This window comes from Zosterops lateralis (assembly GCF_965231275.1).
Source record: "Zosterops lateralis genome assembly, chromosome: 30".
NCBI lineage: Eukaryota > Metazoa > Chordata > Aves > Passeriformes > Zosteropidae > Zosterops > Zosterops lateralis.
Genome location: NC_139790.1, coordinates 382,567 through 518,949, shown reverse-complemented (window position 1 = coordinate 518,949; position 136,383 = coordinate 382,567). Strand labels below are relative to the sequence as shown.

Sequence of the window (136,383 nt, the reverse complement as noted above, 5' to 3'; positions counted from 1 at the left end):
GGGAATAATCAAAGAGCAGCAAGCACTGCCCAGGCTGGGGGGCTGCAGAGCCCAGCCACAGCCTCCCTGCTGCCCTGCCAAAGAGTCCTTGGCGTGCCAGTGGCAATTATTTCAGCTGTAAAATCTAAATTCAGTTCCTTTATTGACCTGGCCTGTAACTGGATCCAGCATGCAGAGAGTACAGAGCCTGTTTCCACAGCCCTCATTTTCCTCCAGCCTTTCCAAGCTTCCCTTGCCCTTCCTGGGGATCCCTTGGGCTCTTGCAGCTCCCCTGGGGTGCTGCCTTGGCCAGGGGCAGCTCTGAGTGGTGTTTCCCAGCCCATCCAAGCTCTTTGCCTGCAAGTGAGGGATCCCTCAGCCTTTGGAGCAGCTCTAAGCACAGGGAATTGGTGCTGCCCAGGTTTGCAGGTGGTTTTCTGGGTCACATCTTGTGCCAGGCTTCCAAAAATATCTCCTCTATTTTAATCCATTCATTATTTTTTCATAATTTCTTTCACAAAGCCCTTGTTGTTCCTCTGTGCCACATCTATTTATCTTCTCCCAAAGCCTCCTGGCCCAGCCCAGCCCTGGAGGGTCCATCCCTGCTGCAGACAGTGCTGGGGGTTCTCCAGAGCAGGGCTGGGACCTTGTGCTGGCCTCTCACTGCTCCAGAGCCTCCCGGGGCAGTGGCACTGGGTGTTATTTAGATGCTTCTGTGCCCCAGTTGGGCATTTTGAGGGAGGCTCCTGTCTCTTTTTCCTTCTCCCACAGCTGCAGAGTGGTACCCAGAGGTGCTCTGGGAGATGGATGAGGTGAGAGTGGGATGAGGAGGAGCTCACTGCTGCCAGGAGTGTGGCCTGGGATGGTTTATCCCTTCTGCAGAGGAAAACACAGTCTGCTCCCTTCCCTTCCCTTCCCTTCCCTTCCCTTCCCTTCCCTTCCCTTCCCTTCCCTTCCCTTCCCTTCCCTTCCCTTCCCTTCCCTTCCCTTCCCTTCCCTTTCCCTTCCCTTCCCTTCCCTTCCCTTCCCTTCCCTTCCCTTCCTTCCCTTCCCTTCCCTTCCCTTCCTCCTTCCCTTCCCTTCCCTTCCCTTCCCTTCCCTTCCCTTCCCTTCCCTTCCCTTCCCTTCCCTTCCCTTCCCTTCCCTTCCCTTCCCTTCCCTTCCCTTCCCTTCCCTCCCTCCCCTCCCTCCCCTCCCCTTCCCTCCCCTCCCCTCCCCTTCCCTTCCCTCCCCTCCCCTCCCCTCCCCTCCCCTCCCCTCCCCTCCCCTCCCCTCCCCTCCCCTCCCCTCCCCTCCCCTTCCCTCCCCTCCCCTCCCCTCCCCTCCCCTCCCCTCCCCTCCCCTCCCCTCCCCTCCCCTCCCCAGCAGCCCCAGCACGGGTTTCCAGCTCTTCCCAGGGTTTTATTAGTGCCTGGTACAGCCCCAGGCCTCCTGCCTCTGCCGAATTGTCAGGTTGCTCATAAAGCAGAATGATTTTGGAATAACTAATGCTGAAACTATTCCATATCATAAAGGAACAAGGGCTCCTTCCCTGCCAGAAACACTCTGCAGTGCTCCTGGGCCCTGGCGAGCTGCAGAAAACACGGGGCACTTAATTAAATGGAAAAGGACCCCCTTCCCAGGCACCAGGGGCTCGGCACAGAGGAAACCAGCGTGGTGTGGGCTGTGCTGGGGTGACAGGGTGTTTACAAACACCTGCAGGGCTCTGCTGGGCTCACAGAGAGGCCTGGCCACAGCAGGGAGCTCACAGAATCCTGGAATGGTTTGGGATGGACCTTAAAGCCCACCCAGTGCCCCCCACCTCCCACTGCCCCAGGTTTTCACTGTCCAACCTGGCCTTGAACACTCCCAGATCTGGGGCAGCCACAGCTCCTCTGTGGGACTGAAATGGGCTCTGAGATCTCCCTGCAACCTCATCTCCTCCAGGCTGGAAAACCCCAGCTCTCCAAAACAGAGAGCCCAGTCCCTGGGGAGCTTCCCCACCGTCCCTGCTGCTGCTCTGGCACAGGGCTGGGGTGTTTCCAGCTCCCCGAGGGGCTCAGCCCCATCCCCGTTCCCCAGGCCAGCCTGCCCCGGGTGTTCCCTTGCCGGGAGGGGCTCAGGGCCCGGCAGGACCCGGCCCGAGGCGGATGCTGGTTCTGTGCTGTGCCGAGGGCGGGAGGAGCTGCCGGGGCCGGGATCGGGTTCTCCTCTCTGCGGTGCAGCATCTCCTTGAAGCGTGACAGCCGCGATGGCTTCCAGATGTGCCTGTCCTCGCCCCCAGCCGGCCGGGGGGGATGTGGTGAGCTCGGCGATGGAAAGCAAAGCCCGGAGCAGCTGTGCCGTGTCAGGGGCGGCCAGGGGCGCATCTGGCCGCGGTTCTCCTGGAAAAGCCCAGCTCCTCCCCGCAGCATCCCCCGGGGGGCAGGAAGCCTTTGGGGGGTTGTGCGGCACCTGCCCCGAGCCTGCCAGGCCCTCCTGAGTGTCACCGAGGCTCCAGGTGTGCCCTGGGGCGGGGTGTGGCTGGTGCCGGGTGTCCCCCCTGCCCAGCCCCGCTGTCACCCCGGGGATGTGGGAAGGGCTCCTGAGGTCACTGGTGATGTCAGGATGGACTGGGATCGGTGACATCACAGGGTAAGGTGGGATGGAGGAGAGAGCTGTGCCTGTAGGGGCTCTGGGCAGGCAGCAGAGGTGAGGGGAGAGCTGTGAGAGCCTGAGGACACGCTCAGCTCCCACCCGAGGGAAGGTGGTCAGAGGTGGGAGATGCCAGGACCTCAATGGGCATCACAGCGCCCAGCTGGGCTTTGCCTTCCCCGAGGAGCTGCAGGAACATCCACCAGAGATGGAGCCCAGCCCAGCCTTGGGGGCCTCCCCTGCAGCCCTGGGGGCTCCCCTGCAGCCCTGGGGGCTCCCCTGCAGCCAGCACGGCCCATCCTCTGCAGCCTTGGGGGCTCCCCTGCAGCCCTGGGGCCTCCCCTGCAGCCCGGGGGGCTTCCCTGCAGCCCTGGGGGCTCCTCTGCAGCCCGGGGGGCCTCCCCTGCAGCCCTGGGGGCTCCCCTGCAGGCCCATCCTCTGCAGCCAAGGCTGTGACGCCTTGGAGCTCTGCTCTTACCCTGGATCCCGCTTCCCCCCTCACACCCAGCACTCATAACAGCCATCCTCGTGTTCCTCCTTCACAGAGGACTCGAGAGAAGCAATTAATCTCAGTAACAGGCTTTGAAGAGCAGAAGTGCTGCCTAAGCACTGTGCTGTCTCCTTTTGATGGGGTTAGCCGTGCTGGAATATGAGCGAAGACATTTGGAGTAAATTAATAGAGAGTTTAATGACATCCAAAAGTTAGGGGGGATGGAGCATTTGAAAGGGGTTTATGGCTTTATGGGCAACTGAGAGCAATGCAAAGGGCGTGTTTTCTACATCAAATCTGTTCTTTGGGCTCCCTGAACATGATAAAACCTTTGTGTGTTTTTTTTTAAACCAGGGCATGTGTGTCACCCCAGCCAGGCCACACTCCCACATCCCAATGCCTGGTGCTCCCCTGGCAGTGCTGCTGGCACAGGACCGGGATGTGTGCTCATCCTCTGGCTCTCCAAACCTTGAGGATTTGTGTGGATGCACCGGCTGGCACTGCTGACCCTCACCCTGCCAACACCAGCAGTGCTGACTCTGCCAGAGCTGCAGTGGGAAGGTCAGGACACCGCAGGACAGTCATTTAAATCTCACTTTCCCTACAGGTGATGAGGAAGAATCATTAAGATGCAGCAGGTGCCAGGGCCTGTTTTCTCTGAGCTCTCCCTGCTCCAGGAGCGCTGCAGAGATGATGCGTTTTCCTGGCGTGTATTTATGAGAGCTGAGATACGAGCACTTGGCCGAGCTCCCGGAGCGAGCGTCTGATGCCGCACACCCCCTAGATGGTGTTTTTTCATGTTGTTTTTATATTTTTAGCCTGATTAATACCCTTGTGGTGGCTGGAGAATGGAGGCTGCTTTATGTTTTGCCAGCAGGTTCTGAAGGCGACGTGATTTACGCAGCAGCTGGTGGAGGGGGGAGACACTGATGCAGCAAAGTGTTCCTCACCCGCTCCCTCAGCACCTTCCTGATGGGCTGGTCCTGCCTGTCCCTTCCTGTCCCTCCCTGTCCCTGTCCCTGTCCCTGTCCCTGCCTGTCAGCTGGGATCAGCTGGCCAGGGCATCTCCTGGGATGTGATGCTTTCTCTATACCAAATTTCATGGCACAACCTTTCCAAAAAATGCCTTTTTTTGCTGATGATCCCCAAGGGTCCCAAAGCAGGGCTCGGGGCTGTGTGGGGAGAGGGCTCTTCCCTGCTTGGGAAAGCAAAGGGGGTTCCCTCCCTCTGCTCAATCCCTGCAGCTCTGCAGGAGTGCCTGGGAGGGTCTAACAATGGGGAGAAAACCCCCCAGGGTGCACCCCAGCTCTGGGGCTCCTCCAGAGGTGCTCCAGATGTCAATCTGACATTAATTAGCTCTTAATTGGCAATCAGGTCCCCCCCAGGCTGTAAAAGCTCTTAGTGACTGTAACAGCCCAGCTCAAGGCTCTGAGGGCAGGGCTGGGGGGCTTTGGGCATTTATTTCCCCAGGCAGAGCCTTGCCCAGTGCCCGGAGCCCTGTGACAGGCCTGAGCTGCTGGCACCAGGCTCTGCAGAGCTCCAGTGGGCACAGATGGGGATGGGGCCACTCCCAGGGACAGATGCACCTTGCAGGTGTCAGATAAATCACAGTGGTGCAGCAAAAACATGTTAGATCCTTAAAGCCAGGCTGGAATACATAGAAGGCCCATGTACACCTATACAAACATACAGCTGTGGGCTTGCACAGCCACCTCTCAGAGAGTCCTGTCCTCGTTTTCCCAGCAAACACCTCTGCCTTTGTTTGGGCTGGATCTTTACCATGTTCCACGTTACTGCTGCCCTGGTTCTGGCAGCACATCCTTCCCCTTCCCTGCCTGGCCCTGGCTCTTGCACTGCTCTGAGAGGCTTCCCTGGGCTCTGGGACCCTGCACTGTCACTGTGGTGCCTCTCCCTGCTCTGATGGGTTGTGCTGGTTTAATCCAAAGGGAGATCTGTGATGGGACACACTCAGGGCCAGGGTGGACCCCACTGGAACCTTCTCTCAGGCTTCAACAGTGGCTGGAGAGCAGGGCCAGAACTGTGCAGCCAGAACACAGAACCCCTGCCCTTTCCATGGGGCTGATGCCCTGCCCTGCAGACCTGCAGTTATTCCTTAATTCCAAGCTGTAACTACGCAATCAACCTCTCCAGTGCAATAATTCCAAACCCTTTCTTGATTCCTGCATTAAATAGAGCACATTTACAGACTATATGAATTCCAGATTCAGCCCAGGACTCCAGGGATGCATATTCCTCTCCTGGAATTTGTATATCCGGCCTGAGGATGGAAACCCCCCGAAGCCCTGAGCATAACAAGCATTTCTTGTATTTTCTCCTGTCTCCATCACATCGGGCATGTAGAGAGAGCTCGGGCTGATAAACAGCATCTGGTTGGAGTCAGGTAAGGACCTCTCCGGGGATTTGGTTCGTGGTCAACTGCCAACCTTTCTCTCCCTCCTTAATGTGCTTTTGCAGATGGATGAGAAGTGCAGCCAGTCAGGGCTGTGGTTTCAGATAACGCTGGGGAAGGGGAGGGGGGAGAGGGTCGGGCTCAGGTTGGGGTCTGTCCTGCTGCCAGGGCTCTTGCTCAATGCACGGAGCCCCCTCCCCTCCCCTCCCTGCAGGGGGCTGTCAGGGACCCCCGCTGGGTGAGCTGAGCGTCTGAAAGGAGCCCAAAGCCCATTTTTGCCCCTCGGCAGCTCGTGGTCCAGGAGTGCCAGGTGCCTCTTGCCTTGCTGGCGCTTTCAAGGAAGAGAGCAGTGATGGTCCTCTTGGTTTTTGTTAGAAACCTGGAAGTCCTGCAGGCACCTCCTGGGACGCCTCTGCCAGATCCTGGAGAGCTGTTTGAATCCCTGTTTCTTACACAACTTTTATTTTTTTTTTCTCTCCTGCAGGAGGCGGAGGAAATTCTTGTACAAAAATGGAAGCTCACCCCTTGAGCCAAGCCATTAACTCTCCTTCCTATGGAAACAGAGGGGTCCCTGCCCTTCTGCTCTGATCCTGCACTGAACTTCCAAGTTTATTCTTAATGCCCAGAAGGCTGAGGGTGGTGTCAGTGTGAGCTGGGGGCTCTCCCAATGTGGAGTTCTATCCCAAACACCCCAGAGCACCCACAGGCTGGTGCTGCAGCAAACGCCCCCACACTGGGTTTGTTCCTTACTCTGAGACTTTCTTTTCTTGTCCTTGCCAACTTATCGTCTGCTTTAATTAATTTCGCACAGCGAGCCTGGGAGCTGCTGGTGGTTTGGAGCCCCTGGAATAGTCGGGGAAGCAATTTAATCAGCACGAGCGAGCCAAAGTTGCTTAAGCGATTTGTAATAAGTTCCAGGCTCTTCCACACCAAAGGGGTTTCAGCTGAGGACAGAAACTTCCTGAGCCTGTTCTGCAGGACGGGCTCTTCATCTGCATCTTGTGTGGGGATGTGGAGCAGCCCTGGATGGGAATTCATAGAGTCACAGGGTGTTTGGGGCTGGAAATGACCTTTAAAATTCATTTAGTCCGACCCCCTGCCCTGGGCAGGGACATCTCCAGCCCCAGCAGGGTGCTCAGAGCCCTGTGCGTGTACAAAAGGCCACAGCACTGTCGCACAGTTATGAGTGGAATTCCACCTCCAACCACAAATGTAAAATATTGGTGAGCCTCGGTCTGAATTTGTCAGCCATTCGCTGGCCAAGGCAATGGTGGTTGTGTTTTTACAGAAAACATAAAATCCAAGAAATCCCCCGGTGACTAAGCAGGGGCTGTAAATGGGTTGCTGTTGTAAAGTTGTGGGCAACGTTTCCTCAGCCTTGAACAGATCAAATGCACAAAAGGAGAGTGGAAAAAAAAAGACAACTCTGAGGAGTGAACACAAAAGGCTGTGCCTTTAATTAATGCTGCTGTTTTCTTCTCCATTTCCAAGGAAACTCGGTCCTGATATTGAAAGTAGATTTAATATTGTGACTTGTATAACAAGATGGTGGGTTTTAAGGTGTCTGAATGCTGAGTCTGGGATAAGAGAAAGAAAAGAGTTCAGCAGGTGTTGCTGTGGGTTTTGCACCCCCAGTGATGGGGCTCCTCTCCTCTCCTCTCCTCTCCTCTCCTCTCCTCTCCTCTCCTCTCCTCTCCTCTCCTCTCCTCTCCTCTCCTCTCCTCTCCTCTCCTCTCCTCTCCTCTCCTCTCCTCTCCTCTCCTCTCCTCTCCTCTCCTCTCCTCTCCTCTCCTCTCCTCTCCTCTCCTCTCCTCTCCTCTCCTCTCCTCTCCTCTCCTCTCCTCTCCTCTCCTCTCCTCTCCTCTCCTCTCCTCTCCTCTCCTCTCCTCTCCTCTCCTCTCCTCTCCTCTCCTCTCCTCTCCTCTCCTCTCCTCTCCTCTCCTCTCCTCTCCCCTGTGCGAGGGAGGGCCGGGGAGTTGTGTGGCACCGAGGGGACCCCTCTTGTCCTCCCGCAGCCGCAGCAGTTTTGGCTTCACGTCTTCATGTATTCAAATCCGTGATGGAAACACTGCGTTCCCCTTTCTCTGCTTGCTGGGAATTTGCTGTGGCTGGTGTATCTCTGTGTGCTGAGGTGTACACACACCGGCAGGGCGGTGCCCTGGCTGTGCTGGTGTCGGGCTGAGGACGCTCCTGTGCCCCATCCCCGGGAGCCTCAGTGCCCTGACTGTGCTGAGGACGCTCCTGTGCCCCATCCCTGGGACTCTCGGTGCCCTGGCCGTGCTGAGGATGCTCCTGTGCCCCATCCCCGGGATCCTCGCTGCCCCCTGGCCGTGCTGAGGATGCCCCTTTGCCCCCCGGGATCCTCAGTGCCCTGACTCTGGTGGTGTCGGGCTGAGGATGCTCCTGTGCCCCCCAGCAGCCTCAGTGCCCTGGCTGTGCTGGTGTCGGGTTGACGATGCTCCTGTGCCCCATCCCTGGCAGCCTCGCTGCCCCACCAGCCCAGCCCAGCCCAGCCCAGCCCCTGGAGGGTGTCCCAGGTGGGCTCAGCACGTCCCACATGTGCCGGGGGCTGCGATGTGGCCGCGACATCCGGCACAGCAAAACCGCCGCGGGACCAGATGCCGCTCCCGGGGCTCCGCTCCATCCCCCCGTCCTGCCCTGGGGAAGCCGCTCCTCGTGTGCGGCTGAAGGGAGGGGATCCAGCTCGTCCCCGGGGCTCTGGGCTGGGGCTGAGAGGCTTTGGATGCCTCTGTCTGGCCAGGGAAGCATCCGGCTGGGGCAGGGACGGGCGGGAGCGCCTCCCCAGCCCCGCTGGCCAAGGGCTCTGAGCAGGTGCCGGGGGCTGGCAGAGGCAGGGCAGTGCTGGGCAGAGCTCCCGCCCAGGGATTGGGATGCTGGCAGGGAGAGGATCCCGATCTGGGTCTCAGTTCCTGCACTCAGTGATGCCCGACAGCACCTGGTGCCGGTGCCCGGCCAGGCTGATGCTCCCTGCCCACCCACAGCCACATCCCGCTCTGCGGGGGAGGCTGGGAGGGAGTGAGAATTAAACCCACGCAAAAAATCAACTTAATTACCGGGGAATAAAGATCCCATTATTCTCCCTGCCCCGGAGCAAGAAAAAAGAAATTTCCCTCATTTCCTTCCTAAATTGAAATGGGAGTTTATGGGGAAGGTGTGCCTGGCACGGGAGCAAGAGCAACAGGAGCTGGTGCTGAGGGGTCCCAGGGGGGTCTCTGTGTTTGGGGGGCTCAGCCCCTGCCCCCAGTGCCCTGGCACCATGACATGACTCCCCTGCACCCCTCGGGAGGAGGGCTCCCAGGACAAAGCTCCTTTGGCTCCAGGGGGTTTCCAGGATGATTCTCCCCTCCAGGGTCTCATTGTGCTGGAGCCTGTCTGAGAATCTGCACCAGCTCTGCCCCAGCCTGGAGCCTGGGCAGGAAAAGGTCCCGAAAATGCAGCCTCGTTCAATGGGAATAGATCTGCCCCCAGCAGCTCCAGAGCTCCCTGTGGCCTGTGGTGATGCTGGGGACTGTGTGGTGTTTCCAATAGAAGTGGAAGCCCCCAGTCTAAGCCAGCCCAGCCTGCACCCCTGGATCACCAAGCCCTGGAACAGACACACACCTGGCTTGACAAGAACCATCAACTGGGCAAAACTGGTGCTTTTTTGGGAGGAAAACAGCTGAACACGCATTTTTCTGGCAGCTTGACAGTTGCATCTTAAACAAGACGTTTTAAACTCGTGCTGCGAGCCAAAAAAAAAAGTTGTAATTTGAATATACAGCATGGCATGTTCCTTCAAAATTGATCATAAAGTTCTGCTAAAACACAGGCACAGCCTGAGTAAAATAAATATTTTTGCTTCCAGAGAAGTGAAAGGTCTGGCCAGCAACTCAATTTATAATATTTTTAGCAGGTGATTCATCGAAGAGGGAAAAAAATACCCAGGGCAGCTGAATTCAGCAATGGCTCTTTGTCTCAGCAGGGCCACGAGTCCCAGCACGTCGGTAGCTGCTGTGGGGAAGCTCCTTGGCTGGGGCCTTGCACAGACACGGCTCTTCATGGGGTCTTTGAGCTCTCCAGGACCTGCTGCCTTCAGCAAAGCTGGAGGATCTGTGGCTGCAGCTCCTGCAGGGGCTCCTAGCCGTGTTGGGGACAGGGATGTGACTGGGCTGTGACAGCCCTGCTGTGGCACAGCTGAGGGTCCCCAGCCCTGGCACGGGGTCACTTCTCCCTTCCAGAGCAGGAATGGGATGGGCAAGGACAGAGAGCCCTTTGAGGTTTTGTTTGCCCAGAGCAGCTCCGTGAGCTGTGGGTTTGGATGGGGTTTCTTGACTGAGCTCCCCTTGCTGGTCTGAGGGTGGAAAACAAACCCTTTGGCCTTTCCTCTTCCCAGCTCCAACAGCAGATTTTTTTTCTTTTCCTCCCCACAGGTACTGGCTCTTCCCAGGCACAGGAACTGGGTGAAAGTACAAACAAAAAGTGGATTTCTCTGTGTCCCCAAGGCTGTGTTCTTCATTTTATGCACACACAGGTCAGTCCATGAAGCTCTGGGGGGGCTGCACAGCCCCAGGACTGGTCACTGTGGCTCTGAAGCCCAGGAGTGAGGTGGTCCATGGCCCTGGTCCTGTCACCCTGGCCAGGGATGCCAACAGTCCCCAGGAGCCCTCCCTGCTCCCATGGGGGAGACTGGGGTGGTGCAGCATGACCATGGCCCCATAGGGTGTTTCTCACAGCCCCACAGGGTGTTTCTCACAGCCCCACAGGGTATTTCTCAGGGTCTCACAGGGCATTTTTGGAGCTGGAGGGCTCTGGGTGGTGCTGATGCCTTTGCACCCCTCCAGCCCTTGTGGCCAAAGAGAAAGAGTGGTTTTGGAAAGGGCTGCTCACGCTGCAGGAGACACCTGCTCCCAGCTATAAAAATGGATTAGTTGCATTGCAGCTGGAGCCCATCCAGGCAGCAGCGCCTTCCCCAGCATCCCATTTGGCACACAGAGCCCACTGCCTGAGAGTGCACTGAGGAGGAGTGGGGGGACACGCCGCAGAGTTAAAAGGAGGGTCTGGAGGCTGTGATCCTCTCCTGGTGGAGAATCAGAGGGCTGGGAGCAGCCCCAGATGCAGCCCTGTCACCGAGGCTGGGTCCTGCCCCCAGAGCCCCTTGCTGAGCCGTGCCATTGTTCTTTGTGCTGGAGGCTGGTCCCAGCGTGCTCCCAGCTGGCCGGGCTCTGTGCCGGGACACAAACCCCAGAGCACAGGCACCACCTCATAACTGACTCATTGTATTCCCCGGGCTGGGAGGGCTCCGTGCTCCGACACCAATGGAGTGCTGAGATACTCCACTGGAGGAAACTCCTCTCTGGTAGAGCATCCCAGGCGTGCAGAGCCAGAGCTGCTGCCTTAGCCCTTCCCTGGGAACCTGCACCAAGCCCAGGGAATTCCCCTGGGGCCTGCAGGAACATCCTGCTGCTGCTGGTGTGGCCCTGCTGTCCCCCAGAGCCCGGGGGCTGAGGAGGGTCCTGCTGGCCGTGGGCCAGAGCAGCAGCTGGGCACAGCCCTGGTGCCAGTGCTCTCCTGCTCTCTCATGGCAGAGCAGCCACTTTTCCTCAGGAACAGCCCAAAACAACGGCTTCCAATGCATTTCCTTGGTTCACCTGGAAAATCTTATTCCCCAGCTCAACATCTGCCATAATGCAGTCCTGTCTGGACTCTCAGCCACACGTGGAGTTTTATGATGCTCTGAATACAAATTATTTCATGTCCTCCTGCAGCAATCTCTGCCCCAAAGGATGGAATTGGAGCTGAGCTGAGACCACTTTGGGGTGATTGCTGCAGGTCTGGTTTCATCATAAGCTTTTTGGTCAGTGTGCCACTTGGTTTGGACTGACACTGCAATCCCTCCACACGGGGACAGATGCCTAGGACCAGCTCTTGGAAAGCAACTGCCAGGGCTGCAGCTCAGGCTTTCAACTGATCTGCAGGGCTTGGGGAAGCTCCCAGAGCTGCAGCTTGGTCCTGCCACACGCCTCATCAAAAGTGAGATGTGCAGGGTTTGGAGCAACCTGTGAGCAGCTGGGGAAGGAATGAGGATGAGGAAGGAAAGGAGGATGGAGAGCTGCAGGGAGCCAGATTTCCCTGGGAGGGGCTCCTGCAGCTCCCTGGGCCAGCCCTGGGCCAGCCCTGCTCCCCTGTGACCCTCACCTGGAGCCAAACACCAGCAGCACCCCCGGGGAGGGCAGGAAAACAAAGAGGGGATGGGAAATGAACGTGGCCCAAGGCTGAGCTGGCTGCCCGAGCTGTGGCCAGATGATGTAACCAGGGTCAATTAAGCTGCTACCACACAGCCTCGGAGGGCACATTAAGTGCCAATTTTCTGCACTGCTGAAGAGGTAAAGAATGAAAATGAGAGCCAACAGGAAGTTTCAGCTGAGAAGAAAGAGCCACTGGGGAGATGGGAGCTGAAGGCCGGGCTGGGGCCAGGGATGAGGAGAGGAGCAGGGGAGCAGCATCCCGGGGCTCCAGCAGCCGGGAATGCCCCAAAGCCTGGGGACAACAGGGCTCTGGGCACACACGGGCCGGGTGTGGGGCTGGCCGGGTGTGGGGCTGTGCAGAGCTGGGCTGGCAGTGTGTGGGGCTGGGCCTGGCCGGGTGTGGGCCTGGCCGGGTGTGGGGCTGGCCGGGTGTGGGGCTGGCCGGGTGTGGGGCTGGCCGGGTGTGGGGCTGTGCAGAGCTGGGCTGGCCGGGTGTGGGGCTGGCCAGGTGTGGGGCTGGCCGGGTGTGGGGCTGGCCAGGTGTGGGGCTGGCCGGGTGTGGGGCTGGCATTGTGCACAGCCAGGCCTGGCCGGGTGTGGGGCAGCTCCAGGTGGGGCACAGGGGACACCCCAGCCTGGATCCTCCACCTCCTGCCCAGGCACCGGCCCTTGGTCCTTCTGGATGGAGAAAGAGGTGGATGGGAAGGGTGAGAGACAAGGAGCCACCCAGAAAATGCAGAAGTGATGGGGACTCCTGGGCAGCCACTCCCCACCTGCTGGTCCATGGGAGGTGCAGCAGTGTCCTTTCCAATCACCGCCCTCCTGCTTTTTGGGGGAGATGGGAATGATGAGAGCTGGTTTGTTCCCCCTGCAGGGACAGGTTAATCCCCCCTGCAGGGACAGGTTTATCCCCCCTGCAGGGACAGGTTTATTCACTCTGCAGGGACAGGTTGATTCCCCCTGCAGGGACAGGTTTATCCCCCCTGCCGTGGGCCAGGGGGTGTTTGGGAAGGCGATTCCGGGCTCGGGGCAGGGTCTGGCCGGGCCCTGAGGGAACAGACCGCACATTTTGTTTGCCAGGGGAAATTCCCCGTCCAAGCGGAGTTTTCTCTTCTCTTTGGGAAAGCAACACCCCCGGTGACGCTGCCTGAGGACGAAATGGCTGCGAGGAGCCCGCGGCTCATTCCCGCTCCTGGCGCTCCCTCTGCAGGAGCGGGCGGGGGCCGGGGGGACCTGGAGGGGGGCAGAGGGGCCGGGAGGGGCCGGGGGGACCGGGGGGGACCTGGAGCGGCCGGGAGGGGCCGGGGGGGGGGCGGGGTCGCTCCCAGCCCACGCTCCGGGCTGTCATTTCTGGCCCCAGCCCTTCAGGGGGGTTTTACTGAACGGCTGGAGCCCATTTCCGTGTGCGTGTGGAGGGCTGAGTCCTGCCCGGAGGGACCGGGCTGAGTCCGGCCTTGGGCAGACCGGGGTGGTTGGTGGTCTCGGGGCTCCGGGGGTCCTGCCCCAGGGGGAGCGGGGGCTGAGCGGGGCCGAGAAGATGCTCACCAGGGCAAGACCTCAGTGCCCGGCTCTGGGAGCCCCTGGCTGGGGCCTAGAACAAACCCTTGGGACCCTCACAGCTCCTCTGCTCCAAAATGTGTCCCCAGACGAGGCTCCTGCTGTCCCCACGGCCCCGGGCTGGTTCTCTGTACTGGCATTTCCCTCCCAGCTGCTCTGGGGAGCTCCGTGACTCTGTCTGTGCCTGTCCTGTCTGTCCCTGTCACAGGAGGCATTCCTGTGCAGAGATCCCTGGGCATCAATCCCTGTGCAGAGATCCCTGTGCATCAATCCCTGGGCAGAGATCCCTGTGCATCAATCCCTGTGCAGAGATCCCTGTGCAGAGATCCCTGTGCAGAGATCCCTGGGCAGTAATCCCTGTGCAGCAATCCCTGTGCAGCAATCCCGGCACGGCCGCTGCTCCTGGACCTCCCTCCCCATCCTGGCCCAGCCCGGGAGCGGCTCCCATCCCCTCTCCCCGCAGCCGCACTCCCTCTCCCTGTGTAAGCGGAGAGTTTCCCTCCCCGCCGAGGGCCGGGCTGCCAAATTCCAGCCCGGAGCGCATTTTTCCGGCGTGACACCAGTGGGGCCCCGGCAGGATCCGGCATGAGCTCCCTGTGTTCCCCCGGTACCGGTACCGGCGCTGCTTTCCCCTCCCTGCCCGTGGAAACGCTCGCAAATATCCCAAAACATCCTCCCTTCCTTCCCCCCCGGCCACAGGGCGCAGAGACACCCCCCGGCGCCGCCGGGCCCTCCCCACCCCGTCCGTCCCCTTCCTTCCTCCCCGCTCCCTCCCCGGCGGCGCCGGCGCCTCTGGAAGGAGCCCCGGGACAGGTGGCAGAGGGTGCCGGAGCTCGGGACGGGCCCGCAGCCGCAAAGGTAGGGAGGAGAAGGGAAATGAGGGCCGGGACGCTCACCCGGGACTGGCCTCCATCAGGCTGGAGGGAGGAGGAGAGCAGGGAGCGGGGGCCCCTCGGCTGCCCGAGGTGCGGGGCTGTTCCCGGCCGTGGCAAACCTTGGGAGACACCTGGGAACAGCACAAACCCCGCCGCTTTGTCCTGCCGGGAGCTCGATGGCACTCCGGGCGCTTTCCTGGGCAGGGCAGGGCAGGGCAGGGATGGGATGGGATGGGGAGGGCAGGAGGGGCAGGACAGTGAGCAATTGGGCCTGGCAGGTTATTTTTTCATACAAGGAAAGTTTGGTTGGCTTTTTTGTGAGTATTTTTTTGGTTGGTTAGTTGGTTTTTCCTGTTGTTGTTGGATTTTTTTTTTTTTTTTTTTTTTTTTTTTTTGTGTTGTGGGGTTGTTTTTGGGCTTTTTTTTTATTTTTATTTTTATTTTTTTTAGGAAGGTGAGAGTTTTCAAGGGCATTGACACTTTTCTTGCCAAAAAAAAAAAAAAACAACAAAAAAAAAAAACAACCACTGCAACCCCAGCCAGAACACCCTGACTGACAGGAAAAAAAAAAAAAAAAAAAAAATAATATTCCAGGTTTCAGTTTCTCAGAAGTAAAAAGCCCCAAACGTCAGAAATGGATTCATTCTCAGGCACTTTAATTAACAGGACTCCAACCAGGACTTTCCTTAGCAGGGTCACCTCTGAGCTTTTAAACTGGGACCTTAAATCCTCCTCCCCTGGAGGGGTCTGGCTGCTCCTGCCATCGGGGGCGGCCCTTCAGCTCCCCCTGCAGGGCAGGATTTGGGACGAGGCTGCTCCCAGGGCAGAAATTACCGCAGCACTTTCTCAGGGCTCTTGACAGAGATCCGGGGTCCCGACAGGGGCTCAGACCCCAATTCCTCACTGGATGTGCTCTATGAGAGGCTGTGGCTGGTGAGACCCGGTAAACGAGCAGGTGTAACTGGGGGAACAGGGAAAATTTCTTCATGGAAAGGGTTGTCCAGCCCCGGCTCAGGCTGCCCGGGCGGTGCTGAAATCACCGTTTGGGGAGGGATTTGACAGAGGTGTGGGTGGATGCGGCACCGGGGACAGGACAGTGATGGTTAATGCCGGACTCGATGGTTCAGAGGGATTTTCCAACCGAAGCGATTCCCTGGATCTGTCATTCCCGCTGTCACCAGAACAGCCGCCCGTCCCATTCCAGCCCCGCCCTGTCCCGGGCTGTCCTGGGGCGGCGGTTCTGCCCCTCAAAGGGGGTCCCGGGACTCCCCAAGGGGCTCCCCGGGCACCCCCCGCCCTGTCCCGGGCTCTGGCCCCAAAGAGGTCCAGGACTCCCCCGAGGGGCTCCCCGGGCACCCCCGCCCCCCGCCCGCCGGGCCGGGCTGAGCCCCCGCCCCCCGCCCCGGGGAGGGACGCTCCAGGACCGGCGGAGCGGAGGCGGCGGCAGAGCCCGGCCATGGGGGCGGCCCAGAGCCGGGACCCCCGAGCCCCCCGCGCCCCCCGGACCCCCCCGAGCCGGTGAGTGGGGAGGGGGTCACGGTCCGGGGGGTGGGTCCGGTTCCCCCCGCCCCAACCCCTGCCCCACGCCTGGGACCGCTCCGGGCTCGCCCCAGGGAACCGCAGAGGGAAATTTAATTCGCGAGGAGAAAGTTCCGTTCCCTTTCCCCCTCTCCCCTCCTCCCCCAGGCACAGGTCGCCCCCCACCCGCGGGACCCCAACTCCCCATCCCTGCCCGGGGCACGGCAGAGCCCCCAGCTCAGCCCGGGAGGGAAAATGGGGGGCTCTGGACCCCCAGGTTTGGGGTGTGGGGTGGGGGCAGCGCTGCCTGCCCGGGCCGGGGGGAGGTGGAGGTTGGTGGGGTCTGCAAGTGGGGAGAGCTGGGGCTGGGCTGGGGTGAGGTGAGGGTTTTTGGGGTCTGCAGCCCTGGAGAGCCGGGGCCGGGCTGGGGTGAGTTGAGGTGGGTCCTGGTGGGGTCTGCACCGGGCAGAGCTGGGGCCGGGCCGGGGCCAGGCTGGGCCGGGGGCGCTGCCCCCCCCCAGCCCCTCGGGCCCGGGGAACTGACGGGAGACACTCCCTGGGATCAAAAGGAAAAGTGGGAACGTCTTATCTGTAAATCAACCCAAACACTGTTGAGAACAGACAGATTTCCTTTGAGCGGGGACCCCGTCAGGCTGTTGGTTTGCAAACAGCGGGCTCAGAGGAGGGAAATCAGCGCGTCCTGCCCTTGTAACTGCCCGGTCCTGCCTTTATTTCCGTGCACTCGTCTCCTGCCTGGACATTCGAGGTGTTCTCAGGCAGAAAACCCATCCCAGTGTTCCAGCGTGGCTTCTTTCTGCCCCACTGAACTCGCTGTTTCTCCTTCCCACCTGTTTGCTCCACCTTGAGCAAACTTTGGTTTGTTTATCACCTCCCCGTCCCCATCCCAGCTGTTGTCCTCCCTCCCGGCTGTCCCCACTCCTGCTGCTCCCCCAGTTGTGGCTTGAGGGGCTTCTTGCATTTCCCAAAACGAGTCTGGAGCAACCTCAGGGATGTGAGGCCTGACAAACACCTGATAAAAGCATTCCTGCCACATAGCGCGGATATTTTTAGCGAAGGAGCTGAAGGGGGAGTCAATAAGCCGCAGGATGGAGGCAGCTGCTCGTGCTCATCCGGCACCAGTGTGGGAACGGGGCTGGAGCTGTTCCCTTTGAGAGGAGCCCGCACCCGCACGGGAGCAGCGGCGAGATTAAGCTGTGCTCGGCATTTTTAAAATGCGGGAACAGCCGAGCGTTCATTATCCCATCGGTCCTTTTCAGCGCGGCCACAAATGTCTGTGTTTATCCATTTCTGGCAGTCGGGTGGGGAGAGGCAGCTGGAGCCCGGGGCTGGCCGCGCTGCCCGGGCTCGTGTGCGACACTTGTGTCCTTTATTTCTATTTCTATTTCTATTTTTATTTCTATTTCCGTCGGGCTGTTCCCATGGGATGTGCGGCGATGGGAATGTCACAGCCCGGGCCGTGCGGGGTCCCGGGGGAGCGGAGCCGCTTTGGCCCAGGCTGGGGCATCCCTCGAGAGCTCCGGGGCAGCGGGGGGACAGCTCGGTCCCCGCTGTGTCCCCAGGGCGGGGGGCAGAGCCCACACGGGAGGAGAGGAGAGAGGCTGGTTCTGTCCGCCGTGAATTCCCGTTCTGCCCGGCCCGGGCCGTGCCCAGAGAGGCGCAGGTTGAGGTTCTGCCCAGGTCAGGAGGAGCCAAAGGAGCCCCAGCCCCGCGGCCCCGGGGCCGGAGAGCTCGGCAGCGCTGGAAACCCATCCTGGGGAGCCCTCTAGCGAGAGCCCGGGGCTGCGGCTGAGCCCGGGGGAGGCCCCGTGGGGCTGGGACACCCAGGGGATGACCCATAGGGCTGCCACACCCAGGGGATGCTCTGTGGGGCCGGGACACCCAGAGGATGCTCTGTGGGGTTGGCACAGCCAGGGGAGGCTCTGTGGCTCTGGGACACCTAAGGGATGCTCTATAGGGCCGGCACACCCGGGGGAGGCTCCGGGATGATCCAGGTGCTGCCCCACGCAGGGGATGCTGATCCCTGATCAATATAACAAGTTGGGATAAAAGGCATTAACATAAATATGCTCCTGAAACACGTCGGACCTCCCTTCCTGGAGGAGATGAATGTTATGTGGATAAAGTGCTTATCACAAGCCGTGGGGGAGAGTCACACAGCAGTGAAATGTGGATTCGTGGTTTATCCTGTGCTGGTCTCTGGGTCGTTGCCACCATCCCCTGCTGTCCTTGTGCCCCACCCTGGCATTGCCTGGTCCTGGCCGGGCAGCAAAAGGCCCCAGTGCAGAAGGGCAGAGAGGCAGGAGTGGAGAAGAGAAATGAAACCCCACAAAAGATTTGTTTCTGAGCTGGAAATATCAGCGCTGGCTGCTGTGCCGTGCCCAGAAAAGCTTCACGGCCAGAAATAGACGTTCTCCTGCCTAATGAAAGGGCTGGGAAGGGAAATTCCAGGTGCACACCTTCCTCCGGCCCAGGGCACTGCAGCTCCAAACGCCACAGGTGTGGTGCCTGTTCCACGGGGTTATTCCCCCCTCCTGGGGACCGAGTGGGGACACTGACAGGAATTGTGTGTGTTTTGGGGGTCAGGGAGAGGCATTGCTGCCAGGTGGGCAGAAGGAAGTTCATCCCCAGCGTGAAGGGAAGGCCCATGTGGATGAGAGCTGTAATCCCTGGGTGCAGCGGCTTCCTGCAAGGATAAACATGGAAAGCTGAGCGAGATTTTTTTTTTTTTTTTTTTCCCAGCTTCTGTGATGACAGGGCTCTTCTAGTTCCAAAATATTTGGGTCTCCACGCGTCCTCTGTGCAGCAGAGGCCGCTGCTCTCCCCCTCCTGGATAATCCAGGCAGTGTGTGAACCCTGGTGGGGTTTGTGGGTGTTTCAGCAGAGCCGCTGCCAGGGACACCCATGGGACACTGAAGGAGGTGACAGCAGTGCCAAGGACAGCCCGTCCAGCTGTGCCTGTGTGGGCTGCACCTCCCTGCCTGGATGGGAACGGCTGGCAGGTGTTTTTAGGCAGGTCAGCATCCTCCCTGCTCTGCGGGGATGTGTTTGCTGGCTGTGCCAAGCCGCCTTTGGCAGCAGAGCCTCCGGTGTGGCTGACAAGGCCAGGTTATCTCCTCGGCGCTGATTTGCAGCCCGTGCTGCTGCCAGGCTGGGTCTGGTGCCAAGCCGGAAAATGCCACTCCAGGCATTCTGTTAATTGTTCATCGTGAGCAGCAAGTGGGAGCAGGCTCTGCCCCTGCTCTGCTCTGGTATCTTCCTGCCCCAAGGCCTCTGCAGCCAGCGTGGTTCAGTCCTGCTGATCCTGCTCCCGCTGGTTCCTTCCCTGGGTGGTGGGTGGGAGCAGGGGGCTCCTCTCTGGATGCTCTGTGTGTGCACAGCTGCACAAGGACAGATCCTGACGATTTCCTGCTCTCCTGTGCCCCACTTCCCTCACCCAACGAGTCAGCCTGTCACAGCAGCTCCTTCCCCTCTGCGGCGGAGGCGGCTCCTTCCTGCTGCTGCTGCTGTGCCAGAGCCGCTGCTGCTGCTGCTCTCAGGGCTCTCCTTCCCCTCTGAGCTCCCCGGCAGAGCCCCCCAGTGATGTCCATCCCTGCTGGCCCTGGGGTTCAGCGGGGTGGGAAGGGGAGGCAGGGGGAGGATGAGGTCAGGCCGCAGCGTTACTGCAGCGCTGCTCACGCCGGAGCTCTTATGTAAAATTCATCTGCAGGAATCAGCTCTGCCGCCTCGGAGCGGGGAAAAGTGGGCTGTGCTGTGCTCACGGCAGCCATGGGCAACGGGGGTGTTGAGCTTCTGCTTTTTGCTTGAGCCTCGCGGTTTTTGGCTGAGCCTCAGTAGGAGGCACATAATCCCCCCTGCTCGGTGTCCTGTGCCCGGCAGGGGCAGCAGGGGCTGTGCAGGGCCCTGTCCCCGGGTTTGGGGACATGGGGACAACACACTGAGCTGTTCCCTGGGGCCCAGGGGCTTCTCCTGGCACTGGCCTGCAGCAGCACCTCAGCTTTGGCTCAGCCAGAGAAAGCTTTGGGGGAAGTTTAGAAGTGGTAAGAGATTTTTCTTTTTAAGGGGACGGGCAATAAAAGCACCCAGGAAGGACACGAATATCCAATAAGGGCACCAGGAGAGGGAAGCTCGGCAGAAAGGATCCCTGCAGGGAGAAAGGTTATTTGAGACGCTCAGCGGCGAGGGATGAGCCCTTTGAAGCTCAGGCTGGTGCCAGAGGCAGCCAGACCAGATGGACGGGTCTGCTCTGGCCCAGGGGCCTCTCTGGCCGTGCAGAGACATCCCCAGCTCCCAGAGGCGGCTGATGATTCACGGGGAAGCACCGGCCGTGGGAAGCTCTTGGTGTGGTCAGCGAGGGCCGGCAGCTCCTCCCTGCAGCGGGCTGGGCGTGTTTCAGAGCAGGACAGGCTCTGCCATTCCCAGGGCATCCCTGGCCTGTCCCGGTCGGGATTCCAGGGAGCTGCCACTGTCCATCTCAATGCCCCTGCCCTGCCAGGGCCCCGCACATTCCCCACGGTGTCAGAAATGGGATCCTCCTCTCTCCAGCAACAGTGTGGGAGGTGATGGATTCGGGACTGGGAGCCCTCGATAGGGGAGAAGCTCCTGAGGGAAAGTTCCTGGGGGAGCCCAGCGAGGTCGATCCCTGTGGGAACTGCCGGGTGTTATTGTTTAACAACAATAGTTTAATAAATAAAGAAATAAATAAGCAGACCTGCTGCCAGGGAAGGACACAGCACCAGGCAGGGCTGCTGGGGCCGGTATTTCCTTGGAAAAGGGACAGGGCAGGTGTTTCCCTCCCCTCTGCCCCTGGGGCAGGTGTTTCCCTCCCCTCTGCCCCTGGGGCAGGTGTTTCCCTGCCCTCTGCCCCTGCCCCGCCTTTGGCTCCTCAGCCCTGGGATCCCCCAGCCCAGAGGGGGGACCCTCCCCGGCGGGACCGGCCCTTCCCGGGGGAAATGAGGATTCTCGGGAGCTGCCCCCCCCCCCCCAGGGCAGTTCCCCGCCCGCCCGGGGTCCTCCCCGGCACGTCCAGAGTGGAAAGAATCCGTGTCTGTGACAGCGCAGGTGCGGCCGGATCAGTGCGGGATAAACGGGGGGATCTGGTTTCACCATCCCCTGTCCCCTCACCCCCTGCGGGGTCCCTGTGCCGGGCCGGGGGGACACGGGGGGTCCCGAGGGGGGACAGCGCCGGGCCCGGCCCCGCCTTGGGGGGAAACGGGCGGATTTGGGAGTTCGCGCAGGAAAGGAGAGCGGCGGGGAACGGGGCAACGGGGGGAACCCGCATCCATCCTCCGGGGGGTCTCCGGGGGGGCTCGAGGGGGGCTCGGGGGGGGCTCCGGGGGGACTCCAGGGGGGCTCGAGGGGGGATCTGGGGGTCTCCAGGGGGCTCGGGGGATCTCCAGGGGGCTCCGGGGGGGGATCCGGGGGAGGCTCTGGGGGGCTCCGGGGGGCTCCGGGGGAGGCTCTGGGGGGCTCCGGGGGTCTCCGGGGGTCTCCAGGGGGCCCCGGGGGTCTCCAGGGGGCTCCGGGGGGGCTCCGGGCTGGGCCCCTCCCGGCGGGCGGTGCCGGGGGCGGGCGCGGGGCGGGGGCGGGCACGGAGCGGAGCGGGGCCGAGCGGGGCCGGGCGGATCGGGGCGATGGGGCCGCGCTGAGCCCGCGGGGAGCGCGGCGGGGCCGATGGCGTTCAGCGCCTGGCAGATCCTCTCGCCGGTGCACTGGGCCCGCTGGACGTGGTCGGCCGTGCGGGGCGGGGGCGGCCCCGAGCGGGGGGACGGCGGGGCCGGGGACGAGGAGGAGGATGAGGATGATGGGGAGGACCGGGAGCCGCCGGCGGGGGGCTCGGCCCTCGGCTTCAGGCAAGTCCCCCGCGACCCTTCCCTTGGCCGCCCTCCCGCTCCCGCTCCCGCCCGGGGCTTGCGGGGCTTGTGGGATTTGCGGGGTGTGCGGGGCTTGTGGGGCTTGCGGGGTTTGCAGGTTTGGGGGTTTGGGGGTTTGCAGGCTTGCGGGTTTTGGGGCTCCCCGGCCTCTCCCCACCCTCCCCCCGCTGCCGCTCTCTGCCCGCCCGCCGGGGGGTCCCGCACCGCTCCGGGGGCTTTGGGGGGGGGGGGGCGGGTCTGGCCGCTGCTTTCTGGGCGCTGCAGGGGCTGGGGAGGGACCCCCGGGCGGGGCCGCCGCTCCCGCCGCCCGCGGGGGACGCTCCGTGTCCTTGGAGGCCGCGCCGGGCGCTCAGCTCGGGAAAGCACCCGGCAGGAACCCTCCCTGCCCTGGCAGGGCTGGGGATGCTCAGGGGCCGCTCAGGATGATGCTGTTCCACCTGCTCTCCCTTCTCCCTTCACTGGACAGGAGTGAGGGGCCGCCCCGGTGCCCCCGGCCGGCCCCGCTGGGGTCTGGCTGGACGTGCGGGCGCCCTGGAGGATTTCAGAGGTGGCCCTGACAGCGGTAATTCCTCACTCTCCCCCCCCCCCCCCCTCTCGGCAGCTCGGACTCCACTGATAATTTTGAGACCCCTGAGGCAGAAACACCGACCCGCTCGCCACTCGAGGAGTTCTGCGAGCCCCCCGGAGCGCCGGAGGCCGGGACAGGAGGTAAATAAAGAGTGTCACCGGTGTTCACCGCCTGCTCCCGCCGGCAGGAGGGCGGGGTGGGGCCGGGGAGTGGAAGCCTCTGACTCTGAGCAATGCCCGGAACCCTTTCGGTGGTTAAAGCCGGGACAGTTCAAATGCCAGGGCAGGGCTGGGCGCCCCACAAAGGGCTGGGATGGGCTGTTTGAGAGGAATCTGGTTGATGGAGAGGAATTAATTACTTTAGCAGTTTAACGTTCCTCTGACACTTCTCTGCAGCCCCGGGGCTGCCCTGAGTGCCCCTGCCTGGTGGGGCCGTTCTCAGGTGTCACCCACCCCCGGCTCTGGCACAGGAGGGGCAAAGGGCCAGGTTTGTGTCCCCCAGGCTGGTCAGTGCTCAGGGATTCACTGCACAGGCCATTTTCCCTTGGAGGTGGGTCCCAGGTGTCCTCCCTGTGCAGCTGCTGTTGGAGATGCAAAAACTCGATGCTGCTAAACCTCATTTTTTGGGGGAATTGCAGGGGATCCGCTCTAACTGTGCGGGGTTTCCTGTGCTGGTGGACCCTGGGCTGTTTTGCAGGTTTGTCCATAAGTCCCACACTGCTGCTGCTGCTCCCCTGAGTGTGGCTCCCCATCAGCCCGTGGCCTTCAGCTCCCCCCTGTCTCTGTACCCTCCTCTTCGGGGGGTTGTGCTGGTGCCCACGGCTGATCTTGGTGTTTATATCTGGTTTTGTGCTGCTGGGAGGAAGTTTTGAAGCTCTGGCACTGCTGCAACAACCCACTGGAAGTTATCAGGGCAGGGCAGGGAGGAGACTCCCCTTCCATCTCCCCTCAGCAGGGCTGGGCACTGTCAGGGTGGTGTTTGTGAGCCCCAGGGAGCTCTGCAGCCTCTCCAAGGCCCGGGACAGGCTGTGGTGGGTCAGGGAGTCCTGGACAGGCCTTCCCGAGCATCCCCTGCCCTGTCTTTGCCCCTCACTGCTGCAGCCCCTGGACAGGGATGTGCAGTGTTGTGTTTTCCCTGGATGCTCACGGCAGCAGCTGGGAACTCTTTGCAGGGCTGGTTTCAGAGAACACAGACTCGATCCAGGCCGTGGGTCCTTCTGTGCAGGAGCCCAGGCAGTGCTGGCTGTGTCAGCAGCAGGAGGCTGTGGCTCTCCATCTCCTGTGGTTCTGTTCTGCTCTTGGGGTGGTCTGGGTGCTCGTCCATCCCTGTGCTCGTCCATCCCTGTGGGAAACTCGGGTTTGTTTGCTCTGATGGAGGGGGTGCTCAGTTCATGCTTCCAGTAATCACAGCTCTTGGAATAATCCTTTTAAGAGGGATGACAGCGAGATCTTTACTTTGGGGATAATGCCTGGTAAGAGGGGTGGGGGGAGAGGTAAAGGCTTTCCTGGCAGGTAGGAGGATGATTTCTGGCACAGCTCAGGGGATTGCATTGCTGCAGGCTCCAGGGTGTTCCCGTGGGTCCCTGTGCCCCTTGTCCTGGGATGAGCAGCGAGGGAGTAGCTGCTCCTGCACACAAAGCTCCCAGTGTTCTGGATACGAGGGCAGGATCTCCAGCAAAAGCTGTTTGTCTGTGCTGCCTGGCAGGGAGTGGGATGTTGGGGCTGGCAGAGCCAAACTGCGCTGCCACCACTTTTGGCTCCAGCCCTTCCCTGCCCCCCTGTGTCTCTGCCTGTGTCTTTTCAGTTTGGAAGGGAATGGTGGAGGGAAAGGATTGCCCAGGGTGGGTTTGGGGTGAGCAGAGGCACCCTGGGCTGTTACACCAGTGAAATCCCTGTGTTAAGGCCCCATTTTGCCCGTGCCCCAGGGAGCAGCAGTGGGATGGAGGCAGCCCCGTGTAGTAGGAGAGCTGCAGGCCCTGGGGAGTGGCTGAGGACCAGGCTGGGCTCTGTGGGGGCAGAGCAGGGCCCGAGGGCAGGCAGAACCCCTGGCCTTGAGGGACAGCCAGGAGCAGGCAATGTCTGCTGCAGTCTCATCCTGCCTCGGGGATTAACAGAGTGAGGAATGGCAGGAGCTGTGACCCCAGTGCTGGCTGTGACCCCAGGGCTGGCTGTGACCCCAGTGCTGGCTGTGACCCCAGGGCTGGCTGTGACCCCAGGGCTGGCAGCTCCACGCACAGCCAAGAACTGACCTGTGTGTGTTAAGCCCTGTCCTTGGGGACAAAAATCCAGCCCTGGAGGGGGCTGTGATGAGGGTTTATACCCACTCAGGATCACTCAGTCTCTCTTTCTGCCTTGGATGGTGGGACTAATCCTGTCCCATTCTCGCTCCAATCCTCTGCCAGTCGATATTTTGCACAAGGAAATGAGCAGAAACAACAAATGCTGTGGCTGCCGTGGTGGCCCTGCTGCAGCACACGTGTTTTCCGGTGCGTTACAGCATCGCTCCGGGTTGTGCTCATTCTTAACAGAATAGATTTAAAAATAGATCAACGGCTGCTAAACACGAGCGGGAAGCCAAAAGAGGAAAACAGGCGATTGAGGCGGGTGCAGGGGGCAGATATCCTGTGCTGGGGCAGGGCGGTGGGTGACTCACACACAGGGGGGCCAGGCAGGGATCGCTGCTGCTTCCCCTGGTGTTGCCTGTGGGATGATGGAAAAGGCGCTGGGCCTTCGCCTCGCAGCCCTGCCAAGTGTTCCTGACTCGTCTGAGGGATGGAAAGCTGTTTGAGTCGGTGTTTGTGTTTAATTCCAGCCCGAGGAAGGCGAGTGAAGCAATTACAATGCAGAGGCACAAAGCGTCTGTTACTGCGGTGCCAGACTGCCCTGCCTGCTTTTCTTTAGAAAGTTAAAAAAAAAAAAAAAAAAAAAAAAAAAAAAAAAAAAAAAAAAAAAACAAACCTGTGTTTTCGCTTTGTAGCATCCCCTGCAGGTGCTCACCTGGACGTGGAGCAGGTTCACAGCCCGCACACAGCCAGGACAAGCGGGTATTGCTGGGATGGAGCATCCCCAATGCTTTGGGGTGTGTTTGGGACAGACCTGGAGTCACCGCAGTGCCTGCAGCTCCTGCCAGTCCCTTCCCGTGCTGGGACTGGAGTGTCCCCGCCACAGGGCACGGCGCCAGAGGTGCAGTGGCACTCCCAGGGTCACCTTTCCGGGCTGCTGCAGCATCTGCTGGGGCTCCTGCTCCCAGGGCTGTGCCCGGTGCCTGCTGTCCTGCCTTTCCCTGGGGTCCCATGGAGTGTTCAGCTCAGTTTTGGCTCCAAAGGAGGATCTGGGCGGTGACAGGGCTGGGGGACACTGCAGGGGACAGGGTTGGGGGACACTGCAGGAGACAGGGCTGGGGGACACTGCAGGGGACAAGGCTGGGGGACACTGCAGGAGACAGGGCTGGGGGACACTGCAGGAGGGGAGGCCAGGCCGGTTTCCCCGGCAGGACCCCTGAGCAGAGGGAGGATGTGTGGAGCCAAGGCAGCTGCTCACACCGTGACTGCCCAGGGCTGGGGGAGCCGGGGGTGATGGAGAGCTCAGAGCAGGAGCGGGGAGAGCTGCAGGCAGCTCAGTGCTGGCCTTGGGGCTGGGGAGGGCTCCTGGGGGAGAGCCAGGGCTGCACTGAGGAATCGCCGGGGCTGGGCAGCTGAGGGGGCTGGGACAGAGGGTTTGGTCCTGCCGTGCACCCCAAGGCCCTTCAGGCCACTGTTTTCTGCATCCTGTGCATTGTTCCTGCAGGAACACGCTCCTGTCGCGCTGTGATGGAGGCAGGAGAAATGTGGAGGGGGAGGAAGTAGGGGAAACCCCCCCCTGAGCGTGCAGGAGGGACATTTGTGCTGCAAAAGGTTTCCAAAACCACAGGCAAGACCTGGGCTGCCTTTTGCCTGTGCCTCCCAGTACATCCCAGTTCCTTGGCTCTAAGACTGGCTGGGCGGGTGGGCTCTGCTCTTGGGGGCAGAAATTGAGGGAATCACAGAACTGGAGAACCTGGGTGGGTGGGTGGGTGGTTCTTCTGATTTTTGTGGGAAAATGAATCTGAGCCACGGCCACATGTGCCACTGCCCCGTTCCTCCCCGCCCTGCAGACACCACAGCACGGAGAGGTGGTTTGTGTGCTGACTGCTCGTTATTCCAGCAGTAATTACTCATTGCTTGGGTTAGAAACCAGGATGGGCCCATGTCTGTGAGAACGGCGGCTGCCAAGCCTTCTGCTGGCAACGCAAAATGCACTTAAATAGTCCTTTTGCCCTGACTTTGAAGTCTGTTCTTCTATTCAGGGCTGTCTCAGGAAGGCTTCAAACAGCTGAGCAGCACAGCAAGTGTAATAAAGTTTTCTTTGGGGTCTGTTAAGGAGGTTTTCCTGGTTCCTAATGATGGGAAGGCCTGCCAGGCGCTGCCTCAGACTGTTTCCTGGCTGCACTCCAAGTACTCATCCACTGGATTTGTGTTTACTGATGCATTTTCTGGGGCATCAAGGCAACCTCTACTTGGAGGGAGGTTTTTTTTTTGCAGTCAGAGGAAGCATTTTTGCAGTCTCAGAGAGGACACAGACCCTCATGATTCATTTCCACGGCTTTTAGCATCCTGGGGATCAATTATGCCGACCACGAGCCATCAACTGAGTCAGGATTGTTGGCTCCACGTCCTGGATCAGTCCTGGGCCAGATATTTGCCTGATTCACTTTTCCTTTGCCAGCCTGTGACTCGCTCTGTTACCAGCACACATGGGCTGGTTGGAAATGGCTGGTGATGGGAAAAACCTCTCCTGGATGCTCAGGGATGGGGGTCTGTGGGGGCAGGGGCTTGGTGTCCCCCTGCCAAATTGGGGGGATGCTGGAGGTGACTCCCCTCTGCAGCTGCCACCTCTGTCCCAGGGCAGGGCTGGGGCACGAGCTCTTCATCACCCAGGCTGCTCTTCCCAGGTTTTCTGACCACTTTGGTCCTTGAGAGAGCACTGGTTCTGTTCTGCCCTTGGAGGCCCTGGCTGGGCTGTGTCTCCCCAGAAAGGTTCCTGTGAAAGCTGCAGATACCACAGGCTCCCCGAGGGCTGCTGGCCATCCCAGCATTCTGTTTTGCCTCCTCCCAGAGTCTGTGCAATTGTCCCTGGCTGAAGTGCAGGAGAAATTCCATGTTTTCCTCTTGTGCCTTGGCTCACCTGTGCCACAGGCCTGGCTCTGGGTGCCCCAGTAGAGAAAGGATCTTCCCCATCCCTTGATTTCAAAGAAAAGATTAAAGAGTAAAAGGATTGAGGGGAAAGGATTGGAGATTAAGCCATGGATCAGGATTTGTCAGAGGAGATGCTGACAGCAGTGTGGAGAGCCCGGTGTGGCTGCAGCAGGATTTCTGCAGGTGGAGTGTCACCTCCTGCCTGGTGCAGTCCAGACCTGCAGCCCCAGCACTGGGTGACCCCCAGGTCCCTCCTGCAGCCTGTTCCTGCTCCTTCCCATTCCCCCTCTCCCTGTTCACACTTTGTGCTGTTGTCTCCTGCACCCCTGAACTCTTCTCAGCAATTTTAAACTCTCTGCCCAAGTGAGCAGAGACTCCCTGTCGTCTGGCAGGAGGGAAGCTGAGCTGTGAGTCGGGGGATCCCCCATAAAACCCGACCCTGGAGCAGCTGTGAGGAGGGAACAGAAAGTGCTCAGGAAGGGAGTGCACTGCAGCTCAGGGTTTAACCATCTCCTTTTATCTTTTCAGAGCCAGGTGGCCATGGTGACCTGCTGGTAGGGGAAGCCCACGGGGACAGCTCGCCCGGGAAACACCCCGAAGATGAGGCTCAAGCAGAGATTGGAGCTCCTAAAGCCAGTCTGGATGCTAAAGGGGAAACTGACCCCCACAACTCGCCCCTGATGCAGCCCTTGGCCGGGCTGGGCTGCAAGGCTGAGCCTGGCCCCACTGCTGTGCCCCCTGCCCAGCCAGCCCATGTGGGCACAGCCCCCTGCCCGCTGCTCATGTCAGGAGGGGACACAGCAGACACCGGCACGGGGCTGGTGGAGCCAAGGGGTGATGCCCCGGCCCAGGAGCAGCTCGGGAGAGGGAGAACACCTTCACTGGGGAGGAAAACAGATGAAGCCACAGAGGAGACCCAAGCATCCTACCAGCCTGACCCTGAGCAGCGTGACAGGAGTGTGAGCCCCTCTGTGGCAGAGGCCTGCCAGCTGCAGAGCTCTCCCCCAGCAGCCCCACAACACCTTCCCCATCCTGCTGAGCCAGGGGGGGACCCGGCTCTGGAGGGCCCAGGGCAGGTCCCAAAACCTGGGGCTGATTTTACAGAGGTTAAAGAGAGTGTGGAGGCCAAGCCAGCTTCCCCCAGGAGGGGCAGCAGGATCCCAGCCAGCAAGCTGACACCCAAGAGACACAGAGAGTCCCCCAAGAAACCAGCTGAGGATTTGGAGAGGGGTCCCACAGAGCTGCCCCCACCTCGGGGCTCCTCCCAGCTGGGTCCCACGTGCTGGGACAGCCCCAGCCTCAACTCCCTCAATGGCACCTCGGCGCTGCAGAGTTCTCCAGTTCTCCCCAAGGGCTCTTATCAGTTTGACCCCAATAACTTTGACTCCATGGATCCATTCAAGCCCACCAAGACACTGGCCAGCACCGACGCCGACTCCTGCTCCACGGCAGACAACAGCCTCAATGAAATCCTGGAGTCTCAGACACTGGAGATGCAGGAGGATGCCCTGAGAGGCAGAGACTCCCCCAAGAAGGCCAAATCACGGCTGATAACGTGAGTGCCAGTGTGTGCAGGGCTGGGGCTGCAGCCCCTCTGTGTCCCCACGGGCAGAGCTGTGCTGCTGCTGGTGATGGAGGTGATGGTGATGATGATACTGGTGATGGTGATGGAGGTGATGGAGGTAATGATGGTGATGATGGTGATGATGGTGATGGTGATAACGGTGATGGAGGTTTTGATGATGGTGATGGTGGTGATGGTGGTGGAAGTGCTCCTGCCCTGGTGCCTCCTGAGCGAGCCCCAAATCCTGTGCTGCCCCTCAGGTTCTGCTGCTGCCTCCGTTTTGTCTGCCTGTTGTCCCAGCAGAGGGGCAGCCCCCTGTGCCTGTCAGTGCCACGGATGGCAGGAGAGGGACAGGAGTTCTGGATCTTGAGTCCCAATCAAAGCAGAGCAGAGCAGGGCAGGCTGGATTGGGACCCACTTGCAGGATCACCTCTCTGGAATCCCCTCGGGGGTCCAGGTGTAGGTGTGGTGTCAGAGGAAGCCCGTGGTGGAGGCTGGAGCTGCTGTGTTTGCTGGACTTGTGCAGGGACATGCAGGAGCTGCTGGATGCAGGTGTGATTGGTCAAATGTAGCTGAGACATTCCGTGAGCTGCCACTGAATTTCTGGTTTGTGTCAGAGAAAGAGAACAGGTTGGACAGGTGGACTCTCACTCTGCTGCCGGATTCTCCAGTGAGAAAATTAGATAGTGGGTTTTTACAGAGAAAGAGAAAACCTCACAGGCAAAAATCAGACTGTGTTGGATGTTTTTGTGCAGGAAATACTTTACAGAGAGTAGATACAAATTCTTAAAGAGTTGGTGCTCCCATGTGTGGCTGTGGGTGAGCAGAGGAATGGGGAGGGGAAGCAGAGGGGAATTCTCTGCTCACTCTCTGTCACCCTGGAGCAGCACAGGCAGCAGGAGGTTGCCCTGGCAGTGAGGTTTGTGTTTGGATCTCACCCCGCTGCTGTGGATAGAAAATGCAGGATGAGGATGTGCTGTGTGTGCCTTCCCAAAGACAGAGCCAGACACTTCCCCGTGCTTCTCCAGAGCAGAGTTAACACCCAGGTCTTTTCACACACTCTTCTTCTCTCCATCTGTCTGTCTCTCTCTCTCTCCCTGTCCGTGCTTTTGGTGCATCAGGACCACTGAGCAAGTGAAATTTCTCTGTTTTCTGTTGTAAGTACTCTCTCCTGTATTCCTTTTCTTTTCCTTTGCTGTTTTTGTCCTCTCTCTGGGTGTGTTGCTGCCCCACTGGTCTCCATGGCATGCTGGCTCCTTCTGCCCTTTGACTTGTGCTCTCTGCCGTCTGGTTTGTGTCCCAGCCCTTGGGGGGGTCCCCAGGGTGGCCTGGCCTGGCCTGGGTGAGTGTCTGGGAGTGAGGGAGAGGAGGAGAGGAGAGCTGAGCTGGGCTGAGCTGAGCTGGGCTGAGCTGAGCTGAGCTGGGCTGAGCTGAGCTGAGCTGAGCTGAGCTGAGCTGGGCTGGGCTGAGCTGAGCTGGGCTGGGCTGAGCTGAGCTGGGCTGGGCTGAGCTGAGCTGAGCTGAGCTGAGCTGAGCTGGGCTGAGCTGGGCTGGGCTGAGCTGAGCTGAGCTGAGCTGAGCTGAGCTGGGCTGGGCTGAGCTGGGCTGAGCTGGGCTGAGCTGAGCTGGGTTGGGCTGGGCTGGGCTGGGCTGGGCTGAGCTGAGCTGAGCTGGGCTGGGCTGAGCTGAGCTGAGCTGGGCTGGGCTGAGCTGAGCTGAGCTGGGCTGAGCTGAGCCGAGCTGAGCTGGGCTGGGCTGAGCTGGGCTGAGCTGGGCTGGGCTGAGCTGGGCTGAGCTGGGCTGAGCTGAGCCGAGCTGGGCTGGGCTGAGCTGAGCTGGGCTGGGCTGAGCTGGGCTGAGCTGAGCTGGGCTGAGCTGGGCTAAACTGAGCTGAGCTGCACTGGAGGCACAGCCTGTGCTTGTCCTCGCAGCATGTCACCCTGCAGCATCTCCTGATGGGGACAAGTGCTCAAAACCTTCAGCTGATGGAGGGGCAGCAGGTTTATGTGCAATCCAGAGCTGTTATTTTGATGCTGGGGGGGAGCTCAAACCAGCTGCCAGGTGATGGGATAACCCTGGCACAGGAGAGGGAGCAGAAAAGAGGAGGGTGAGGATGTGACAAGTCTGACTGGCTCGTGGCAGGGAATGAGGGAGAAAACGAGTCCAGAGCGATTTTTCCACGTGAGCGAGGCGTGCATGGCAGAGAAACCTCCGTGTGCCTCGTCCTTGCTGTGCTCTGCTGTGCTCGGGGGGAGGCTGGGCACTGCCACGGGCTGGGGGCAATGCCATAAACCTGGGGACAGCTCGCTGCAGGCCTGCTCCAGCCTTTGCCTGTGTCCCCGTGGTGGGGAGTGCCGTGCCTGGAGGCTGGATCCCTCCCCAGGTCCCTGCAGGGGCTGTCACACGAGCTGTTCCTGCTCAGCAGGTGTTTCCTGGAGGGTCAGACATGCTGTGAGCCTGGGAGATCCCTGAGTGTGGAGTGTGAGGGGGTGAGATGCTGGAGAAAAGCTCGTGCTGCCCCACCCACGTTCCCCCTGGGACTGTGCCTTCATTGCTGTGCTGTGCCCGGTGTGTGGGGACCCTGCAGTCCTGAGTGGATGGAGGGCTGTCTTCAGGAATCTGGGATCAAGTTCCAGGCTCAGGCTCCTCACTGGAGGGCAAAGGAACCACCTGCAAGACCTGCTTGGGCTGCACTCCCCACCCGAGGGGCTCCCCTCCTGGGGACAGCGTTAGTGCCGTGGAGCCTTTGTTGGAGGCACAGCACCTTCCCCCAGCCACGAGGGTCTGACTCACCTGGGAGACCTGGATGCTGTGGAGAAGTCCCAGACAAACCTCCAGCTGCAGGGACAGGGCACGAGACAGCCTGGACGTGGTTCTTCCTGCAGAAAGTGGACGTGCACTGGAGCCTGGGGTGCCTGTGCTGGACACGCAGAGCGAGGGCACAGCGAGGGAAATCCTCCTTTGCCTCTCTCACCATCAGCCTCTTGGGCTCCTCGCTCTGCTCCTTACCTTCCTGAGGAATAAACACCTCACAGACAAACCCAGATGTGTACTGGTGTCTTTTGTTTGCCTTTTGTTCCTTCTGTTTCCTTCCAGAACTTGCTCTGCCTCGGTGTTCACTGGTGAGTGGGGTGCTGGCACGTGGTGGGTGCAACGCTGGTGCTGGTGCTGGGCCTGCCTCCCCCTGCTTGGGCTGTCTCTTGTCCCCCACGTCCCCCTCGCTGCCCCTGGACCCCCCTCAGCTGCTCTTCTCTCTCCTGCAGGAGCGGCTGCAAGGTGAAGCAGCACGAGGCCCAGCCCCTGGTCCTGGACACCAGCACTCAGGTAGGGGGAATCTCACCCCAGAGCTGTGGGCTGGGCACAGGGATGGTGGAATGGTGGTGGGGAGAGCTGGGCTGGCTGAGCTTCAGCCAGAATCTTCCCTCTGGGCAGGGAGGGAGGGGGGCTGCTGGGGAGCAGCTCACCAGTGGATTTTAAGCCTTCCATGCTTTCCATGCAGCATCCAGCAGCTCACCTGGTGGCCTGGTCCCTGCAGATTTTGTTTAACTTCATGCTTTGATCCTGCAGGATGAGGGAGTGCTGATCTCAGAAATCCCAGACATCACAAATCGGGATGGACGTGCCACTGATGAGGAGAAGTTGGCCTCCACCACCTCCCTGCAGAAACCACCCGGGCTGGAGAAGAAGGCTGAGCCAGAGGATGACCTGGAGTACTTTGAGTGCTCCAACATCCCCACATCAGCAGCAAAGCACAGGCCAGAGGCAGGTGAGGAACATCCCAGCTGCCCTCAGCCCTGGGAATGTGCTGTGGCTGCACCCAGGGAGCCTCTGCAGCCTCCAGCAGGGAACTGGTGCTGTTGGGGCAGCTCAGCCTCATCAGAGTTTATTGACCCTGACAGGGCTAAAGGCTGCTGCAGGTTTTAATGGAACCTCCCGTTGCTTTCCTGCACTATTTGCAGGATGGAAAACGATGGTCCAGGCTGTGTTTATTTGGGTGCAGAGCACTCTCCCCACAGTGACCCCACTGCTCACTGCTGAGCCTGGAGCTGAGCACAACAATTGTCCAGCTCTCAGAGCATCCTGCCCTGACTCCTGGGCTGCAGAGCCCCTGCTCAGAGCCTGTGCCTGGAGCAGAGCTGGCAGGGCTTGCTGTCCTGGCACAGGGGCTGTGGCTGATGGAGATCTCAGCAATGCTCACAGAGACACCAATTATTGCTCCTGGTGGAATTGTGCTGTCAGTTCCCCACGTAATTAGCCTCTCTGACCAAGCCATTACAAAACAATTAAAAGCCAGGCAACATGGCATTTCATCAATAGCCAAGTCCTAGGTGCAAAGCAGGAGAGATCACCACGGGGGGTTTGCAGCCCTCCCCTCTGCAGGGGCTCATTAATCATTTCTCCCGTGGCTGTGCTGGGCTGCCAGCTCCATGGAGAATGGTCCTTTGTCCTCGAGGAGGAAAATCTGACAGTCAGGGGAGAGGCTGGGAGGGTTCATTTATTGCTGCTGCTCTCAGAGGGCCGGGCAGGTGCTGGGGCTTGGTGCTCTCTGCAGAGTTGGGGTGGGAGCTGAGGGTGAGGCTGCTGGCACTGGGATAAATGGAGGGAAACATGGGTAGTCTGCAGTCACCAGTGTTACATCAGGTCCTTCCTCTAAATACACTGTTCTCTGCCTGGTGAGCACATGGATCATGTCTGCAGTTGTGTCAGTGTGGCCCATAAATCACCCCTCATGCCACGGGAGGCAGAGTGTCCCACAGGTCAGGAGGTCCCTCCTGCAGGGCAGGGGGTCCTGGGGGGCAGAGTGTCCCACAGGTCAGGGGGTCCTGGGGGCAGAGTGTCCCACAGGTCAGGGTGTCCCACTGCAGGGCAGGGGTTCCTGGGGGGCAAAGAGTGTCCCTCCTGCAGGGCAGGGTGTCCCACAGGTCAGGGTGTCCCTCCTGCAGGGCAGGGGGTCCTGGGGGGCGGAGTGTCCCACAGGTCAGGGTGTCCCTCCTGCAGGGCAGGGGGTCCTGGGGACAGAGTGTCCCACAGGTCAGGGGGTCCCACACCTTGCAGATCCAGGGAAATGGTTTTTTATCTCCTCTCTGCTGCTAAGAACAGCAGGGCCCATGTGGCAGGTCCTTTGGGGGTGCTGAGATTGGCTGATGCCTGTGCTCTTTGGAATATCCTGAGCAGCTGGTCTGTCCCAGCGTCCTGCCAAAGAGCAGAACGTCCTGAGCATCTTCCTCCCCCTCAGCTGCTGCGGCCTCAGGGTGGCAGCCCTGGGGACACGGGCACGGCTGAACTGCCACCAGAGGGGAGTGTTGGTTCCACTCCAGGGAGGCTGGCAGGGTGCAGCTGTGGCACCTGGGGACAGGGTTTAATGGTGACCTGAGCACCGCTGGGGACTCGGTGGTCTTAGAGAGCTTTTCCCACTAAAATTATTCCATGCAAGAGCTGGGGGCAAAGGCTCAGGGGATGGAGGGGCTCAGAGGTGCCCTCCCATGTCTCAGAAAATCTGCGGATTTGTGCCCAGGGTGCTGCTTCCAAATCAATTAAAGGTTGTGTTTCGTTGTCTTTAGGTTTTGAAAAGGAGATCTGCAAGCAGACAGAAAAGGGAGGGCCTGGCATCTTCCCTGTGAGTGCCTCTCGCTTCTTCCTTTCTGAAACGAGTTTCTTTGGGAGGTAAAATTCTTGACAAGCCCACGCAGGGACTTGATAAAAATAGCCGAGATTTCCCAGCAGGCCTGGAGGAGCCTGGCAGAGACTGATCCCTCCTGGGTGGGCGCTGGGCTGGGGGAGGGAGGGAGGGAGGAGGGGGAGATGCTGGGGACAGGCAGAGCAGGGCAGAGCCACTGGAGAAGTGGCTGAAGGACAGGGAGAGGGCAGAGCAGACCACGGGGAGGGGATGAGCTGCTGGGCACGGGTTGTGGCTCACGTGGAGTGCCCAGGGCTGGCTCTGGTGGCCCTTTGGTGCCTTCTCAGGGGTGCTCAGTCCTGCTCTCAGGAAGGGACAGCAGGGATGGGGGGCACTGACCCTGGCACCCCAGAGCAGCCCCACTGTGCTGGGACACCCCTGACACGCCCCGAGGAGCCCCAGGACCCCTCTGCTGTGGGGGGCACCCTGTGCCAGCTCAGCAGCCCCTCAAGCTGCTTGAGTTGACGAGCAGATGACAGTGAGATTAGCAGCATCAGCAAAACCAACTTCTCTGAGACAGATTTAACTGGGCTGAGCCCCACAAGGATGTGAGACAAACCTTTTGTTCAGTGCCCAGGAGAGCCTGGGCAGGCTCTGGTCCTGTGGGCAGGCTGGTGTCACCCCAAAGGGACCTGCTGGTGTCACCCCAGAGGTGTCTCCAGGTGTCACCCCAAAGAGACCTGCCAGTGTCACCCCAAAGGCACCTGCAGGTGTCACCCCAAAGGTACCTGTTAAGGTGCTCAGGTGGGCACCAGAGTTGGGGTGCCCAGCCCCAAACCTGCCCCGGGGGTGGCTCCCACCTCTGGCCAGGGCTGCAGCAGAGCTGTGGGGGCTGTGAAGGGCTTGGGAGCCTGAACTGAGCAGCAGCTGAGGAGGCCCCGGGGAGGAGGGGAGGGCAGAAGTGCTCCAGTGCTCTCGTTTCCAGCCCGTGAGGAGCAGGCTGCCTCCTTCCTCCCAGCACTTCTCTATTTATGGCCTGGCAGCCGTTCTCAAGGAGATGCTGCCTGGCTGTCGCTGGTCTGGGGGATGAAAGGAGGAACAGGCTGTGTCAGCACCAGGCTGAGCCTTCCCCCAGTTGGTCTCTGTGGCTGCGGCACAGGCAGAGCACGGGAGATGGGCTTTGGGAGAGGGAGGCAGTGAACAGTGGGGGTACAACCACCCCAGTCCTTGCAGAGGCACCAAAATAGCAGCAGGAGGGTACCAGGATCTCTGTGTGAGAATCTCCTATTGCAGAGCTCTCCTGGACACCCTCAGGGCTGAGTGGGGCTGTCCCCTGTGCTCTGCAGAGTGGTGACATCTGCTTCCCCCACACCTTCCTTGGGCGTTTGGGTGATCAGCAAGGCCCAGGAAATGTCCCTGCAGCTGCCAGCAGCAATTTGAGTCTGTCAGCTGCAGTGGTGTCCCCACCAGACTGGGAGGGGACAACCAGACCTTCAGAGACCACCCCTGCCTGTGGCTCACAGGCACCAGAGACCCTCCAGGATGGGGATATTGTTAAACCAGCCATGGGATAAGTTGGATGTGAGCACGTCTGTGCTTGGAGCTGGGTCTTCTCTCTCTGAAATGGGCCCTCAGTGGGGTCTCCCTTTTGGGATGTTGCCTCCTGGGGCAGCTCCTGGATGTCCAATTGCTGGCTCCTGGCAAGGGAAGGCACTAAAACCTCACACAAGCCCTGCCAGGTGCCAGGTGCAGGCTCTGGGCTCTGTGTGTGCAGCAAGGGAAATTCAGCACAGGAGCAGACGGTGATAAAACAGGGGAGAGCACTCCAAAGAGGGGAGGTGGGTGAAAACAAACCTCCCCAACCTCGCAGCTGGGTCATTCCCGCAGGACAATCCCGGGCTGTGCTCCATGGAAAAGTGCCCCAGTGTGAGCAGCAGTGACAGTCCCCTGGCCGGGATCTGCCTCAGCGAGTCCGAGAAGGCGGCCGTGCTCACGCTCATCAGAGAGGAGGTAACAGCCTGGGGTGTCCCTGTGCCCCGGGGCTGCCCCTCCCTGTGCTCTGCTGTGCCTGGGGGGGTGGGACAGGCAGGGGAGACCCCTCAGGGCACATCCCAAGGGTCCCGTGTCTGCTGCCACCCAGATAATCACCAAGGAGATCGAGGCCAACGAGTGGAAGAAGAAATACGAGGAGAGCCGGCAGGAGGTGCTGGAGATGAGGTAGGAGCTGTCTGTCTGTCTGTCCCTGCAGGGCTCCGTGCCCCGGGCAGGGGGAGGATGTGAGGGGTCACTGACACGGGTCAGCCTCACTGGGTGAGGTGGGCACAGATTTCTCTTGGTGCTGCTGCTGTGTCAGGTCTGCTCGTTCTTTGCTGCAGAAATAAAACCCCGTGAGCTGTGCCAGCCCCAGGGGCAGGGTGGGGTTTGGCCTGAAGCAGCCCCAACATCTGGGGTGTAGCCCCAACACCTGGGATGTAGCCCCAATATCTGGGGTGCAGCCCCAACATCTCTGGTGTAACCCAAATATCTGTGGTATAGCCCCAACATCTGGGATGCAGCCCCAACATCTGGGGTATAACGCCAACATCTGTGGTGTAACTCCAACATCTGGAGTGTAGCCCCAACATCTGGGGTGTAACCCCAACATCTGTGCTGCAGCCCCAACATCTGGGCCTTGTCCCTGTGCTCCTGTGGGGCTGCAGTGGTGACAGGGCAAGGGCCAACAGGGCCTCCTGTGGGGCAGATTGTTGCCAGCACAGCTGGAGGTGCATTCCCCAAAATCAGTGCCCTCTCACCTCTTTTTTTTTTTTTTTTCCTTCTAGGAAAATCGTGGCTGAGTACGAAAAGACCATTGCCCAGATGATAGGTAAGGTGCTGTCCCCTGGCCAGGTGTGTGGGGCAGGGAGCTGCCACAGCCCAGTCACTGTGTCCCTGTTGTTTGTTCTCCGTCCCAGAGGATGAGCAGAGGACAAACATGACCTCTCAGAAGAACCTGCAGCAGCTCACCATGGAAAAGGACCAGGCTCTGGCAGACCTGAACTCGGTGGAAAGGTCCCTGTCAGATCTGTTCAGGAGATACGAAAACCTGAAGGGCGTCTTGGAAGGATTTAAGAAGGTTCTTATCTTGGTTTGCCCTTTCTCCCTGCAGCTCTGGTCCCTGGCACGGGGCTCCTGTGCAGTCACATTCCACGTTTCTGAGCTGGATATGGGGCTTCAGCATAAAGCAGAAATTGGCTTTTATTAAACCCCTTTTTCTTACACTCAGACCGGTATCTCTCATCCTGCCAGAGCAATGTCTTCGTGCCCAGTCCCAATGCAGGTGGATGTACTTTCTTTTCCAGAATGAAGAAGCTCTGAAGAAATGTGCTCAAGATTATCTAACCCGTGTCAAACAAGAGGAACAGCGGTACCAGGCCCTCAAAGTCCACGCAGAAGAAAAATTAGACAAGTAAGGTCATGCATGAGATTGCTGGGTGCTTCAAGACCTTGTAGGGAAGTGGCTTCATTTGCTTTCCAGAGGCTGGAAGGCAGGAGCTGAATGATGTGAAAAGCTGCATTTTACAACCTCAGGCTCCAGCGTCTCTAAGCGAGGCAGAGCAAACCCCTGAGTGCATTCTCTGATCTCTGCCTATTTATTTTTTAATGGGGAATCTGAGGTTCACGGTGTATTTATGGTCACTTACCGAGTTCCCATCTTTCAGAGTGCTCATGTCTGTGGTACATGATGGGGCTGCACAGCCCTGGGGCTCAGCTGATGAGCAGGAGCTCCCCAGCACACGTAACCCTGAGTGAAGTGAGTGCTGAGCTGGTTCAGCTCGGCCCTGAAAGAGCAGAGTTCCCTAGAGGGGCTCGGAGGAGCTGCATTAACCCAATTCCACCCAATTCCCACCTGGGCAAACCCCCTCTGCTGTACCCGGGCGAGCAGAGCCAGGCTCTGCACTTGCTGCATGGCCCGTGGCCGTGCCTGGTGCTCCGGCCTGGCCTGGCCCTGGCCTGAGCTGGCCACTGGCCCCTCTGTCCTGCCCCAGGGCCAACGAGGAGATCGCCCAGGTGCGCACCAAGGCCAAGGCGGAGAGCGCGGCGCTGCACGCGGGGCTGCGCAAGGAGCAGATGAAGGTGGAGTCCCTGGAGAGGACCCTGCAGCAGAAGGTAACTCACCTGCCCCAGGATAACCCTATTCCTAACCCTGACCCTCTCCACCAGCAGTTCCTGCTGCTGCCCTGAGCATCCTCTTGATGCCAGATGCGTCCTCCAGATTTTTGGTCCAGAAGGTGTTTTGTGGGATTGGTTTTTGGGGTATTTTTGTTTTGTTTTGTTTTCTTGGTTTTTTTTTTTTTGTGTTTTATGGGGTTGGTGTGGATTTTTTGGGCAGGATGGGCATTTCTGGCTTACCTGTGCCTGTTTGCAGAGCTGTGGGCTGGGGCTGGGTTGGTGCAGATCTCAGCAGCCCCGAGGTCAGACTGGGATGAGGAGGGGTGAGCACAGGGCTCCACACGGTGCCTGGACTCACAGAGCAGCTCCCCAGGGGCAGCTGTAGGAGCTGCCTGCCCTTTCCCACTCGTGCTTGATGGCAGATGGGTTACCCAGGTGTCACCCCCCACCTGTGCCACCACAGGGCTCCCTCCCCAAGATCTGCTTTTCTTCCAGAACCAGGAGATTGAGGAGCTGACCAAGATCTGCGACGAGCTGATAGCCAAACTGGGAAAGTCAGACTGAGCCCCAGCACCCCTCGCCCAGCACTCTGCACTTGGCTGCTTTTCTCGTGACGTTGAGCACCTTGCCTTAGCCCCGGAGTCCCTGCAGAAAAGCTCAGTGTCCAGCTGCCCTGCCTGGCTGCTGGGCCTGTGGCTCCTGAGCAGAGCCGCTCCCCTCACTGTCCCTGTCTGCTTCCCACAGCCCCAGGCTGGGATCCTGCAGCCAGGCTGTGCCCTGGTCAGCCTGGGCCTGGGTGTCCCTCCCTCACTGTCCCTCTGCACCAGTGCCACCTCTCAGGTGGGAGGTGACAGACACCCTGGGCTCTGTCCCCCTTGCTTGGGTTGTGTCCTCACCACAATCTCTGTCACTTTGTGTCCTCCCAGGTCCAGCCACGGGGTGGGTCCAGCCCTGGGGTGTGGGTGGTGACAGGGATGGACCTGCTGGCTCTTGCACTGGGGAGGGTCCTGGCACTGGGGTGGCTGCTCTCTGGTTTGGGGGTGAAGCACAGCACAGCATCTCCCTGTCCCTGGCTGTGCCAGCCTCACAGGAAGGGAGCTGACATCTCTGCATTCGTGCACTTTATGGGCATTTATGGGCACGTGGGCTCTCTGCTCACTCCTTCCAGTCAGGGCTGACACAAAGCACGACTCGTTCCCCCAGAGCACTGAAACAATCCCAGAACCTGCAGGAACTTCAGTCCTCTCAGGGGAGGGTCCAGGTGAGGGCAGGCAGGAGGTTTCTGCACCAAGAGGTGTTTGACAAGCAGGGGAGGTGTTGGAGAGCTGGGACTGCCTGTCCATGCTCCCTGTGGCCACCCTGCCTGTGGCCCTGGCCCTGCAGTGCCCGGGGGACCTGGAGCTGGGCACGAGCAGAGCCAGGGCTGGTGACTCCCTGTGCCACGGTGAGATCAGGGCCCCATTTCAGAGGCTGCAGGAGGAAGGAAGTGAGCCCTGAGCTGCCTCGTGGGTACTGCAGCAGCTGCAGGGGTGGGGGATTCTCTGCCTTGAGTGGATAGGTGTGAAATAAGGGAAATACTTGCAGCTTGGACTGTTTCCTGCCCAGCCCGTTGAACACTTTCACAAACCTTTTTGCTGCTACCTTTTTGTAACAGAATTGAGCTCTTTTTCCTTCTATTTTCTAATTCCCTGTGTTGAGGGTGCAGAGCAAACACCTGTTTAAGCCAGAGCCATACATTGATTATATTTTATTAGTTCTATAATATATAAAGAGTTTATTCTACACTTAAGGAAAGGTGCCAGCAGCCTGCCCCAGCACAGCCTGTTCTCCCCCAGTTATCCCAGTGACTGACTGGTCACAGTGGCTGACACCCCTCAAAGCAGTGCACCTGTTGCTTGTGCTGGATATTCACCCTTTGCACAGTTGACAGAAAAGAAAAACCCTTTTTCCCCCTCTCTTTTTAACCCCTTTGACCTCCCCACGTGTCCCCCTGTTGGGCTGGTGAAAAAGCTTCAGTCAAATGATCAACAAGGAGTTTCTGTTCCCCTTTGGGAGCCTGTGCAGGTAAAAGCAAACCCCTGAGACCCAGAGATTTTTTTGGCCAGTTGGTTTTTTCCTCTTGAGGAAGCTGAGTGCAGCATTGCATAACCTCTCAGAGGTGGTGACAGGCTGGTTTCTGGTTTGGGGCACCAGGGCACTGTCCTGCCCACGGTGCCCATGTGGGGCTGGTGAGCCCAGGTGAGGGGGGCAGGTCCCAGGTGTGGGGGGCAGGTCCCAGGTGAGGGAGGCAGGTCCCAGGTGGGGGGGCAGGCCCCAGGTGAGGGGGGCAGGCCCCAGGTGGGGGCTGTGGCAGCCCTCAGCCTTCTCCTGTGCCCAGGGCCCTGATGCTCTCGTGCTGTCCTGGCTCAAGGTGAGACACTCTGAGATCAGTCTCTCCTCGGGGCGCTGCTCTGGCCCTCGGAGCTGACAGAGAATTGCAGAAGTTTTAGATTTCACCACTTCCCCAGACCCCTGAGCTGCACACAGCAGTCACTGCTGCAACTTTCCCCCTGTGGGCTGTCTGCAAAAGCACTGTGCTAACCCACAGTCCTCCATCCCTGGTGTCCCTGCTGTCCCCAGTGTCACCCTGTCCTGCCTCCCCTCAGCCAGTGCCACCGTGTTCCTGTGCCTGTCTGCTCTGCATGCACCCCAGCCTGGGCAAAGAAGATTCCTACGGAATGATTTATTAACTATAATATGGTTATAGTTACATATATATATATAAATACACATAGAGTGGGTAGAGATGTATAAAATAAAAGGTGTGTTTGCCAACGGGCAGGATGGCTGCACTCCCCTGTGCTGCACTCTGAGGTGAAGGTGTCCCTGTGGCTGGTGCAGGGAAGGGCAGGTCCCTGTGCCTGGTGTCACAGCTGGGTGTGTTTGTCCCCTGGTCCTTGCAGTAGACTTTAAATGCCCTTTGTGGCAGCAGTGGGCCCTGCCCCTGGCTGCTGTGTTTGCTGTTTGCAGTGTGTGTTTGCCAGCAGATCTGTCTGTAACCAAGTGCCAACCAGTAACCCCAACTACTGATCTCTTCCCCCTGTGCCTCCAGTGTGGCCTCCCCCAGGCAGGAACTTCCTCTGCATTGTCTCCTACCCCTCAGCTTCCAGCCACGTGTGTAACTGCCATCGCCATCCCTTTTATATGTATGATAATTTCCCTTTTCTATGTCAGGTAAATATTTGTAAGAGTTATACTCACACAAATGAGATTATTATAATGATTACTAATATATTTTTTTTTCCATGTTTCATTGCCTGAGTAAAAACTGTGTTTATCACTCTTGAAAGTTTTCCTGGTGTTTGTGAGGTTGGTGAAGAGTTTTTGGAGGGGTTGGCTTTACCTTCCAGAGTGGGTCGTGTTCTGCCTTGTCTTTATTAATGGGATTTACATGGCAGTTGGTTTCAATAAGTACAGTTATCATCTGCTCCTGAAATCTGCATTTCTGAGCTCTGAAATTCAGACCTGGGATGACTTTTCTGGCCCCGTGACTCCCACCACTCCCACCACACTGTGATGGTTCTAAGCCTCAGACAGCAGGAAGAGCTGAGGCAGCAGCAGGAGAGAATCAGGCAGGAGAATCCTTGGCCTAATCCCTGAGAACCCTCTGTGGCCTTGGGTAAATCCTTCTGGGAGGATGGAGCCACTTCTGGGGGGTGCTGGTTCCACTGGGCTCCCAGCCCTGCAGGGGTTTTCAGTTGTTTTCCTGCACTTCTCTTTTGGTGGGTTGGAAAATCTGGAGGGGTTTTTCCCAGCTTGGCTGCTCCTTGTGACAAAAAAAAGGGTTTTTCTCTGGATGGAGCAGGTGGGCTTGATGAAGATCTTTGAAAGCCACCACAAGATTCTGTGCCCAGAGATGGTTCCCAGAGCAGGGTGGGGAGGAGACCCCAGCCCATCCATCATCCCCCATGCACTGCTCAGCCCCACTGCCACAGCCCAGCCCACGCCCTTGGGGAGCTGTGTCCTGTCCCCCAGCTCAGATGGCATTATCCCCCCCCGGGCACTCACCCAAGCAGATTATCTGTAAGACCTTAAGACAAAACTGCAGCTGCATCCCCTGGAGTGCTCACTGCTGAGGATGCCTGCCCTGAGGACCCTGCTGGCCCTGGCCATCCTCACGTCCCTGGCTGGAGACAGTAAGTGTCCCTTGGCTGCAGGTGGGGGAATGGCTGTAGCCGCTCCTGTGCTTGCTGCTACCCCATCCCTGTCCCCTGCTGCAGCCTGCTCTGCTCCCCTGCCCCTGCTGCTCCCACCCCTGCAGGAAAATCATCATTTTTGGGAGGGGAGGAGGGTGGATTTCTCCTCTGAGCACCACCAGGAGAAGCCCCCTGTCCCTTGGCTCTCTGCCACTGGCACAAAGCCCAAAGTCCCCAGCAGGGACCAGAGTCTCTGGGTCTCCTTCAGTGGAGGCTCCTGAGCCAAACCCCCGCAGCCTCTCTTGCTCAGAGCTGTGTTCCCCTGCTAAAACTTGGCCCCTCGAAGGCATGACCAAAAAAAGCCACTGAAAAAGGCAAGAGGGTTAGGGTTAGGGTTAGGGGGTTAGGGTTAGGGTCAAGGTCAGGGTTAGGGTCAGGATTAGGGTTAGGGTTAGGAGGTTAGGGTCAGGGTCAGGGTTAGGGTCAGGGTTAGGGTTAGAGTAGTTAGGGTTAGGGTAAGGGTTAGGGTTAGGTTTAGGGTTAGGGTTAGGGTTAAGGTTAGGGTTAGGGTTAGGGTTAGGGTGGTTAGGTTTAGGGTTAGAGTTAGGGTTAGGTTTAGGGTTAGGTTTAGGGTTAGGGTGGTTAGGGTTAGGGTTAGGGTCAGGGTTAGGGTTAGGGTTAGGGTTAAGGTTAGGGTTAGGGTTAGGGTTAGGGTTAGGGTGGTTAGGGTTAGGGTTAGGGTTAGGGTGGTTAGGGTTTGGGTTAGGGTTAGTTTTAGGGGGTTAGGGTTAGGGTTAGGGTTAGAGTTGTTAAGGTTAGGGTTAAGGGTTAGGGTTAGGGTTAGGGTTAGGGTTAGGGTAAGGGTTAGGGTCAGGGTCAGGGTCAGGGTTAGGGTTGCACTGCTCAGAGCAATGCCATGGAGAAGGGGCAGCTCTAGACGTTTCAGGATCTTTGGACCAAGGCAAGAGGAACGTGAGTGTAATTTTAGCTCAGGGCAGATGAAAGGCTGTGGGGAACAGCAAAGGAGACACGACACAGCCCAGCAGCAGGAGCTGGGTCATTGTGGGTTAATGGACGGCGCTTACCGGGATGTGAAATCCGCATTTTTCCCATTCCCGGGTTTCTCTCCCGGGGATGAAGGTGGAGGCTCTGGGCAGGAGCCGCCCCGCAGCCACCAGAGGGCTCTGCCGAGTTTCACTTCAACACCAGCGCTGATTTACCCAGACCCATCCAAACCCAGCATTCCTCATTTCAGCCAGCAGCAGGATCTTCAGTTTGGGATTTTCTGGGGTGTGTGTGCTCTGAGGGGTCACACAGCTCTCGCTGAGGGAGGGGCTGGCTGCTGTCTGACCTGCCTGGGGGCTGCTGTAGGGACGATCTGGAGATGGTTCATCCCCCCCGGCTCACATTCTGCCTGGCCCTCTGCTGCCCGTCACCATCCTTGTCCCCAGCAGTGCAGAATGTGGGAGCTGCTCCCACTAGTTGGGTGGATTCCCCCTTCTCTCTCTCAAAATATTTATTACAATTAAATCTGGCACGAGAAGACAAAGATCCAGGATGGGTTTGAAATATTATATCCCCCTATTTTTACTGTAAAAGGGATTCCAGGACTCCCAGGGAGTCTTTGCAGGGCAGAGCTCCCCTGCCAGGTTTAGCTCTCCTCACTTTGGGTCACACCTGGAAGAGTTTTGCATTAGTTTTGTGGACAGGTGAGGCCCCATCCTGCCCCCTGCTGCATTCCACGGCAGTGTCTGCTCATGGCCCAGCTCTGCCTGGTGCCAAACCCCCCCTGTGCCCCCGGGCTGGGGGTCAGCGGGGTCTGTGCAGACCCTCAGCCTGCCGGGGCCCTGGGGGCTCTGGGACGGGGCATTGCCGTCCCTCTCACTCCTCCTCCTCCTCCTCCTCCTCCCCGCCCAGGTAAAGCACTGAAATGCCACAAATGTGTCGCATCCAACGAGAACGAGTGCAACCAGCAGGGATCGCACAGCTGCCCGCAGTTCTCTGACGCCTGTGCCACCATCACCGGCCCCAGTGAGCGCCTTGGGCTGGGCTGGGGGCACCGGGCTGGGGGGGCCGGGGGCTCCAGGGGAAGGGGGGCCGGGCTGGGGGGGCCGGGCTGAGGGCTCCAGGGGAAGAGGGATAGGGCTGGGGGCACCAGGCTGGGGGGCCGGGCTGGGGGGCCGGGGGCTCCAGGGGAAGGGGGGCCGGGCTGGGGGGGCCGGGCTGGGGGCTCCAGGGGAAGAGGGATAGGGCTGGGGGCACCAGGCTGGGGGGGCTGGGGGCTCCAGGGGAAGGGGGGCCGGGCTGGGGGCTCCAGGGGAAGGGGATAGGGCTGTAGGGTCTTGGGAGGTGCCAGAGGGGCCGGGGAGGGCCAGGAGAAGCAGGAGGTGCAGTAGGTGCAGGAGGTGGCTCCTTCTTGTGGCCAGGAGAGAGATCCTCTAATGCCGTGCCCCACCGTGCAGGGGGACCCAGGATTTCCTCCCCCCTACCGGTGAACCCCCGTTTCCCGGGCCTGACCCCCGTGTGGCGTTGCCTTTCCTTGCAGACACCGTCATCAAGTCCTGCTCCTACAAGTCCTTCTGTGACCAGGCGCGTCGCGGCGGCTCCGGCGGGGCCTCGGTGCGCTGCTGCTTCAGCGACGATTGTAACGGGCCCGCGGGCCGGGGCTCCCGGAACGGGGCTGGGGGCACCGCGCCCGCCCCGCCAGCCCTGCCCGCCCTGCTGGCCGCTGCTCTGGCCGGGACGCTGCTGCTGGGCTGGCTCTGAGCCTCCGTGCTTGGGGTCGGGCTGCTGCGGGCCGGGGGTGCGGGTGTGGGTGTTCCGGGCCAGGGATGCGGGCAGGGATGCTCCGGGCCGGGGATGCAGGTGGGGATGTGGCCGGGGATGCTCCGGGCCGGGGATGCTCCGGGCCGGGGATGCTCCAGGCCGGGGATGCTCTAGGCTGGGGATGCTCCAGGTCAGGGATGCTCCAGGCCGGGGATGCTCTAGGCTGGGGATGCTCCAGGCCGGGGATGCTCCAGGCCGGGGATGCTCCAGGTCAGGGATGCTCCAGGCTGGGGATGCTCCAGGCCGGGGATGCTCCAGGCCGGGGATGCTCCAGGTCAGGGATGCTCCAGGCTGGGGATGCTCCGGGCCAGGGATGCTCCGGGCCGGGGATGCTCCAGGCTGGGGATGCTCCAGGCCGGGGATGCTCCAGGTCAGGGATGCTCCAGGTCAGGGATGCTCCAGGCCGGGGATGCTCCAGGTCAGGGATGCTCCAGGCCAGGGATGCTCCAGGCCGGGGATGCTCCAGGCCGGGGATGCTCCAGGCCGGGGATGCAGGCAGGGATGCTCTCAGTGGGAAGTGCCCCCTCGCCCCCACCCCAATCAATAAACGCAGCCCTTGAGCCCCGCGCTCGCAGCCTCTCATTGCCAGGGAAACCCAAACCCGCGAGAGAACTCAGCGAACCCAGCGGGTTTGGCTTGTGGGGCCGCCCCGGGGGCTCTGCTGGGCACAGCCCGGGACCCCAGCGCAGACTCGCCCCCTCCCCGCCGCTCCAGCGGCTTTGGGGCTGCTTTGTGCCAGCCCAGGCTGGGCTGTGCAGGGCGTGTCTGTGGCTGTGAGGACAGGGGGAGATGTGAGGTGCTCTGGGCTCTGGGGCTGCAGCTCAAAGCTCTGCTGGAAAGAACCCAGGAGGGGTTGGCGAGGTTTGGTTCCGTGAGGGAAAACGGTAAAAGCGAGTGGAGAGAGTGAGGAGAGCAGGAAGGGGGTGATGAAGGGATGAGGGACGGCTGGGACAATGAAGGTTTGACACAGGAACTGTAACCCGGGCCAGCAGCAGCCCCCGGCCCATTGCCGGCTCTGCCCCGGGCAGCGCACAGAGAAAACGGGAACGGGTACTGAAACCGAGAAGGGCGAGTTTGAACAGAGGAAAAGGAGGAATTCAGCACGTGCAGAGCCAGCCGTGCAGCCCACAGCTGGAGGATGGGGCTGGAACAGAGAGCTCGGTGGGTGCTGGAGGGTGGGAGGGTCACAAATCCTGCAGGGCAGGCACATCACAGTCCTGAGAACAGGGACATCACAGTCCTGCAGGACACATGGACATCACAGTCCTGAGAGCAGGGACATCACAGTCCTGCAGAGCAGGGCCAGGGACATCACAGTCCTGCAGAGCAGGGCCAGGGACATCACAGTCCTGCAGAGCAGGGACATCACAGTCCTGAGAGCAGGGCCAGGGACATCACAGTCCTGTAGAGCAGGGACACCACGGTCCTGTGAGGGTTAACACACGCCTGAGGGTCCCTGGGCCGCCGCCGGTGCAGAGGAGCCTCTGGAAAGCGGAATATTCCCTCTCTGCCGTGTCTCCCGCTCCTCCCCGCGGCACACGGAGGGTTTTCTCCCGCGGGGGGCTCCGGCCGCCGCTGGAATCCCCAAAGGTCCCGGCAGAGCCCGGCCCTGCCCCGGGACATCCCCACGCCCCTTCCTCTGTAACGCGGGGTCTCGGTGAGTTCCGGGGGCTGCTCGGACCCGCACAGGGGGCACAGCAGGAAAAGGCACCGGGAGATCCCGGAGGGGCGCTCAGGGGCTGAGGGAACGAAGGCGGAGCGGCCCCGGGAGCCGCTGCCGGGTCCCCGCACACGGAACCGGCCCTGCCCCGGCTCGGGGGGGCACAGGGGCCGCCAGAGGCGCCTCGGGGTAAAAACACCCGGTGGGGCAGTTCTGTCCCTGCAGAGGGAGGGGGGATGGGGAGAGCGGGGGGCAGGCACGGCCGGGCGGGGCTCGGGACCCCCGGGATGGCGGGAGGAGCAGCAGGAGAAGGAGAGGACCAGCCTGGGAGGGACACGGGGCGGGGTCCGGAGCCACATCCCCCCCGCCCTCGGCGGCGGCAGCGCCGGGATCGGTTTCACCCGCGCCGGGGGAAAGCGCTCCGGGGCCAGACGGAGTTTCAGAGAGAAAGTGGGGCTTCCCCTGGGCGGCGCGGGGGGGCAGCGGGTGTTTCCTGCTCCCAAATCCGCCCCGAGCATCGAGAGAAACTTCCCCAGAGACGCTCCTGCGGGAGCCGCGACCCGACCCGGCTCATCCCCGGCAGGGCCCCCCCGGGCACCGACCGGGGGGTTGTGCCGGGTCTGGGGGAGTCACCGGGAGCCCCCCGAGCCCGGGGGGACACAGAGGACACGGGGACACGGGGGACACGGGGGACACGGGGGACACAGGGGACACGGGGGGGACACGGGGGACACGGGGACACGGGGGACACGGGGGACACGGGGGACACGGGGACACGGGGGGGACACGGGGACACGGGGGACACGGGGACACGGGGACACGGGGGACACGGGGGACACGGGGGACACGGGGACACGGGGGGGACACGGGGGACACGGGGGGGACACGGGGGACACGGGGGACACGGCACAGGCTGGCCTGGGACCCCCCGGGCTGCCCCGACCCCTCCCCGCGGCTTTGGCCCCCCGGGACATCCCGGGGCCGCGGCAGGTGCGGGAGGGACCCGGACAGACGGACAGGGGACAGAGGGACCGACAGCGACCCCCCGGCCCGCGCCCCGCACTCACATCCGGGGCCGGCTTTGCTAATGACACACGTAATTAACCCGGAAAGAAGCGACGGCGGAGCCAGGGGCACACCCCCTCCGTCTGTCCGTCCGTCCTCCTGTCCTCCTCCTCCTCCTCCTCCCAGCGCTGCCCGGCGAGCGCAGCGCCCGCAGCCCCGGAGCCCCGGAGCCCCCCGCCCGCAGCCCCGGAGCCCCCCGCCCGCAGCCCCGGCCGGAGCCCCCTGCCCGCAGCCCCGGAGCCCCCCGCCCGCAGCCCCGGAGCCCCCCGCCCGCAGCCCCGGCCGGAGCCCCCCGCCCGCAGCCCCGGAGCCCCCCGCCCGCCCCGCCATGCACAGCCCAGGGACACCGCGGGGTAAGTGCGGGCCGGGGGGCGCTCGGGGCCGCTGGGACAGCGCTCGCCCTCCAGAGACCCCGCGGGGCGGGCGGGGGGCACTGGGAGTCCCGTCCCCATCCTCCCTCCCTCCCTCCGGCCCCTTCCTTCCCCCGAGTCCCCCGGAGCGGGCGGGGGTGTCTGTGCCCCTCACACGGCCCGGGGGGCGCTGGGGACACGGCCCGGGGGGCGCTGGGGATGAGGGATGCGGGGGGCGCTGGGGATGCCGCCCCGGGCTGGTCCCCCCGTCCCTGGCGGAGACTCCGGTTCCCGCAGCCCCATCCGTGCCGGGGCTGGAGCGGAGCCCCCGCGGTGCCCGCGCCTCCTGCCCGGCGGGTCCTGCACAGAAGTGTCGGGGGCAGCGAGGGGGCCCTGCCAGGAGCGGGGGGTCCCTTTGGGAGCTCCGGGAACGCTCCAGGCACCGTCCTCGCCCAGAGTCTGTGGGTTTGGGGCAGCCCGTGCGGGGATCGGGGTTTGGGGCAGCCGTATGGGGGATCGGGCTTTGCCGCTGTTCTCGGCGTTCTCCGCCTCTCTGTGGCCGATGAGGAGCCGGGTCCAGCCTCCTCCCAACAGGTTGATGGTTGAATTAAGGGAAATATCTGGGATTAGTCGGAGAGAGTTCCTGGGCGCTGCCCGCCCCGTCTGTCCCGCGCTCGGGGCAGAGTCTCGCCCCGGGGGCTCCGGGAGCGCCTCTGCAGGAGCGGGGGAGGGGAAACGGGGCTGCGGCCGCTGGGCGGGGCACGGCGGGTCCCCACGGCGCCCTCGGGATGGGGGGGCATCCTGACCCCAGGATGGAGGGGGATCCTGTCCCCCCGGGCATGGGGGTTCATCCTGCCCCCCGGGGATGGGGTGTCAACTTTCCCCCCAGGGATGGAGGGTCCCGGCCCCCCGGGGATGGGGGTTCATCCTGCCCCCCGGGGATGGGGTGTCAACTTTCCCCCCCAGGGATGGAGGGTCCTGGCCCCCCGGGGATGGGGGGGCATCCTGCCCCCCGGGACACCGGGACAGGTGTGAGACAGGAGGAGGAGGAGGAGGAGGCTGTGGCTGCCCACAGAGCGGTGGGCGCTGTGAGGAGGTGCCCAGGAGCTGCATCCCGGCAGCAGAGCTGTGATGCTCCGGGTCTCGGGTCCCCCGTGGCCCCGGGTTTTTGTGCCCAGCGTTCCCGGGCTGTTCCTGTGGCTGTGCCGGGACAGAGCAGGGCTCGGGGAGCTGAGATGGGGCAGGAGCACCCTGAGGAGCTTCCCGGAAAGTCTGACCGTGTGGCTGCACACGAGGCCTCTGAGCCACCCGGGGCTGCACAGGGGACTCGGTGCTGCGGGAACAGTGCCCTGCACCTCCTGCCTCCCCCGGGAGCACTTCCCCTTATCTCACACAGGCAGGGGGTGGCTTTGCTGTGAACCTTCTTCTGCAGCCCAGTTGTTTGTCATTCCCTGAGTCAGGAAAGGGGGGTCTTTGGTGGGATATTGTGACTGACAAAACTGGCAGGTCAGTTGCTTCAGAGGTAGGAAAGAGTCTCTGATATGCTTCACTAGAAATTTGAACATTTTCTGACCCTCCTGGAGTTCCTGAGCAGTGCCCCACATGTTAGCACGGCTGGAGATGCTCCTTTTATCATTTTCTTATGGAAAGTGCAGTTTTTGGTGGCTCCTGACAGAGATTGTTTGTGTCCTGTGGGCAGAGGGATGTGAGGGGACAGGAACGTGCCTGACTTGGTGCAGAGTGTGGGGCAATCCCCGTCTCCTCTGCACAGAGGTTTGTGCAGCCTGAGGTCAGTGTGCACAGAAGGGCTGAGCTGCCTTGTGGGCTCCCAGATGAGCCCGTGGTGGTGAAGGATGGGGGTGGTGGGACATGGGGACTCCCAAGGGGTGTCCCATGGGGCTGGGGACTCCTCTCTCTGCTGCCTGTGGCACATTCTGCTTTCTCCTTGTCTGTCTCCTAAGCAGGAATCTCTAGACCTTTGTTGTCAGCACAAGGAAGGGTTTATGAGGTTTGCTGTGAACGTGCTGAGATGGTTGAAGGTGCCTTGGGATTGGCTTTCCATGGGCTTCCCCACCACAAAAATAACCCCACGGAAAAGCAGTGAGAAGTGCCCACAGAAACCCTTGTGCCAGGGCAGTGTCGTTGGTCTAGAACAACCTCTCCCCCTGCAGCAGCACTGTCCCAGTGAGCGCCTCGGGCCGGGCCAGGGGCTCCAGGGGAAGGGGGTACGGCTGTAGGGTCTTGGGGGGTGCCAGAGGGGCCGGAGAGGGCCAGGTTGTTTGTCTAAAACAACCTCTCCCCCTGCAGCAGCACTGCCCCCATGAGCCAGGCCCCCATACCCATCTCTGAAATGTCGGTGATGAACCGAGATGCCGAGAGCAGGTTGTTTTCTGCCTCCTGTACCTTTGCAGCTGCACCCCGGCTCTTGCGCAACGCTCGCCCCCCGGGCCCCGCTCCACTGCAGCTCAAAAATAGTATTTCCTCCTTTTCTGCATGAGTTCTTTTATTTGCGCAGCTCTGCTTCTGGCACCTGCGTGATCACCACTCTCCTGCCAGACAAACCACACCGGGCTCGCTCACATCCTTTGGGTAACGGCTGCTCCCATCCCTGCCCTGTGCCCTGTGCCGTGGGGAGGGGGCTCTGCCCGGGCACTGGGGCCTGTCCTGCCCCCCTGGGGCTCTCTGGGTGCTGCTTCTGCTCCCCACGCGGGGCTGGGAGTGATGACAGTGTTCCCCCTGCAGCCAGGGGGCCTCTGAGGAGACCTCCCGTGCTGGGGAGGGTCCGTGCCCCTGGCAGAGCTGGGGGCACCGTGTGGCCCTGCCGTGGTGGGCCATTGTTCTCCCTGCTGACTCGGCATCCTGGCTGCACAGATTTTCTGCTGGAGTTGCAGATTGTTCCCCGTTTCCTGGGAGTGTGCTCAGGCTCTCTCTAGCACGATGCTTTGGGGTTGTTTTTCGCCACAGTTCTCAGGGATCTGGTGTCTCATGTCAGACCCTTTGTGGCTACCTTTCCCTCACTTGTGGGGTTTGGTGGCCCTTGGGGCTGGCAGTGATGGGTTGGGAAGTTTTCCCCTCCATCTCCCTGGGGAGAGCTCAGCTCTGGCTGAGTGGCTGCACTGACATCCTGGAGCAGCTGCCTGGGGTGGGTTGGGTGGCCGTGGGTGCAGGAGCAGCTCCCTGGGGAGCAGAGCACCCACCTCCCTTCCTGCTGCCCCCCTGCCCAGGGTGATGCCAGAAGGAGCCCGGAATGCCGTACCTGGACCGACAGAACCGGATCTGCGGCTTCCTGGACATTGAGGAAAATGAGACCTGTGGCAAGTTCCTGCGGAGGTATTTCATCCTGGACACCCAGGCCAACCACCTCCTGTGGTACATGGACAATCCTCAGGTGGGCACATGGACAATCCTCAGGTGGGCACATGGACAATCCTCAGGTGGGCACACGTGCTGGGCATGTCCATGAAGCTGTCAGTGAGTCTGCGGGCACATCTCAGCCTCCCTGGATGAGGCATCTCCTCCAGGTCTCCCTGGAGATGTCTCCCCTAACCCTAACCCCAGGTCCCTGCCTGCTGTGTCAGTGTCCCATGGCTGAGCGTGGCCACGACCAGGCTCCAGCCCTTCTGTCACCTCTGTGGTGTCCAGGACTGTCCCAAGGAGCTCAGCAGGGCTGCTCCCACTGCTCAGAGGGGTCTGAGCAGAAGCAGGTGCAGGAGAGGGAAATGGCTGAGGATGGCAGCTGCTGCCTGACCCCGAGGGCACAGAGGACAGGCTGGATTGCCCCCGCCACCTTCTCCCTGTCATTTACCTCCCACTGCTCGTTGTGTGTGTTGCAGAACCTGGCCATTGGAGCAGGTGCTGTCGGATCCCTGCAGCTGACCTATATCTCCAAGGTATTGTTGGGGTGGGGCAGAGGGAAGGCGAGTGCTCCCTGTTTTCCCCTTGTCCTTGTGGCATTCCCAGGAGAGGCCATGGCTTGCCCTGGAAGCACCCCAGGCTGGCTCCTGGTCCTCCCTGAGCTCATGAACATCTCCCTGGGATGAACTGGGGCTGTGGGAAGCAGGGAGAGACCCCACAGCACAAGGACTGGGGCTGTGTTCATCTTCACCCATGGACCAGCCTGGGACGGGGTGCAAGGCTGGGCTGCAGGAGGAAGAGGAACTGCTCTGCTGAGAGGAAGGACACACGGGGTGCCCAGGGCTGAGTGGGAACAGGAGTGTGGTGTTAGTGTGAGCTGGGCACAGAGCTGGCCATGGCCTGAGCAGTGTCTCAGGAGCTCTCCCTGTGCTCAGAGGGCAACTCTGAAGGATGAGACGTCCTGGAAAAACTCACCTGTGTGTTACCCAGTCTGCAGGAATAGTGCAACAAGCAACGACTGTGGCAGGGCCAGTGACTGAGAGCGGAGCTGTGGCTGCCTGTGGAAAGTGGAGCTGCCACCACCCTCCTCCTGCAAGTGGCCCCTCAGCTGCTCTGGGGGAGTGGGGGGCTTGTGGCTGCCTCAGCAGGCACAGCTCAGCCTTATCCTGGAGCTGGATTTAGCATTGGACAGATCTTTCTGTTCCTGCTGAATCATGATTTATAAATTAAGCGCAGATGAAGCAATGCTGGGAGGCTGAGCCTTCCCCATTTCGGAGAGAGCCTCACAAATTATATAGGTTTTAGTTTAAATGAAAATTGCTGCAGGGACAGCATTTGGTCACAAACTGCGGGCTCGGGTTCTGTCAGTGGCTGGAACTACCAACAGGAAATATACCAGAAAAATGGAGGTTTGCTTGAGAAAACATATTTAAAGCATTATGGACTGGCTTTGAAAGAGGAGGACTGTCAGAATAAATACTCCATGAATGCTGTTTGTGGAGCCTCAAGGAATATTATTCTTATATAAACGATTCTTACTCTACAGGGAAAAAACCACCCCTGTTTTCCCTCAATTCTCTTAATTGCTGATGAGAGTGACTGTGTTAATGCAGAAGAACGCGTGTTTTCAGGTCCTTTGAAAGCTTTCTGTCCTATGCTGGCAGCTCAGGCGGTGCCTGGGGGGATGCAGGGGATGAAAAGTCCTGGCTCCGTGCTGACCCTCCCTGGACCGGCCCCCTCTGCTGCCTGTGGCCGGAGCTGCTCTGACACGGGTTCCCTTCAGCTGGCACAGCTCTGCTCTGCCTCAGGCTCCTCATGGGGTCCTGCTCGGGGGTCCTGTCCTGGCAGGGAGGGGGGTGGGCAGGTGGAAACTCCCAGCTCTTCTGCCCACTGTCGATATGTGCTGTTATCTCTAATTTTCCCCCTGATTTTGTCACAGGTCAGCATTGCCACCCCGAAACAGAAGCCTAAAACCCCCTTCTGCTTTGGTGAGTGAGTGGGTGGGATCTCGGTGGGCTCTGTGGGGGGACCAGTGTGGGTGCCTGGGCCATGAATCTGCTGCCAACCCTCCTTGTCCTCCCCTCCCTGCAGTTATCAACGCTCTGTCCCAGCGCTATTTCTTGCAAGCCAGTGACCAGAAGGACCTGCAGGACTGGGTGGAGGCACTGAACAGGGCCAGTAAGATCACGGTAGGTTACTTAATGCTCTTCTCAGTTGTTCCTCCCACCCTCCCCAGGGATCCTTTATGGTCGGGGTTTACTTGTGGATCTTCCTTCTCCCTCCCAGCCCAGCTGTGGGGGACGGCAGCTGTGCTCCAGGGAGGTCCTGCTGGAGCCTTCCACATCCCCTCCTGTTCCAGGCCTTCCTCCTCCTCCTCCTCCTGCTGGGATCTGGCCCAGCCAGCTCCTCACTGTGGCCATCAAAGGGTGGCTTTATTGTGCTTCAGTAACTTATTTATTCCCTTTTTATTCTTCCTGGAATGCCCTGCACTGCGGGGCCCGGCGAGGCAGGCTGTGCCTGCATCCAGAGGGGCTCATCTGCCATCTCCTCTCGTGTGCCGTGTGCTCACAGAGCCGTGAGCTGATGGGCACTGACCCGGTCCCTGTCAGAGCCTGAGCTCTGCAGCTGCCCTGCGCTGAGGGCTGGGCTCTGTCCCTCCCTGGCAGCCCTGGCCCCAGGCTGGGGGGACGCTCAGCTGCCACCGGGGGTTTGGGAGCTCCAGGATGGATTCTGCCTGGATGGGGATCCCTGTCACAGGGCTGGGGGCTCCTGCTGAGCTGCAGTCAGCAGTGGGGCTGGCGCATAACGTGAGCAGAGTTTTACTAGGTCACGCACTGATGCGTGTTGTTTATGGTGTGTAAACTAAATGTAAGGAAAAATCATGTAAACAGTTTGATTGGGGCCTATCCCTGAGTTTTTTCTTTAAAATCCCTGGAGTGCCATATTGCAGTCTCTATGGGAAACTCATCTGCAAGACCAGACCTAGCTTGTATTTTCTTCCTTTCTCTGTAAATACATTAATTGTGGCAGCCTTTGCACCTGTAGCCACCAGACTGCTCTGGCTCGTGGCTTCTCTTTCTGGGTCCAGCTGATATTGGCCACAGGCTCACCTCCAGAGCTGGCCAGAGCTGTGGCCAGAGCCTGCCCGGGCTCTGGGTCTGGCTGTACTATCAGCAGTGGGGACCCCTCCAGGGTCTCTGCCTCTGGGCCTGTGGGGCAGGGGGTCCTGCTGGGCTGGCAGAGGTGGGAGCTGGGCTGGCAGGAGGATGAGCTGCATCTTCTCCTCCTGCGAGAAGCCGCGGTGATTTCCGTGCCCTGGTTTTGGCCAGCCCATCCCGACTCTGGCTGTGGCCCAGCTGGCCGACCGGCTGATCCAGCCCTGCAGGGAGTTGTCACAGGCTGCCTGGGACAGCCAGGGCTCCCGGGATGAGGCTGTGCTGTCACTGTGCCCTGCTCTAGGGGAGGCAGCAGAGGGGTTGGCGTTAGGGGAACTGAAGTGCAGCGTTGGGAAGGGAAATGTGGAAAATCCCCTTTCTGTGCAGAGGCAGGTGGCAGAGGGAAGGAGCTGGGAAGGGAAAGGGGAGGGTGACGGTGCTGGGAGCCTCTGCCCAGGGGTGTGGGGCGCTCAGGGGGGCACAGCCAGCGCTGGGGGCACGGCAGTGGCTGTGCCTGTGGCTCAGCCTCGTTAGCTCCTCATTAAGCCTGGCTGGAAGTGGAGCGGGGACAATTAAAGGAGCGAGTGTCCCACAAACTCACTGAGCTGCAGAGGCAAATCACAGGCGCCTGTGGAGGGGTGTTTAATCACTGAGCTCCTCTCATCTCTCCTCTGGGTGTCTCCTGCCTCCCAGGGGGTTCCACACCCTCCCTAACTGGGGTGCAGGGCCAGGAGTTGTTTTTAAAGGGTTGTCGCTGCATTAGGCAGGGATGGGGTGCCCAGTGCAGGTGTGGGGGACCCCCAGCATGGTCACCTTGTGCCCCTCATCCCTTCCTTTCTCCCTCAGGTGCCAAAGGGCGGCAGCGTCCCACCTGCCACCGAAATCACAAAGCCTCCAGTGGTGTCCCAGGCCCAGGAGAGGAAGCCCCAGGTGGCCTATAAAACCGAGATTGTCGGGGGGGTCGTGCTCCACACACCCATCTCCATCAACCAGGTGATCAACCACTTTCACTTCTGCAAACAGTGTCCCTGCAAACCCTGCAGGCAGAAATGGCTGCTCTGAGCACCCTGAACTCCTCTGCTTTGTCTGCTCTGAAGTGTGATGAGACAAGGGGGTGTGAGGAGGAGGAGGAGGAGGAGGAGAAGGAGGTCATGAATCTGCTCGGCTTCCTGGCCACCACCACCCACCCACCCACCCACATGTCCTGGGTGCAGGTCACCTCTCGAGGTTCCCAGGGCAGAGGGAGGCTGTGTCTGTGCCCCCAGCACAGGGACTGTCCCAGGGCTGGTGGCTGCACATCCCCTTCCCTGGCGCCCAGCTGGGTGTGCTCGTGGCCATCAGCATCTCCCACCTTCGGGCACTTGTCCAGCTCTGGGCCTCACTTCAGGCTCTTATCAGTGGCAGCACTAAAAATAGAGAGGAGAATTAGATCATTGCAGCAGTTTCTGTGGGCAGATGCCTTTAACACTAACCTGGCCACGGGGCTGGGCAGGATGCAGAGGTGTACGGAGGGTTTGTGGGGTGCACAGGGGGTTTTTTGGAGGTGGCGCATCGGCTGCCAGAATATTTCCGTGCTCTTGCTGCTTCCCCCGTGTGAAATGGCCATTCCCCTGCTGCAGCTTCCTGGGCGTGTCAGTGGTTTCCTGGCTGTGCCCCAGCCCGTGCTGCTCCAGGATGGCAGTGGGGAGTCCCACGCCCTGGCTGCACCCCGGGGTGGCCGGGAGCATCACCCCAGCCCTGGGCTGGGACACTCCCGGGTGCAGGAGCATCCTCTGCCTGTGGACACCACATCTGTCCTCCCCTCTGCCTGTGGACAGCACATCTGTGATGCCCTGGTGCAGGGCTGGTGTGCTCCTCTCCTCTCCTCTCCTCTCCTCTCCTCTCCTCTCCTCTCCTCTCCTCTCCTCTCCTCTCCTCTCCTCTCCTCTCCTCTCCTCTCCTCTCCTCTCCTCTCCTCTCCTCTCCTCTCCTCTCCTCAAGGGCTGAGCAGCCCTGACAGGCCAGACAAAGAGCTGTTTGTGTGTTCTGGGGACCCCAGAGCAGCTGTGGCAGGTTTGCAGTGTCACCACTGCAGGGCCACCCCCCTGCCAGGGCAGTGCCCAAACCTCAGCCCAGCAGGAGGAAGGGTTTGGAGGGATGGGGAATAAACTGAGTGCAGAAGATGTTTCATCTCAAGCATCCTCCCTGCTGCTGGGGGAAAGGAGGGCAGTGCTGGGATGGTGCTGGAGGCAGGGCAGGGCTGGCCCTTGGGGTGCCCTGGGGGGTGCTCAGGGGGGCCAGGGGTGGATTTTGGGCTGCCCATGCCCAGCCCTGCCATGAGCCCTTGGCTCACACGCTTCACTCGGGGCTGGTGTCAGGGCTTTTCCCTGCAGGGGGTGTCCTGCCTTCCCGCAGGGCTGTCCCGCCGCTCACGGTGACTGTTCTCTCTCTCTCTGCTGCAGGACGGCGGGGAGGGCAGCGAGCTGTCCGCCCACCCTCTGCTGCGGCGCTCGCAGAGTTACATCCCCCCCTCGGCCGCCCGCCCGCCCGCGGGGCCGCCCCCGCTCAAGAGCGGCTTCTGTGTCAAACAGGGCAACGTGGTGAGTGCGGGCAGGGCCGGGGATGCTCTGCGGGGACGGGCAGGGCTGAGCACCCCGCCAAAATTCCCTTCTCGTTTCCAGAGGAAGAGCTGGAAGCGGCGGTACTTTGTCCTGGATGAGTTTTCCATCAGTTACTACAAGTGTGAGCAGGTGAGCGGCTCCCCAGGACCCCCATTGGGGCTCTGGCAGCGCTGCTGGGCTGTGCAGGGGCTGTGCAGGGACTCGGGGGAGGCACATCCCAGCCCCGGGGCCACCGCTGTCTCCTCTCCCCTCTGCAGGACAAGGAGCCTTTGCGTTCGATCCTCTTGAAAGATGTTTGCAAGACCCACGAGTGCCTGGTCAAGTCTGGGTAATTCTCCCCCTCATTTCCCTGTCATTGCCCCGGGCTGGTTCAGGCCAGAGCAGCCACTGGGAGCCTGGGCTGCTCCAGCTGCTCGTGGGAGCAGCTCTCGAGGTGTTTGCCCCAAACCAGCCCAGGCGGCCGCAGCGTCTGGGGAACAAGTTATTGCAGCAGACGCTGATAAAATCAGGGTGACCTAAAGACTTGCAATGAAGAATAACCTAAGAAAACAAACCTCTTTAGCTGAAGTAAAAATATGATGTAGGAGAGTATCTCTGAAGTGTTTATTCCTAATGAGTAATAGGAAGCTGATATTTAAATATGGGAATGCAGTGGACTGTGGTGGGGCAGGGCAAGAGCTGGGGGGGTTCTGGCTGAAGCTTTCTGGGGGTCTGCACTCCTCTCAGAATCCCAATGAGATCCAAGCTTTGCCCTCAGTGTGTTCCTCCCCAGCACACTGCAGGGATGAAGATAAATACAGGGTTTTTCTGTCCGTGATGGCTGCTGGGGTGTGACTGTCTCTTTCTGTTTCTAGTGACCTCCTGATGCGAGACAACCTCTTTGAAATCATAACCAGCTCCAGGACCTTCTACATCCAGGTGAGCAGCTGAGGCCGGGATCATTTTTGGGGCAGAAAGTTCAGCTCTGGAGAAATGGGCTGTTCCCCACATGAGCAGGTGGGGCTGTAACACACGAGTGTGAGGGGGGATTCACTTCTCCGGTGGGATTATTTATAATCGGGGCTGTGTGTGAGAGCAGGAGAAGGCAGAGCTGAACCTGGGGAATGCCAGGACAGCTGAGCCTCACTGGGGTGCCGTGTTTGCAGGCAGACAGCCCCGAGGAGATGCACAGCTGGATCCGAGCCATCACAGGGGCAGTGCAGGCCCTCAAAACCCGCCCCAGGGTAGGTCATGCACTTTCTTGTTTCATATTTAGTGTCAAATACAGATTATACCAGCGTATGAGATATTTATTTATCGGATCAGCCTCACTCTTCCCTGTCCTTGCAGGAGATGTCCTTTGTGAGGTCCATGGCCCGGCCTGGGGTCTCCTCAGCCCCATCCCAGCCCCGGCCATCGGTGGAGGAGCGCAGAGCCCCGGGCAGGGGCCCCTCCACGTCCTCCTGGCAGCCCTGGACGCCGGTGCCGCAGGCGGAGGGGCAGCGCCCGGCCCCGCTCAGGGTGTCAATGCTGGTGCCGGGGGAGCAGGAGGGCACAGCCGTGCCCAGCACACGCCTGAGGCACCGCTCGGAGCCGCAGCACCTCAAGGAGAAGCCCTTTGCCTTCGACCTGGACGATGAAAGCATCCGGACCTCTGATGTGTGACCTGGCTCCACGCGCCGCCTCCCCCCTGGCTGTGGGGCGGTTTGGGCTGTGCCAGGTGGTCCCTTCCCTCCAGCACAGCCCTTCCCTGCCGTGCAGGATCCGTCTGGACCCACATCCTGGTGCCCTGCTCTGCAGGGAGGCCCTGGCTGCTCCTGCCCAGGCTTGGCCCCGGTGGTTCCATGTCCTGGGAGGTGCCTCCGGGCAGTGCCGGCGCTCACTGTGCAGGGCAGGAGACGCTGGGGACCTGTGTGAGGGGACATCTTCTGCAATTGCATCATTTCCCCCACAAACCAGGTCTAGAGGAAGTGGCAGGAGGTCTCGGAGGCGTGAGGGGTTAGTGTGGCCTTTTCTTGCGTTTGTAAAATGTTTCTCTCCCCTTTGATGCTGCTCAGATTCCCCGGGGCAGAGCTGGGACACGCCAGCGTGGAGCTGCCCACACAGGGGGCTCACTGCAGCTTCCCCTTACAGTGACTTACTCCCTCAGAGACCAGCTCTCCCCACTGCCCACACAAGGGTTTATCAGCAACCTGCTGGCTTTTAATTCTTTTTATACCTGTGGCTCCTGCTGAACCCCAGCCCGGGCAGGTGCTCAACCCCTCCAAAGGCTTTTGGTACCTCCTGAGCAGGAGCCAGGGCAGGGCAGCCGGAGGGACAGTGGCTCCCAGGTGGGAGCATCCTCAGGTAAGATGTTGGTTTTGCACTCGCACACCTGGGCACAGGTAGCCCTGCCAGGTGGTGAAGGACTTTTAGTACAAAGCAATGAACACCCAGCACCTGATGGGACTGAGCAGACTTGTCCTGCCAACTCACCCACTGCCCGCCCGAGATGGAAACCAGCAGGAGTTTCTAGAGCAATGTGAATCGCCATTTCCATAACCAAATGAGCTCCTGTAGGTGTGATAAATAGTGTGTAGAGACTCCAGGTGTTCCCTTGGCAGAGAGATTGTCTGATACCTTCACCCCAGGAGTGTGTGCAATCCCCGGGTGCCGAGGGAGAACTCGGCTTCCCTTTCACTTCCCTGGCCATGGCACATGGCACCTCCTCTGCTCTGCAAGCCCAGCCCAGTGTGTTCCCCAGGAGCAGAACATCTGCTTTGTCCCAGCCCTTTTGGGGCCTCCAGCTGTTTGACAGCTGTGCCTCAGCCTGAGCCTTGATTAGCCTGACTGACCTTAATGTGATTCCAGTTGTACCTTCCCGCCTCAGTCCCGTGGGGCTGCTGCAGGATGGGCACAGCAGAGGGACCTTTGTGCAGCTGGGGGAGGCAGGAATGGGGTCCCCCGAGTTCAGGGGGAAGAGGGTCTCAAATGGGATTGTGTGGAGGTGCTGGAGAACACAGAGACCATGAAAGTGAGTGGGAATTGATGCAAACGGTACAAGGCGAGTGTTAATGTTATTTAATTTTAGCTACCTAGATCCTGCTGTTCCTTCTTCTGCTCCTTTTTGCTTTATTTGCAGTAGAGTTTGAAACTTTCCTTTTTTTTTATGCTGACTTGCTGTTTGGCTCCTAACACTGTTTTAAGGTTGTTTTAGTAGTTTGGTAAAGCCATCCATCAGAGAGTCACAGTGTTCACTAACAGCGTTCTGATCTCAGTTTTGGAGAGCAGGGAATGCACAGGGATGGTGGTTCTTTGGTGCAAGGCCTTGGAACCACAGACTCCCGAGTATTCCTGGTGCTTGATAATTGCAGTTTCCTCAGGCCTGGGAAGGTAAAGCAGAGGCTTGTTGCACAATTAAGGGTAATTATCCAGGAGCAGAAACTACCAGTGGCTCCAGCACTATTGCAACATTCCTTTGCTCATTCCCACCCTCCTGCATCCCCAGGACAGCACAAAGGCTGAAGGTGAGGTTCAAATAAATGTGGAGCTCAGCTGGGCTCCAGAGCCGTCCAGAACACACGGGTGGTGTTGGGAGGGAGGGAAGGATTTCCCTCCTGTTCCAGGGCTGGCTGGATGCAGCCAGACCTCGATGGATCTTTGTGGTTATTTTAAAGCAAACTGGTTTTCCCTCAGCTTCTGGCTCAGGTGTGGGATGGACACATCCCTCTGGAGCTGCTCCCTCCTGAAGCTGTGGGGCTTTGCTGGGGGTGCTGCAGATTTGGGGTGCCTTGGGAGAGAGGGGTTTGCTTATTCCCACCTGGCTCCAGATGTTTCTGAAAGTGCTGTCTGGGGATTCCAAGTGCTCTTAGTGCTGGGGCCCTCGTGTGGGCAATGCTGTCACTCCCGGGGCGGGGGGACCTGCCTGTAAATGCTGCAATGCCCTTTTCTCCCCGGTGTTTTTAAATAAAGAAGGAAACCCTAATAACTTTCCCAAGCTGTCCGTTTGCACTGTGTATTTTGGGTGAGGGTTATTGTGGGGGTTGAGTGCTGTCCCTGCCGGGGTGGGGGGACACTGCAGCAGCTGGGTGGGTGCTCCCCGTGCTCCTCGTGCTCCCCAAGCTGCTGCCCTGCACAGGGAGAGGCTCTGGGCACAGTGAGGGCAGAGACATCACAATTCCCTCTGGACCAAGGTCCCAGATGTTCCCTGGGGAGGAGGGAGGCTGCTGGACCAAGGTCCTGCTGTAAGCTGGCACTGGGGGGCTGGAGATGTGGGAGCTGGTAATGACAGTGGGCTTCTACACGAGGGATTGCTATTTTTTTTCTTTCTGAGTCCCTGGAGAATTTTTTCCCCCTCCAGCCCTGCTGTTCTGCTGAGGAAAGGCATTTTCAGGACAAAGCTGCCCCCCGCCCCCCAGTCAAAGCTGCCAGACTGGGAGTGTGTGTTTGCTGTTCTCTCTCAAATGTGACCAGACATTTGCATACTCACATTTTGTGTCTGGCTCTGGCTGGGACTTGTTGCAGCTTCCTTTTCCCATTTTATTCAGCCTGGTGAGTTTTTAACCTGCAGCTGGTGGGGCTTCCTCTTTCGGGTGTGAGGTTCTTGCACCCTTTGGGTGCTGCAGGTGCCCTGTGCTGGGGCTGGAGTGTCCCTGGCACAGACAGGAGCTGCCCCTTGGCCCTTTCCCAGCTCCCTGACTGCTCCCAGATCTCAGGGGGCTCATGTCCCCCAGGTAACCAGGGCTCGGGACTCTGAATTAATGGGCTGGCTCATTAATGGGGGGCCTCAGAGCTAGACCATGACCCCGTGGCCTTTATCTCCCTGTGGCTGTGACTCTACTAATCCCCAAAGTACGTAGAGTCAGCTTCTTCCAGATTTTATTAACGTTTGTTTGACCTCCTGTGTTTGCAAGCTCTGATTTCTTAAGCTGTCACTATTTGCAGTGGGAAGCCAGATTATTTCAAACAAGCAAAATAAATCCTGAACACTTCACGTCCAAGGATGGCACAGAGCCATCACCAAGAGTCATGGTGTCTTCTGACACACATCTACGGAGAGTAACCGCTGTGCCCCCTGAGTCACAGTTCTGTAAAAGTCCACCCAGAGCCTGGGCTGGTGCTGGGGGCCAGCAGAGGCCGCAGCTGGGGCCAGCCCTGCCCCTCCTCAGTACACCGTGCACCAGTTGCTGCCATCGCTGGGCATCAGCCCCCCGGTGATGAGCAGGATCAGATCCACAAACCACCAGATGCCCAGGCCCCCCAGCGTCAGCAGCTTCCCCACGGCCGTGCCCGTGTGGCCCAGGCAGAACCGATCCACTCCGAAACAGCCCAGGAAGAAGGAGTAGAGCAGAGTGGTGATGAAGTAGTGACCCGTGTACCTGCGAGAGAAGATGTGGTGGGGTCAGGGAGCGCCAGCCGGCCCAGCCCCGCTGCCTGGGGGTCCGGTGGGTGCTCGGGGAGGGGACGGGGACAGGGACAGGGACAGGGACGGGGACGGGGACAGGGACGGGGACAGGGACTCTCCTACTTGACGCAGGGCCGGCTGCCCCGCAGGAAGCTCCGCGGCTCGGCGCACTCGATGCCGTCCAGCGCCCGGCACTGCACTCGTGTGTGATCCACCTCGCCGTGGGCCTGTCCCCCGAACTGCGGCGGGGGCAGCGCTCAGCGCCCGCCGGGCCCCGGGACACCGGCACCGCGCCCCCGCCCCGCGCTCACCTTCACGCAGCCGTGGCCCAGCTCCTGCTGTGCCGTGGCGTTCCCGCCGTGGTCCACCGGCTCCTCGCACTCCACGAACTCGTCGGGGCTGCGGGGAAGGAGCGGGCGGTGAGGGCGGCCTGAGGGCGCTGCCTCACCCCGGCCCAGGCCCGGCGCGGCGCTCACAGGTAGGTGCACAGGACTAGCGGCGCCCGCGGATCGCTGTAAGCCCAGGAGGAAGCGGGCGGCCCCGGCGGCAGCTCGCGGGGCTCCGTGTCGTTGCCCGGGAGGCCGCGGCCGTGCAGCAGCAGCAGGTTCCCGAGCAGGAGCGCGGCCTGCCCGCACAGCAGCGCGTACCCCACGGGCGGCGCCATGGCGGCAACGCCGCCCCGCTCGGCCCCGGGCCGCGCCGCCCGCAGCCAATCAGCGCCCGCCGTTGTCCTGCCCCCGCCGCTCAGAGCCAATGGGCGCCCGCCGGACAGAGGGAAAGCGGAAAAAGCTGCGGAAACGGCGGCGAAGGGTGCGGCGGAGGGGTGCGCGCCAGGCGAGGAGATGATTGGCTGGCGGGGAGGGCTGGCAGCCAATGGGCGAAGGCGAGGGGCGGGGCGCTGGTCTCAGCTGTGCCTGAGGCCTTTCTCTCTCTGTGGGCCCTCACAGCCGGGAATGTCGGTGCCCCTCAGGCGGGAACCGCTGCGTGATTCATTATTTGTGCATTATTTGTGCACTGCACAGCGGTACCCGTATGTCACCCGTGCTGTTATCACAATCTATAAGGAGCTTCCTGTATCTTGGGTAATGCCCAAGCACTGAGTGGGCATTCCCAAGCTCTTTATCCCCTGACTCAAGGGCAGTGTGCGGCTTCTGTAGGGGATGGAGATGGATCACCCCAATGCTGTGTTTGTCTGGCCTCTTTTAGGCTGCATATTCTGCCACTTTGCCATTACTTGCTCCTAATGGGATGGGTCTGTCAGGTGTTCTGATTTTTCTGGAGGATGATGCAGAACTCTGAGTTTGCCCCGACAGGTTGTCCATGGGCAGATTGGCAGAGCAGGGCAATACACCTGGTATTTGTAGAAAAGGGCAAAGCCTGTGGTGGCTCCTCAGTTTCTCGTGCTCACCCGTTACCTGTGGTATCACCCGGCCAGGGGCTGACACGGTTTGTTCTCCTGTGCTGCCAACATATTATGAAAAGGTTCTTTCCCCAGAGGGTCGGTGGGCACTGAAGAGGCTCCTGAGGGAAAGGCCACAGCCCTGAAGCTGCCAGAGCTCCAGGAGGGTTCAGACAACACTCCCAAGGATGCACAGGGTGGGATTGTTGCCTGTACAGGGCCGGGAACAGGAATCGGACTTGATGATGGCTGTGGGCCCCTTCCAGCCCAGGATGTTCTGTGTTTCCAGTGCGCGGAGCAGTTCTTTGTCAGGAAAGGCCGGCAGGGCCGCGGTGCCCGCAGCCCGCGCTGACACCCGCTCCCTCTGCGGCCTTTCCTTCGCTTTTGGGACCTGGGAGCGTTTAGCCCCAAAAAAGCACTGGGAAGATTGGGGCTCTTCCCTCCCCCGTCTGGGCCGTGGTCCCGGGTCCCGGGGCCGTGCGGGGCTATGCCGGGCAGTGCGGGGCTGTGCCAGGTCCCCGGTCCCGGGGCCGTGCGGGGCCGTGTCGGGGCTATGCCGGGTCCCCGGTCCCAGATCCCGGGGCCCTACCGGGCAGTGCGGGGCTATACCAGATCCCGGGTCCCGGATCCTGGGGCCGTGTCGGGCAGTGCGGAGCTCTACCAGGTCCCCGGTCCCCGGTCCCGGGGCCGTGCAGGCAGTCGGGCCCGGGCAGGCGGGCGGGCACACGGCTCCGCCCCGGGGCGGTGCAGCGCAGGCCCCGGCCCGGCTCCATAAGGCCGCGGGGCCGCCGGCCGGACCCAGCGCCCCACGGGAGGGGCGATGGGGGCACGGAGTGCCATGGCCCGGGCCTGCAGCTGCCTCTGTCGCCTCCTCATCTTCCTCCTGTTCCTCCTGCCGCCGCCGGCCGCGCCCGGGCAGCCCGCGGGTGAGTGCGCGGGGCCGGGCCGGGCCTGCCGCCCGCAGCGCCCTCGGCCCCGTTCCCTTTCCCGGACAGCGCCGTTCCCCCTTCCCCGAACCCTCCGGAGGGCCGAGCCCCCCTTGTCCCCCCTCCCCGGGGCCATCTGGGGAGGGTCCGGCAGCCGCTCCCCCTCCCCGGCCCTCCAAGGGCGGCCGGTGGGGCAGAGACCCCCCCATGGCCTGGCCGGGCCGGGGGTCCTGCCCGCTGTCCCCGGGGGTCCCCGGGGGTCCCGGTGCCCGCAGGAGGGTCTGCGGGTGGCGGCCGCACCTGTGCCCTGCCCAGCATCGCCAGCGTGCTGCTGTCGGGGATGCTGCGGGGTCTGTTGTCTGGACACTCCAGACGAGGAACCGATCCCTCGGGTCCCTGCCCTGTCACACTGCCCCAGCCCGCAGGTGTCTCTTCGCTCCTCCGCCCTCCCGTGTCGGGCACTGGCCGGGAGCTCTGCCGGGCTCCTCGGGAGAGGAGACAGAACACCCCCCGGCAGAGCCCCGGGAGATGCGGGGTGCCCGCTCAGTGCGGGTGGGCTCGGCCATGGGGAGCTCGGGTACAGGGCAGGACCCACAGGATGCTGTCTGTCTGTCTGTCTGTCTGTCTGTCCCCAGGGAGGCAGGGCAGGGCTCAGTGGAGCTCGGGTACAGGGCAGGACCCTGCAGGATGCTGTCTGTCTGTTCCCAGTGGAGCTCGGGTACGGGGCAGGACCCCGCAGGATGCTGTCTGTCTGTCTGTCTGTCTGTCTGTCTGTCTGTCTGTCCCCAGGGAAGGAGGGCAGGGCTCAGTGGAGCTCAGGTGCGGGGCAGGACCCCGCAAGATGCTCTCTGTCTGTCTGTCTGTCTGTCTGTCCCCAGGGAGGCAGGACAGAGCTCAGTGCTGTCATTCTCTGTGGCTTTTGGGGAGCTGATCCCGTGCTGTCCATAGGGGCTGTTCATGAGCTGAGGTGGTTCTGTTTATGGGCTCCTGTGGTGCTGATTCCAGGCTGTACATACACGACAGGCAGAAATATCTCCTCTGTTGTTGTTTCTCCCTCCTGAAGGCACACGTGTGCTGAGTAAAACTTTTGTGTTTGTCATTAATGTTTTTATAGTCAGCTCTCCCCAAGTGAGGAATATACAGCTCGGTGGTGGTGCCCTGTGCTGGGGACAGAGCTGATGTGGTGTGGCAGCGTGTTGGGAGCTGGAGGCCAAGGAGTGAGGTCTGAAATTATCATCTCTGGGACAGCAGGTGCTTGTGCCTCCAGTGGGGTGGTTGGTGTTTTGAGGAGTAGGATTTCAGTTCCTGCCTGTGGGAAACACTGGTGCCAGTTCCTGATGTAGTTCCTGATGTTCTTGATGGAAGTGTTCCTCTCTGCCTCTGGAACTCTCTGTCCCAGCTATTAATGCCAACCCTGCCATGAAATACAATGAACCTCCCCTGCCCGAGGTGTGAGCGTGAAGGAGAGGGCAGAAACCTCCAACTTTTGGGTTATAATGTAAGTGCTTTTGACACACATAGGGGTGTAAGGCAGAAGTGGAGTGTTACCACAAACTATTATTTGAAAATTCCTGGATGACCATAATCACACAGTGATGTATAGCCTTAAGAGATATGTGTGTGTGGCTTTTCCTCTGCTGTTTGTGTCCATAGGAGCCTTCAAGACTTGACTGGATGAATTCAGAAAAATTCACAGACAGAGACTGTTTTGTGCTGCTCCATCTCTTTCTTGATACTTGGTGTCATACACACACCAGGATGCTCCAGCCAGGCTTGGACACGATTCTTGAAGTGTCTGAATGCTTGAGTTTAAATTTCTGGGGAGATAGGGGGTTTGGTTAAGATAATTCTTTTGTTCAGATCACAGAAAACACAGCACTGCCTCACCCATATTGCAACAAATCTGGGACAATCATTCAGCAAAGGGTGGGTTTGTGGTTATTTCTTCCATGTAAAAAGGAAATAGAGGAAGGACATTTCAGTGTAGCTAACGTTGCCTCTTGGAGTGCCTTGCTTTTGGGAAAAGGAAGTTTGAACTGTGACTTCAGGGTTTCTGCACGTCTTGATCATTTTTATTTCTCAAGCTAAAATTATATAAAAAAAAGAAAAAAGGTAAGAATGTGCATTTCACAGTTCCCTGTGGTGGCCAAATGTAAAGGCAGTGATGTCTCCAAAGGGAAGGTTCCCACGGACTCAGCTGGGAAAGCAGAGCTGACACTCACAGCTGCTGAGATGGGGAGGAAGTGAGTGGGCTCAGCTGCTCATCCCCTGCCCTGGGCACGCTGTCACGGGTGGGAGGGAGGGACTGCAGGGCCACTGACCCACAGGAGGGCTCATCCTGCTGCAGGGACAGCAGAGCTTTACCCTGCCTCTCCCTGTGGGAGGGTTCTGAGGTGCAGAGCGTGTTGTGACAGAACCACTGGACACCTGTGACAGTCCTTTTTGTGCAACAAGGGGAGGTGTTGTCTTGCAGACAAATCAGGCTTTAGGAAGGGCAGAAGGAATGGGGAGAGTCTAGACAGGAAACACTTACAGCATAGGTCTGGATTTCAGCAAGGGGTGTAAGAATTTTCTAGGAAATATTTCTGTGGAAGAGCTCCTGTAACCTGATCAACATCCAACATCCCCAGTGAAATACCAGAGAAACTTCATGAACTGCTTTGGCCAGGTTTAAAGTCACACAAATATTCCAGGTGAGCAATACACGCGGATGAATTTGCTTCTCTTGCCATGATAGTTGGTCATCTCCTCCTGCCTTCTGAAAGGCACTGGCACAGCAGGAGTCCCGGCAGGTCTGAAGACTCAGAGCAGGGGAGGGAGAGATGGAAAGAAAAGCCCCAAGGAGTGGTGCCTGTAGAAGAACAGCTGGCCAGATGTTCCCAGGTGTTTTGGAGATGAAGCACCACTGAGGCACTCTTTAGTCTTTGAGGTATGGGAGGGGCTGGAACTGCTGGCTCCACAGAAAACATTCCTACGTTTAGAAGAACACTTGTTATCTTTGTGTTTTATATAAACCTCTAAACATTTTCAAGTGGACTTGGATAATATTTGCATAGCGAAAGTGAAGGAGGTTTTTGCTTGCAGTAGTCCAAAAAGTAAATCCTACTTCAGCTGTGACCTCAGTGCAAAGGTCAAGTGCACCAAAAAAAAAAAAAATGCTTTTCCTGGCGTGTCATTGCCTGGAGAAATCCACCAGCAGTGGTTCTGTTGTTTTGAAGGACATATGTAACTAAGCCAGGTCGTGGAAGTTTCTCCTCAGATACTGCTTGGCAAACTCCTGTATGATTCTGAAAATAGGATGTGGAGATTGAGCTGGCAGCTGGTACCTCCCAGTCAGAGGGGATTCAGGCTCCATAAAGGCTGGGATAGCAATCCCAGTGATCTGAGCATGAGAGGAGTGTCTGTCAGAAATAAGTGGCTTTGAAAGGATGGTACAAAGTGTCCTGCTGAGGTGGGAATAATTGTACAGGTATGAGAGGGTGAAAAATGGGGAGCAGGAGCATGTTGGCAGGAGAGGAAATGAGTGTCAGAGCAGGTTAAATGACCAGTGTATCAGACATGTGCTGTGTGATTGAATGATCTGTTTTGCTGATCTGTGGAGATCCATAACCACACACAGCCCGTGTGCCTTGGTCTGTGTGGGGCCTCCCTGGGCTGTTTGTAGTGTCCTGTTGTGCTGTTTTAGGATGGGTGTATCTGCCTGGAGAGCAGAGCTACAACAGCCTGATGGGAACAGGCAGAGGAGTACAGAAATACTGAATATTGATCTCCTGAGCTGCAGGAAAGGAGAGGCAAGGATGGCAGCACACCGGAAATCTAAATATCTGGAGTTAGAGAGAAGGGAGTGAATGGTTCCCCCTCGAGGGGTCAGAGGTGCAGCTTGAGGCAGAGTGAGCTGATCCACTGAAGGTCAGGGATGCTGGTGGAGGGGCTCTGTGAGGAGCTGGTCCTGCCCGGGCCCTGGTGGGCTGGATGGATGGATGGATGGACGGATGGATGGATGGCTGTGTCATGCTTTTGGCACTCCTGGTGAGCAATCCCCTGCCAAAGTGTGGGTGACTGGTGCAGCTGACCTCAGCTATTAACTGCAATCAATTGATGATAACCACAGTTAACTTAATGAGTTCTGGTATTAGCTGCTGGCCTTGCTCACATGCTGATGAGCATGTTTTTATGAAATTAGCTTGTTCTGTGGTGTAACAGGCCACAGCCTGAACTTTCCTCTTTTTAATCTTTTTTTTCTTCCTTTTGAGGGTGTATCTTTGACCTTCCGTTGCTGGGCTGGGGAAGGAGTCACAGCTCAGGAAGGATGATAATTGAGGGGAAATGTGAGTGTAGGTGGAAGCAGCCACGTGCTGATTCTGTAACCGAGCCAGTGACCCATGGGCATGCCAAGGTCCAGCAGGACAGGGGATGCAGTTTGGCCTTTGGTGAGTGCAGATCTGACCTGTCAGGCACCCCCAGAAGACTCACCTGAGCACCCCAGAGCTCCCCTCAGTGTCTGGAGAGCCGTTAGGGCTGAGCTGTGTCCTGGTGCTTTTCAAGCTCCCACATGCATGGAATTCCTATGGTGGATTTGGGGTGGGGAGGGGAAGATGATTCACATATTCCTGGTTGTCTCCAGTGCTCGGTAATTAATGGCAGCCTTTAATGAGATGAGATAAATATGGTCATAGATATGGAGTTGTGTTTTTCTGATCAGATATAAAATCTCAGCCCGGAAATGGGTCATCAGCATGTCGTGTTCTCAGCAGTGACGTGGTGCAGCTCCAGCAGCTCCCCATGGCAGAAAGCACCTGAGGATTAGGAATCCTGTAACCTGGTGAAAAGATTATCCCAAACTGTACCTGGCCTTTGTGGGAGGAAAATGTGGGTTGATTTTCTGCTCGGCTGCACTGGTCCCTTGGGCTGGATTTTGTTGAACTGCTCTGTGCCCTCTTTGAGGTTTGCTGGTGATGTGGGAAATCCTGCACAGGGCACTTGGCATGGAGACAGGTTCTCTGGGAGGTGAGGGGCAGTGCCAGGGAGATACCTGCTGGAGATCCCACCCCCATCACATCACAAACTGGGGGTGGTGAGGGGTGGGAAGGAGGGCAGAAAGTGAGGAGAGAACTGTCAGAGCATTCAGAGACTTGAAAACTGGCCTCTTTTAGTGCTGTTGCTCTAAGAGGATCTTCTTGGCCTTGTACTCTTCCCAGAAGTCCCTCCCAGTTCTGCTTCATGTGATGATTCACTTACTTGTTTTCTGCTTCCAAGCTGCTCTTGGGCAAACGTGTCGTTTTCCAGGCGCTGCCAAGGCTGGCTGTGTCCTGCTGTTTGTGTAACCTGTGCCTCGAGAGCCTCCAGAGCCTGGCCCAGTGTCCCTTCCCCACTGCTGCGAGGGTGAATGGCAGTGGGGAAGGGACAATTGCAGGGCAGTGACCTGCAGGCGCTCAGGGCTGGGCACGAGCGTGTGGCTGGACATGACAAATGCAGAGAAGTGATTGCTGCAGTCTGTGCTTTTGGTGGCTCATTCCAGGGAAGGAAACAGCCCTTCCCTCCCTTGTTTTCGGGCCAGGGAGATATTGACACTGTGTTCTGAATGTAAGGGGCTGTTTTCAGGAATTTTATCTCTGCTTTTTTTTAATACCTTTTGTCCGCAAACACTGTATTAATGAAAGCTCTGCTGCAGTCTGTGCCCTGTGTGATTTCCTGAGGAGCTGTGCCTGTGCTGGGTGACAGAAATGCTCTGTGGCACACCAGGACAGCACAGGGCATCCGAGGCCTCCTGCCAGGGACACGTGGGCTGTGACAGGAGGGATCTGCTGGATTGTTCTTTGGGGACAGTGGTGGGAAGAGTGTGGAGGGGGCCTTGCTTTTCCCTTGGGATGCCTTTCTGAGTGCTGAGCCAGGGTGGTGATGTGTGTCAGCTCGCCAGGGGTGGGAAGAGGAGGGCAAAACATCTGGAGGAGCCTGGATGTCACTGCAGCCTGGTGCTTTTTGGGGTCCCCTGGCATTTAAAGCCTGAGTGGGAGCTCCTGCCCATTTTCCAAGGGATGGAAGAGGCCTCTCATGGAGGCTTTGAGCTCACAGTGCTGTCCTGCAGCTCAGAGAAGCCAAAGGCCCTTTGGAGGTGGAGAGTCAGTTTTGGGGTGCTCAGAGGGGCTGGTTTTAACTGGCTGCAGCATCTCAGTCCCACATTAGAGATTTTGGAGCATCTTGGGCACCAAACACTCACCTGCCCCAGACGTGGTGACGATTTCTGGGGACAGACAGTGAGGAAAACTGCTCCCTTCCCCCCACCTTTGTTGGGAAGCTCAGACTCCTCTGATGAGCTCATTGATTCCTTTGCCATGAGCCAGGAAAACTCTTTCTCTGGATCCTGTCTGTGATCTGGCTTGGCCAACCTCCTGCTTCCTGGGGGAGCGGCTCCCAGCCAGGCACCGGCAGATGCCACTGCTGATGGGAAAAGTCATTTGCATGAGCAATTTATTGTTGTTTACATAGTTAATGTAACAGTTGCTTGCAAAAACTGATAAAGGGAGCTTGGGCTGTGGGTTTGTTTGGTTCAGGGGATGTGTCTGATGTTGCATGTGCAAATAATATATAAAGTGATCTGCTTTGTTGCAGGGCTTTGTCTCATCTCAGTTGTTTTGATGAGGCCCTTGAGAGCTCTCTAAGAGCTTAATGAATAGTAGCACCAGCCTCAGGTCAGGAGTTTGGCTGTGCTGTGCCCTGGGGAGGTGCAGGAGCTGCTGGAGCCCTTTGAGGAGGCTGCATGGGGCAGTTCTGCAGCTTTGCAGCACAGGACACTTGGTTTGACACTGGGTATCCTTGGGTGAGCCCTTGCTGTGCTGGCCTGCTTCAGATGCTGATTCCTGCAGATGAAGAGTGGTGGTGTGTGAAATGGGTACTGGTGAGACAGTACTTGGAATGTGAAGATTTCAAATGGAAACTTTCTGGAGTTCCCTGGTCCTTTGCAAGGCAGTCCAAGTGTGCCTTGCTCTGAGGTTTGCTCTGAGCTCTTCTGTGTGTGGATTTATCCTGAATCAGTGTTTTCTGCCTTGTGCCTCATCCTCTTGATTGCTTTGTTCCTTTAGCCAGTGTTTCTGTTCTTTCCAGGTTTCCAGGACATTTCCCTACTCACTTCCTACGAAGTTGTAACTCCACAGAAATTGGGAAGAGAACGACGAGAGGCTTCCAACAGCTCCTTGAAACAGGTACTGGGCAGTTCTTAGACACATCTTCAGTTTAGTGTCTACTTCTAAATAAATTCCACCCCAGACTGACCTGAAATGCCCCCGGGATGCTGCTGGACTCACCTGGCAGAGGGAAATGTCTGTCCTTGCAGAGAGATCCCCTCTGGCACTGCTGGCAGCTGAGGTAGAAGTACCTCCCTCCTCCAGAGGTCACGAGTTGCTGCAGTGGATTTTTGGTCTGAGTGTAAAACTTGAATCATATTCAGTAAAAAAACTGTGTTGTCCTTTTTTTGGCTCTGACTTGGAACTTCTGTGGACATTTTAAAAGGAAAGAATAAGGAAACCACAGCTCTGTTTCAAAACCATTTTTTTTCATGTGATTTTTCCCGTCACACAGGAAGAGATGCTGAGTTCTGGAGGCAGGGACAGTTATAAAATAAATTTCAGGCTCATCCACCTCGGTTGGTTTCAAAGAATGTTTTCTTCATTAACATGATTAAAATGCACCTTTCTTTATATTCAGGACCAGGTGTCATATGCTGTTGAGATTGAGGGAAAGGAATACAGGATTCATCTAGAAAAGAACAAGTAAGTGATGAATTTCTTTAAATTATTAAACTATTCAAACTGTTGTGTCCAGATGACAGACTGGCAGGCAGCACACGAGTTTTGAATCCTGGGGTTCTGTGTGGGAAGTGCAGGTACATCCCAGCTCTGCAAAATGGGAAGAGATTGAGTTCTGGTGTCCTGGCCATCAGCCAGAGATGTTTTTCCATCCCTGCAGCCCTGGGGAACCCCCTTCAGAGCAGGAAGCTGCAGATTACTCTGAGGAGACCCAGGGAATCTGCAACTCCTTCTATTCACAGCTAAAAATAAACAAGCTGAACTGTATTTCGAGTAAATATTTTCACATTTGTCTGGCTCTTGTTTATTGCTTTAGTTTTGTGTTTTTTCCTGTCTCAGTAGCACCGGGACACTAATAAATGAGGAGATTGACTTTCCAAGGTCTGAATACTGGTGTACACAGTGTCTGTCTGGAGTTTAGGGGCCACTTGCAGCACCAGCGCATGGCCAGTTCCAGGCACTGCTGCTCCAAACTGCTCTTGTGATAGAGACACAACTGTGCAGGCCCTTGGGGAGCTCCAGCTGCCACTTGCCAAGGCCCTGACCCTCAGAAATGTGGGAATTTAGCTGCACCACATCAATGGAATTACCAGGATGGTGCAGCAGTCTGAGCCGTGGGAGACTTTCCCAATGCACTTCCTCCTTGCACTGGAGAGGAGAAGGCAAATGCAGCAGACTCAGGGCTAGATTTTTTTTTTCCTGCTTGGAAACAGGCTTTTAGCACAATTTAATGGGTTTTGCTGCTTGTTCTACTCTCTGAGGTGAGGTGGCTTGTTTGATTTCATTAGCAGTTCTACCAGTCTGGTCTCTTGGATTTTGCTGTGAGAATATACAATTTCTTTGTTAATTTTGGAGGGGTTTCCTTTTTAATTAATTAAATTTAATTTCCTTATTTAATTGCAATCTACCTTTTTGTCACACTTCTGATTATGGCCATCTGACTGCTCTGCTCCAATGTCACAGTCATTCCATGAAATTCCACTTGTATTCCTTCTCCCCTTTCACTGCAGAGAACTGCTGCCCAAAGATTTCACCGTTTATACCTATGACAAGGAGGGAAAGTTGCAATTGGAACGTCCAGATGTCCAGGTAGGATTTCCTTCTATCAATACCCTCACTGAAGGTGACTGCAACAGAGTATCTGTGTTGAGTTATTCCATGGAAATCATGCTTGCAGGCTGCTTGATGTGTTGCCTTTGGAAATGCAGAATTAAAAGCAGGTTGTGTGATACAAAATGCACGAGAGCTTTCCTGATGGCTTCACTCTTAAGGATCAGTGTCGTTCCTTTGGAAGGGAAATGTTAGTCATACGTGATTCACAGGATCTTGTTCTTGAAAATAGAGCACCTGAGTCAAATGACTCTTTGCTTCCCAGTAAAAAGGGCTTGGTTAGAGGAAAAGTGCTTTTTCAGCATGAGGTCACAGAAGTCACGCTGGCCCTGAACAATCAGCACAAGCCCTCTCTGCAATTCTTGCTGAGCAGCAGGTGACAGAATCTGTATTATAGACCCCTGGATCAATGTCTAAAAATGCCCTTGCCAGAGAAAATGGGGTGTATTTGCCCCTTGTCTGGTTTCCAAGCCGTGTGTGTCCAGAGTAGACAGTGGAGGTATCCCGTCTGTCAGGGCTGCACTGGGCAGAAGGCTCTGCTTGGACAGGAGTTGTCTCTCCTCCTGCTACACTGAGGTGACAGACAAGCCAGAACTCTCTGCCAGAAGACTGGAGAGTAACTTGGCCCAAATCTGGAGGGAGGGGCTGGCCTCCAAATATTTGCAGCAGGGTGGAGGACAGAACAGGAGAGGGATGGCCTAGGTCAAGTTAAGAAACCCAGCTGTGGTAAATTTAACTGAATACATTTTGTGGTTTTGAGTTGTGATCGCTGCTGGTCAGTGGCAGATCAGAGATTGTCCTGGGTGTGCAGGAATGACTGAAACACGTGTGTTTCTTGTTTTTCTGTGCAGGACCACTGCCATTATCAGGGATTCGTGGAGGGGACCCTGGACTCCCTGGTGGCTGTCAGCACTTGCTCAGGGCTCAGGTACCACAACCCATCCTTTGTGTCCTGGCTGTCCCACTGTGGCTGCTGAACCCAAAACCCACCTCTGCTGCTTTTAACTGCGCCTCAGCCAGCCAGGGGGGCACTGAGCTGCCCTGGTGCTGTTGTCCTGTGGCATCTTGTATTCAATGAGTTCACAGATATTTGTAGTTATTAATGCAGTTTGTTACCAGAGTGTTGTATGTTGGTTTCAATGCATATTTGCTTATTTTTTTAACTTGCACAGATAGTCATGACAACTGTACCTATTGCAGAAATGGAATGGTGAACACTGGTCTCCAAATTTCACAAAATTGCCCCTAAACCTTATGCACCCCAATTTGGATGGAATTGTTTTCTGCTTGGGCTAATTGCCATATATTCTGTGCCACTGATTTTTTTGCAGGGCTGTGCCAGGCCGTACCAGAGTGGCAATAGTGTGTGGGAACTAAAGCATTTCTGCCCAAGAGCTGTGATGTAATTCCTGGGGCATTGCAGAGCCCTACAGGGGTATTTAATTTACTGCATTTTAAGGCCCTGCTCAGGGAAAGGCTCCTGCCAGGCCTGAAGGGAAGTGTGCTGGCTCACAAGAGCTGAGATATAGACAGGCTTTGGCTATCCAAGGATAACTGTTCCTTTGTTCAGCTGTAAAAGTTCTGGGTAACTGTCCTCTGTGCTCAGTGCCACATTTCTCACACTCTGCTGTATTTTAGGGGTTTGGTGACACTGGGGAATGTCACCTATGGGATTGAGCCCATGGATCCCTCTCCTGGCTCCAAACACATTTTATATCGACTGGATGATGTGAAGAAAGAGCCCACAGCGTGTGGAGTTGCCACTGAAGGCCAGGAAGAGGAACCTGCAGAGGGAAATCTCCACCCCAGCATGACCCAGCTGCTGCGGGTAAAGCCTCCCCAGCCCCACACAAGGGCTTTTGTCAGTTCATTTAAGAGTGTGGAAGCAGCTTATCAGATTTCCTGGGACTTAGCACATACCTAAAGGTTTATGATTTGGGGGGTTTCTGCACTACTGTACAACTCAGTTTCTTTCCCAAGGCAGCCACAGTCTCCTCCTGCTTCTGCACATGGCAGGGAGGGTGGGGCAGCTGATTACAATATTCCCAGGCTTTTTGGGGGGACTTTTAAGGGCAGGAACGTGGCCTTCATGGAGAGGCTTGTCACCATGTACTGCATCAGGAGCCAGGAGAATATTGTCATGTTTGTTCCATCCTCCTCACCATCACAGCAGCAGTTTGGTGTGAAGTCCCCCTTGTCCTTCAGGGACTTTCTGTACAGGAAAAAGATTGAAATGAAAGCAGGAGAATGAAAAATGTTGTGTTTCACTTCAAGATCACTGGCATTTGCTTGTAGAATCTTTCTGCCCCTTTATGAAAGTGTGTGCTGCCTTTCCAAAGCAACCTGTGCAGATGTCCTGTGCTTTTGGAACAAGGGAAGTCTTTGTGCAGCTGAGTTTTACTGTAAAACACAGAGACTGTCATTGCCTTGGATTCCACTGCTTGGGTTTGGCACCGTGTGCTTTGGGTGTGTCTCAAACCACTGGTGGTATCAAGTGAAATATGACAATGTCATGAGGGTTTTTGGGTTTTTTTTTGTTTACACTTGAATTAATAAATCTGAAGTTGTCTAAAGCATTTTCTTTTTTCCCCAGAGAAAGAGGGCGGTCCTGCACCAGACAAGATACGTGGAGCTGTTCATAGTTGTGGATAAAGAAAAGGTGGGAGTTCTGTGTGTGGCTTTCCTTTTTCTTTCTCATCAGGAGAGGGCCTGGAAAGCCCTCAGGCTTCATTACTCCCAAATGGATTGTTGAAAAACACTTGACAGTTTAGCCAAGTTATGCAAATATGCTGCCCTAGAAGTGGATAAATGTGTGCAATGTGATCCTCCTCAGAAAAGGAGTCAGCCATCAGACAGGGAGAGGTTCTGTTAGCAAAGAGTCTCACAGTGTAGGGAAAGCACATGGAAAAAATGCCTTTGCTGTTCTCTTTGGAATATTGAGCTGCTGAGCAGTAACAGTGAAGATCTTGGTGTCTTGGTTGGCATCTTGGAGATTTGGAGGCAGGCAAAAATGTTCTGTTCCTTTTTCTAACTGTTGTCTCTATCTCTGCTCTTCATGAGGCTGAGTTTCTTTGTCTTGCAGTTTGAAGATTTTGGGAAGAGCGAAACAGAAGTAAGAGAACATATGGTGCAGCTGGCAAACTTCCTTGACAGTGTGAGTAGGAGGGGTGCTGTGTGCTGCTGCCTTTTGTAAATGTCCACCTTGGGCTCTGTTCTGGTACCACTTTGGGGAACACATCCCTGTGGAAGCTTTTCCACCTCTAAATTCATCTGCCCTTACCCATCTTGAGAATTAGTTTGGGAAACTCTTCCAACCTGTCCTGCATCCAGTGAGTGACAGGGCAGATTGTCACAATTACTGCGATTCTTCTGTCTGTGTAAAAGCTGGAGAAAAAGCACGTCTATAAGTCCACTACTTCACATGGTATTTGTCAGAATTGAGACTTCTTTTTATTTGTTTGGTGTTGTCTTAAAATGTAGCCAGTGTGGCATTTAAACATTGATCCTGTAGCTAATGAAGGTCTAAATCAAGGCAAGATGCATTCTAGTGGTTCCAGTTGTGTACTAGCTGTGAAAAAAAAATCAAACCCACACAGAAAAGATGGATACCTGCAATAAGATCTATAACACCAAGTCTTGTTTTTGTCTGAAGACATTAGTAAATATTCCTCCTCCTGTCTCCCCAGATGTACGTTATGCTGAACATCCGCATCGTGCTGGTCGGGCTGGAGATCTGGAAGCACGAGAACATCATCAGCACAGACGGGGGGGCCGGGGATGTCCTGGCCAACTTCGTGCAGTGGCGGGAGAAGAACCTCGTCCTGCGGCGGAGACACGACAGCGCCCAGTTTGTCCTGTGAGTGCCACCTCCTGCTTTGGCCCCAGAGCTTCATTCTGCTCCTGCCTGCCCAGCCCAGCTGTAGTGCCCGTGCTCCGTATATGCAGAGGGATGATGTGGAAGAGGCTGACTTGTCTTTAATTAACAGAGTAAAGAAATCCTGAGTAGACAGCACAAGCTGAGCTGGTGCCATTTGTGCCTGCAGTCAGTAGCAGTGCTCCTGTGTCGGCCTTGGGAAGCTGGAGCAGCAGGATTTGTGCCCACAGGCAGGAGTGGTGTGCTGATATGGACTCTGTGTGTGTCTGTACAGACAGATGATGGCCTTTCCTTTCTCTCCTGACTGTAGGAAGAAGGGTTTTGGTGGCACAGCTGGAATGGCCTACGTGGGAACAGTGTGCTCCAAGAGCCATGCAGGAGGCATTAACGTGGTGAGATTTCTTCAGTGACCTCTGAGTGTGATTGAGATCAGAGTTTGCACTCTGAAAGTCTTCCTGGAAGCACAGAGTCTTCCGTAACAAAGCTGGAGTGTTTTAGTAGGGCTAATTGTTGTCCCCAACAACTTCTGACATTTCCAGGATATCTGGATCACAACTTCTCTGAGTCTTCTGCTCAGCTTCTCCTCTGCTCAGTGCAGTACTCATGCAGAAGGATTTCTCAGAGAGGATTTGTCTGTGTCATTTTAACCATTTCTGCCTCAAAAGTATGTGGGAGCTATGGGTGTTCTCAGATGTGTCCTGTACTGTCTGACCTGCAGCTGTGGCCTCCCTGAGCAGTGCTGGTTCACTGCATGTTTTATATGGAACTGTAGAGCCTTAATAAACCAAGTTATCTGCTTGGTTTCAGATAACTGGCAACCCCAGAAATCTGGTTTCTTTGGACCAGTGACAGAAGTGCTGGAATTTGCACATTTCAGGAGAATTGGGCTGGTGTGGAGTGGAGAGTTCCAGTTTTTGTGTTAACGTTGCAGCTGCTCTGGAAAGTGGAGCTTGTTGGGTAGTGTCCCAGAGAGGTTTCTCTGAGGGCTCTTCTTGCTAAGCAAATTCCGTGCACTTGGTTGGAAATCCAGCACTGCTGATCTGAGAATCCTGATAATGGAGAGGCAGAATGGCAAAAGGGCCTCTTTAGCACATAAGTAAACATTGACTTTGTCAAAATAAGCTCTCTGCTGACTGCCCTCTGTGTCACTCCTGTGCAGTTTGGAAGGATCAGTATCCAGATGTTTGCATCCATCATGGCTCACGAGCTGGGCCACAACCTGGGGATGAACCACGATGATGAACGGGTCTGTCACTGTGGGGCAAGCAGCTGCATCATGAGCTCTGGAGCATCGTAAGTACCCGACCAAGGGAAGGCAAAGCAGGGTCAAAATGCCCCATCCCCGTGCTTTGTTTTTATGGATTCCCTTCACCTTCAAATTCCCCTTGCAAAGAGTCCTGTTGTGCTTGTAATGGGGAAAGCAAACATCCCCCTTGGTCTGCAAGGGATACTGGCTTGGCTTAGTGTAAAACTCAGCTCATTTTCTCCATCGCAGGGGATCAAGGAACTTCAGCAGCTGCAGTGCAGAAGACTTTGAGAAGCTGACACTCAACAAAGGTGGGAGCTGCCTGCTCAACGTTCCAAGGCCTGACGAGACCTACAGCGTCCCGTACTGCGGGAACAAGCTGGTGGATGCTGGGGAGGAGTGCGACTGTGGCTCACCAAAGGTTGGCAGCTGTGTTTTCCCAGTGGTGCCAGGGCAGTTTGTGTCCCTCGCTCAGAGGGGACTGTGACAGAGGGGGAGATTTTGTGACATTCACAGCCCTTGTGTCCTCAGGAATGTGAGAGTGACCCGTGCTGCGAGCCAGGAACGTGCAGGCTCCGATCCGGTGCTGAATGTGCTTATGGTGACTGCTGCAAAAACTGCCGGGTACGAGACTCTGGTGCTGTGAGGAAGTTGGCAAAAGGAGAGCATTGCCTTAGTCAGTGCATCTGTGAGAGGGAGTTGTCCTGCGTGTCCCCACGAGGGCTTCACATCAGTCCCTTGTTTGGGGCATACTGTGGGTCGGGTGCAGTGCCAGGCTCTGCTGCGAGGTTCCTGTTTCCTGATGCAGTTTTCCCTCCCCTCTCTCTCTCCTCAGCTCCTTCCTGGGGGCACCGAGTGTCGGGCAAGCACCAACGAGTGTGACCTCCCAGAGTTCTGCAATGGCACGTCCCAGTTCTGCCAGCCAGACTTCACGGTGCAGAACGGGCACCCCTGCCACAACCAGGAGGCCTATTGCTACAACGGCGTGTGCCAGTACTACGATGCACAGTGCCAGGACATCTTTGGCCCCAGTAAGGAAGAGCACAGGGCTACGATCTTTCTAAGAGATGTAATGAAAGAACACGCTGAGTTTGTTTAAAATATATTTATTTGCGTTCCTGTAACAAAGACCAGCTGGCTTTGGCAGAGGATTGGAAGCAGTGCTGGTGATGGCGTGGCATAATGGTCATGCATTCTTCCTGTGTTAGTTCTGTGCTGTGGGTTCAAGCAATAATTTTGTTGCATTTATCATTTCTGATATAGTGAAATTTCTGCTCTGTGGGGCTGTAAAGAAATATCAGATGCTAGAATTCAGGTTAAGTAACTGCTTTTCTCCGTTTTTAAACTTGGAACCTTGTAATTCTGACATTGTAACCTCTTTAGTGTTTTGTTCAAGTTCCTAACCTCTTTGCTGCATGGCAAATACCTGGTGTAGCAGGGTGGTTGCTCTGGGTGCAGGAGATCCTGTGTGGGATGTTTCTGTGCCTGGGTAACATCACTGCTCTCTCTGGGGATGGGCTTTTGTTTGCAGAAGCCAAAGCAGCCCCCAACATTTGCTTTACTGAGGTGAATTCCAAGGGGGACAGATTTGGCAACTGTGGTTTCCATGGCCATGACTACAAGAAATGTTCCAGCTGGTGAGTTGAGCCCGGTGCATTGGGAATTTCTGAAATACATGAACTGGCTGGGAGTGTGTGTTTGGGTGCTGTAGGGTGGTTTGGGATGCTGCAGTGGGTGCACAGGGCAGGGATGCAGGGCTGAGGTGAGGAGAGCTCTTCCACATCTCCTGTCAAGCATTGTGCTTTTCCTAAGTGTTCACACATGGGAAGGTGAGAAGCAGATCATCATGTTTTCCTTAATGCAGAGATTCCAACAGCTTACAGAAAGAAGGGCTACACTACTCTTGCAGCTCTGGAATGGAGCCCAGTTCGGTTTTATTTGTCAAGTTGCCTCAATTTTGTTTTCAAGTAGCATCTTCCAGTAGAAAGATGGTATCAAACACATGGTAGTCTCGTTCTCAGAATAAATCCAAGTGTCACTACAGCGTTCCTGTGTTGCTGTTGTAGGAATGCCATGTGTGGGAAGCTGCAGTGTGAAAATGTGAAAGCCATGCCTGTGTTTGGAATCAAGCCTGCTATTATCCAAACCCCCATCAGAGGCATGCAGTCCTCATGCTGGGGGGTGGATTTCCAGCTGGGCTCTGATGTCCCAGACCCAGGAATGGTCAATGAAGGCACCAAGTGTGGGAATGGAAAGGTAATTAAACATTTAAAAATTATATCCTAATGTAATAATTTGGGGTATTCATGGGGAAAAAAAAATTTCAGCTGCTTTGTTTAATGAATAGTTATGAACATTATTTTTTGATGTCTGTAGTTAATGTAAGACTAAATGAGTCCATTGATTCCCCCCACTGCCCAGTACTGCATGTGCATCAAACATTTAATGAACCTTTCATTTGTAGGTGAAGCGAAAGAAATTGAGTTTGTTGAGAGCCAGAATCTTTGCTCTGTCAGTGAGCAGGAAGAGCCAGCCCCACACAAATGCCTTGAAGACAACTTTCAATTAAAATCCAACTAAACTAAAGAGTGCAGAAGCTCAGCCCTAGCAGAGGAATGTGCATTCCACATGTCCTTACTGGGCACAATTTAATTGCTGTTCCTTTACATTCAGGCTGGAGACAAAAGGCTCCAGTGCCAGCTCAGCCCCATGCTGAGAGGCCTTTTGTGGAACAGAGTTTCTGCAGAGTTCGGAATCATCAGTGAGAGTGTGTGAGGCTTTGTGGCAGCAAGCACAGCGTGGAGCAGGGATCTGGGCAGGCAAGGGGCACTGAAATGCCATCACCCCTCATCTGTGTCCATCTCTGTCCCCCAGATCTGCAGGCACTTCCAGTGTGTGAGTGCCTCTGTCCTGAACTACGACTGCGACGTGGAGAAGCAGTGCCACGGCCATGGGGTAAGCAGGGAAGGGAGGCAGCAAGTTTTAAAATGGTGGTTAGTAACTTTATTTTTCTGTTTTGTCGAACTGTAAAACTCTATAAAATGTCTGTAGGCAAGAGGACCTGTAGCAGTGTCATAAAAAAAAATCTTTGACAAAACTCCCTGCCAGACAAGAATTCCCAATTCCAGTACTGCTAATGAAATTTGACCCTGCATCTCATAAAAGAAACCCAAAACAACCAAGCAAAAGCCATGGTGTGTAAGCTTTTGGGATAGCTAATCCTTGGAAGCTCTTCCTGAGCAGTGCTGTGTGTTCTCAGTCATGTGAAATCTTGGGATGCCTGGCCAAGGACTGTTTGGAGTTGACTGGGGAGTTACTGGGTAAAATGCTCCAGGCTGAGCAACAGGGGGGACAGAACAGGTCGTGGCTGCTGCGTGCAGATTTAAATGCATAGAAATGGAAGTTACTGAGTATTTGTGTTTTGGAATACAGGTGTGCAACAACAACAGGAACTGCCACTGTGAGGCAGGTTGGGCCCCCCCGTTCTGTGACTCCAAAGGCTACGGGGGCAGTGTGGACAGTGGCCCCCCCTACAATGGCAAGTGGCTCTGGGGGCTGGGGCTGCCTGGAAATGGGGCTGGGGATGGGGCTGGGGCTGCCTGGGCTGGGGCTGGGGCTGCCTGGGCTGGGAATGGGTGCTCAGAGCAGCCCACTGTGTTGGTGAGCTGTGGTGGAAGGCTCTGCACTGGGTTTCACTGGCAGAGAATCCTGGCAGAGGTTTTCTGCTCAAGGTGTTGCACTTTTCTCTCAGGATGGGGTAGGGATCTGTAGGGGTCTGGGCTGGTTTAGTTCAGGTGGTTCCTGCCACCTTGGAACAAAAATCCTCTTGGATTTCTCTATATCCAGGCTGGGATATGTGAAGGGAAGCTTGATTCCTGCACAAGGAAAAGCCAACTGACTGAGCTGTGTCCATGTGGAGTATATAGAGATGGGATTGGTGTAACCTCTATGAGCTGCAAAAATGACCTTAAAGACTGTTTTTTATAAGCTGGTGTGGGTTTGATAAAGCTAGGCACTGTGATGCAATAACAGGCTGCAGAAACACACTGGAGCTCAGGCAGATCCCTCAAATCATCAGGCAGGAAAAGGGAAAGGCTGTTTTAGTACAGCCTGCAGGGGAGAAATTGCTGCCTATAAAAATGTCAAGATTAAGAACCCAAGTTCTTTGTCTGCAGCAAATAGTGGCTGGAGAAGAGGTAGATTTAACATCAGACCCAAAAGGCAGAAGCTCTGTTTTCCTCTCTTGTACGATCTTTAGTAATGAAACATTACAGTCATGAAAAACAAGGATTGATCTCCTAATTTAATGTGCTGCTGCAGCCCAGAGTATCAGCTCTAAAAGATAAACAGAAAGGATCTATTGGGGCATATATTTGACTGGATTCTTTCAGTTTTTTTCTATGCAAAATGAAAAACAGTTCTAGGACCATTCCTACCAAATATTCACTGCTGTTCTGAGTGAGGTGGTGGTGACACCACATGGGGCTGATTTCTCCCCCATGGTTTTGTCCCCTCAGACAAAGACACGTCTCTGCGCAATGGGCTCCTGGTGTTCTTCTTCCTGGTGCTGCCCCTGCTCGTGGCTGCTGCTCTGGCCTTTGCCAAGAGGGACAGGCTGAAGAGAGGCTTCAGGAGGTGGATGTCCCGCTGCCATTCGTGAGTTCCTCCTCCTCCCTGCCCTTGAACGGGCCGTGGGTGTTTGTTTACACGAGGCAGGGCCAAAGTGGGGAGGTGTATCCCAGTCCCAGGGTGTCAGGTGAAGGGCCCTGCATCCTGTAGCTTTGCCTCTGGCAATGACAGAAAAGATAAATTCATCCCAAATCAAGAGGACAGAGAGTTTTCTCTTTACTGTTAAGTTTGTTCTTGTGCATTGGTGATAGGGGTTTGTATTTTTGGGTACCATCTTTTCCTGAAGGGGCAAAGGGAAGCTGCCAGAGTCTTGAACAGAAAAAAGGTTGTTGTTTATTAGATTTGTGGTAAATATTACCTTTCTCACGCTTGATAGGTGCTCAGATAGTATAAATGCAGCTGTCAGGTGTACAGTGCCTGCACAGTCGTTGTGTCTGGGTTAGGGGCTCACACAGCCCTTGTCCATTGGATTTCAGGTCACGTCAGTCACCTCCTCCTCGGCCAGACCTGGTACCCAGGGACCAGCAGAGAGGCTTCTCCCAGGGCATGCCTTATGCTCCAAGAGCTGTACCCATGGTAGGAATCATCTACTTTCCTTACTCTATTTGTTACTCTCAAGAGATAAAGGCAGTCACTATAATTTTTGCCCTACTAACAGCTTTAAAGTTACTTCTTCATTTCTGAAAATTATGTTTCTCCTTGATAAAAAGCAAGGAGTTTATTTGTTTTCTAAGGGTTGTGTGGGGGCCTCCTCAGTTTCCCAGTTTAAGTGTTGTCCCAGGCTGTGCTCAGTTTACCTGCTCTGCTGCTGCCTTCTCCTCATGGCAGAGCACCCACCCCACATGAGAGCCCCTCTCCTCATCAGAGCCATTGTCCTCTGAAAGCCACAGCAAACCCAGTGCTCTTGTCATCAGCCTTTCTGTGTTATTCAAAATCCAGCAATTCCCAGATTGCTGTTGCTTCTTCCTACTGAGTTTCTCACATGAAAGAACAACTCTGGCGCTGCCAGGCTGGGTTGCAAATGGTCTCAAACATCACTTATTTACTGACACAAATACTTTGAGTCCCTGTGTGCAATTCCTGAACATTTTCATTATATTTTCTTTGTAGGATATGCATCCCAATACCTTTCCTGTGCCAGCTTACCCAGTCAGCCAGCACCCTCAGCAGGCTTTCCACCAGCCCTACTACTCCCCACCGCAGTACCCAGTGCAGCAGCCACAGAGGGTGCCCAGCAGGTGAGTGGAGTTACTGCCAGTGCCCAGGGCACTGTTGGGGTTTCTTGTCCTGGCCTTCACTCCTGGGAGCCCTGGGGTGTTCCATCAGTGCTGTGTGTGCCAGCAGGGCTGACTTTGCACTGGCAGAGGTTTGTCCTTGAGCTCACCCTGGAAGGCAGCGCGTCCATCCCGCGCTGTCACGGCTCTGTGGGTGATGGACGAGGCTCCGAGCGCTGCTGTGGGGGCAGATCAGCCCAGCAGGTGGATGAAAGGCCTGTTAAAACAGTCAGCTTAAAAGCAAATCACTCAAAAATCTGTCGTTGTGCTGATTTGTGAACGTTACGGCCAAGTGCAAAATCATTTCTCTTTAACTTTGAACAGAAAGTTTTCCTTTATTTTTCATCTTACTTTTAACTTGTGCTTGTAAGATGCAGCGCTGTGCTGTGACACACACAGACCCAGAGTGGGTAATGAGCCACATCTTAATGGAGCTCATGTTGGTGGGGCACTTGGGCCAGGGGGGGATTTGGGGAGAAAAGGTGAGTTTTAACAAATCCCAGAGGATTTCAGGATTTCAGGCAGAGTCAGAACGAGTCCCTGTGTGTGGGGCAGAGGGTGGGAGCAGGGGTGGGATGGCTGTGGCACTGACTGACTCCTCCTCTGTCCCTTGCAGGCCCCCGCCCCCGCAGCAGAAGGTTGTACCTCAGGGGCCGCCGCCTCCACAGCAGAAATGTTTACCTCAGGGACAGTATTTCCCCTCCCGGCCGGCACCTCTGCCTCCCAAGTAGCTCCGGGCTTCCTCGGGGCCTTTGTGCCAGCCGACCTGTTACAGCTGAAATTGCAGTTCCCCCTCCTGGCATCCCTTGGCAGCCTCCCTGCTGCAGCCTGGGACAGGGCAAAGCAGAGATCCAAACCAGGAATGTAGAACTTGACACTCAATAAATACCTCGACCAAAGCTCCAGGGACTGAAACACCCAGGCCTGTCCCTTTGCTCTGCCCAAGCTTTGCCTCTGCAGCCGGGCTGGCAGCAGGAGTGCAGCAGGGAAATATCCTGAGACCCAGCACTGGCTTTGGGCTTCCCCACTGCTGCCACGAGCCCTGGGAAGGAAATTGTGTCTGATTTGTTGTTGTCTCTCTGACTGTGCAGTGAGGAATTGGGGTAACCCCGTTTGCAAGGCAAGGAGATCTGGTCAGTTAATTTACAGCTACTCTGCATGGACTGGAAAGTGTTTCCCGTGTACACCTTGGGATTAATGGAATGAGGTCTCAGAGGACTTTTTCAGGAAGAGAGATACATTTTAAACATGTTTATGCATGTATATATGTTTATAGATGCATAATAATGCACTTAAATTCTTAACTCCATGCTGACTGACCCTAAGCTGTGCTATAGGAGCACTGAATTTAATGCTTTTTAATTAGAGAGTGGCTAAATGAGACTCCTGTACTAATTCCCACTAATACATGGATGGGCAGTGAAGATAAAGGTACGAGAAGACACGGCCATATTCTGGTTTTAAAAAACGGGGTGCAGTTAGGTATGAATTCAGGTCTAAAGACAGCAGGCAGTCCCTGCAGGACACTGGGGAGTGGAAAGTGTCTCTGCCTGGATCACCAGAGCGATTTAAATGGGAACCTGGTGACTGATGGACCCCTTGTTTTAACACCCAGCCCCTGGCAGTGTCAGTCAGGATGATTCTGGGCTGCTGTGTCAGACCAGGCTGCCCTCTGCTCCTGCACCATGGGCTGGATTGGATTTTGGAGCTCCTCCTGAGCAGTTCTCAGCATCCCCTGTGCTGGGACAAGGAGCTGTGGATCCTGGCCCCGTGGTGCCGTGGGTAGAAGCTGGATGTCGTGGTCACAAACAGAAATCTATTGCACAACTTGCTAAAAGTGAGGTTCTATTGCACAAACTTGCTGAAAGTGAGAGAAGTGCTGAAGAGTGTGCTGGGCTGTTTGACTCTGTGCTCGCCACAAGCACGGCTCGATCTGTAAAATCCCCCTAATATTGCCAAAAAAATAATCTTTTCCTCTGTATATACATACATAAATATATATATAGTGTGTGCAGTAATAAAATACTTGAACTCCTGTGGTTTCCCATAAACTTAGACTAAGATTTATAACACTATTAAAAATCTGTAAAACGTCACCTAGAATTTCATCAACTGTACTGGTGGGGGAGGGTCTCCTTTTTGTTCCAAGATAATCAATTACTTCTTTAATTGTGTTGCTGTGTCCCCCTCTGCCCGAGCGGGGCTGGCTGGCTGGCTGGCTGTCTGTCTGTCTGTCTGTCTGTCTGTCTGTCACAGTGAGCTCTGCAGCTGGATGCAGCCCATCTCCAGCCCTGGTCAGAGGGTGGGGAAAGAGGAGGGGATCCAGGGAATGAAATCAGCCAGAGAGATGTACTTTAACCGTGTGTGTGTGAACTAAACTATGCTGAAAATGGTGCCTTTACTAGACAAAGAGTTTTTGTACTCCCGGCGTGGACGTTGGAGCCGAGGGCAGGGACGTGTGGTTTTAGAGGAGATCCCATGGACAGGAAAACAGCTCAAATTTTTGGTGTTGAATGCTGAAGATGACTACTGACTTTCTTTTGTAAAGTGTTGGGATACCTGTCCCCGGGCAGGCCCGGAGCTGGCGGGGCTGTGGTCAGTCAGCCACGGTCACTCTGGAGCCCGGCCCGCGCTGTCTCTGGCCAAAGGGCTGTTCCCGACCCCTTTGTACAGACCCTACAAGCAATAAAGATGCCAGTTTTGTACAAGTCTCTGCCTCGGCCTCTGCTTTGAGGGAGGGAGGGGCTGTTGGCAGTGGGGCTGTTACCTGTGGGGCAGTTACTGGCGGGGCTGGGGGGCAGTTACTGGCGGGAGGTTACTGGCCAGCCATGGGACCACTTTGTGCAATGCCCCCACTGCTGCTCCTGCTGCTCCTGGAGCTGCTGCAGGAGGCTGGGCAGGGCCCCCCCGAGCCCCCCACCCGCCGGGACTGGGCTCAGCCATGGGGGGCTCTGTCCCCCGTGGGGGGGCGGGTTTGGTCCCAGATCACGGTCCCGCAGCCGCTGGGGGCGGACACAGGAGTGGAGGGGCTGAAGCAGGCACGGTGCTGGGGGGCTCTGGGGGGGCTGGAGGAGGGAGGGGACAGGGAAAAGGGCTGGGGGGGTACAGAGGTGGTGGCAGCTGTAACGTCACCACAGCAGAGCTGCCAGCACCGTGATGGCGGCCCCTACTCTGTGCTCCCCCTTTGGTGTCCACAGCAGGCCTCGCTCGGATCGTGCTGTTTCCAACTCCCTGTTCCCAATTCTCCCCTTCTCTGCTTTTCTGCATGCGCAAGGATGCAGTGTCCTACGTGCTGAGGATTGAGGGGAGGCCATACACCATCCACCTGCAGCAGCAGTGAGTTGGCCCTGACTTTGCCCTCTCTGGCAGTGGCTCCCTGACCCCTGGAGGCTGCAGGACCTGCCAGGAGCTTGAGGAGCTCTGGGTAATGGATGCTGTTGTAGGTATCTCACTTTGTGCCTCTCTCTTGTAGTGCCTTTTTATCTGATGATTTCCAGACTTTCACGTCCAGCGAGCAGGGACCTTTGCACTCTGATTCTGCCCACACTGAGGTAACCTGCCCTTGCTTTGGGCTGTTCCTGCTCTGCCCAAGGTGGGTGAGGGCACCTCCCTCCCAGCCATGGAAGGGGCTCCCTGTCCTCTCTCACGTCACAGGGAGGCTGCCACTACTGGGGGTACATCGATGGCTTCCCCAGCTCTGCAGTGACCCTCAACACCTGCGAGGGGCTCAGGTAAAGCCCCAGCCCTGTCCCTGTGGGCACCTGCCAGGCCTTTGCCAGGGGTCCAGGGGAGCCCTGACAGCCCGGCCTGGGGCAGCTGGGGCTGGGGCAGCTGGTGCAGGGGCAGCCTGGCCTGGGGCAGCTGGGGCTGGGGCAGCCTGGCCTGGGGCAGCCGGGGCTGGGGCAGCTGGTGCAGGGGCAGCCCGGCCTGGGGCAGCTGGGGCTGGGGCAGCCTGGCCTGGGGCAGCTGGGCCTGGGGCAGCTGGGCCTGGGGCAGCTGGAGCTGGGGCAGTTGGTGCTGGGGCAGCTGGGGCTGGGGCAGCCTGGCCTGGGGCAGCTGGGGCTGGGGCAGCTGGAGCTGGGGCAGTTGGTGCTGGGGCAGCAGTCCCAGTGTCCAGTGCTGGTGCCTTGGCAGGGGCTTGCTGCAGTTTGAGAACGTGAGCTATGGGATCCAGCCCCTGGGCTACTCCCCGGCCTCCCAGCACGTCCTGTATCGAGTCAGTGAGGAGCAGAAGGCAGAGACCCCCCCAGCCCCAGCCCAAAGCCCCCCGGAGGGAGGGCTGGGTGGGCTGGCAGCCCGGGAGGAGCTGGACAAAGCCCAGGGGGATGATGAGGTGAGTTCTGCCCGTTCTCACAGCGCTGTGGGTGTCCCTGTCCTGTGGGGAGGGGTCTGGTCCTGCTGGGAGCTTTGGGAGACACTTGGGCACGGGCTTTGGAGGGACACTGGAGAAGCACAGCCAGGAGCAGCAGAGAGGCAGCCAGAGAATGCAGAGTCTGTATTTGAAGCCCATTTTCTCTTTTAGCCCCTCTCGGCCGCTGCACAATCTCCCAAATACCTGACAGTGTACGTGGTTTTGGACAAGGCTTTGGTGAGTCCCTGCCAGCTGCTTTTTCCTTGTCTTGGCCTGACTCCTGTGAGCGTGGAAATGGCAACATTTCCCACCTTTCACAGGGATTTGTTTTCTGCTTTGAAACGTTATGCTTCCTGTGGATTTTGTAGGAAAGAAGGAACGTGAATTTGTAGCTCATGTCTCCGTGTTGGGAATAATTTCAGTGTTCCAGCACTGTCGTGCTTCACCCTGGTAACCGCCTTGTCTGCCCTTGTGTCCCCTTGGGTTGTTTTTCAGTACAACTACATGGGATCAGACCCGAATGCTGTGACACAGAAGATAATCCAGGCCTTCCATTTAATCAACAACGTGAGTTCCTAAGTCTGGTTTGTGCTGCAGTGAGGTGGGAGATGAGGGGGGTGTGGATGTTGGCAGTGGCCACCCCTTTTCTAGCTGCTGTTTAGGTTTAGGAGGATGTTGTGTAAAAAATTCCATGTTTCCTGAGAAGGTTTTTCCTCTGGACATGTCAGTCTGCCACAAAACATCTTTCTGGTGTGGTGGCCACATTGTCTCGTGCGGGTGTCAGATAAACGGGCTGTTTGCCTCAGGGCAGCCAAACCCCTTTGGGGACTCCTGGGCTATTTCCCTCTCTGTGCAGCAGGTCCCTGATCTCACCAATCCAATTAACCTGCTCACTCTCAGGTGTTTGTAATCAACCTCCAGTCCTGCTCTTTCCTCCCCTGCTGGTCTCAAGGTTCACTCGTGTAATGAAAAGTTATTCCCAAAACCCCCAACACTTCTTATGAAGTTATTGCACTTTGCCTCAGGCCTCTTGCTGTATCTCTTTATTCTTCAGGTGTGTTCATTCTCTTTGGCTGCAGATGTCACTGGGGCACTGGCAGCAGCAATTCACCTTTATTTACTGTGTGCAGAGCAGTGACTGCACGGATGGAAGGTGCCAGGGAAGATGTTTCCTCTCTTACGCTTTCAGATGTTTAATCCCCTTAATGTCACCATCGTGCTGTCCTCCCTGGAGCTGTGGGCAGAGGGGGATAAAATATCCACAGCGGGGGACACCGATGAGCTTCTACAGCGATTTTTGCAGTGGAAACTGTTGTCTCTGGAGCCACAGGCTCACAACGTTGCTTCTCTCTTAGGGTAAGTTAAAGGTTCATCAGTGTTAAAGGTTCTGTGGTAGCAATCAGTCAAATCAAAGGCGAAATAGAAAGGATTCTTTTGACAAATGCTTTTTTAAAAACCCGTATTTCCAAAATCCTTACTATTAAAGTATTTCTCCCAAGGCATTCCTCCTGGCAATGGTGCCACCCAGGCAGAGGATGGGAATGGTGGCAGCCCCCAGCCCCTGCCCAGCCCCCAGCAGAGCCTGCCCCCCTCCCCTGGGGACACCAGAACACTCAGGGGCACCAAAAGGGGACTTGGGCTGGACAGACCCAGCACTCAGCACAGCACGAGGGTGTCCCTGGGAGCACCAGTGACCACCCCTCTGTCCCAGGTACAGGCACCAAGGAGCACTGGTGGGAGCAGCAGCTCCAGGAGAGGCCTGTCACAGAGATGCTGCTGCCACGGTGGCCCTGGTACAGTCCCCTGTCCCCTGCCTGTCCCTCACCAGTAACCCTAATGGCTCTGACTCAGCCCTGGGGGCAGAACAGGGCTGGGTGGGGGGATCTGTGCCCAGGGGTCTCAGCTGTGCCAACTCCTCTCTCTCCTCCCTGCAGTACCACGGGAACGTCACCCTGGAGTCCTTCTCTGTCCTGCTGGCCCAGGTGCTGGGCCACAGCCTGGGCATGAGCCCCGACAGCCCCCGGGGCTGCAGCTGCCCCGGGAGGGTCTGCATCATGAGCCCCAAGGCCCTGTGAGTGTCCCGGGGCTGCAGGGCTGGGGCAGGTCACCGGGGGACAGGGGTGGGTTTGTGTGGTGTCCCCTTGTCAGGGGGGTCCTGTACAACTGTCATCCCACGGCAATGAGCACAAGAGATCAGAGTCATGGAATCGGGTGGGAAAAGGCTCCAGGGCCATCGAGCCCAACCCTTGACCCGTCACCCCCTTGTCAACTGCTCCAGAGCACTGGGTGCTGTGTCAGTCATTCCTGAACACCTCCAGGGGTGGGGGACTCCCCACCAGCTCCCTGGGCAGCCATCCCACAGCCTGACCACTATTTCAGTGAAGAAATACCTGCTTTTATTCCTCTAAAAAAAAAAATAAATTAATTAAATAGCAATTTACTGCTTAATTTGACAAAAGAGACATTTTCTCTCTAAAGTGGGGGTATTCAGAATGTTTTCCAATCTCTGTTAATAATGGGTTAATTAACAGACCCCTGGGCCATTGTCTGGGCGAGCCCTCGCCTTGCAGAGCTTTGCAGGGAGAGAGGGGCGGTGAAGGTGTAACACACAAACCGACAATTGCTCTGTTTTAGACATTTCAGCGGGGCAAAAGCCTTCAGCAACTGCAGCATCAGGGACTTCGAGACCTTCCTGAGGCGGGGCAGGGGCGGGTGTCTGTTCGGCCGCCCCCGCCTGTCCCGGGGCAACGGGGCCGTGTGCGGGAACCGCCTGGTGGAGCCGGGCGAGCAGTGCGACTGCGGCACGGCCCAGGTGGGGGGTTATTTGTGATAAATCCCCGTGTTTGTGCCCTGGGGGCGAGTGGAGGGACAAACCCCGGGGAGCGGAGACCCCCAGCTGCAGCCCAGGGGGGTCCCTGCTGGGTTTGGGGTGGTTTCTGATGGGTTTGAGGTGGTTTCTGCCGGGTTTGGGGTGGTCTCTGATGGGTTTGAGGTGGTTTCTGCCGGGTTTGGGGTGGTCTCTGATGGGTTTGAGGTGGTTTCTGCCGGGTTTGAGGTGGTTTCTGCAGGGTTTGAGGTGTTTTCTCTGGGTTTGAGTTGTTCCTGCAGGGTTTGAGGTGGTCTCTGTTGGGTTTGAGGTGGTTTCTGCAGAGTTTGAGGTTATTCCTGCAGGGTTTGAGGTGGTTTCTGTGCAGCTCTGATCTGGTGGCAGCAGCTCTGCCCGTTTGTGCTGTTGGGCATCGCCCCAGTGATGTGGGGACAGGAGGAGGAGGAGGAGAGGCTCGGGGGTCCAGCAGAGTAAAATAACTCGGGTTTGTCCCCAGGAGTGCCTGGGGGACAGGTGCTGCACCAACACCTGCAGGCTGAAGCTGAGAGCGAAATGCGCCTCGGGATTGTGCTGTAAAAACTGCCAGGTAGGGCATGTTTTTATAATTATCACAAAACTCACTATTTACTTTTGGACAAATAGATGTGCTCCCATGCTGAGTTCCCAAACCTCCTGCTGTGCAATGGGAAAGGTTCCCACTGGAACCTTTGGGCTTGGAACTGGGGCTGGGCCTCCCAGCTCAGCTCTTGGGAACCCTTGGGGGAAGGAATATTATTGGGAACTGCCACAGGCCCTGTCACTGGTGTGTGAGTGACCCCTAAGGGGCTCAAGGGGGACCCTGAGGCCACTGTCAGAGGGGCTGTGGGGGCTCAGGGGGCTCAGGGAGGCTGCAGAGCTCCTTCTCCTCCTCCTCCCCTCCAGTTCAAGAAGAGGAACGCCGTGTGCCGCCCGGCCACCGACGCGCAGTGCGACCTGCCCGAGGTGTGCAGCGGCTCCTCGGCCTCCTGCCCGCCGGACGAGTACGTGCAGGACGGGCAGGACTGCGGGCAGGGCACGGGCTACTGCTACCACGGCCGCTGCCAGTCCTCGGAGCTGCTCTGCAGGCGGATCTACGGCAGAGGTGACGGGCACCGGGGGCACGGGGCGGCTCAGTTTGTACCTGGACCCTTCAGTGCCCCAGTCCCGGTGAGATTGGGGCACCTGGGGGGGAGGCACAGCTCCAGGAGAGCATTTCAGGCTCTGTTTTGGCTCTGCTTAACAGAGGCCCCCAGTGTTTCACGGGTAACAACGGAGAGAGCAAAAAGAAAATTATTTTTTTGTGGGCAAACTCAATCAGAGAACTTCCCTATTTCAAAATATATATATATATTTCAATATATATTCTCAATCAGAGAACTTCCCTATTTATATTTTTTTATATATATATATATATATATATATATATATATATATATATATTTCAATATATATTCTCAATCAGAGAACACCCTATTCCCTGCTACTCCCCTGCTGGTTTCTGAGGTTCAGGCCTGCTGGGGGTTTGGGCAGGGATAGGTACATTTTCTCTAATTAAACCATGAAAAATGAAGTTATTAGACACCATAACGTGTTCCTTTTAACCGTACCAAACATCATTGCTGAACTGCAGATTCGAGGAACGCCCCTGTGGTGTGCTACGAGGAGATCAACGGCCAGAGGGACAGGTTTGGGCACTGCGGGTTCAAGAACAAACACAAGCACCGCAGGTGTGCCTGGAGGTACTGGGGGAACAGCTTGGGACACGAAATGAACCACACTCAGGTAGAAGCAGGGAAAAGAAAGAAGTTTATTATCATTTAGGGTTTATACAGTATTTGGGATTTGGTTAAGGATTGGTTATTGAGAGGAACACTTCTCTAACTCCAGTAGTCAATCCAGAAATCCATCACCAAGAAAAATTGAAACAATATAGATTGTTTTCGGAGACTTTGCAAGAAGGTGTGTAAACTATCATCAGAAGGCTTAACATTCTAGCAATAGGGGGGGACAACACTAAAAATGCTAAAATCCATGTTTAATCGGGATTGGACAGTCCAGAGAAGGGCCGAGACTCCAGTTTATGGTGAGATTTGTGAAGCAATAAATACCTCTGTGTGTGTTCTCAATTAGTGCCTCTCCTTATGTCACAGCTCCTCCCTTGGGCTTCCCAGCCCCGCTGATGTTTTCTGCTGTGCTGTTTAATGTCCCAGTGTCCATCAGCCAGGATCTGTGTGTGTTTGATGCACAGCCTCGTGTGAATTGTCCTTGCAGCGATCTGAGGTGCGGGAAGCTGGTGTGCACGTACCCGTCCCACAGGCCCTTCTCCTCGGGCACGGCCGCCGTGATCTACGCCCGGGTGCGGCAGCACCTCTGCGTGTCCCTGAACCACCTGGACGTGGCAGCGTGGCTGGACCCACTGCTGGTCCCTCCAGGGACAAAGTGTGGCTCTGGAAGGGTAAGGAAGTGTTTTGCAATCCTCTGAAATGACTGATGGAAATTGAAAATATTGATAAGGTCATAGGAGCGCTCGTTCCTTGCAGCAGTGTGGTTGATATTTAGATATAAAGTCTTTGATATAAAAACTTGCAAATGTTGTATTAAAGGTTTGTGGGGTGTGAGCACTAAACGAGACCCGGCTCCAGGGCAGAGCTGTGGCTCCTTTGTCGTTTATTTTTATTTAAAGAGTGTGTTTTCCTTTCCCTTTGGGCCCGATGTGCCGAGCGCTGTGTGGGTGAGGCAGCGCTGGGCTGGACCTGCCCTGGTTTTCCCCAGGTGTGTATAAACAGCTCCTGCCAACCGCTCTCGGTGCTGGGATCCAAGTGCGACAGCAAAACCACCTGCCACGGCCACGGCGTGAGTCCTGCGGGGCTGGGGAGGGGGGACAGCTGGGGAGTCACTGCACACCTGCACACCTGGACACCCTCCCTGCCCCTCCAGGTGTGCAACAACAAGGGCAGCTGCCACTGCTACTGCACACCTGCACACCTGTACCCCTGCACACCTGTACCCCTGCACACCTGTACCCCTGCACACCTGTACACCTGCACCCCTGCACACCTGTACACCTGCACCCCTGCACACCTGTACACCTGCACACCTGTACCCCTGCACACCTGTACCCCTGCACACCTGCACACCTGTACCCCTGCACACCTGTACCCCTGCACACCTGCACACCTGCACACCTGCACACTGCACACCTGCACACCTGCACACCTGTACCCCTGCACACCTGCACACCTGTACACCTGCACACCTGCACACCTGCACACCTGCACACTGCACACCTGCACACCTGTACACCTGCACACCTGCACACCTGTACAGCCTCCCTGCCCCTCCAGGTGTGCAACAACAAGGGCAGCTGCCACTGCTACTCGGGCTGGCAGCCCCCGGACTGCGGCAGGAGAGGGTCGCGCCGGGGGCGCCGGAAGCCGCCAGCGGGAGGTGAGTGCGGGGGCGGCGGGGCCGGGGGGGGGCAGAGCCCGCGGGGAGCGCCCCGAGCCCACCCGGCGTGTCCCCCCAGGCCTGCAGAGAGCCCTGGACCACGGCGAGATGGCCTGGCTGGTGCTGGGCTCCAGCTTCATCCTGCTCCTCCTGACGGCGGCGCTCGGGCTGGGGCTGTGGCGGCAGCAGGGGCTGGGGCGGCGCCGCGGGGAGCGGCCCCCGGGCGCCCAGGGGTGAGTCTGGGGGATGCGGGACCCCTGGGGAGGGGGGGATTCCCCTGGGGACACGAGGACACCGCCCAGGGCTGGGGTGACCTCGGGCTGAGGCGCTCCCTGAGCGAAGTCAGGACCCCACTGCAGGTCCCCCCGCAGCACCAGCCAGAACCTGGACACGCAGCTGGAGCCAGACCTGGAGCAACACCCGGAGGCAGAGCCAGAGCTGGCCCCGGGGCTGCAGACAGCTGTGGAGCTGGAGGAGAGGACAGACACAGCCCCAGCAGCAGAGCCGGCGCTGGAGGAGCACCACGGGCACTAATTAAAGGTGTTGGGCAAGGCTGGTTTCACGGCCAGTGCCCCACTCTGCTCACGGAGTTGTGTTTTTTGTCAGATGTCATTGCCAGGATGGTGGGGACCCCCAGACTCTATAGCAGAGTCCCTGAGCTGCCCCAGGCCCCCTCCCATCCCCCGGGAGCCCCTCAGGGCAGCCCTGGAGGGCTCAGCTCACACCCCACACCGGTCCCACAAGGCTTTCCCAAGGGTGGACACTCACAGGGACAGAGTTCAACGTTTGCTCCAAGACAAAGCCTTATCAGCAACCTTTAGCCGTGTTTGCTCAGACCCTCCGGCCATTGGGCAGCCGGGCCCGACCCCCAGGACAAGGTACTGTGCTGGCTCAGCACACAGAGGGGCGGCCAGGCCACAGCACAGGCAGAGCCCGGCCATGGAGGCCAGAGAGGACACGGAGGAGCCCCCCCTGCCCCTGGCACTGGCCACCTTCCAGGTCTCCGAGGAGTTTGGCTTCCTGCTTCCCGACCCTCTGGTAGGAGCTGGCTCTGCCTCCCCATCCCCACGCCGCAGGGGCAGGCAGAGGATAGAGGGGTTGGGGAGCAGCTTTCTGGGGGAGCTGTGATTTGGCGTTTTACAAAGGACAGTGAGGAAGGCAGGGGCTGTTTTGGCACAGCAGTTTCACGGGACAAGCCCCTACCCTTTAAAATGATGGAAGCAGCTGCAGCAGGCAGCACAGAGGGGAGGAGAAGGAGCTCTGCCATTCACACACCGGGCTTGGCTCTGCAGGATTTTGGGGAGCACAGGAAGGGCAGGTTTTCTGTGCCCAAACTGGGGCTGGTTGTTACTGGCCTGGCTCTGCAGGGGGAGTGGGGGGGGACAGACAGATTGTCACCAGCCATTAATTTGTGACCACACGGGCTCCTCTTGCAGGAGGGGCAGCCAGACAAGCCAGCAGCAGAGGTGTGTGAGGTGGGTGGGTGCTGGGAGCACATTCACAGCCTCCCTCTGCCTCTCTCACCAAGACAGAGCTGCCAGCCCCCTACGGGCCCTGGATGGACATCGCCCTCCAGCTGCCCCAGCTGATCACGGGCCACCAGCTCCGCTCTCGTGTCCACCAGGTATGGTGTCCACCAGGTATGGGCTTCTCCTGTTCTCCTTCCTGCGCCCAGGGCTCTCCCAGACCTTGGTCTGACACAGCAGAGTCTAAAACCTGCAAAAACAACCCAGCAGCACAAATGTGTGCTGAGCCAGGACTGACACCAGGTGACAGCAAAGGCTTAACTTTGGACAGAAATAACTCCTGGACCAGATCCAAGTGCTCAGCAAGGGCTGGAGCAGGGCCCTGCAGGTGTCACAACAACCGTGTCTCCTCCCAGCCATGTTTCCTGCCAAAGGAGCACAGGTGCTCCATCAGCTCAGGCTCAGCCTTTGGGCACACAGGGACCAGCTGCTCCCATGGGCATCCCAGCACCAGGAGGAGGGATTCCTTCTTGAGGACAATCCCAGGGATTAGTGGCCCTGCTCACAAACCAGGAGCAGTGCAGCAGGAGCAAATCCTGCAGAGCGGGTGGGAAGGGAGGTTTAAAGGCAGGGGACAAGGGCCAGGAGGGCTCCTCTGGCTGGCGGGGCAGGGGGCCTTGGCATTGCTGGCTCTGCTCCTGGCTCCCAAGGGTCTCCCTGGCAGATGCCCCAGCTGAGCACCCAGCACCTCCGAGGGCGGGAGCAGCTGCACTTGGCACACCTGGTGCTCAGCTTCATCACCATGGGCTACGTCTGGCAGGAGGGCGAGGAGGGCACCGTGCAGGTAAAGGCAAGGTAAAGCAGGTTCACCTGCTCCCTGAGACCTTTTCCCATGGGAGCAAAGCCCCTTTCCTGTGGCTGCAGCAGGACCCTGTCCCCTCCTGCCTGGCTGCAGACTGACACCATCCCCACCTTCCCCTGTGCTTTGTGCCCCCCAGGTCCTGCCCCGAAATCTCGCTGTCCCCTACTGGGAGGTGTCACAGGCCCTGGGCCTCCCGCCCATCCTCAGCCATGCAGACTTTGTGTTGGCCAACTGGAGGAGGAAAGACCCCCACGGGTAAAGGGGCAAATGCCAGAGGATGGAGGGTGAGGTTGGGCAGCAGGGATGGGGACAGACTGTTCCCAAACTGCTCCAAAACCCCCTGAATCCCACCTTTGCTGGGGTTGGCCACAGGAACTCTGTGGGTTCATGGGGGTCTCTGGGAGCAGCCCCTGGGGACAGCTCCTCTATTCCCTGCAGAACACAGACCATCACTAAAACAATTTATAATCAATCTCTCTCTCTCTCTCCTTTTCTTGTGCGTTTGTTGGCCATAACTGCAATGCCTTCAGGCCTCTGGAAATCGAGTAAGTAGTTAATGCTCATTTATTTTCTAATGGTGTTGATTTTGTTTGGATTGGCTCAGCTCTCCAGCAGTGCTCAGGCTGAACCTCTGTTGATGTTTGTCACACAAGAGTAGTGTTTGTCACACAAGTGCCACCGTGATGACAGCACAGGGACTGTGGCAGAGCCTCTGGCTGCTCTGGCTGCACAGACACCGTGGCCTTGGGCCATGGGGAGGGCATGGGGAGGATGGCAGGGCCCCCAAACCAGAGCAGTCCACTCTGTGCCAGCTCCTCTCTGCACAGGGTGCAGATAAGAGGCTCTGGAGCCTGGGATGGTTTTGTTCCAAGGGCTCAGTGGGTCCCACAGTGTGTGGGGAAATCCTGAGCCACCACCACCACTCCAACCCTTGGCCCCTTTGTGCAGGAACCTGGACACCATCATCACACTGCCTGGGGGAGAGAGCCTGCGGGGCTTCATCCTCGTCACCCTGCTCGTGGAGAAGGCAGCTGTGCCTGGCATTAAGGTGGGTGCTGCTGTGTCTTGGGGCTCTTTGCTTTACCTGCACTGTGAAGAGTCTGAGGTGCACCCACAAGGTGTTCCTGTCCCCTGAGCCTGGGCTGGGGAAGGGGCAGAGCTGGCAGGGGTGACACCAAACGTCCACAGCCACTGTACAGAGACATCCCAGCCCTCTGTGACTCCCTCCTCCCCCAGGCAATCACCCAGGCCCTTGGGGCCGTCCTGCAGCGTGATGGGGACACCCTGCACAGAGCCCTGGAGGAGCTGGCAGGGGCCATCCAGGCCATGAGAGCAGCCCTGAGGAGGATGCACGGTGAGAGCAGCTGGGGCCTGTGTGAGCTGCAGCTCATCACACTCACTGTGTGACTGCCCATCACCCCTGACCTGCTGCACTTCCTCCTAGACTACGTGGATCCAGAAGTTTTCTACTCTGTGATCCGGATCTTTCTCTCTGGGTAAGTGCAGCCTGTTTCCCTTCAGGGCCGCTGCTGGCAGCTCCCAGGGCTGGGGGGAGCTGGGGGTGTGCAGGGAAAGGGGCAGCCCAGATGGGGTCTGGAGCTCCCCAGGGCAGGGCAGGGACCAGCTTTGTGTCTGGCAGTGATGCTCCTGGAGCACCATGATCCTGTCCCTCAGGAATTCCCAGGGGCTGGATCAGTTGGGCGTGGACTGTGGCCAAGGGCCGGGGTCTGCCCCCCTCCAGCTTCTCTCCCACCCACACTTCAGCTCAGCCCTGACAGCCCCAGCAGCCAGAATTGTGCACAAATGAATCTTCCCTGCTCTTGGCTGAACAGTTTTGACAGAAGAGGAATTTCTCTTTACTTCCACACTGTGCAGACAGAGCTGCAAAGCTGAGTGGAGGCTCTTCCCACTGTGTGTTAACAAAACACCCGTAACAATCCTCTTGCTGCTGCTCTGTTACAATTCTGTCAATTGAAAAAAAGAAAATCCTCCCCCCTCAGTACTGAAAACAGCATTTGGGAAAGGCAGAGCCAGGGCCCCAAGAGCCCAGCAGGGCTCATTCCCCATCCCTCAGCCTCCCTGTGGGGCTGCAGCCTCTGCAGATGTTTGGTTCCAGGCTGCTCAGGGGAATTCTATTTTTATTTCTCTCCATCATATCTCAGCATTCCCAAGAAGAAGGCTCCATGCAATAAATTTCTCTCATTTTTTTATCCAAGCTGACCTTGTCTCGATGGTCATCAGCTTGGGAAAACAAGCCTTGCAAATTCCCTTCTAAGAACTTCCCGCTAGTAGAGGTTACTATAAATACAATCCTGGGAGAACTAAAAATATTCTGGTATTCTGGAAAATGAATCTATTTTCTCTGCAGTTTGTGTAAAATCTGTTCCTGTAGCCCGACAGACACTGCAGCCAGCTCTGAAAGCCTCATGGAATGGTGCATTCTGCTAAAAGTCAACAGATATTTTTGTGCCGGGCACTTTATCTCCCTAAAAATCATAATTTCTGTCTCCGTTTGGGTGTGAGCCCTTCTCCATTTCAGCACGGGGGGGCTGACAGGTCTGAGTTCAGGGTGTGTGTGGGAGGCACCAGCAGTGCTGGCTCCAGACCTGCCCAGGACCAGCAGCTTCAGAGGGAGGAAATCCCATCCTTGCCTTGTTATCTGCAGAGATAAAGAGAGGCAGACTGGCCTGGCCTCTATTTATCTTTTAAATGCCTTTAAAAAAGGTTTCATCTTGAGTAACAAGAACAAAGGAAAATCTAAACTTCAGGGGCTCAGAGGAGTGTTTGGTGACTCCCATTCTCCAAAGGGCACTGACACTGAAGGAACTGATGTAAAATGCCACCATTGCCCAGACAAGTCTCCCCTCTCCTCCTGCACTCCTAAGGCAGCTCTGCTTGCAGAAACCTCCCTGAGCTGAGCAGGAGGTGCAGCCAGGCAGGGCAGTGTGTCCCAGCTCCATCCCACAGGGTGCTCACCAGGGCACGGAGATCCCAGACAACGCTCCCCTGGCAAAGGAAAATGAAGGATTTCTCCTCACACCCACGGCCTCGTTGTGTGCCATGGCACAGTATTTGATTTCCCAGCTTATCTCCAGTTTGAGGGAGGCTGACATGGCTGAGCTGGAGGAGGAGACCCACGGGCTGGGCCAGGAAAGTTTTGCTCCATCTTGCCAGCCCGAGGTCCCCTCTCACAGGCCCCCAGCCCCCTGACCGCCGTGTCTCCTGCCCAGCTGGAAGGACAACCCTGCCATGCCCCACGGGCTGGTCTACGAGGGGGTGTCCCCGGAGGCGCTGGCGTTCTCGGGGGGCAGCGCGGCGCAGAGCTCGGTGCTGCACGCCTTCGACGAGCTCCTGGGGATCTGCCACCGCCAGGACACGGGTGAGACACTGCAGGGCGTCCTGGAGGGCAGGGACAAGGGGCTCTGCTGAGCTGAGATGTTCTAGAAACACGGGGGTTTATTGCAGGGTCGTGGGTAAAAAGGGCTTTGCCTTCAGCCACCAGCCTGGGCTGGAGGGAACCCCAAAGAGAGAGAGAGAGAGAGAGGGGGTGAGGTGAGGGAGGTAAAAAAGCTGAGAGGGGGAAGAGCAAGAGTAAGACAGAAGAAGAGAGTGAGGCCCTTGTTCCAATCCATTCTATGTCCTTTTGTGTTGAATATTCTAATTTACAGTGACCAACCGGCGCCAGATACAAACCCTACAGACTTTGCCTGCAGCCCATGAGAACTGCTCTATCACCACATCATCCTGTATTCTAAACTCTAAAGAGACTTTTCTTATCCACCTTTTCCCTGATGCCTTGGCAGGGTGGAGAGGGGCTGCACCCTTGGCTCCTTTTGTTTTCTGTCCTTCCACCCATCTCCAGCTCATCCCCGTCTTCCTGCCTGCCATGATCACATCTCAGAGCTGCCCTTCATTTCTATTTCCCTCACAGCTTTTACACCTCCAGTATTTCTTTACCAGACAATCATATCCACAAGCCCTTCCTGTCCCATCTTTCCCAACAAGCCACGAGCTTTTCCTGGGCAAAGGAGGGGCAGGGGGAGAGGCACAGCAATCCCAGTGACTGTGCCAGCCCTGTCAGGCAGCAGGACTGTGCCCATCTCATCCCTGCAGACCTGGCTGGGAGCAGGCTGTGCACAGCCCCAGGGAGAAGGTTATAAATGTGGCTCTGGCAGGTGCTTCCTTACCGTGATGAATTCACAGAAACACACATTTGGCCTTTTGCATGTCAGCTTTGTGCTGAGGTTCTCTACGGGCCCAGAGATGAGGGGGCAGAGGGTGCAGTGAGAGGCCACTCATAAAGCTTCACCTTAGTTCAGCCCACAACAGAAATACTTACCAGGAATTAGCAAAAAACACTTTACTAGGAAAAAAAAAAAAAAAAAAAAAAAAAAAAAAAAAAAAAAAAAAAAAAAAAAAAAAAAAAAGGCCGGGAGCAGGGCTAAACCCTCCCTTTAGGGTCAGCACCAGCCCTAATGCAGCACTGACCCCATATGGGTTTTCTTTCTCACTGAACTGGAGGCAGAGCAGAGGGGGCTGTGCAGGCTCAGGGGTCCCACCAGCACAGCTCCAGCCCCCTCCTCTCCCCTAGAGGCCTTTAACCCCCTTACCCAGGACTCATCCCTCCTCTGCCGTGTCCCGCAGCCGCGTTCCTGCTGAGGATGAGGCAGTACATGCCCCCGGCCCACCGCGCCTTCGTGCAGCGGGTCGGGGGCGCTGCGTCCCTGCGGCAGCACGTCCAGAGCTCGGGGGACCCGCGGCTCCGCCTCGCCTTCAACCGCTGCGTGTCGGCGCTGACGGACTTCAGGTCCTACCACATCACCATCGTCACCAAGTTCATCGCCTCGGCGGCCGCCAGGGCCAGGGCCAGGGCCAGGGCACAGCCCGGGGCCGCGGGAAAAGCCCCCGCCGCCCTGGAGGATAAAGGGACCGGCGGCTCCCACATCTTCACCTTCCTCAAGAGCATCAGGGACAGCACCAGGGAGGGGCTGATCAGCGCCTGACTGACCCCGGGGGCTGCCCGGGCCGGGGGCAGGAGCCCGAGGCGCTGCTGTGTCTGTCTGCAATGCACAAACCAGGATCCAAAACCTCCCGTGGGCAGCAGCTTTTCCAACCTGGGACATGAGGGATCCCTGGGGGCTGTGGGGAGAGAACTCTGCAGGGCACCAGGGGCTCACAGCCAGCTCAGCATCCTCATCCCGGCCCCAGGACGGGCACAGTGCACTCCTGGGGCTCCGTCAACTCATCCTCCCTGGCCCCGGGACGGGCACAGTGTCCTCTGGGCTCTGTCAGCACCTCATCCTGGCCCCAGGACGGGCACAGTGTCCTCCTGGGGCACTGTCAGCACCCAGCACATCCTCCCCTGGCCGGGGACGGGCACTGAGTCTCTGGGGCTCTGTCAGCACATCCTCCTTGGCCCCAGGGCGGGCACAGAGTCCTCCTGGGACAGCACATCATCCCCCGGGATGGGCACAGTGTCCTCTGGGCAGTGTCAGCACCTCATCCTGGCCCCAGGACGGGCACAGTGCACTCCTGGGGCTCTGTCAGCACACAGCACATCATCCCCGGCCCCAGGACAGGCACAGTGTCCTCTGGGCACTGTCAACACACAGCACCCCATCCCCGCCCCAGGGCAGAGCCGTGACCCCCCGAGCCCCAGTTCTCTCCCCCGCTGTCCCCCGGGTGTGGGGCCGCGGCTCGGGGCGGGTTACACGGGGGAATAAATCAGCGATTCCCCCCTCCTGTGAGTCCATCACCACCCCGCAGCGTTTCTCCATCACCAGGTGGCGGAAGAAAACCGCGTTTGGCTCCAGGCGCTCCCCTGCACAGGAATGGGGCTGGGCTGGGATGGGGAGATGGACACGGATTGGGGGTGCAGGGCAGAGGGGTCCGGGGCTCAGCGAAGGGCAAAATAAAGTCAAAGCGGTGTGAGCCTTGTTTGGATGCAGAAAACACCTGAGTCTGTTGCCCCTTCCCCAATTTCTCATCCAGGTGGAGCAAAGGCCTGGCTACAGCCTGACTCTGTTTATTTTAAACAAAAATAAGAGTCCTGGAACGACACAAGTCTTTTAGATAACTGCACAAAGAGATGTTGAAGTATCTAAGACGCCGGCTATGAATATAGTAATAACATTGTATGAATAATGCCTACTATAAAATCAATATATTTACATCATGTCATCAATATTATCAGCACTATCGTCAGGGGTTAAGATAATACTTACACTAATACTAAACAGTTCTGTATTTATGACCTTAAAATGGACCAAGAAAGGCGAGCCGCACATCCACAGGGATTAGACTGTCAGCTCCCAAACACCCGCGGGAGAAAACCGAGGGAAAAAAGCAACACAAAAAAAAAAAAAAAAAAAAAAAAAAAAAAAAAAAAAAACCCTCTAAAGACGGCGTGGAGCAAAAAGGGGAGAAAATACCGTAAACAAAGAGAGAAAAGGTTAAAAAGGCACAAAACGCGCTTGTGGCTCCCGCCTGCCTCCAGAGCAGGGCCCGGCCCGGGAGAGACCCGGGGGTGCGGGGCAGGGAGAGCGGGAGGGAACGGATTGGAATTGTGAGCCCGTGGAGGGAACGGCAATGGGGCTGTGGGCTCCGGGAGGGAATACCATTGGAATTGTGAGCTCCAGAAGGGAATGGAATTGGAATTGTGAGCCCGGGAGAGGATGGATTGGGGCTGTGGGCTCAGGGAAGGAGCCCCGGGGCTGTGGGGAAGCTCGGGAGGGGATGGACTGGGGCTCTGGGCCCGGCAGAGCCCCGGGGCTGTGGGGAGCCCGGGAGGGGATGGATTGGAGCTGTGGGCCCCGGGAGGGGATGGGTTTGGGCTCTGGTCCGGGAAGGAGCCCCGGGGCTGTGGGGAGCCCGGGTCGGGAGGAAACAGCACCGGAACCTTCAGCTCTGGGGACGAGGTCTGTTGCAGGAAATGCCGTCCGGTTCCCGCCGCTCTTCAGAGCTCCCGCGTTCCGTATTGGAGCTGCGAACCGACCGGTGCCCGGGGGGTTTTCTGGAGAATAAAAATCACCCTCGCTGAGCTCCCGCGGCCACCGGGGCCACTGCCCGCCACCGGAGCCACCTCCCGCCACCGCGGCCACCCTGCAGCGGGAGCCGCCCCCCGCCCCTCCTGGGGACACTGTTTCCCGCCGGAGCCGTTTTGCAGAGGCGCGTGGCCGCACATCCGGTGTCTCCGCTCGGTTTGGACTCAAAACAGTTTCTAAGTGACTTTAACGTTTTTAAAATAAATCTTTTCAACGTGAAAAACGGCATTGAAAGGTAATTCTTCCATCGTGGGTGGGAAGAGGGAACAGAAGCGGCCCTGCAGGCACAGAGAGGTCTCTGGAGGCCGCGGCGGGCGCGGCTCCCGCAGCAGCTGCGGCCCCTTCAGCAAATCGGCATTTTAAAAACTAATTTCTAATAAAACACCATGCAGGTGACGATTTTGTTCCTGCCCACATAATATCTTCTCCTGCATACAAAACCTGCCCCGACTCGTCCCCTTTGGATAGAAAAGGCATTTTGTACATTTAGCCTGACACTTTTCTACGCCGTAGCGACAAAGTTCACATTTTCCTTTTATCCTCTTTTATCCCGTTTAGCCCTTTTTTGAGCTCTCACTCTGCCCGATCCCCCGCGGCGTCTGTGCGGAATTTCGCCGGTGGGACGCTCTGGGGGCGGATCTTTCACCTCGTATTTTGCACGAATTTTTCTTTGGTATCTCCCGCGATTCTCGAGCTCTGCGCGCCTTTGTCGTCCTATTTCCACGTCGTGTTATTGCCACGGTTTGTATCTGTGCTTGTTTCCGTGTTTGTTTTTGAGTTTATTTCTGTTTGTTTCTGTGTTTGTTTCTGAGTTTATTTCTCTGTTTGTTTCTGAGTTTATTTCTGTGTTTGTTTCTGAGTTTATTTCCGTGTTTGTTTCTCTCCCCGCCCGGGTCTTTGTGTGTTTTGTGCCGTCCCGGGGCGGCTCCAGCCGGAGCTTTTCCTACTCTGTGTATTCGCTGCCTCACTTTCATTTCGCTGCTGTTCGCTCGTGACTTTGTGTTTTCCCTCCCCTGAGTCCCCTCTCGGCTCGGCTCTAGCCGTTTTTCGGGTCATCAGGTATTGGAATAAGTCACTCCATTCTCTTCACATCACTTATTTTATTCCCATCATTTATTTTACACAGTTTTCACAGACCTCGTGAAACACCCACTGCCTGGGAGTTTTCTCACTCCTTTATTTCTTGGTCAGAAGGTGATTTCTGTGTCTGTGCTAAAATTCAGGTTGTTACATTTTTCCTTTCCGAGTTCTCCTGGGACAGACCTTTTTGTTCCCTTATTTTTCACCCCAAGGATAGATGGTTGTGTTTCACACCAAGACCCTTTTCATGCAGGAACCTGCAAATCATTTAACTGCACTCAGCAGAGATGTCAGGCCAGTTATTAATTTCACAGAGCAGGCCTGGTTTTATGAGGCTTTTCTTTTGTAATTCTTCTCCCTGTCACAACAGGGGGCAGCACGGGAGAAACATTCCCTGTTGGAGTCCAGGAATCCCCTGGGATGAGCTGGGACCCAGGAAAGGGAGGTTGAGCCCTGGGCAGGGGGTGTGGGGCTGGTCCAGAGGGTTTGGAGACCTTGGCACAGCCCAGGAAAACACCGGGTTTGATTTTAGTCTCCGAGAGCAGAGTCACAGCCAACCCAGAGCCAGGGCCAGCCCATCCAGGGGGGCTCCTGTGGGGCAGAGCTGCTGCAGGGGAGGGGAGCAGCCCCTGAGCTGAGCCTGGGGGGCTTGTCACAGCCCCTGAGCTGGGCCTGGGCTGCCCCTCACAGCCCCTGAGCTGATCCTCACAGCCCCTGAGCTGATCCTGGCTGCTCCTCACAGCCCCTGAGCTGATCCTGGGCTCCTCACAGCCCCTGAGCTGATCCTGGGCTCCTCACAGCCCCTGAGCTGATCCTGGGCCCCTCACAGCCCCTGAGCTGATCCTGGGGGGCTCCTCACAGCCCCTGAGCTGCTCCTCACAGCCCCTGAGCTGAGCCTGGGGGGCTCCTCACAGCCCCTGAGCTGATCCTGAGCTCCTCACAGCCCCTGAGCTGATCCTGGGCTGCTCCTCACAGCCCCTGAGCTGAGTTTGGCTGCTCCTCACAGCCCTGCCCAGCCCCAGGGGCAGGATTGGGCTCACCTTGGCCCTGGCAGAGCCCTGTGCCCAGAGCAGCACTGAAGGTTTTTTTATAACACCAGGTGCCTGTGTTGTTGCCCTTTCTGGCGAGTCAGCACACCCAGATTCCCTGGAATTGGCATCTTCAGGGAGATGGGGCCATCTGGCTCTGTTTTGCCTCCCCAGGTTGTGCTGGCACAGGCAGCACAGGCAGGATTCACACCCAATCAGTCTTGGTGCAAAAATAGCCCTGGCAGAGCCTCTTCTGCACTGCCAGAAGAGAGTCAAGGTCCTTGGAAGTGAGATGTTGTTCCCACAAGGGCAAAAACAAGCTCAGCACGCTGTAGCTTGAATTATTAAACTCCTGCTAAATTGTATTTTGTGCTCTTTCTTTGAATGTAGCCCTAAAACTGGGGCTCCAGAGATGACTTCAGTAAACACCCCCCGGGAACGTGTCAGCACCTTTAAATCTTTGCCTGGCAGAGCTCCTTCCACTTGATCTTCATTTCTGAACAGCTGCTGCATATTTCATGTAGGAAATATTTCATCCCCATGATTGTCTTGGGCTGTTACATTTCAGACCATTTCAGGAAAGCAGCAAACTTGGAGCAGGGGAGGAATCACTCCATCTAAATGAGAAACGCAGCCAGGGCTGGAGGGAGCTGGGCAGGCTGGCCCTGCAGGGCACTGGGGCTCCTCTATTTCATATTTCTGTGCTGTAAATGCCCCAACCCCGCTGGGCACAGCGATGACAGTGCCAGGAAGGGCCACAGGACCCCCAGAAGTTGGGTTTTTTTTTTCCTTCTGCAAACTCATTTTGTGCCACCGGGGTCAGGAGCAGCTCCTTGGGAGCAGGGAGGATGGATTTGTGTCACCTCAGGAGGGAAAAGGGGAGATGTGGAATCAGAGAGGTGTCGGAGGGCTCTGCAGAGCCAAGGGCTGTCCTGGCACTGCAGGGCACACTCCCCTTCTTGTGCTGAACAAGGAAAGTGCCCCAGAAACTGCAGAGGAGTCAGCCCACTGTGTTCCCAGGCCAGCAAACTGCACAGCACGGGCTCCCCGTGCCTGAGTTCACTTTAGCAAAGGCTCTGTCACAGCCAGCTCACAAATAATCAGCTGCAGCTCCTTTAGAAGTGAATCCAGTGCTCTGGGAGCACCCAGTGAGGCACAGCGAGGCACAGGCCTTTCCTGTGTGCTCTCCTGGCAGGCTGAGACAGCTGCTCCAAGAGAGCTTTGATTTCTCTCTGTTCTCCAACCACTGCTGTCTAACACTGATCACAAGGCACAGACAGCTCAGGTCTCAGGTGCGTCCTGACTGGGAGCACGTGGCGTTTCAATAATTTATTCCTGTGCCTAAAAGTGGCACAGTGTGTTTGAGGATAACCATCTGCTTGGATTCCACGCTGCATCCACCAGTGGGAATTGTGCTGCTACAGGTCCCACTCTGTCCTGGAGGGTTTGATTTGGGGGAGCCCAGAATGTGTGGGGAGAGCCCAGCCACAGGCACCCATCACTTCTCCTGAGCAGCAATGCCCAGGCTCTGCTGCTCCCTGTCAGACCCCAGCTGGGACCTCCTGAGCACTGGAACAGGCAGGGTGAAGGCCATTTCTGCAGCTCTGTGACAGAATTAATGTTATTTCAGCAAGAGAAAAGCAGCAAAATAGCACAGTCCCTTTTTTAGAGAGCCCCCCAGACCTGAGCTCTGGGCACATCTCTGCAGTGAGGCTGGGAGGTGCAGCCTGCCCAGGATCCACAGGACTGAGAATGGGATTTTGCACCAACTCCCTGAGCCCAGCACTATCTGCTGGGTCAGCTGGGACTGACTCCTGCCAGGGAGTGGATGGAAACACAGCAGAGATGTCCCAGCCCTTGTCCACATCCAGAGCAGCAGCTCCAGCCCCGAATCGGTGCCACCCAGACAGAGTGTCCCTTATCTCTGGAGCCAGGCCCTGTCCCTGCAGTTTCCATTGTGGAGCTGCCCAGCAGCCCAACAGCTCTTCCAGCCACACTTGGAGTGTCCACCTGACTCCTGACTCCTCGCTTTGGTCAAGCAGAGATTTTCCCCACGATATCCAATGGTCAGAGCTGTGTGATGGAGAAGCTGGTGCCCGCCCAGGGTGGCAGGAGGAGACACACCTGGGCACACCTTTGATGCACCAAACCTCACTGGGACCAGCCCTGGGAGGTGGCCAGCCCTGCCTGCCAGGCTCTCTCTGCTCCCTGGGCCGTGCCCGGCCCGTCATCCCACCCACACTCCTGGCTCAGACTTTCCATCCTTCTCAATCACTTTTGCCTCCAGGTCCCTCCTTGCCGTGCCCGTGTCTCACCCAGGTCACCATCCACTGAGAGAAATCTGTGCAAAAGTTCCTGAGCTGCCCGTGGGCCCTGGCAGCCCTTTCCTGGGGCTGGGCTGCCTGTCCCCTCCACAGGAATTCCCAGAGCCCCCAGGCAGACTCAGCCAAGTGCTTTGCTGCTTTTGTCCCCGTGAATATTTGAAATCGAACAGGAATACAAACATTTGGATTCTAGACACTTCCCAATTCCAGCCTTATTTATCATACTTGGCTCTGCTCCTGGAGCTGGGGCCAGAAGAGGCTCTGAATGATTTAAGTGATTTAACATGCTGTGCATAGATCAATCTCCCTCTCCCCTCCAGCCACAGGTTTCCCTTTGTGGTTTGCTGCACACTTATTATATCCATCAATAGCTAAGTAATTAAAATCCCCCATTATCTGGGTCCTGGCTCCCTTACAAACTGCTCATAAACTATAAACTCGCTCATGATCAACCTCCCTAAAGTGTCTGGGAGTTTGCAGCCCCATCTCAGGGTCCCCAGGCTGTTGTTAGGTTGTGAAGGTCCCACTGGAGCCATGGCCAATTCCAGCCTGAGCCATTGTTGTTATTCCTCTCCCTGTGCCAGGATTGCTCATTTCCATCCCCTTCTTTCTCCACTCACTGCTGAGTTTTATCTCAGAGCAACTCCCCCAACTCCTGCTTCCCTTGTGCTGCAGCAGCAGAGCTCTGGACCTGCTGCATTCCTGGGACCACCAGGGGCTCCTGGGCTCCCAGATTTTGCTCTGCTGCAGAACCAATTGCCGTGCCTGGAAAGTCAGCAGGTCCCCAGTGCTGTCACAGCTGTGGCCCAAATGTCCCCGCACTGTGATCAGGGACCACCCCAGGGCTTTTCTGGGGGGACACGTCCTTGTCACCTGGTTGGGCTGTGTTCCTGCACACCTTGGCCACAGGTCTCTAAGGAATTCATTAGTAACAACCAGGTTTGCCTTGTAATCCCCCATTGGGAGGGATGTGAGAGCACAGAAAACAATTTTCTTCACCCTCTTTCTGGTGCTGCCACTTGCCCCAGGCCTGAGGCTGTGCCCGGAGCTCCGTGTCCCTCTCAGCACAAGGAGAGGCTTATCTGCACCTGGGGAAGGGCTCACCTGTGCAGTGACTGCAGGCCAGGTATGATTACAGGCCATGACTCAAACCAAAAAGTGCTAATTGCAGCATGGGGGAGGAGAGAGGAGCTGCTAAATAACACCTAATATGGAGAGGGACTGGGGAACAGATTGAGGAGCCACCACTGCTAAGAGGATGACACAGGGCTGGGAGATGGTAGAGCCTTCATTGCCTGATAAAGGATGTCCAGAGGGACCTTTGGGAAGGGTTTTTATTTCCCTGAAATCCTTGGTGTCTGGCCAGTGGTTGTAAAACCTCTCACTATTACAGCTGTTGGTCAATAAAGAAACCAGAGACCCAAACATTGGCACTGGAATAAAAACAGCTTGTTATGGGGCAAACAAAGGGTGGGAACGAGATACAGGCAGGTCCTGACAAAGGTCTCCCCCATTTCTCTGCTGCCCAGTCGGGCTGGGAGCAGCTTTAACCAGTGGTGGCACGTCACTGGTGCCACACAGACCATGTGCCACGGCCTCCTGAACGCCTGTTTGCCAAGTTAGTCACCACAGCCCACAGTTGCTAGACTGGTAAACAAGGGCAAACACTGATACTGCTGTCCCAGGAGGCGCAGTGACCCCGTGAGGCAATCACTGCCCGGCTTCCTGGGAGCTCCACTCAACCCCATTTCTTAGAAAAAAAAAAAAAAAAAAAAAAAAAAAAAAAAAAAAAAAAAAAAAAAAAAGAGACGAGGCACTGTTATTATTGCAGTAAGAGGGCTGTGTCATGCTGGGCTCTGCAGCTAAATATATTTGGTGTTTACTGTAAGCAAGGACAGTGGGAAGCCTTCCGAAACGGCGCGGGGGCTGCTCCCGCTTTTCTCAGCTATCAATCACGCCTGGCTTGAGCCATTTTTACCCTGACACAAACGGAAAATATTTTCCTGGTTTAATTTCTACTGATCAAAGATACTTCCTCAACAGAGAGGAGCCCCACAGCCCCGGGGAGGGGGGGACGAAGTCCCTGAGGAAACTATTTGGCTTTGGGGACGTGGGACACAGTCCACGTGCAGTGGGACTCCCCAAGAGCAGATGGGGCACATCAGGACACATCCCTGAGAGTCAGGACACATCCCTGAGAGTCAGGACACATCCCTGAGAGTCAGGACACAGCCCCAAGTCAGGACACATCCCACCAGCCCAGGGGCACTTGGCCAGGCTATTATTCCTTTCTCTTCCCCAGTTAATTTGCCAGACAAGTAACTTACCGTTTACCACATGCCTGCCAGGCCGTGCTGGGAGCACCTTGACCCTGCCCTGTGTGTGGATCCCCTTTGCTGCACCAGCATCCTCCTCCCCAGCTGCTGCCGTGACCAGAGAGGCCTGCAGAGGGGCAGGGTTTGGGGTCAGAGATCTGTTTACTTTCCCTGTCAGATTTCCCTAAACAGCATTGGAAAAGGCTCTTTCCACAAAGCTCATCGCGGCCGGAACTGACTCAGCTCTGCACAGAGGGTCCTGGGCATGAGCTCACCGGCCTCAGCCACCTGACGTCACACTCAGCACTGTTTACTGACAGACCACATCTTTTATTCCAGTTTGTGCCCATCAGGGGGGTGACAGCAGGGCTCTCCACGTGTCCCCCAGCCCTGCAGCCCCCTGGGCTCCCTCAGTCTCACACAGACCCTTGTGATGGCAGATTCTCTCCACAAGGCAGACACAAAGTCAGATCAGATTTACTTCTCCAGGCAGATGCCAACGAGTCCAGAGCACAAACTGCTGGCTGGGCTTGTGAACTACTGAGGGCTCAGAGCCACAGTGGGAGCCACCAGAGCCCAGGCTCACCATCAGCTCTTTGCTGCTCAGCCAGACCCTGCCAGAGGGACTGCAAAGCACACACAGCATCCCCCTCTCCCCTTCCCTCCCCTCCCACACAGAACTAAAATCTACTGGCAGCTCTGAACTGGTTCTTTTTTCTCTGAACTGGTGCAGAAATAACCCAGCAGACAGCCCGAAGCCCCCGCACTGACACCTGACAGCGAGTCAAGGGCAGATCTGGAGAACAAAGACAAGGCTCCCCTGTAAACAAGGCATCACTCACTGAGACTGTGGGGACTGTGGGGAAATATCTAGAAGGCATTTCTGCCAGAGTTAAATCCATCTGGGAGCAGGGGCTGTCACTGCTGCTCAGTGTGGAGGTCCCAGCACTTGGGCTGGTGGCTGTGACTGGGGTCAGACACAAGGGGAAACACTCTGTGCTGTCCAGAGCAGGTCTGTGCTCCACAGATGAGTCAGGGCCCGTGGGAGCCTCTCTGCTCCAGTTCTGCCCGGCTCAGACCTGCTCTGGCTCCTGAAACTGCCAGCCTTGCCTGTCCCAGAGATAGAGGCTTTTTACAGCCCTGCTTTGCTCTTTGAGCGGGGCTGACGTGGGCAGCTGGTGGCAGTTCTCTGGGGAAAACAGCCGTCAAAGTTCAGTTACCTGCCATAACTCACGAGCAGCCGGGGCGGCCCTGGGGACAGGCAGAGCCAGGCACAGACCTGTGTGACACCAGAGCCCAGGCACAGACCTGTGTGACACCAGAGCCAGCACAGACCTGTGTGACACCAGAGCCAGCACAGATCTGTGTGACACCAAGGCCAGGCACAGACCTGTGTGACACACCAGAGCCAGGTACAAACCTGTGTGACACCAGAGCCCAGGACAAACCTGTGTGACACCAGAGCCAGACACACACCTGTGTGACACCAGAGCCCAGGACAAACCTGTGTGACACCAGAGCCAGACACACACCTGTGTGACACCAGAGCCCAGGACAAACCTGTGTGACACCCTCAGAGCTCAGGCACAGACCTGTGTGACACCAGGGCCCAGCACAGACCTGTGTGACACCAGAGCTCAGCACAAACCTGTGTGACACCCTCAGAGCAGCTCCTGCAGCAGCAGGGGCACAGCCAGCCCCGGATGAACTGCCAGGATCTGCAGCAGGAGCTCAGAATGCAGAAAGTTCCCCCAAACACCCAGATGCAGCAGCAGCCCCGCTGGCTCAGGCACGGCCACAGGGATGGGAAGGGGATCACAGAAATTGCTTTTCCAGCAGCTACAAAGAAAAGTTGCTGGGCCACCAGAGACAGTGGTAGGAGCCAAACACCATCTGTTCTCTCCCAGGAACTCTTTTGTTAGTGCAGAGATGAGCTGCAAGGCTGACAACTCTGCAGTGCCAGGCTCATCTCCCAGACGATCAGCACAGCACTGACTCCCCGATAAATCTCCACAGATGCAGCTTTGCCCTTTCCCTCCTTCCCTTCCCGGTTTTCTTCTCCCAGTGTTACTCAGCTACACCAACCCAAACCTCAGCTGCTCCTCTGCAAAACACACCCGGGCCAGGAGCTCCCTCTGCCACGTCCCACTTTGCTTTGACACGAAATTAAGGACACTGAGAACTAAATTCTGCTCAAGAAGCCTGTCCCTCCAACCCTGGCATAGCTCTTTCATCATGCAGCCAGTGTGTTCAGCCTGGAGCACTTGCACAGAGGCCACTCAGGCTGTCCCTTGTGCCTGGCCCAGACAGACCCATGAGTTTAACCTTTGGTGTCCCCCTCCCTCACCCGGGATCCCTTCTGCACCTCCACAACCCTCCCCAGGTACCCAGATCACCCTGAGCCCTCCCCAGAGCCCCAGGCTGTCCCATTGCTGTCCCAGTGTCACCGCCCTGTGCCACCTCAGCCCCGCTCCCATCCCTCCCTGACCCGGCTCTGGCTCTGGGGCACAGCCCAGGGGGCACCACAGACCCCCAGGAGCCAGAGCAGCACAAAAGGCACAAAAGCACGTCCTGTCTGCCACCTCTCCCCAGCAGAGGAAGCGGCTCCGGAGCGATTAGAGGAGCGGGGGGCACTGGGGTACGTGTGCCGGGTACACGCCGGCCGGGCGGTGACGATGACCCGGGCCAGCCCTGGGCAGGATTTCCTCGGGCCTGTCCCCTCGGCCGCAGACAATGAGTGTCTGACAGCTGGAGACGGCCCTGCCCTCGCCCCTCTGCAGCCACCGGTCCTGGCGACCTGCAGGAAGATCAAACAGGAAACCGGGCAGAGAAAGAAAAGGGTTGTTCGTGCTCCAAAGGCCAAACTTTCATTCCTGACCTGGGGGGAAGATGCTGAAGTCAGGAATGTTCAAATGCTTCCCCTGGGTCTCATGGGAATAGCAGGACACGGTGGGTGGAGTGGCACGAGCGATGGGCTGGTGGCATCTCGGGGGGTTGGTGACATCTCGGGGTCCTGGTGCCACCTCATGGTCCTGGTGCCACCTCGGGGTCTTGGTGCCATCTCGGGGGGTTGGTGACATCTCATGGTCCTGGTGCCACCTCAGGGTCCTGGTGCCACCTCGGGGTCCTGGTGTCACCTCGGGGTGCCAGTGTCACCTCACAGGCCGGTCCTGCTGGCCCGTGCTCCCCCCCGATGGAGTCACCCCAGTCAAACCCCTGCCCACCCACCCACCCCCCAGGCACCGTGTGCCCCCTGCCCTCAGACACGGCTCTTCCCTTTGTGACAATGCCCTGGCTGCAGCCCTGCCACCCCTGTGCTCCAGGAATGATCTCCCGTGACACGTGGGGAGCACCACAGCCAGAGTTTCTCTTTGCAAAGATGGATTTTGGAAGTCTCCAGCACCAAGAGAATACACCTGTGGCTTCCTCACACAGTGAGCCCTTGCCTCCCCAGCCCCTCCAGGCTTTCCACAGGATCCACACCAGATGTGTCCTCAGCTCTGCTTTGCTCCCTGCAGGGCTCATTCCAAGGGGCTCTGCCTGGAAAAAGTGCCAGAAGTTTCTGTTTCTCACCAGACGTGATTTACTCACTGTAACTGGCTATCAGTTATGTCCCGCACTGCATTATTAACTTGGTGATCGTACATTTAGCAGAGGATTTATGAGAAATGAGGAGACATTCATTATCAGTAACACCACAGGCTTTACTCTTATATGGTCTCCCTGCAGGGAGCGATGCTTGGCTCAGCCAGGGCTCAGCCAGCTCCAGCCATGCCCTGGGCCAGAGCAGGACTGGGCTGCTCTGCACAGCTCTGGGGCTGCAGCCCCCTCTCTTAGGCTGCTCCTTGTTTTTCCCCTATTAATATATTTTCTGATGGAATTTAACTGGTTTAACTGTGCCATCATGTTTTCTGTTGTCTGAAAACCAGTATGTTTTTCCTGTTTTCAGGCAGGGAGCTGTGCGAGGTTTGTCTGGGACGTGGCTGTGCTTCCCAGCGACTGAACTGCAACAGAAATGCCCTTAAAATCCCCTCCTTATCCTGAACCTCCGACCTGGGGACAAACATCCCCTCCTTCCTGTACCTCTGAACTGGGGACAGGTACCTGCCCTGTCCTGCACCTCTGAGCCGGGGCCACAGGAGGAGCCACAAGGAGCACACAAGGCCAAGTGAAGCTCTTGGGGTTTGTGAGCAAAGGGTAGAGGGCCCTGCCGTGAGATCTGGACGAGTGTTCCCAGATGTTCTATTGAAGAAACAACAACCACAGGAAAACCCCAAGCAACAGCCAAACAAACAGAAATCTCAGGTGGAGCCCCAGAGCCCACAAGCCCCAGTGGAAAGAGGCTGTGGGCAGGTTGGAGCCAGGGCAGGCACTGCCATTTGCATGACCCGGGTGTCTGACAACCTCCCAGGAATTTGGATTCCAAGAGCAGCACAATGAACCAGCTCCTCCCTGACCTTAGAGCCCCACCACAGCTGTCTGTGCACACACTCCAGCTCGGAAACCTCTTCCTCCCAGAAGCCTTTCCCAGCAGACAGAGGCATTTCTGGCTCCCGAGAAGGGCTGAGGCTCCCAGCTGTGAGGAGCCAGATTTCCAGACCACTAAAGCCAGGGAAAGGCTGGGAAGAGCAGAGATGGCTGGAGGCTCCTGGACATTTCCCAATCTCAGGTTTTCACCGAATGACCTGACGACAAAGCAAATATCTGTATCTATTACATCTCACAGGTATCACAGGATATTCTGAGCTCAGTTTCTGAATGTCCCATGCCCGGCTGGGAAGTTCTGGGCAACACCCAGAACTCCAGGGGGACTTTGGCATCCTCTGACCCCTGACGGGCGTTACAGCCCGCGCAGGCTTTGGCAGCAGCTCCTGCAGGGAGAGCTATGCGAAACACGCCCCGGGGAACTGCCAGGCATCCCGGATTACCTTCTTTGGAGCGGTTTTGGAGGTTACATTGAGGCAGAGCGAGTTCTCTGCAGGAGTTTGTGGTGCAGGCACTGGCAGCCCCAGTGTCCCTCCACCTCCTGCCCTGGGGCCGGGACCTCCCTGCCCATCCCGGGGGGTTCCCTGGCAGCAGAGCCCCGAGAGAACGGGAGAAACAGCACAATTAGAGACGTGGCTGTGCCTCTCTGCAGACAGTGGGGAAGGGAATTAATCCTCCCATTAACGGGTGAAATGGAGCGTTTGAGTCTCACAAAGCAATTACACAATAATAGCGGGAGGACGATGATAGGAATCACATCTTCTCTGAAGTTGCTCTCCAATCCAACACATGAATAATCCCTCCTAGGCAGTACTGGGAAGGGAGTATTAAAAGACCCATATAAACAAAAATTACTGGAAAAAAAAAACCAGACGAGGCATGGCTCATCGCTCCGTCAGAGCCAAGCACAACTAAATTTATACAAAGTGGGCAGAGAAGCTTGAAGGGGCAAAGACATTTGTTAGTGCTCAGCGCGAGATGAGCTCACCAGGAACGCGTGCTTGATCTTGGCAGCTTCCTGATGTCTTACTCCTAAAGCATCAGCTCCGGTCTCGGTTTCCATGGCAGACACTTTTCTGAGCTTGTATCCTCCACAGATATTGCTAATTTATGCTGTCAGCCCCGTCTCTGCAAATACCTGCAGAGAGATTCCATGTGCGGTGGGAGCGGTGAGAACAAGGCGCACGTGAACCTGCCTCAGCTCTTGTTTTTGACCAGGAGACACCACAGGGTTTGTTTTCTTCAGTCACAAGATCTTGGTTGATCTTCTGGCTCTGAGTTTTGCCCCAGGTACCCAGACACTGTTATCTGTCCCGTGAAGCAAAGCACTTCCAGCCTTTCATCCAGACACGTGTCCCAGGCAGGTTTTCCCCTCGGTGCTCAGGGCAGCTCTGAGCAGGAAGGGTTGGGCAGCACATGTGGCCCTTCTTCCTTCTGCTCCCCCATCCCATTTCATGCAATCAGAGCCTATAAACCACGACATCTTTCCCAGACAGAGATGCAGCCACACCAAAAACTGTCCCATTTTCAGGGTGGATTTATCAGCCCTGCAAATGTGGAACAAGCAGCTGATGAATTGGTGTCACCAGTTTGGGGAGACCACGGGAAGGTGAGAGGCTGCACGTCTGGCTGGTGGAGGAAGAATCCCAAAGCTGTTGTTTACACAGCGGAGCACGAGACATCCAGCACATACAAAAAAAAAAAAAAAAAAAAAAAAAAAGTGAAAAACTTGTAAAAAGTAACTGGCACAATGGCAGAGCCACAGGAAGCAATGGCATGTGCAGAGCACACGCTGGAGCAAAGTCCTGGCAGCCGTGGGGAAAGCCATGTCCTGGCAGGGGACAGGGACTGCAGGGTTCAGGGCTGGTTCAGCCTGTGCCCGGCAGCACCGGGGGGTGAGGGCCATTCCCAGGCAGGAAAGTGGCCAGCACTGGAACAGATCCCTCCCTCCCCCAAGGACAGAAGCCTGGCAGGTCCTGGCCAGCTGCAGGTTGATCTGGGCTCGGATGGAGCTGGGCTTGCCAGTGATTCTGGGGCCCAGGCTCTGCTCACACTTCACCTGGTGAGCAACAATTCCCTCCTGGGTTCTGAGCCAGCACAAACACCCACACATGAGCTTCAGGTGTGTTCACCTCAGCCCTGGCTCCTGCTGGCTGCTGCAGAGGGTTCAGACCATATGGATCAGATATATCTCCCCACCTCTATCTGAACAAATTGAAGTTTTAAAGGGAATATGGAATAAAAAGCATCTAGGTGATGTTTCTTTGGATCTGTTCTTCAGTGTGGTGATTTCCACAGCTCTTGTAAACAAGGGAAACCCCTGGTCCAAGTGGGATGGGGGCAGAGGCTGTTCCTGGAGCCCTTCAGCAAGGGTGAGTAACAGGGTCAGCAACAACAGTAAACAAGCTTTTGGTTTTCCAAACAGAGCGTCTGCAGCATCCGGCTGCTTTAAAACATTAACCAAAATACACTTATCTCTGGCTCCTGGCCTTAACTGCCTTCTGAACCTGCAGCTATTCTGGGCCACACCGGCTGTGCTCAGTCACACCAGGGGTCTGAGCCCAGCAGAGCAGAGCCCTGTCCGGTGCATCCCGAGTGGGAAGGGACCCAAAAGGGTCACAGAGCTCCCTGCTCCTCTCAGCAGCCAAAACTAACCCCTATGACTAAGAGAGAGTCCTCCCAGCCCAAGGGCTTGTCATTGACCAAGGGTGGTGTGGAGAGCACAGATGTTTTTGGAGCAGAGGTGAGTTTTCTTTCCAGCACCAAATTTAAGCAGAAGGACGCTGGGGGCAGGAGCAGGGCAGCAGACTGAGTTTTCTTGCTCCCCCTGAGCCCATTGCCATGTGCAGCTGAGGGTGTAACACCCAGGGGAGTCACCTCAGGGGGTGTCATGGATCACCAGCCTTTGGGGCAGCCCTTGTGAGTCAGAAACTGCAGCTCTGTGTGCTCTGAAGAGGGGTCACCTCTGCTGGGGAGCAGCAGAAAGGAGCCCCTGCCCGGACAGGAGCAGTTTTGCAGTGTTTGGAGACAGAGCCGAGTTCTGGGCTGCTTGCACAGGCTCCAGCCTCTGCTGGCATTGCCACAGTTCTCACCTGGAGTTTTACCTGTGTGTGATGTGGCACACGGTGCACGCAGGGCTGGGCAGGGGCAGAGTTTGGGCTGTGCTGCCTCAGCCCCACAGGGATGGCTGGTGCCTGTCCTGCGCTGGGTCAAAAAAAAAACAAAACAAAACATTTCCTTTGCAGGAGCAGAGAGAACTTTTCATCTCATCCGCACGAACAGGAAAGTTGGCAACTCAAAAGTTAAACCGGCCCGTGGCTGTCGGGGCGTTGACATCAGCGTGATCTCACCATTGTAACCGGAGCGCTCCGGCTTTTCCTGCAGCCCGCCCTTAAATACCGGCCCCGGAGCCGACACAGCCCCGTCCCAGCGCCCGGAGCCCAGGGCACATCCATGAAAACAAAGCCCGGCCGCAGCCCCAGCCCCGCAGCCATGGCCACGTCCCTGCGGGTGAGCCCCTCGGTGCACGGCTACCGCTTCGACACCGCGCTGCGCAAGAAAGCCTCGGCCAACATCTTCGAGAGCATCAACGAGGCGTCCCTGCAGAAACTCTTCCGGAACTCCGGGGACAAGAAGGCGGAGGAGAGAGCCAAGATAATCCTCGCCACCGACCAGGACATGGAGGAGAAAAGCAGAGCGCTGATGGCGCTGAAGCAGAGGCGAAAGGACAAGCTGCTGCAGTTCCTGACCTTTCGGAAATACTCCATCAAAGTCCACTGAGGCGGCGGGGGGAGCGGAGATGGAGAACGCTTTGTGACGGGACTGGGGGTGCGCTCCCAGCGCGCTCGGCGAGGCTCCGGGGACCCACCGGTCCCGGCACCGGGATGGGCATCACCCCTGCGGGATGGACATCACCCCCTGCGGGATGGACATCACCCCCTGCGGGATGGACATCACCCCTGCGGGATGGACATCACCCCCTGCGGGATGGACATCATCTCTGCGAGATGAACATCACTGTGAGCAGCAGCACCGGGGCCCAGGACAGCGCTGGAGCGGGACAGGGGCCGTGCCCAGGCAGCTGGGGACCAGGACACACTGATGACCACAGCAGCCCAGTGACCAGGGCACACTGGTCCCCAGGACGCATCGGTCCCCAGGACAGCCCAGTGACCATGTCACACCGGTGACAGGGCACATCAGTCCCCAGGATGTGCCCACGGCAGCCCGGTGACCAGGACACATCGGTGACCAGGACATGTCGGTGACCAGGACATGTCGGTGGCCAGGGCATCATCGGTCCCCAGGCCACATCGGGGACCAGGACACATCGGTCCCTAGACCACACCACTGCCCACAGCAGCCTGGTGACCAGGACACATTGGTGACCAGGACACATTGGTGACCAGGACACATTGGTCCCCAGGGCATCATCGGTCCCCAGGCCACACCAGTGACCAGGACACATCGGTGACCAGGACACATCACTGCCCACAGCAGCCCGGTGACCAGGCCCCACCAGTGACCACAGCAGCCCGGTGCCCATGTCACATCGGTCCCAGGGGTGTGGACAGCGCTCCGGGGCCCGAGGCTCGCAGACAGACAGACAGACAGACAGCAGCTCCCAGCGAGAGGCAGCCCCACTCCTCCAGGCCGAGGGAACCCACGGGACTCTGTGTGGGCTGTGACTCGGGACCCTCTGATGGACTTGGTGCTTACGGACTTGACCCTTTTGGTCAAAGGTGCTTTTCCTTTCCGGCCTCGGCTCCTCAGAGCCTGAGCCCTGCAGAGCTGTGGCTGCTGCCCACGGTCACTCTGCGTTTGTGAAATGCTCCCAAAGCACCTCGTGGTGCAGCAGTTCAGCCACCCGGGAACTCGTTAGCCCCAGAGACACTCTGCACAACTGTTCCTTCCCTCCCCGAGCTCTGTGTGTGCAGTAAGAGGCCTTTGCACAGAAGCAATAATAATGACAGATTTCCCTGAATTCACTGTGAAGTTCCCTAATGTTGTGTTCACTCACCACTAACACTGAAAATCTGAATACAATAACTGCAGTTCTTCTCTGTGTAGGCTACAGTCACTATTAGATGAGTATTTACTTCACGGCAGCATTTTATGACAATGTAATTATTATATTGACTATAATTTATTGCATACGGTGATGTGAAAAACTAATAAATTATGAAGTAAATACAAATTATCTTGTCTGAAATGCTCAGTTCTGCTGGGGCGGTGGGGTTAGACCTTGTCACTTATAAAGACTTGGCTTAGGAGCAGATTACCTGCACCTCTCCCTCATTCCCCAGGTGTGTCTTTGGCTCAGGGTGTGGAGCAGCCCCACCATCCCCACCTGGCAGCACCAGTTTTCCCTCTCCAATAAAGGAGAAAAACATCTTCTGCAATGAGGAAAGAAAGGTGTAGAAAATGATGGTTTGGGGCCAGGCTGGGCAGTGGCTCCTCAGCCTCTGACATTTCTGCAGAGCAGAGAAGGAGCCTGGGCTTGGCTCCTCATTGCCCAGAGAAAACAGAACTAAGTTATGCAGCCTTGGCACCAGAATCGGGCTGTTTTTCTGCAGCTTTGTGCTGTGCTATCATGATAGATGATGCTAAAAGTGCTTAAAAATAGCAAAGACTGGTTATTTATAAGTCTGTCCTCTAATAACCTGATGGTTTAGATAAAAACATTCCCATGACTCTGCTTAGAGCAACGAAGATAAAGCAGCTTGGAAGAGTGATAGCCCAGCTACAGTTTTTCTGCCTACAGTAAGGACTCCAAATTGCCAATAAGTCAGGGAGACTGCAAATAATCTTTAAAGTCACCTAATAGAAGGGGCAATTATAATTATTTATAGCTGGAGTGGGATGCATGGTGATTTCCCCTCCCAGGAAGGCCAGAGAGTAAACTGTTTTGGGATTAACCTCCTTGAAAGTGCTTCCAAAGGCTTCTCAGAACTGTCCTTCCTCAGAAAAAATCTCTCAGAGCAGATTTCTCAGAAAAAAATCTGTCTCAGAGAAAATTCCTCAGAAAAAATCTGTCTCAGAGCAGATTTCTCAGAAAAAAATCTGTCTCAGATCAGATTTCTCAGAAAGAACCTGCCTCAGAGCAGGTTTGCTCCAGAGGAAGTTGCAGTTTTCCAGAATTCCACCCTTTCCAGAGAAGTGTCCCACACTGGCTGCAGCTGCTGCCCGTTGGTGACACACCCCAAACCATCACACACAAACTGTGACTCGACACGATCCATCCACAGCCCCACAAACTGCCCCAAAGGGCTGTTTCCAGAAAAGGCCAAAAAGGGCCATCCAGTGCCCCCAGCCCAGCTCTGGGCCCTGGGGACGCCCCACAGCTCCTCCTGCTTTAGGAGATGCTCCCATCAGAGCAGCACCAGTGACCAACAGAAGCCCCCCCAGGACCCTCCAAGGCCACCTGGGGAGTGTTACCTGCCAGGACCTGACCTAAGGATGCTCTGAGAACAGCCCCAGGGGCCAGATCAGCTCTGCCCATCCTGCTGCTCCCCTGAACCTGCTGCTGGGGTTTTCTCCCTGCTCCCCTGGCCCTGCTGGGGTTTTCTCCCTGCTCCTCTGGCCCTGCTGGGGTTTTCTCCCTGCTCCCCTGGCCCACTGAGGTGTCCACAGTCCCCACACCAGGGGCAATGCTGGATTTGGCAGAGCCTTGTCACCCTCTGGGCCCCCCAAACCAACCCCAGTGCTGGCAGTGACCTGGGCAGCCTGGGGGATCCTTTGCCAACAGCCTTTCCTTGAAAGAAAGAAGCAAATCTGGCAGAAGATTTGCTGCTGGTGGCAGGCTGAAATCAGCAGCCACTGAAGTGGTGGCTGCTGGCGTGTCCCAGGATTGCCCAGACAGTCCCGTTCACAGCATTTGCATAACATGATTGATAACATCCGCTGACTTGGGGATTTTATAGTCCCTCTTGTCTCATTACATTGAAATTACGAGCCCAAGTCGTATCCCTGATAAATAAAGGCCACTTAGTAAGAGGTTATGTGATTATTGATATTTGCAGTTGAAAAAAGGCAATTTTCCTCACTTGTAGCCTGTCTGCTGCTTTGGCAGGTTTGTGCTCCAGGAACATGTTTTAACAGCAGCCTCAACAAAAACTGCAATGAATTCTCATGGAACACGGGCCAGAGAGAGTTTGACATAAAAATGTCCAACCATCCCAGAGCCCTGGCACACGTTGTGCTGCTGCTCCGCTCATCCCCAGGGCTGTCCCTGCAGGGCCCAGAGCACCTGGAGCCATCCCTGGTGATTGGGGTTCGTGGCAGCCCAAATGTGTCAGGGAGGGCACCGAGCTGAGCATTGCTAGTGGGGTGCCCAGGCTGTGCAGAGAGGTGGGAGGACAGGTCACTGTCAGTGCTGTCACCTGTCAGTGTTGTCTGTCAGCCCTCAGTGCCATCACCTCTCATTGTTGTCACCCATCAGTGCTGTCACCCAGCTGTGCTGTTACCCCTCAGTGCCACCACCCCTCAGTGCCACCACTCCTCAGTGTTGTCACCCGTCAGCACTGTCTGTCACCCGTAAGTGCCACCATCCAGCTGTGCTGTCACCCCTCGGTGCTGTCACCTGTCAATGTTGTCTGTCACCCCTCAGTGCTGTTTGTCAACCCACAGGGCCACCACCCATCAGTGCCATCACCCAGCTGTGCTGTCACCTGTCAGTGCTGTCTGTCGCCCCTCAGTGCCACCACCCCTCAGTGCTGTCTGTCCCCCTCATTGCTCTCTGTCCCCCCTCAGTGCCACCACCCAGCTGTGCTGTCCCCCCCTCATTGCTGTCTGTCCCTCCCATTGCTGTCTGTCCCCCCATCGCTCTCTGTCCCCCCATTGCCGTCTGTCCCCCTCAGCACTGTCTGTCCTGTCTGTCCCCCCATCGCTCTCTGTCCCCCCATCTCTGTCCCCCCCCTGGTGCCACCCGGCGGTGCCAGCCCTTCCTGCCGCCCGGGGCCGCACTCCCGGCGCCTGTGGCCGCGCTCGGCCCGGCGCGGGGCCCATTGTCCGCCTCCCCGCACAACAAACAAAGGAAAAGGCTGTTCAAGGAATTTCCTCCCTGCAGGAGCCGGGCGTTTCCATTAATTCTTCTCCATGAGTCAGGCCGGCTGTACTGGGTGTCCCCTGCCCCGGCATCCTGAGGAACACCGATCTCAGCAGCTAATTTTATCCACAACTTTATCCACCTCGTCCAACGCCCGGCTCAGCAGCTCTGCTGGGGGTGTGTGGTGCTTCCCCACGGCCACTGCTGCCTGGGGAGAAGCCACAGAAAGGACAGAAACTAAGAAGACTTTTGGCAGAAGCTCTGGCTGAACAGGCTGGGGAAGATGGGGAGCAACTCACGAGGTGCTGGAAAGAGAAAGCCCAAAGCAAAGGGGGTGACAGTGACATCAAACCAACAGAGCCCCCACCCTCTGCCCCCTCCTCAAACACCCATCCCCATCTCTCCAAAAAGTGTAGATTTGCTTTTGCAACCACCAAAAGACGGGGTTGGAACAAGTCACCAGCCCGGCTGGGCCTGAGCACAGTGTTCAGCAGGAGATGGGGATGTTGTTGAACACCCAGTGCTGTGTGTGACCTTCAGCTGGTGCTGAAATCCAGCCCACGAGGCATGAGCAGAGTCCAGGGCAGAGCTGTGCCAGTGTTTGTGTGTGTGTGGACACAGGGTGCCCCAGCCAGCAGCAACACCTCCCTGGCAGCTTCCCTTCCACACCGTGGGGCAACAGGCGAGTTAAAAATTAACTGCTGAGCTGAGCTGAGCTGAGCTGAGCTGAGCTGCTGCTCTGCTGCACCCCGAGGGGCAGACCCTGCTCTGCTGCACCCCCAGGGGCAAACTCTGCTCTCTGCTCCCCGAGGGGCAGACCCTGCTGTCTGCACCCCCAGGGGCAGATTCTGAGACTCCGCTCTGCAAACCAGAGCAAACCAGCCCAGCCCCTGGCTGCCCCTGGCTGCCCCTGGCACAGGGGGTGCCTCGTGCTGCTGCAAACAGCCACACCACGAAACATATTTCATCTGCAGCTGCCGAGGGAGAAGCTCTGCTCTGAAGCAGGTTAAATGTGAGTGACGAGCTGTAAAGCCTGAGATTTGTGGATTTGTGTCAGGGTGGTTTCCACAGAAATGAGCCGGTCTGGGGTTTCAAAGCACAAACGCCTCACACGCAGCAAAACGATGCTCCAGTGCACTTTGGAGGGACAGACAAGGCTATTTATGAGAGGAGAAGCCTCTAAAATACTGCAGGCAACAGGAGAGATGGCACAGTTACTATTTATCTTTGCTAAAAACCCAAAAGTCGGGCCGTGACCAGAATCTTAACGCACAACCCTGAAAAACCCCCTTTATTCCCGCTGGACTATGCCTGTGGCACGGCACGAGCCGGTTCTGCCGTGGGAAAATGTGACATTTTCTGCTCCAGGGCTCCCAGCCGGGCCCCGGCGGTGAATCAGAGCCCGGGCACCTCCCGGCCCGCGGCTCCTCCGAGCGCCCACGCCAAAGGAGCATCACCGGGAAAATCATCGCCACAACCACCCGCATCCTGCGCCCTCCTCCGCGGAAAAGCCGCTTCTTTGGAGTGACTGAGCGCTGCCCCAGGCTGGGTCACTGATTCATTCCACAGCCATCCTTTCCAAAATCCCCGCTGGGACAGCGCGGAGCGGCTCCGTGCCCTGCTGAGCCCCGACTGCTCCTCCATCCCTCAAATCCTCCTGCCCCACGGGGCTGGAACTGGCCCTGGGGGCCTGTTGTGGTTTGAAAGCAAAACGAGTGAGAGGCTCCAAGTCAGAGATATAATTTAATAAGGAGAAAAGTAAAAAGGTAAAAATAAAATAAAATAAAATCAATGCAATAACACAAAGGAGCACTGACAGAGTCAGAACACACCCTGAGCAGGGTGGTGGGAGCAGTCCAGGTGAGGGGCTCTTCCTGAAGCAGTGATCCCACAGAAAGGTCTGGGAGCTCTGCTCCTCTGGGAATCCAGTGGCTCAGGGCTGCTTGTCCTGTCCCAAATCCCAGATTCTCTCCAGGTGGGAATGCTTGGCTCCTCCCCCTGGGCATTGGGAGCATCTCCCAATGGGATGAGGAGTCGTGCAGTGGCTCCTTGATGGCCCATTAAACAGAGAGAGCTCCTGGAGGGAGTTCCCTGTGAGTCCTGGGCAAGGCATTGATGGGCCATGAGCAGAAGAGCCCAAAGGAGGGGCCTGGGAAAACACTGCCCCACCTGGTTCCAGCAGCTCATGGGGATGGGGATGGAATAAATACTGTGTGCACATCCTACACCACAACCCAGGACAGGGCCGCACCATTGCTCCGGGGGACAGAACTCCCAGGGGCAGCCGTGTGAGAGCTGCTGCTCTGCCACATCATCAGAAAACTCTGTTTTTGCAGCACTAATGAACATTAAAAAACTGGATTTCCATTGTTTTTGCAGAGTAGAGATGCTTTAATGCCTCAAGGAATTAGGGAAAATCTGACTGAAAGTACTTTCTCCACCTGCTGTTGTTTCTGCTTGCGCCATAATGGAAAGGGAAGAGAAAGCTGCCACATTGTGCTTCCCAGGCTGGCCCTGTTCCAGCTGGGATCTGTTTAAAATTCACCTGCCATCCCAAACGCTGAAAATATTCCAATCCAGACACGGTTTTTCTCCCTCTCTTCCTGAAGAGTAAAGTACAAGACACGATTTTTCATTTAGAAATCTGCTTGGGAGCCATCAGAGCCTTTTCCTTTCCCTCCACCAGCCTTTCTGGGAGGCTCTGAACTGCTCCCTCACCATTTCCTGAGCCAGTCTGCAGGATGGCAGCACAGGCTGCCAGAGAGGACAAGGACAAATGTCCAACTCCAAGGCAAATTGAAACCTTGAGCAGCGTGCAGCCCGTGGAAAAATTCCAGGTGACTTGAAGGATTTTATACCGAAGTAAAGTAAAAAAACCCTTCAGTAGATTATGCAGAAAGTGCTGCCAAACATATGCTGGTTTTATCTTGATTCAAACAACGAACTTCTTCCTAAACACTGAATGTTTCAGCTGCAATAAAAGCATTTAATGAGGTTGGAGAGACATTTAGCAAAGGCTGAGGGGTCTCTGTGCCTGGGACAGCCCAGGTTTGCTGTGCCCAATCCCTGCCTGTGTCCCCTTGGACCAAGGCTCAGCAAAGCCCCCCAGGGCCCTGCCAGGCACCTCCCCTGACTCCCAGGAGAGCCGGTGACATAAACCCTGGCACACTTGATTGCAGAGCTTACAGGTTTGCCATAAGCAAATAAATTAGGTATAATTTAATATTTGATTGTAAGATTTACTGTTCTACCCTTTACAGCTTCACAGGTGGATACCCCGTAATTGAGCGAGAGGAAGAGCCCCATTAATCCTCTCAGCAGCACGGGCAGGGCTGGGGAAACCTCCCACCACCTCCAGCTGAGCCCAGCCCCTGCTAGGGCAGCTCCTCCTGGTTTAGGGGGGCAGTTATTGCTCTGTGCCTGTAGCTCATGGCCAGAGCCACACGCCCATCCCGGGGCAGAGCAGAGTCCAGAGTCTCCCCACAGAGCCCAGCCTGGCTTGGCACAAAACCCAGCGATGACCTGGGGGAAATTCAGCTTTGCTGTGACTTTGAAACCCTTCCATTTTGAATAATGTAACCTAATTTTTATAAGATATTAAAGCTCAGTCAAAACCTGAACTTGGAGCAGTGCTCCAATATATTTTTGCAACTTCCCAGTGCTGGATTGCATCACTCCCTTGTGAGAGCTGCAGGCTGGGGCTCAGCTCCCTTCTTGCTTTCAGCCGTGTAGAGAGGGTTTTCCCTACTATAACATTAAAAATATCGTCCTTTTGTGTAGGGTTTTTAGATCAAGTGCTCCTCAAAGTTCTCTAATCACGTTGTCTGTTGCAGCGCTGTTCTCTGCAGTCTGCTGTTTAGTCAGCACCTCTGGGTCCTTCTCCAGGATGGTTCAAACACAGCCTGACTCCTCAAATCCCACCCTGTGGGAATCACATTTGCAGTGTGAGTTCCCACACGGCTGCAGATGAAAGTGTGCAGGTGTCAGTGCCAGGGAAGAGCTATTAAAACAATTCCATTTTGGGCTCTTGTTTTGGGGTTTGGGTAGTTCAGGTATCGAGTCCCAAATGCTGTCCCCTGTCACTTTGTGCCAATCCTTAATTTCACCTTGAGCTGTGGCAGGGATGTTTGTCAGAAATATCTCATTTCAACCAACCAAAGAAGCCTTTTAGAAGGTAATGCCCTCACCCTGCTGCAGACTGAGCTCTGACCAACAAATTATCTTCATCTGCAGAGAACATCCCCATGACTGGCCTGGCCTGGCCTGGCCTGGCCTCACACACCCCTCAGACAGGCAAATCCCTCACCTGAGCAGGTTTGAGGTTAAAACACCCCTCAGACAGGCAAATCCCTCACCTGAGCAGGTTTGAGGTTAAAACACCCCTCAGACAGGCAAATCCCTCACCTGAGCAGGTTTGAGGTTAAACATCACCCCAGTGCTGGGAGCTGTAGACCGTGCCAAAGTGTGCCAGCAAATCCACATTTCAACATCATTTATGTAACTTTTCCCTGGCTTAGTAAAGCAGGAGGTTGAGCCGGAGCTGTGAGTGCCCCCCTGGGGGCTCCTCTGTGGCTCCAGGCACCCCTGAGCATTCTGACCCCCAAAAGCTGCACCCAGAGAGATCCACTGCTGGGACAACTCAGACCCCGGGACCTCAGCACCCACTCTCCGCTCATTTCCTCTTTGAATTATTTTCCAAGCCGCTGTAAACACAATCAAAAACAGCCACCAACTTAAACCTTTACCCTTTTAAAAGAGATATTTGACATGGTAAATGATTTGCGAATTAATAGTGCATGATGTCTCTGTCCAGGTCTCTCTGTTGCAGCACATTTAGACCATGGAAAGGTGCCACAAGAATCCTGCTGGCTTTATACCCCCTCCAGCTCTTGGAGGAAATAGGGACCACTAGATCACTTCATGGGGGTTTGGCCTGCTTTTGATACTTTAAAAAATTAAGGGATAAATTTTAGGGATTTAGGGATAAATCTTGCTTTGAAAAGTAAATATTATTTCCCCCTGGATTTGCACAAGGGCTCAGCAGGGCTGGGTGATGGGGTTTCCCCCTTCCTTCCTTCCTGTTAAACAGTTTTATCTTTTGTTTCGCAACACACACACACACACACATATATATATGCTGATTTATTTTTTAATTTTGTTTTATGTTTCTCACAAACCCAGGCTGTAACCGGCACTTTGGCAGCTTGTGCTGGTGCCGCCCTCCTGTGGCTGGAGAACGACTCGAGTTGGACCAAAACCAGCTTTAGAGTCTGATGAAATGTCAGTGAGTCACCAAAGTGACAACACCGGGTAACACCAGAGCGAGGTGAGAGCAGCCCGCACACACCAGCTGCTCCCAGCAGCTCCCACCGAGGGCTGCGGCTTTGTACAGCTCATCCAGGCCAAAAGCTTTCCAGGAGAGGACGTTTGGGATAAATGCTTCACCCCAGTGACTCACCAGCTGCCAGCCCATGGTTTCCCCTCTGTGCTGTGGCAACAGCAAATGCAACACATTGTATGGGGTGTTCCAGACCCTAATCTCTCTTTGCTGAAGAAAAACTCAGGAGAGACCAGGCGCTCCATGGAAAAGCATCAGCACCTGATCCCAGCCATGGGCAGAGCCCACCCAGCTCTGGCACGGCCTGGGGGTGATGCACAGCCCCTCTGGACCCTGTGCCAGGACACCAGGGGGGTGAAAGTGCTGCCTGGGGTGATGCACAGCCCCACCAGCCCCTGCCAGGACACCAGGGGGTGAAAGTGCTGCCTGGGGTGATGCACAGCCCCACTGGACCCTGAGCCAGGACACCAGGGGGGTAAAAGTGCTGCCTGGGGTGAGGCACAGCCACACCAGACCCTGAGCCAGGACACCAGGGGGTGAAAGTGCTGCCTGGGGTGATGCACAGCCCCACCAGCCCCTGCCAGGACACCAGGGGGGTGAAAGTGCTGCAGCCACACCCGGACAGGGGGCCAAGGCCACGGCGCTGGTGACGCGGCTCCTCGTCTGCAGGACAGGAAATGCAGGTGGAGGCCACAGGGAGGAACAAGGGACAGCAGGGTCAGGGCAGGAGGAGGCTGTGAGCCCACACCAGCACCTGGCCCTGCAGTCACTGCACCAGCAACTGTGGGACAAAACCCATGTGCCACTGAACTTACGTGCCATAGAACTCAAGTGCCACAGAACCCGAGTGCTACAGCACCCAAGGGCCACAGCACCCAAGGGCCACAGATTTGGCTCTTCTGCCTCCTGTAACAGCCAAAAATCACACAGAGAACAGCGGTGGCTGACGAGGGCAGTGACGCAGGTGTATTGTGACTCAAGAAAAAGCCAAGTTTACAGGAAACTGCTCAATTAATCAACAATCCAGCACAGGAGTCCTCTCTGCGTTCCTGGGAAATGTCCAGAGCCAAATTCTGACAATGAGCTGCTCCTTGTCACCCGTGCTGCACCAACCTCGGCAGCTCACACTGCCCAGAGCAGCAAAATAACACCAAAAACTGCCCAAAAATGTGCAGGATTCTGAGTGTGATAAACTGCAAGGGACTCCTGCTGCACCAGCCAAGCCCTGGGCGAAATCAGAATTAAAGCATCCTTAATTCCCTTAAAGGGATGTGTCAAAACCTCCCTTAATTGTGATAAATCCCATTCCTTCATCTGAGAAGGTGACATTTCATGGCAAATGGTCCCAAGAAATTGAGTGGATTAAGGAAGAGTTTCCTGTTTTGCGAGTGATTTCCTGTGATGACAGAGCCCAGCATGGGAGCAGTTGGCTGCATGGCTGGTGCTCAGGTTTTTTAGGTCTTTGTTGTTCCCAGGCAGACAGATGGAATTTGTCACAAGCGACTAATCAGGGACACTGAGACCTAGTTCCATTTACGGGGATGAAATCTCAGTTTGAGGAGTCGTTAGGAACCTGCCTGGTCCCTGCCCAGTCACAGACCATTTCCCAGGCAAACCATGTCCCCAGAGCCCGCGGGGTGACCGGGAGGGGAGCGCTGGGAGCCCTGAACTGCCCCATTAACCCGGGTCTGTCCCACTCCCCCAGCCCAGAGCGGCTCATCACAGGGTGTGGCACCCGGCTGTGCCAAAAGGACCAAAGTAACTCGACCTTTAAACCCCCATCTGGTGCCCCCCAACCCCTCCAGCCTGGAGATCAGGTTGTGTTACCCCTGCCCTTAGAGGGGCAACAGGTTGTGACATGGGTGTGGATTCTCACAGAGGAGAGCAGCAACAGCAGGGTTAAACATCTTTATTATCTGACTCTAATTTACTTATATACACTTTGTACAGAGGGCCCAGATTGGGAGGTCACAACCTCCTGACCCCATTGGTCACTGTGACCATCAGTCGAATTCTCTCTCAGAGAACAACTATGCAAAACATACTGATAAATTTGAAGAATACAATATTGTTTACATGAAGCAGCATGAGAATCAGGCTGCAAAGGTTCAAACACTGGAAAGCAAGAAAATCAGGGGCGACAAGGTTGAAAATCCCCTTTCTAATCCCCAGAGAGAGGGGACAAAGCCCCCAGGACCCCCACAAGCACCCAGGAGCCAAAATGACCCTCCAAGGCAGCGCAGCCTTTGGTGCCTCTGTCCAGTGCTGCTGCAGTGGGATGCACTCTGGGGACCCTGCAGAGGGATGCACTTTGGGGACCCTGCAGAGGGATGCACTTTGGAGACCCTCCTGCCCTCCCAAAGGGGTCAGGGGAGCTGCCCCAGCCACGCTCCAGCTGGGGGTGCCAGGCTGGAGGGGCTGCCGGGCTCTAAAGGGCTGCCAGTCCACACACAGTTCCCTTCAGGGAGCGTTTTTTGGGCTCTGATAGGTGGAACTGCAGACAGGAAAGTGCTGAGCCAGCTGGGAACAAGCTGTCCGCCTGCCCCTGAGTGTATCTCTCCCAACTGCCAAGAAAAGGAGCTCCTTGATCAGCAAAGCCGTGAGGAAGGGCAGCTCCCGTTGCTGGCTGCCGTGGCAGGGTGTCCCTGTCTCCGGCCACCTCCCTTCCTTCCCCTGCAGCCCTCGGGCTCGTGGCCACCCCTGTGCCAGCAAAAATCCCTTTCCCTGTCCCCACGAAGGCCAGAACACACCAAACCTGCCAGGTCCTGCTGCAGCTCTTGGTCCCCCCAGAAACAGGGGCTGCTTTGGTGGGCCAGTGAATGTCCCACAAGAGATGCAAATATCCCTGACTTCTGCTCCTCCAGAAAACTTGGCCTTGGAGCATTCCAGTGCATTCCAGACAGAGGGTGGATCTCCCCCAGCTGTGCTTTGCCATTTCTCTGATGTCTCCATTTTCCCCTCTGCAGCACCCAGCAAATTCTGCCTTGTACCAAAAGCCATTTCTGTCAAATTGAGTTAAAAGGAAAGTAGCGAAAAACTAAAAACTCTGTATCTAATCCTGCCACCTGGAAAATCAGCAGAGAAATATAATTTTGTGGCCTTTCAAATTAAATCAGATTCTGGGCACTCTGCTGTTGGATTCATCCAGAGCTGAGTGGAACAGCTCTGCCCAACCAAGACCAGGTTTAGGCACATTCAGCTCATGGCAAAGCAGTTCCAGTTCAGAGATGCTGCTTTTAATTGTATCCTCACACTATCTTAAATTTCTATAATTTGCCTCAGCCATTCTCCATTAATGAGGTCTCGGCAGGAGGTGGCCTCTAATGGGGAGCAGCTCCTGCTGCCACAGAGGGGAGGTCGGGGACCTGCAGGGGGTCACAGAGTTTGTGTTTTGTGCAGCTTTTCCCTCCCCTGCAGCCCCCACCAGGCTGAGCCCACCGTGGGTGCAGCTCCCACCCCGCCCTGGCCGGGGCTCCCACTGCAGGGGCAGCTCTGCCCGGGTTTCCTCTCCTGCTGGGGGCTGTGGCTGCTCTTTCTGGGCTCCCTGTGCTCTGAACTCCCTCCTGGCTGCTGCTCTCCAGTGCTGCCCGTGCCCAGGAGAGTCACTCCCGCCTGGCTTTGATGTTTGGTATTAAATGACCTGCTCGTGACTTGGTGTCTGCCTATTCTCCCTTCAGCATATCAAGTACAACCACAAGTCTCTCTGTACTTTGCTTTATTCTGTTTTGTTTGTTTTGGTTTGGTTTTTTGTTTGTTTGTTTGTTTGTTTGTTTGTTTGTTTGGGGGTTTTTGGGTTTGGTTGGGTTTTTTGGGGGGGTTTTGGCTTTTTTTGTTGGTTTGGGGTTTTTTTGTTTGTTTGTTTGTGTGGTTGGTTGGTTGGGTTTTTTGTTTGTTTGTTTTTGTTATTGTTATTTGTTGCTGGTGGGTTTTTTTTTTTTTTTTTTTTTTTGTTTGTTTGTTTGGTTGGTTGGTTTTTTGGTTTTTTGTTTTTTTGTTTTTTTCCCTCTGGTTGCTTTTCACAGGCAAAGTCCAGCTTGTCACATCTGATCTTCCCTCATTTCCCTGCAGCTCTTCTGGGGAGGCTCAGCCCAGTTGCATCAGGAGTAGCACCAGTGACTGAGGGTGTGATGGGGCTGAGCCCTCGCCCAGGGCTCCTCCCTGGGGCCTCACTCTGTGAAGTCGGAGCTGTTTGGGAGCTCCAGCTCCATCCAGCACCCGGCTCCTGCCCCAGGGACAGAACCTGCCCCCCCAGACCTGTCTGCCACCACCGTGTCACCCCCCTGGGCTGGCCTGGTGCTGCCAACACCCACCTCCCCTCTGGATATTCCCCTAAAACGGCTCCAAAAGGGGAAACTCCTGCAATTCCCCCCTGAGTGTGAGCCCGGGTGTTCTCCAGTGAACTGCTGGTGTCTCCTGAAGGAATTACAGACTGGAATTCAGTAATTGTGGGCTGGATTCATCCCTCCTTAAACAGCTTTATCTCTGCAGAGAAATAGCAAAGCTGTTTGGGGAGAACTTACCTGTGGCTGCTGAGATTTCAGTGTGAGGCTTTTCAAGTTTCATATTTAACAAGGCAAAGGATGATGAAATGTTTCTCCTCTTTTCCTGGCCTTGGCAGGAGAGGAGCTGCTCACACTGCACCCGGCTGTGCTGACCTCTGCAGGCAGCGGAGCGAGGTGACATCAATGACAGCAGCAGCTATTTTTATATTTTTATAGAAAAAAACAGAGATGACATCCTTCCCATTCCTTCAGATGAAAAACCCCAAACAAGCAGGAGTAAACGCGAACAAGGTCGTTCGTTCCGAGAAGCTTTTCTGGGATCAAGAGATGTGACCGTGCACAATATGGTGTTTTGGTTTGGTTTCTCTCTTGTTTTCCTCATTTACAATGTGTTTGAGCGTCTCTGAAAAAAACATCCCCCAGGCTGCCAATGGCAACAGGGCCTGGAGTGGTGATTTAACACCAGAGAATATGTTCTCTTGCCCCATTTCCCCACACGCTTCCCTTTTTGCTGTGTGTCATTAAACCCCCTAAAAGCGGGTGCAGATCTGGATCTCCATCCCCTCCCTCTGGCGGTGGCCGTGGGTTGTCCTGTCGCAGACCAGGCTGTCCCCAGCACCCTCTGCCTCTTCTGGCACCTCCAGAGACCCAGAGCTCTGGGAGTGACCCCAGGGCTGCCCCTGCCCAGGAGGAGGAGGAGGAGGAGGGGACCCTCTCCCTGGCAAAGCCTTGCACAAGTCCTGTGCTCACCCTGAGGCATTTTGCATCTGGGGACAGTGGCAGGGTCAGGCTGGGCAGTGTGGGCACAGTGATGCCACCCCTGTGGACACTCTGCTGCTCCAGAGATGGAACAACCATCATCAGAACGAGCCTGGAGCCCAGGCTGGGAAAAGCCAGCAGCAATTCCTGCCAGCAGCACAGCTGTGCGGGCACAGCTGGGGGAGCAGAGCTGCTGGGGGAGCAGCAGGGCCCACACGGATCACGGTGGGCGGGCAGGGAGGGGCTGAAAGCTGCTCCTCTGACCCAAATCTGGCGCTTTTCCCTGTGCGGGGAAGGCAGTTTGCACTGCTGCTTCACGAGAAGATTAATTTATTGCTCCCTCTCTGGGCAGGTGTTGATGGATCGTTTGTGGAGCTGCAGAATTTCCCCAGACCTGAGATGAAATCAAATCTCCAGGAAATGTTTCACTCCTGATGTACAGGGCTATCTAGAGGAGGCAGGAGCGTGGCTGTGCCTGCAATCAGCTGCAGCAGTTTGTTTCCCTTAAAGAGGCTCGGGAGTGCAGTGAGAGGCCCTTCAAGGCTCCAGAGGAGAGGGCAGGGTTTGAACTCTCCCCATGGCGTTGTGTGGAGCTGCTGCAGGAGGGAAGGAGGAAATGCAGGCACAGAGACTCAGAGAGGTCACAGGGAGTTATCCAAGGCAGCAGACAAACCCATTTCTGCCCGGCTTTGGGGGAACTGCCCCTCCTGGAGGCAGGATGGGACCACCCACCCACCCACCGGCCCCTGCTGGGCACTGCCCTGGGCTGGGGCAGGGGCAGGAGAGGAGGAGCAATCTCTGCCCCAGGGAGCACAGCAGGAGGAGCAGCTCCATCCATGACCTGCTTTTCATTTCCCCCATCCCTCTGCCATCCCCAGCTGGGCACTGGGCAGGGTGAATGCACACAACTCTTGGCAATATCAATCTCATCTGTGTTTAACTCCACGGTTTGAAAGCCAGACTCCACCACTCTGCCACTTGGAGAATTTCAATACA

General features: G+C 57.0%; 7 protein-coding genes across 10 annotated transcripts; 6 read left to right on the top strand and 1 right to left on the bottom strand.

Moving 5' to 3' along the window:
• Nucleotides 1-21,378: 21,378 nt before the first annotated feature.
• Nucleotides 21,379-40,919, top strand: TACC1 (transforming acidic coiled-coil containing protein 1; the record flags this gene model as incomplete). Its single annotated transcript, XM_083880442.1, has 13 exons — nt 21,379-21,557; nt 22,180-22,286; nt 27,887-28,913; nt 32,186-32,246; nt 32,490-32,688; nt 34,484-34,539; nt 36,427-36,549; nt 36,680-36,756; nt 37,359-37,402; nt 37,491-37,651; nt 37,878-37,984; nt 38,565-38,685; nt 39,184-40,919. 13 exons carry the CDS (start codon nt 21,379-21,381, stop codon nt 39,250-39,252), a joined length of 2,331 nt encoding a protein of 776 aa, XP_083736568.1. The 3' UTR covers nt 39,253-40,919.
• A 7,808-nt stretch (nt 40,920-48,727) lies between these two features.
• On the top strand, nt 48,728-62,586 carry PLEKHA2 (pleckstrin homology domain containing A2). Its single transcript, XM_083880463.1, has 12 exons — nt 48,728-48,767; nt 51,989-52,152; nt 52,598-52,654; nt 54,058-54,106; nt 54,210-54,307; nt 56,120-56,266; nt 57,715-57,852; nt 57,934-58,002; nt 58,131-58,201; nt 58,728-58,791; nt 59,019-59,096; nt 59,203-62,586. Exons 2-12 carry the CDS (start codon nt 52,012-52,014, stop codon nt 59,515-59,517), a joined length of 1,227 nt encoding a protein of 408 aa, XP_083736589.1. The 5' UTR covers nt 48,728-48,767; nt 51,989-52,011; the 3' UTR covers nt 59,518-62,586.
• A 106-nt stretch (nt 62,587-62,692) lies between these two features.
• TM2D2 (TM2 domain containing 2) lies at nt 62,693-63,899 on the bottom strand (the record flags this gene model as incomplete). Its single annotated transcript, XM_083880464.1, has 4 exons — nt 62,693-63,209; nt 63,359-63,474; nt 63,547-63,634; nt 63,712-63,899. 4 exons carry the CDS (start codon nt 63,897-63,899, stop codon nt 62,996-62,998), a joined length of 606 nt encoding a protein of 201 aa, XP_083736590.1. The 3' UTR covers nt 62,693-62,995.
• Nucleotides 63,900-65,420: 1,521 nt separating this feature from the next.
• Nucleotides 65,421-88,187, top strand: LOC310920465 (disintegrin and metalloproteinase domain-containing protein 9-like). Its single transcript, XM_083880450.1, has 22 exons — nt 65,421-65,560; nt 72,662-72,759; nt 73,262-73,326; nt 74,373-74,451; nt 75,324-75,400; nt 76,111-76,300; nt 77,066-77,131; nt 77,555-77,626; nt 78,159-78,328; nt 78,657-78,738; nt 79,506-79,639; nt 79,842-80,013; nt 80,124-80,216; nt 80,428-80,623; nt 81,124-81,229; nt 81,659-81,848; nt 82,467-82,547; nt 83,025-83,130; nt 84,110-84,248; nt 84,698-84,797; nt 85,332-85,459; nt 86,112-88,187. Exons 1-22 carry the CDS (start codon nt 65,455-65,457, stop codon nt 86,224-86,226), a joined length of 2,565 nt encoding a protein of 854 aa, XP_083736576.1. The 5' UTR covers nt 65,421-65,454; the 3' UTR covers nt 86,227-88,187.
• Nucleotides 88,188-88,651: 464 nt separating this feature from the next.
• On the top strand, nt 88,652-96,672 carry LOC310920423 (disintegrin and metalloproteinase domain-containing protein 32-like; the record flags this gene model as incomplete). Its single annotated transcript, XM_083880390.1, has 17 exons — nt 88,652-88,709; nt 89,097-89,226; nt 89,630-89,828; nt 90,018-90,083; nt 90,342-90,413; nt 91,036-91,202; nt 91,558-91,639; nt 91,781-91,917; nt 92,481-92,658; nt 93,170-93,259; nt 93,595-93,793; nt 94,322-94,430; nt 94,963-95,146; nt 95,464-95,544; nt 96,036-96,138; nt 96,218-96,371; nt 96,510-96,672. The coding sequence occupies 17 exons, from the start codon at nt 88,652-88,654 to the stop codon at nt 96,670-96,672; spliced, it is 2,172 nt and encodes a 723-aa protein (XP_083736516.1).
• Nucleotides 96,673-96,974: 302 nt separating this feature from the next.
• On the top strand, nt 96,975-103,734 carry LOC310920394 (indoleamine 2,3-dioxygenase 2-like). 4 transcript variants are annotated; one of them, XM_083880341.1, is made up of 10 exons: nt 96,975-97,176; nt 97,667-97,762; nt 98,329-98,448; nt 98,603-98,721; nt 98,997-99,011; nt 99,415-99,514; nt 99,703-99,820; nt 99,911-99,962; nt 101,697-101,845; nt 103,111-103,734. In XM_083880341.1, the coding sequence occupies exons 1-10, from the start codon at nt 97,078-97,080 to the stop codon at nt 103,467-103,469; spliced, it is 1,227 nt and encodes a 408-aa protein (XP_083736467.1). In that variant the 5' UTR covers nt 96,975-97,077; the 3' UTR covers nt 103,470-103,734. The 4 variants fall into 4 exon arrangements, with proteins under 4 accessions (XP_083736467.1, XP_083736466.1, XP_083736465.1 ...); XM_083880340.1 differs by having other exon boundaries at nt 103,081-103,734; XM_083880339.1 differs by lacking the exon at nt 103,111-103,734 and adding an exon at nt 102,135-103,084.
• A 15,539-nt stretch (nt 103,735-119,273) lies between these two features.
• Nucleotides 119,274-120,669, top strand: TCIM (transcriptional and immune response regulator). The gene is made up of 2 exons (XM_083880618.1): nt 119,274-119,484; nt 119,987-120,669. Exon 2 carries the CDS (start codon nt 120,195-120,197, stop codon nt 120,519-120,521), a length of 327 nt encoding a protein of 108 aa, XP_083736744.1. The 5' UTR covers nt 119,274-119,484; nt 119,987-120,194; the 3' UTR covers nt 120,522-120,669.
• Nucleotides 120,670-136,383: the final 15,714 nt, after the last annotated feature.

Excerpts from the sequence above, each read along its gene's own strand:
- PLEKHA2 (XM_083880463.1), top strand. The coding sequence starts at position 52,012 with ATGCCGTACCTGGACCGACAGAACCGGATCTGCGGCTTCCTGGACATT. Across the intron at positions 52,655-54,057 it reads AGCTGACCTATATCTCCAAG|GTCAGCATTGCCACCCCGAA; the intron begins GTATTGTTGGGG and ends ATTTTGTCACAG. Across the intron at positions 58,202-58,727 it reads GAGTGCCTGGTCAAGTCTGG|TGACCTCCTGATGCGAGACA; the intron begins GTAATTCTCCCC and ends TTCTGTTTCTAG.
- LOC310920465 (XM_083880450.1), top strand. The coding sequence starts at position 65,455 with ATGGGGGCACGGAGTGCCATGGCCCGGGCCTGCAGCTGCCTCTGTCGC. Across the intron at positions 74,452-75,323 it reads TGGAACGTCCAGATGTCCAG|GACCACTGCCATTATCAGGG; the intron begins GTAGGATTTCCT and ends TTTTCTGTGCAG. Across the intron at positions 81,849-82,466 it reads CCAAGTGTGGGAATGGAAAG|ATCTGCAGGCACTTCCAGTG; the intron begins GTAATTAAACAT and ends TCTGTCCCCCAG.
- LOC310920394 (XM_083880339.1), top strand. The coding sequence starts at position 97,078 with ATGGAGGCCAGAGAGGACACGGAGGAGCCCCCCCTGCCCCTGGCACTG. Across the intron at positions 97,177-97,666 it reads TCCTGCTTCCCGACCCTCTG|ACAGAGCTGCCAGCCCCCTA; the intron begins GTAGGAGCTGGC and ends TCTCTCACCAAG. Across the intron at positions 99,821-99,910 it reads AGCCCTGAGGAGGATGCACG|ACTACGTGGATCCAGAAGTT; the intron begins GTGAGAGCAGCT and ends ACTTCCTCCTAG.
- TCIM (XM_083880618.1), top strand. The coding sequence starts at position 120,195 with ATGAAAACAAAGCCCGGCCGCAGCCCCAGCCCCGCAGCCATGGCCACG.